The sequence below is a fragment of the Eumetopias jubatus genome, unplaced genomic scaffold (genome assembly GCF_037043125.1).
Source record: "Eumetopias jubatus isolate StellerSeaLion01/CBP00866 unplaced genomic scaffold, mEumJub1_p1.0 scaffold_13, whole genome shotgun sequence".
In the NCBI taxonomy this organism is placed as follows: Eukaryota; Metazoa; Chordata; class Mammalia; order Carnivora; family Otariidae; genus Eumetopias; species Eumetopias jubatus.
The window spans coordinates 28,508,478-28,623,074 of NW_028274819.1; the positions used below are offsets into that span (position 1 = coordinate 28,508,478).

The window sequence follows — 114,597 nt, forward strand, 5'->3', positions numbered from 1 at the left end:
TATAGCCCTTTTTTATCTCTGACATCTGTGTTTTTCCCAGCCCTTACCAGGGGTCACTGAGGTGCACAGACAAGCATTGGTTCAGTTCTCCAGAACTTTTACTATTTATAATACTTGTCAGCGTTCATTTAGTCATCAGATATTTGTTGAGTGCTTTCTAGAATCAGGACAAACTAAGAAAGCAACAGCAATGGGTCCCTGCCCTCAAAGAATCTCTGTCTAGAGGAGGAGACATATCAGTTAAAGAATCACAGCAACAATATTATAATTACAAAAGTGGTAAATGATCTTAAAGAGAATAGACAGAGAGCTCAGTTAGTCCAGTGGTTACGTGACAATTCCAGTAATCCCGTCCATGAATGTGGACATCCAGATGTGGGTTGGGGGCGGGATGGGAGTGGAGAACCAGTGTGGGTGGATAGTAGGGAACAAGATGTTGCATAATGGAGTAGTAACTTTTTATAAAGGCAATGAGTGGGTATATTTCATTTAATGCTCTTGTAGAGCTGGAATGTTTTAATCAAATGGATGTGTCATTTTTATAATCAGAAGATTTCAAAATAAAAACTAGAGAAGATGGATTGTTGGCTTATACACAACATTTTCTTCTCGCAATTGTGGAGGTTGAGAAGTCCAAGATGAAGGTACCAGTGGATTTGGTGTCCGGCTAGGGGTGGCTTCCTGGTTTATAGATGATTGTGTTCTCACTGTGTTAAGGGTGGAAGGGGTGAGGAAGTGCTCTGGAGTCTCTTTTATAAGGACACTAATCCCATTTCATGAGACTCCACCCTCACAACCTAAGCACCTCCAAATACCATCATGTTGGGGATTAGATTTCACCATATGAATTTTGGGGGGATGTAAACGTTCTGTCTATAGCAATGTAGGATGTGTAAATCTACTTATTCTTGGCCCTGTCCAAGGAAGGATGCCATTCTAGAGTGGAATCCTACTTTTCCTTAGGACATCTCAAGTCCTGCTGTGAGTGAGGGTGTCAGCATTAACCCATGTAATATATTCCAGTGATGCTTAATTTGTCTTTTAGTTTTGATATAAAAAAATAAACACGAATAGAAGTTCTAGTATTTTCTTCCTGCCTCCCCAATGAAAGTTCTAGTATTTTCTTCCTGCCTCCCCACGCTTCTCAGCATTGGATCATCCTAGATAGGTGCTTGATGCATATCCCGCACTTTGGAGATCACTGGACTAGAGGACAGGAAGATTATTTGGGGATACTAAAGGCAAACAGAGTAAAGCATCATTTTAAAAATGTAGGGGTAGATGTGACTGATTCTCTGTGGAGCAGGTGAAGAGTTTGTTTCTTTCATTTGTTCATTCAACAAACAATAAATTGAGCAATTCCTGCCAAGTGCTGTATTATACGCTGGGGAGAAAAAGATGATTCACTTAGTCCAGCCCCTGGGGAGCTCCCAGCTTAATGAGGAAGACTGAAATACAAATGAGAAATTGTAGAATAGTAGATGGAAAGAGGTAGTACAAAATGTTCAGAGGCCCTCACCTTCTGTGTGTCTTTGTTACTTTTTTAATTGGCTCTACTCTGACCACTGCTTTTAATTGCAATGCCTCTTGCATGCAACCTCCCCCCAACCCTATACAGGAAATATGTGTCTCTTTTTTCTTAGTATCTGGTGGCTAATGACTATGAAATGATACCACAATCATTTGTGAAGGTGACTTGGACAACCGTCCATCCAATGAGCTCATCAATAGACTCTTCTCTTGCTATTCTCTTTGTTCATTAAAACAAGCTTTAAAAAGGCTGCATGTATTTATTTAAATACTGACTTCATAAAGTAGGAAGAAGTAGCTAAGTAATCAATTTTACTTACTTCTCTCATGATGTTTTGTCCTGTGAGTTTGGGTACAATATTGCATAATTTATGTATCATAGAGCTAAAATAATTTTTAAAGTTTCTAGTTTCAGATAAATATACTTTATGACATGAATTTAAAAAAAATCAATGAAATGATCATTTGGGTAATAGGCTGGATTTAAGATACCCAAAGGATCAGATTACCATAGTTGAAATTCTTCCTGGAGCGTGAATCAAGCATTTTGGGAAATGGCATTAATTTTGTTAGACTTGTTCAGGATAAGGTTTCAGCTGATTAATACTCTGAGGTTCAAAAAGTCCAAACCATCTAATATTCCTAAAAAGCCTGGGCATCAGCCTGGGCTGAAAGTTTGATTCTTACAGAAATCACTTAGCTTTATGCTATTACATGCCCTGTCCTGGCTCCCACCTGGACCGGTTATTAACTACACGTTGGCTTTTGGTCTTACCAGGGACTGGGTAATAAGGGTGAATTGCTTATGCAGATTTATCACCATTTCTCAAAAGGACAGCACACTGCTCCCCCTCCAAGCATGTACCCTTTTCATAAATTCAGCGACTATTTTTAGAGTAAATGACATTAGAAAATTTTTAAAAATTTATATCATATGCTAGAATTTGGCCTTTGTTTACTTAAACATTATTCAACATGAGTATAAAATACACTGCTGGGGCCCTTTAAAAATTTTTTTGGTTAGATTTTTAATTCAACTATAAAGACAATTCAAGTGAGAAACTTCAGTGCATTGATTTTCTTCTTTGCGTCATTGCACTGTAATTAGCTGAGTTGCGTTTTAAATGCAGCACAAGAACATCTTTCTTGTCTGTTTATGTCAGAAAAAAATGGCTAATGAGCACTTATCAAAAAGATAACATTTTTTCATTAGATTAAGTAAAATCAAAAGAGATTTATAATGTACTATTATGTTTCAGCTTGGAATAAATTGAATAAAATAGCTAATATCTTCACAGCTTCCTGAGAATTTCTTTGCATGGCAGGATCCCCCCCACCCCTACTTCAGCTTCAGGGAAGCGCCCGTTTGTGGCAACAGACTTTGTGAAGTCAAGGCACATTCCCAAAGGATTTGGAATGCCCTTAATATTATTTGTAAAATCTGAGTATCTATGAAGCAGGTGTCAAAATTGATTTCCTTTGGATATGCTTGTGTTCTTTGCTACTTAAACATACAGCTCTTTAAAATTGCTTGAAAAAAGGATTTCCCTCTACTTTCTCTTCGTGGTCAGTCAGAATGCCACCTGGTACTCAGTATCATGCAGAGCAGTCTTTTGAGATTTTTGTGTGTGTTCAAGTGAATGAATATTATTAACCTCTGTGTTCCCCGAAGGTACAGGCGATGGAGGTTGATTCCTCAGGAAAGTTTAGTGTAAAAATGTACAAGTTTAAGAAACTTCTCCTTGTAAATGTCACCTAGATGGCAGGTTATTTTCAGGTCATCAAAGGTTCTAAGACATTACTTTCTTTTCTACTATGTGAGAGTTAAAATCTGTTTTTATCAGTGTCTGCTTGGGGCTGTATGTGCATATCCACAGAGCAACTGGTACAACAGGGCCTTATATGGATAAAGAAGAACTTAACTTTCTCAAGTTTTTTGAGTTAGCATTAGGGTAAATGGACAAGAGATAAATTCTCTGTATAAAAAAAAGAAAAATAAACTTTTCTGAACACTAGAGACTTAATATAATCATATAACTTCTGTCCACATAGCATACTTTTTGGGAAAACATTTTAATCGAAGTATAGCACATTCATAAATGAAAGAAGCTTGATAAGTTTCTACAGAGTAATATACCCATGTAAACACCACCCAGACCAAGTTGTAGAACATTACTAACACTGCAAAAGCATTCCTTATGTCTCTCCCCAGTCATTATCAAAAGTAGTAATCATTCTGATTTCTGTCATTGTAGCTTCTGATGTTTTGGAACTTTATATGAGTACAATCACAAAGCAGGTACGCTCTTGTGTTTCACTTCTTTCCCTCAAAATTATTTCTGTAGGATATATTAATGTGATTATGTGTATGAGAAAGTCATTTTTCATTGTTGTGTAGTACTCTATTCCAAGAATCTACCACTATTTATCCATCCTACTACTATTTGTTTTGTTTCCAGTTTGGGGCTATATGAACAATGCTGTTATAGATATTCTTGTATGTGTCTTGGTGGACATATGTATGCATTCCTGTTAGATATGTGCAAAGGAGTGGAATTGCTGGGTCACAGGATATGTGTTTGTAGAATTTTAGTAGATACTGGGAAATAGATTTCTGAGTTGTAGCTACCATTCACACTCCCATCAGAAGAGTATTAAAGTTCTAACTGCTCTACATACTCACCAACAAAGTAAAATTTTAGCCATTCTGAGGGGTTTAAAAGTGAAATCAGTGTGGTTATCATTGCATTTTCTTGATGGCTAATGATGGTTAGGTAGCACTTTTATTATGCTTATTGGCCATTTGGATGTCCTCTTTCATTAAGTGCCTACTTAAATCTTTTGCTTATTTTTTAAAAAATTGAGTTGTCCATTTTTTTCTCATTGATTTTTAGAAGTGTTCTCTATATTTTGGATATGAATTCTTTGCTGGATATGTGGATTGCATACCTTACTGGTATCTTTTGATAAATGTAAGTTCTTAATTTTGAGGAAGTTATATTTATTAATCTTTTCTTTTTATGGTAAGTGATTTTTGTGTCCTGCATTCAGAAATTATTTTGCTCACCCCAACATTAAGAATATAGCCTGTGTTACTTTCCAGAAGGTTTATTGTTTTTCCTTTTACATTTAGATCTGTAATTCATGTGGAATTGATATGTATGCATGCTTTGAGGTGGGTTAAAATTTCATTAAAAAAATTTCAGTTATTAAACATACCATCTTTTCCCCCATTGCATTGAGTAGGACTTTTTTCATAAATTAGGTGGTCTTATATGAGTGGTCTATTTTCTAGACCCTCTATTTTGTTTCACTGATTTATTTGTCCATCCTATCCCAATATCACTATTTTAATTACCCTATACTTTATCATACATCTTGATATTTGATAATGTAAATTCTTTAACTTTATTCTTTTTCATGGTTTTTTTTTTTTTTTTTTTGGCTGTTCTAGCTCTTTTGCCTTTCCATGTAAAATTTTAGGATCAGTTTATTAATTTTTATAGAAAAGCCAGCTCAGGTTTTGATTGGGTTTACATTGAACTTCAAGATCAATGGGGAGAACTGACATCTTTGCAATACTTAGTCTTCTAATCCATGGACATAGTATATCCCTCCAATTTTGTAGCTCTTCCTTAATTTTTCTCAGCAGTGCTTTGTAGTTTTCAATGTACGGGTCTTACACATTTTTTGTTAGCTTTGTTCCTGGGTATCTGGTATTTTTGATGCTGGGGATTCTTAGATAGCTTACATTATAGCAATGTAAATGATATTGTTTTAAAATTTCATTTTCCATCTGTTCAGTGTTAGTATATAGAAATATAGTTGATTTTTAAGTATGATGTCTGTATCCCATGACGGTTAAATTCACTTTTTTTAAAGATTTTATTTATTTATTTGAGAGAGAGAGAGAGAAAGAATGAGAGAGAGAACACGAGAAGGGGGAGGTCAGAGGGAGAAGTAGACTCCCCACTGAGCCAAGACTCGATCAGTGGGACTCCAGGGGGACTCGATCAGTGGGACTCGTGGGACTCGATCCTGGGACTCCAGGATCATGACCTGAGCTGAAGGCAGTAGCTTAACCAACTAAGCCACCCGGGCGCCCCTCACTTTTTAATCAATAGTTTATTTGTAGATTATTTTGAATATTTTATGTATATAATCCTATAATCTGTGATCAATGACACAGATTTTTCTTTTAAAACTTAAAAAAATAATTTTAATAATTTTAATTTCTTTGGACCACCATGCTTAATAGAAATACAATGATGATAATGTTTAATAGTACATTAAACATTATGATGCTCACTAGAAGTGATGATTTCTTCTATTACTAGTTTATCAAGATTTTTAAACACCATGTACGGACATTGAATCTCATCAAATGCTTGTTTGGGGCATCTATTTAGTGACTATATAATTTTTCTTATTTAGCTAATGGGGTAAATTATATTGATTGATTTTCAAATGTTAAACTAGCCTTGTATTACTGTTATAAATTAACTTGGTTGAAATCTTTTTCTGTACCGTAGGATTTGATCTGCTAATATTTTTATTTGATTTTGTCAGATTTTTTCATCTATGTTCATGAGAGAGATTGGCTTATACTTTTCCTTTCTGGTAATAATTATTTTTTTGTAAGTTTTGGTAGGGGGCCTCATAAAATGAGTTCAGAAGTGATTTTATTTTATCCATTCTATGAAATAATTTATATAAGATTTGTGTTGGTTCTTTTTGAAATGTTTAAAGAATTCACTGATAAAGTGATTTGGGCCTGAAGTTTTCTTTATGAGCAGGCTTTAAATTATAGCTTCTTATTTTTAATGGACATAAGACTGTCTGGATTATCTATTTTTTTTTCTTGTGTCACTTTTGGTGAGTTAGTATTTTAAAAAAAAGGTATCTGTCCATGTCATCAAAATTATCAAATTTATTGGTCTAAGGTTATTTATAATGTCTCTTATCTTTTTAATGCCTGTAAGATCTGTAGTGATGTTCTTTTTCCTTTTATAGTATTACTAGCATTTTATCATTTTATCAATTCTTTTTTTTTATTTAAAGAGCCAACTTTTAGTTTTGTTGTATTCCTCTATTGCATGGATTGGCAAAATATGGCTCCTGGTCAAATCTACCCATCACTTGTTTTTGTAACTATAGTTTTATTGGAATACAGCTAAATCCATTCACTTACATATCGTCCGTGCTTGCTTTTGTACTACAGTGGCAGTGTTGAATAGTGGTGAAAATCATGTAGTCCACAAGGTCTGAAATATTTACCCTTTGTCCCTTTACAGAAAAAGTTTAATGACCTACTTTTTTTCTTTTTAAATTAATTTTTGCCCTTATTTTTTATTGTTGCTCTTGTACTTTCTTTGAGTTTCATTTGCTGTTCCTTTTCACGCTTCTTGAGATGGATCCTTAGGTCATTGATTTTCATCCTTAGATTTTCATTTAACTGTTAATATTTTCTCTAAGTACAGATGAGCTGTAGCCCACAAGTTTTTACATATCATATTTGCATTATTACTCATTGAAAATGTTTTATTATTTCTATTGTTATTTCTTAGTTAACTCATAGGTTTACAACTTTATTAATTGATTTTCAGGTATTTAAGGATTTCCAAAGTTTTTTCCTTGTTATTGATTTTTAGATTAATTCCACTGTAGTGAGAGAGCATACTCTGATTTTATTTTATTTTTTTTAAGATTTTATTTATTTATTTGAGAGAGAGAATGAGAGATAGAGAGCACGAGAGGGAAGAGGGTCAGAGGGAGAAGCAGACTCCCTGCTGAGCAGGGAGCCCGATGTGGGACTCGGTCCCGGGACTCCAGGATCATGACCTGAGCCAAAGGCAGTCGCTTTAACCAATGGAGCCACCCAGGCGCCCAGCATACTCTGATTTTAATTCTTTGAAATTTGTTGAGACGTGTTTTATGGCCTGGTATATGTTTTATTTTGGTAACTGTTCCATAGATGCTTGAAAATAAGGTATATCCTGTAATCATTGGGTGCTTTGTTAAGTTTGTTAATCATGTTGTTTTAATTTTCTATATTTTACCTAATTTATTTTCTGCTTGTTCTTTTAGCTACTGAGAGACGTGTGTTAAAGCTGCCCACTGGGTTTGGGAATTTGTCTGTTACTCCTTTGGTTTTGTTAGCTTTTGCTACATGTGAGACTATATTATGAGATCTTCATGTTGAATTGACCTTCTATCTTTACCAAAAGTTTTTCTTTATATGTAGTAATACTTCTTGCCTTAAAATCTGTTTTGTCTGTTTTTAGTACATTTATACCAGCCTTTTTTGGGGTTAATGTTTGTATGTTTTCCATCTTTTTCCTCTCAGGTTTTCTGTGTCCTTACATTTAAGTAATGTGTAGTTGGGTTTAAAAAAAATCCATTTTGACAATCTTTGTCTATGATTTTGGAGTATTTAGTTACAACTAATGTAATTATTGTTATTTTTTTTCTCAAGTCTACTACCTTACTTTGTTTTTTGTTTGTCTCATCTGTGTTTTGGTCATTTCACCTTACATATTTCCTTCTTTGGATTTGAAGATTTTTTTTTTATTGCTTAGTTTTCCTTTTGCTAATTAAATATTCATTTTCTATTATTTTTGTGATTATTCTAGAGGTTACAGCATGCATCCTGGACTTACAGTCAACCTCAAATTAGGATTGTTACCACTTACTGAAGAATACAAGGACCTTAGAACACTATAAGTGAATTTACTATCCCTTTGCTACAGCTGTGGAATATATTAAATATCTATATATTTGTATTATATATATTAAATGCCATATTATTAATATTATTATTTAAGGAGTCAGTATTAATTTAAATTTACCCACTTATTTACCCTTTCCACTCCTCTTCATTCTTTTCTGTATTATTATGCTTTCATTGAGGATCATTTTCCTCCTGCTTAAAGAGTATCCTTCTGCATTTCCTTTAGTGTAGATCTGCTGGGATGAATTCTCTCAGGTTTTGTTAAAATGGCTATTTATTTGGATTTCAATTTTGAAGGATATTTTCTCGTGTAGAATTCTAGCTTTGCAATTCTTTACTTTAAGAGCTTTCAAGGTGCCATTTTCTGTTTTCCATTGTTTCCATCAAATAAGTCTGCCTATTGTTGTTGCTTTGAAGGTAAAATGTCTTTTTTTCTTCAAGATTCTCTTTGTCTTTGTCTTTGGTTTTCAGCAGTTTTGTTCTGGTTGCTTTTCTTTAATTTAACCAACTTGGAGTCATAATGAGTCTTGGATCTGTGGCTCCAGATCTTTCAGCCTGGGAAAACTTTCTGTCAGTATCTCTTCAAATATTGCTTCTTACCCATTATCTGCCTCCTGTTTATCTAGAACTTTAATTACAACAGTTATGTCACTTAAAAAAAAAGTGCTATCCTATATGTGTCAGTTATGCTTGTTTGTATTTTAAATCTTTTTATCTATTTGTGCTTCAAACTTAATATTTAAACTGACCTATATTCCAGTTAATTAATTTTTTCTTCTACTATGACTAATCTGTTGTTTAACCTATCTACTGAATTCATAATATAATGATTATATTTCATAGATTCCATTGCTCTGGTAAAATAGTTTTTTAAAATCTGTTTTTGAACGTATGAATAATAGTTTTGGGGGACAACTTTAATTTTTTTTAATTTCAAATTTACAGAAAACTTGTAGGAATGGTGGAAAGCATTACTGTATATCTTCTACCAAGAGTCACAATGTGTTACATTTTTTTTTCCCATTTACCTTATCATCCTTTCCTCCATGCACAGGTGTTCTCCCCTGCTACATTCACACACATTATTTCTTTCTGAACCATTTGACAGGATGTTGCAGATGTCATGCTTCTTAATTCCTAAATTCTTCAGTTGAGTTTACTAAAAACAAGGAATTCATCTTACATAACCACAGTACAACTATCAAAATTAGGAAGTTTAATATTGATATAATACTATTGTGTGATCTACAATCTAATTTCAAATTTTTATCAGTTCTTGCAATAATGTCCCTTATAGCTCCATTTTTTTTCCAGTCCAGTATGTGATCTAGGATCATGCCTTACACTTAGTTGTCAGGGATATTTAGTCTCTTTTAATTAAAATAATTCTTCCACCCTTATTTGTCTTTCATGATCTTGGTATTTTTTAAGAATATAGAACAATTACTTTGTAGAATTTTCTTCAATTTTGGTTTTTCTGATGTTCCATCATGATTAGATTCAGATAATGCATTGTTGCCAGAAATAACACAGAAGTGATATTGTGTCTGTCTCAGTCTGTTGGTTTGTTATTGGTGTTATTGACTTGGATAACTTGGTAAAATCATACTGTCTTTGTGTGTGATCCACCATAAAGCTACTGTTATTGATTTGTAATGAGTAAGTAATTTGTGGGAGAAATATTTGGGGACCATATAAATATTATGCTCCTCACCAAACTTGTGCCTAGTGTATTTTAGCATTCATCAGTGATTCTTGACTGGATCAGTTATTACTATGATATTTGCAAAATGATGATTTTCTAAATCTATTATCCCTTCTACATTTATTACTTGGCATACTTAGGGAAAGAATAACTTTTCCTTCGACCCCGTTTATTAATTTTGCAGACTTAAGAATTCTTATTTAATTGAGAAGGTTATAATCCATCAATCTAATTTTTTCTTTTAGAAAGAGTTGTGGGGACAGAAGGAAGAGAGAGGGAGAGAATCCCAAGCAGGCTCCACACCCAGTGTGGAGCCCAGTGTGGGGCTCGATCTCACAACCCTGAGATTGTGACCCAAGCTGAAATCAAGAGTCAGATGCCCAAAGTGACTGACCACCCAGGCACCCCCCCTTGATCTCATTTTTAAATCTAATGCTCAAATAGTCCAGATGTGGCCATTTCAAACCCCCTTAGGCAGGCTCTTAGGGACTTTTGCCATAAGAACTTTCTTTACTTGCTGGCACAACAAGATGTGCCACAACAGGATCATCTTTTATTTTATCTGCCCCAGCACTGGAATCAGTCATTTCTTTAAGGCGTCCTCCTTTCTTTTAGTGGAGAAAGGTGTTTAGAACCTAAGATCTGGACACTTCAATATGATCATTTTGCTACTAGAGTGTCATTGTGCCTAGGCTCAGTGGAGATAAGAAACCTCTATTTCTGTCTCTAATCTGTGAATTCATATTGATACTCCAAAATTTCATCTAACACCAGAAGGTTCATCTTAGTTTTTCCCCTTCCTATTTGTAAATCCTTTCTCCAAGTGAGAAACCTGGCTCACATTTTCCTCGGCATATCTACCCATTTTCCCAGTCTTAGGTTCACAGAAAGCAGTTCCAGAATTGCTAATCCTACCACTATAAAAAACATGTGCACTAACCAGTGTTTAGTATTTGTTAAAAGATTTTTGTCTTTAGACTGAGGGTATATAGTCAAAACTCTGTATTCAAAAGTAATTATTTTTCCCTTCAGTGTGATTGTTACTCATTTGAAATATAGTTGGACTCTTTTGTTTCTGTTTATATTCCATTGTTTATTTCTTTTCCTTCCATCATTGTTAACTTCATCGTCATCATCATCATCATCATCTTGTGTGAGTATGTAAAACATTAACATGGTCCCCAAACCCAAAATTACACAAAAAGCTATATTCCCCTTTTTCACCCCACCCACCTTGTTAATGCACCCTCATTAGTTTCAGGTTCAACCTTCCTTATTTTCCTTTTGTAAATATAAATAAATAATTATCTTATTAAAGCATTAGCCTGAGCGTAGGCATCAGATTTAACACATCTCGTAGCCTGCTGGAAAACTCTCTGGGGATGGAGACTGGCTGGTGCCATCTTTACGCTCTCCCTTTGCCGTGCTCTAGAGTACCAACATTTCCTGGAAGGGAGCTTTTACCTGTTTGGTGCCCTGGTTTTTGCAGCTGCTGCCCAGAGGACACCCCTTGAGCCCCTGGCTCTAGTAGCTGGGGATGGGGTAGGGGCTTGCATCCCTGGGTCCCAGGAGACTATGACAGTCGGAGAGGCAGTTCTTGGCAGGGTGCCACCCCTAGTGTATTGCGCAGATAGCAGACCGAAGCACACCCTCCACTCCTGTGAAATAGGCCTTTGTGCCTGGGCTGGAGCTGTGGTCTGAGGAGCAGGCTTCAGGTTTGTCAGACATCTAGTGGCCTGTAGAGCTGCTTTCAAGGAACATAGGCTGTGGATACCATCTGGGTGCTCTCCCTCTGCCTTGCTCCACCTAGCCTGTATCTCCCAAAAAAGAGCTTATTTTCTCTTCTTTCTTATACAAAAGTAGCATAATATATATGCTTTCTCGCCCTTTGCTTATTTTGACTGACTGCAAATACATCCTGGAAATCATTCCTTATCACACCTTCTTTAGTTTTTATTTACAGCTCTATAGTATACCATCGTGTGAATGTACCACAGTTTATTCAACCAATCCTCTGTGTTTGTTTTCCGCCAGTATTTTTTCAATAACAAATAGTGATGTTCCTTGTTCATATGTATTTTTGTATTCTTGAAGGTGTACCTTCAAAGTAAATTCTTAGATATGAGTCAAAAGGTAAACTCACTTGTGATTGCATTAGATATTGTCACATTCTCCTCCCGTAGAGGTGGGGGACATTCCCACCAGCAGTGTGTAAGAGTGTCTCTTTCCTTATGGTCCTGTCAAGAGAATGTGCTGTCAAGCTTTGTATTTTTACCAAATTTCATCATTGAGAAACAGTAATGCAGCATAGTTATAATTTCTCATATTATGACCGAAGTCCATCTTTTCATATGTTTAAAGGTCATTTAAAAACATTTGTGAATTGTCTCTTTGTGACTTTCATTTCTTTTTCTGTTGGGTTTTTAAAACTCTTAACCCCCTCAGTTTTAGAGTTTTTTATGTATTAGGGATGGATATTAGCCCTTTATCTCTGATGTCTGGTAATTATGGTTATTTTAACATTTGTGTGAGTCTCTGAATCTCTTTATTGTCTTTTTTTTTTTTTTTAATACTTTTGGATTTTGGTCATTCGTTCCTCTTTACTGGTAGGCCTGGTTGGTTTTGACTGAATGCCAGACTTCGTGTATGAAACGTTGCAGAGGCTGTAGGTGGTATTTCCCTCTCGAGGTGATTTAGCTTCGGTAGGTAAGCTTGATCAAGGCTGATCAGTTTAAAGTTTGTCCTCCCTGTAAGGGAGTAACCCTTCTCGAGTTGATTCTGAGAGTCTGGGGTCTTTGCTCTCCTCCTCAGCACCCCTGAAAGCTGTGTCCTCAGCACAATGAGACTCCTATTTTCTCCTTAGGTTTTTAGCCTTGTAGTAGTTGCTTTCCACGGGTTTGTCTGTCTCCTCAGAGCACCTGCTGTGTGGGAGGCAGCAGATGCCCCGAGGGGACCCTGCACCTCCAGACTCACATCTCTGCAGCTCACCCTTCTCCAGGATGTTGGCCTATCACTTTTTGTCTCCTCTTCCAACATGACAAGACCACCAGGAGCTGTAGGCTGCTGCCGTCTTGCAGGCTTTATTCCCCACACGGTGAGCTGGCAAATACCCGGATGAGGAAGAGCATTGGCAAGTGCTGGGCTCCCTTGAATGTGTTCCCCTGTCCCCAAGGTTGCAGCCTGTAACGTCCTGCTGCCTTGATTATTTGCTCCTAGCTTCAAGCAGCTCTTCTTTTACATTTTATCTAGCTTTGATAGCGCTTCTCAAACAGAGGGGTTATTCTGATACTGGTTATTCTAACATAGCCGGTGGCATGAGTCATCTCTCCACTTAGCACATTTCATTGAATTTGTATGGAAATGAGAAAACACAGTCGAATCGACAAAGCATTTTAAAATCGACAAGGAAATTGGCCCGCACATACACCACTGGGGAGGGTAGAAGTTGGTACCACCTTTCTGGAGGGCACCGATTTATCTCAAAATCTTTAACAATTCATTTGCCCTTGGACTTAACAATTCTGCTTCGTGGTGTTTACCCTAAGAAAATAATCGCAGATGTGTGGGAAGACTTATTTACAAAGATTCTAATCCCAGTCAATAAAATTAGAGTCAGAATCCTAAGTATGCAACAATAGAGGATTTGATAAATTGTGGTGCTTCAGTACAACGGAATATTATGGAATTCAACATTACAAATGATGTAGAAGAACATGTACACATGATAATGATCTTTTGTTAAGCATAAGAGATAGTGACACGGCATGTGCCATATGGAATTTTGCATATATGCATTAAGAATGCATATACAGATACATGAATATAAGACTGGAATAATGAATATAACTGGTGTCATTGGGTTTTTGGGTATCCCCCCTTTGTTATGCATATTTGATTTTTTCTCCATTTTTGGAAAGTTACTTTTGTTCCAAGAAAAAAATTCATAACCTTAAAAAAGCCCTGATAGTTAGTAGGCCCAGTTGATGATATTTTCTGGCAAACATTTTATTTTATACTGGTTACCTGAGCTCTCTCTTTATGCCCTCGGTGGTGTTACAGATTTCGTCAGAAATGTACCCACCTCGGGGTGCCTGTGTGGTGCAGTCAGGTAAGTGTTGGACTCTCGGTTTTGGCTCAAGTTGAGATCTCAGGGTCATGAGATTGAGCTCCGCCTCGGGCTCCACTCTCAGTGTGGAGTCTGCTTAAGACTTTCTCTCCCTCTGCCCCTACTCACCCTCTCAAATGAATGAATGAATGAATGAATGAATGAATGAATGAATGAATAAATAAATAAATAATAAATCTGAAAGGAGGGGAGGGAGGGAGGAAGGAAGGAATGTACCCGCCTTGAAAATACTTTGTGGTACAGAAGACCTCCATACAAATAGACTTTAAATTCCCACTAGTCAAATTCAAACGGAGGCTTCACTTGTTTCTGTCAGTGTTTGCGAAAGCCTTTTTAAGTAAGGAGTCTTTTAAAAAAAGTAAACAGATTTGTGACAAGGACTTGGATTATAAGGGAAGATTTACTTCCCAGGAGAAAAATCAAATTTCCTTTTGAAACCGATGGCCAAAACTGAATGAAATTGCTTTTGTAAACCTGAAATCACGATTTCAGCAAACCGTCCTTATCCCTTGTTGCGTTCTTCTGGAAGGTCCGCTCCAAGACAGCAATCACCAGCCATGACCTGTTGGGTTTCAAGGTTGCTTCCTGGGAATCTCCGTTCCTTGGGCACATCACCAAAGAGCCAGAGAGTGGCGGATTGTCATCGACACCATGAGGCCTATGGGTACTTCCTACCCATCCAGACGAGATGGCAGGACAATGACCAGTATGGCCACGTGAACAATGCCGTGTACTACAGCTACTTTGACACTATTATCAACCACTACCTGATCAGGTAGGTTTGGCTTCTGAGCCCCATGTCCTTCTGTCATTCCTCTGGCACGCCCTTTGCTGGGAGTTCATGCAGGGCATGATGGGAAGAGATTCCTTCCATTTGCTTCTGCTAGGGCACCTTTTTGTGGAGCCCACTGAAAGGTGATTCAACAGGGGAACAGGAGGACCGACACGTGAGTGAGGAAGTGTCACCTGCTGCTCCTGCAGTGTCAGGTCTTCGTGTATCTTGGTCCTTTGCGCTAAATTGGCGGCAAATGTGCAGGCTTTGAATCTCAGATGAGCATCGCCACAAAAAACCACATCTACTTAAACTTGAGCAGACAATAACATCAGCCCTCGGGCCTTTTTATGAGAAAAGCAGCTGCTTCCGCCAAACAGCACATAAGGGGGAAGGAGAGAGTAAGAATATAAAGATGTTGTTATAGCCTCTGAATGCAATGATGACATGATTGCCTTTTGATGTGTGCTTGCAAGGTGGTTAGTATATATTTGGTTAGTATAATTCTCAGTATGAAATTTGTATTGTAAAAAGAAAAAAAGAAAGATTGTGTCGTATAGACAGATCTGAGTAAATCCTACCGGCACTTTGCATTAGCTGTGTAATTTTGATCAAGTTATTTAACCATATTGAGTCTCCTATAAAAATAACTACATCTATTGAGAGCTTTCTCTGTGTCTAGCACTGTGAAGCATTTTATACTTTTTAAAGACTTTTTAAATTGAGGTATAACTGACATATATCATACTTGTTTGAGGTGTACAATGTAATGACTCGATATTTGTATACACTGTGATCACCACACTAAGTCTGTTACTATCCATCACCATGCAAAGTTACAAAGCCTTGCTTTTTTTCTTGTGATGAAAACTTTTAAGATTTACTCTTCTAGCAACTTTCAAATGTGCACGACAATACTATTGACCAGAGTCACTGTGCTGTACATTACATCCCCATGACTTATTTCTTTTATAACTGGAAGCTTGTACCTCTTGACCCCCTTCACCCATTTTGCTCACCCTCCAGCCCCTCTCCCTGTGGCACCACCACTCTTTTCTCTGTATCTATGAGTTTCATTTTGGTTTTAGATTCCACATATAAGTGAGTTCAAATGGCATTTGTCTTTCTCTGTCTGACTTAATTTCACTCATCATAATACCCTCAAGGTCCATCCATGTTGTTGCAAATGCAAGGTTTCGTTATTTTTTATGGCTGAGTAATATTCCATTTTGTATTTATACAATATAGATATATATCTATATATAGCTATACTTCATTTTCTTTATCCATTCATCCATCAATGCATATTACGTTTTTTCCATACCCTGGTTATTGTAAATAATACTGCAATGAACATAGGGATGCATGTATCTTTTCAAATTAGTGTTTTCATTTAATTCGGCTAAATACCCAGAGGTGGAATCATATGGTATTTCCATTTTTAATTTTTTGAGGAACTTCCATACTGTTTTCCATGGTGGCTACACCAATTTTACATCCCTACCAACAGTGCACAAAGGTTCCCTTTTTTCCACCTCCTTGCCAAAAGTTGTTATTCTTTGTCTTTTTGAAATAGCCGTTCTAATAGATATGAGGTGATATCTCATTGTGGTTGTGATTTGCATTTTTCCCTGATGATGAGTGATATTGAGCGTGTTTTCATGGTCTGTTGGCCATCTATATGTCTTGTTTGGAAAAGTAGCTATTCAGATCCTCTGCCCATTTTTTAATTGGAGTGTTTGCTTTTTTGCTATTGATTTGTATAAGTTTTTTTTATGTATTTTGGATGTTAACCCCTTATCAGATATATGACTTGCAAATATTTTGTCCCTTTCAGTATGTTGCCTTTTCATTTTGTTGACAGTTTCTTGTGCTGTGCAGAATCCTTTTAGTTTGATGTAATCCCACTTGTTTATTTTTGCTTTTGTTGCCTTTGTTTTTGGAGTCAGATCCAAAATATCACCAAGAGCAATGTCATGGAGTTTACCCCATACATTTTCTTCTAGGAGTTTTATGGTTTCAGGTCTTATATTCAGATTTAATCCATTTTGAGTTAATTTTTGCATATGGTATAAGATAGTAGACTAGTTTCATTCATTTGCTTGTGGCTGTCCAGTTTTCTCAAAACCGTTTATGAAAGAGACTATCCTTTCCCCATTGTATATTGTTGCCTTCTTTGTTGTAAATTAATTGACCAACTGTGCATGGGTTTATTTCTGATCTGTCTATTCTATTCCATTGATCTAGGTGTCTGTTTTTTATGCCAGTACCATACTGTTTTGATTATGATAGCTTTGTAATATAGTTTGAAATCGGGGAGCATGATATCTACAGCTTTGTTTTTCTTTCTCAAGATTTCTTTGTCTATTTAGGGTCTTTTGTGGTTCCATACAAATGTTAGGATTGTTCTCTATCTCTGTGAAAAATGCCACTGGGATTTTGATAGGGATTGCATTGAAGCAACCTTATTCAGTCAGTGACTGGTGGGAGTTTGTGTATAAATACCCCAGCTTCCTCACCTCTTGGATGAGATAACTGTGAGCCACCCACTTTACATAGGCTCCCAGCTTCTCCAGTGGGATTAAGCTCCAGTTCCCAGATTGGTAGTTTTTTTTTTAATTGAGTTAAAATTTATATAACATAAAATCTACAATTTTAACGATTTTGAAGTGTACGAGCAGTCACTTTCATTTCCCCTCTCCTCCCTTCCCTTGGTAACCATGAATCTACTTTCTGTCTCTATAGATTTGCCAGTTCTAGACATGTCGTATAAATGGAATCATACAATATGTGGGCTTTTGTGTCTGTCTTCTTTCACTTAGCAAGATGTTTTCTAGGTTGATCCATGTTGTAGCATCTATTATACTTCATTCCTTTCTACGGCTGGATAGTACTCAATTGTGTGGCTATGCCACATTTCGTTTATTCATTCATTGGTTGATAGACGTTTAGGTTGTTTCCACTTTTTGGCTTTTAAGAATAATCTCATCATGAGGGCTCCACCCTCATGACCTCATCTAAACCTAATTACCTTCCAAAGGCTCCATCTCCTAATACAGCCCTATTGGGGGTTATGATTTCAAAATATGAATTTTGTGGAGAATATAGTCATGCAGTCCATAACATGGCATGTTTGTGGCTTTTGAATATCTCTCATTTATGAATCTTGGAAGTCGATGTGTAGGTAATGATTGAGTCCTTTATCCATTGAGGATTGTGTCTGTGTGGTCCCAATTTGTTTGAAACTGTTTCACACAAGACCTGTGTCTGCTAGTTTGGAGGGGGTGGGGGAGGGGCTAGCAGCATGTAAAGAAGAATTCCTGACAGAACAGAGTGTCCTTTCTCACTTAGGGGTCTCCAGATATTACGCATTTACTCCAAAATTGTGAAAATACCCCTGCCACCATGTACAGGGACTTCCTAGTCATGACATACTTTTTCTTGGAGATCTGAGGATGGTCTAAGAGATGGTTCACTGACTGTCAGAAGCCAAGCCAGCACCACATAAAGGTGTGAGAACATGGGGAAGACCAGCTGAGGGGAGCCCACCTTGTCTCATCAGTGTGAGGTAATATGAGGAAGGGCAGCTGGTCCAGCCAAAGCAACGCATCCCAGGCTGGCTGGCACACTCACCTCCTTTCACCTGGCTCTCTATGGATGGGCAGTGCTGGACGTGCACCAAACACCCATGGGATAGTCAATGAGCAACATCCCCATCTAGAACATTCTGTCTTTGAGGGGGATTTTTCTGTAGGAGAGGGGACTAGGGAGTTGTGGAAGGCATGGTGGGGGAGGCTGAGACAGACAGCGGAAGAGGCTGCAGCCTGCCCAAAGTTCCCATCACTTTGACACGCGGAAGGGGTTAAGTCATTCTTGAACAGTTTATCGCTCATCAATTGTAATTAAATATGTTTATATTAAATTATGTTCTGTAATTAATGTAAAATCCTTTAGCCTGTGCTGTTATTAGAACCAGATGCTGAAGTACCAACAATATTTCAACATGACTGTGCTGCCTCGCCAGCTGTCTGACTGTAATTACTTTAATCTCAGCTTGTTATCTAATTATCACCTTTGTAAAGGGAAAAGCACTCTCTAATGCTTACTGATTGTTTCAGAGGATGAGGAGGAGCGGGGAACAGCTGTCAGAGGTCGTGGGCCCTGCTTATCACAAGGAAGGAACTTATCCTGAAGCCTATTCAGGGCAAAACTGCTGGGGGAAAAAAAAAAAAAAGCCATCCCGGTGGGAACCGAGGCCTGGCCCGTGGGGGAGGGGGGCAGTTGGTACGGTGGTGAAGGGTGCGGCCCCTCCTTTGCACATACTGTCCGGTGACACCTGCCTCTTCCAGGGTTGGCTGGTTACTCACTCTGTATTACCCACTCTGTGTGACTCTGTTGCTTCGTCCATCACCTGGAGACGGTCACAGTGCTAGAGTCTCCCTCAGAGGACAGTTGGGAAGATGCAGGGAGATAATGCACATGATGAAGCCCTCAGCACAGTGTTTGACAAGATGCACATACTCAGTAAATGTTAACCCTTCTTCTTCCTTTTTTTAAAACACATTTATTTATTTATTTATTTATCTATTTATTTATTTATTTATTTGATGTAGTGTTCCATGATTCATTGTTTGCATATAACACCCAGTGCTCCATGCAGTACGTGCCCTCTTTAATACCCATCACCAGGTTAACCCATCCCCCTACCCCCTCCCCTCTAGAACCCTCAGTTTGTTTCTCAGAGTCCATAGTCTCTCATGGTTCATTTCCCCCTCCGATTTCTCCCCCTTCATTCTTCCCTTCCTACCATCTTTTTTTTTTTTTTTTTAACATATAATGTATTATTTGTTTCAGAGGTACAGGTCTGTGATTCATCAGTCTTGCCTTCTTCTTCCTTTAAAAAAAAACTCACTGCTGGTTTTCTCCATCTTAGCTTTTATAGCCAAATCTGAAACAATTGAAAATGGATATCTACATGTCAGCAACTTGGTATTATCAGGTTGTTTTCCAAATTATGTTTAAGTTCTGTCCTTTGGGGACTGAAATTTACCTTTTCATTGCTTTTTCAGAAATGGTTCACCAAATCAGTCAAGAGTATAAATAAGTATTGTCAGGGAAATCTGGGAGCTCTTAAGGGGTATAAACTGGTTTGGTGTATCTTTCAGGACTTTGTGTATACATTCGCATGTCAGCAGTTGATGTGGTTAACTGTAGTTCATTCCAGAATGATCATTAAAGTATATTCCCTTAAGATGTTTTTTAAGCTTTTAGTATCCTCCCATGCTTTACCTCTCAGGAGCGGCACTCCCATCAGAGGGGAGTTGGCACCACTCCCCCGCCTTGAAAATAGCACGTCCATCTCCCCCATTAGACTGTGAGCTCCTCAAGGGCAGGCGATACCTTCGTCACATATCTATACCGAGTATATTACCTTGCTGGGCACATATTTGGTTCTCAGTGAGTGTTCCCTGAAAGGGCTACGCAAAATAACTCATTGTCAGACCATGCGGGTTCACCCGGGATTTTTTCTTTCCCAAAGGTATGAAGAAGCACCCCTCCCGGGGCTGTGCAGTAGGTCTATCTCTCATGATTGTTCTTGCCCCCTCATTGTTGCCTCGTCCTCATATTGGGAAACTGCAGAGCAGGCCTGTGGGGGAGACCTGTCAGAGCTCCCAGTGGGGTCTGACGGTAATGGTGATGAGTCAGCTGTGTCTGGGGCAAGAGGCCACAGCCAGCCTACTCCGGGGCACGCAACCCGAGGAGGGCAAAGCAGTGGATCTCTAATGGCAGGAATGCCCAGCTGCAAAGGGGGCTGCTTTATGAGCAGGGGCTCCCACTGATCATCAGAAGAGCATAAGCGTTATGAAGTTCATGTAAACTCCCTTCAGTAGAAGGTATAAACCAGGCTCTGGAGTCACTCTTTGTTAGAGTGTCTTTGCCTATTGAAGGAAATATCTCCAAATGAGAGAAATAGCCCAGCAATGGTTTCCTGAAGGAAATGTCTGCCTGTAGTCTCATCTCCCATCACTTTCCTCGCGGTTCTTTTCTCTTGGGCAACAGCAAGCTGCCTATGATTCCTTCTCAGCAGCTTGCTGAGGCTCAGCCCTGCCTTTGGTCCACCTGTTGCCCCTTCCTGACATGCCCTTGCTCCTGTTCTTCAACGCTCTGGCTCTTCCCAGCTTTTGGTGATCATCCCACCGCCACCTGTCAAGTAGACTATGTGCCCATTCTCTCCATTCCCATAGGCTCCTGGATTTTCTATGTCAGAGATCCACAAACTTCAGTAAATAGCCAGCTACTAAATATGTTAGGCTTGGTTGGCCATGGGTCTCTGTTGCAACTACTCGGCTCTGCTGTTGTAGTGGGAAAACAGCCATAGGTAACATGTCAATGAACATGTGGCTGTGTTCAAATAAAACTTCCTGGTAGCTCCCTACTTACTCGACTTTCTCTGTGCTCTTGTGTTTTTATAGCTTGAGTCATTGTACCAGCTACTCGGTCATAGATTGTTAATCTACTGTTACTGAATTGTTCCTCTTGTAATGACCTGTCACCCTAATCTGAACTCCTCAAGCTAGGAACTTTAGTGTCTTCACCTTGATTTACCCCCAAAGCAGAGCTGAGACAAGATCTTGCCTACAAGTAGTTTGCTTTAGAAATTGATCCCAAGGAACAAGAGTGGGGACCTAGGATGTATGAATGAAAAGAAGGAAAGACAGTCCAGTGGGCCACAGTGGCTGAATTCCACTGGGGATCCCTGAGGAGCTGTGTAGAACGGGCCTCGGAATTGTCTGCCCAGGGGAGCCTGGGTGGCTCAGTCGTTAAGCGTCTGCCTTCGGCTCAGGTCATGATCCCAGGGTCCTGGGATCAAGCCCTGCATCAGGCTCCCTGCTCCACGGGAAGCCTGCTTCTCCCCCTCCCTCTCTCCCTGCTTGTGTTCCCTCTCTTGCTGTGTATCTTGCTGTCAAATAAATAAAATTAAAAAAAAAAAAAAGAATTGTCTGCCCATAGGGCAGAAATTGGGAGCCCTTATCTACTGGTTCCATCCCTCGTCAGTCAAGGCTTTCCGCACACGGTGTTAGCTCCCTGATTTTTCCAAGTCTGTGCAGGTGTCAGAATCGTGGAGCAGATTCCTGCCACCTCCCATGAGGTTGGGGAAGAGACACCAGGGAAGCAGAAGAGACTCTTCATGCTGCCGAGGCAGGGTGCTGTCAGGTCACTCCTCGGCATGGCCAGTTGCTGCAGCAAGGCTGGAGTAGAAAGGAAGCTTCAGGGGATGTGAGGCCACCTAGCAGAGGCATCCCACACATGTAACATACATTTCCTGTCACCTAGCACGGGGACTTGTGTGTGCCAAGGAGCACTGGTTAAGAGGGCGCCTGCTGGTGCCTGACTGCCCACGTTTCAATCCTGGTTCCACTCCTTACTGAAGGTGTAACCCTAGGTAAACTCTTCATCGTCTCTGTTCCTCATTCCCTCATCTCCAAAGTGGCACTAATAGTACTTACAGCAGAGGCTGCTGTGGGGTTCAGAGTGCTTAGAAAAGGACCCGTGTCACGTGCTCAGCAGATGTTAGTTATTAATAGGCACTTAGTAAATACTAAAGAATTTTTAACAGTGGCCTTTTGTAAGTCAACGTGGCTATCTTTGCTTATTTATTTTTTTGGTTTTATTATGTGTCTTTATTCATTTATTGTATCTGTTAAAAAATGGAAAAGTGAAAGACAAATCAGTAGGGCCACATGTCTCCAAGAAAATGGGAGGAAATATATTTCTCTGAGGATGTGAAGAAATTTTCCTATGTGTTTTCTTTTTTAAGAAGATGTTTGTTATTAAAGTATAGGTGGCATACAATGTTACATTATTTCAGGTTATCTTTGCTTATTTTTGAAAATAAAATATATTCTTTCCAAATTGAGCTTGAAATACCTTACCAAATAAGAAGCATAAAAATCATTCTTTTTTACTAGAAATAGAAAAATAAGAAGATAGAAGATAAGGAGGAAAAAGACCTAAAATAGCAACCTCATGCTGGTGTTTTATGAGATTATTGAGTATGATATTAATCTCTGAGCTTCCTGGCACCCAAGAAAACAGGAGAACAAGATGAGCCATGCAGTTCTTATTACCTGATAGAAGAAAACATGGTATTTCTTCCAGAGAAACAGACTATTTTTTTCTCTCATATTAAATTCTAAAAGAAATTTAAAGGCGTTTCCCAAGCAGGCCTGACCCGTGCTCGGCGCATGTGGGTGCTCAATGAGTAAAAGAACAATGGGAAGTGTTTTCAGTAGCAGATTTTGTAAGAGGCAGCATCCTGCTGCTGATGACTGGCATAAAAGAGGGACTCTACCGGTAAGGTTTGGAGTCGGGGTGAAGGGCAGAGGTCAGTGCGTCTGCCACTGGGGCGGTGTGGGGGGGCGGTTGGGGGCTTGAGGAGCAGCCGGTAGGTCTTTTCGGCTCCCCTCCTTGCTGACCCCCCACCAGCATCTACTGCTTCCTCTATCCCGTGGTCTCGTTCCTTACTCCCCACTTTGGGCTCAGTGAGCAGACTCCGAGGTGCAGCTTCCCCCTGGGGGCAGGTGAGAACAGCCTTCCTGTGGCCCTCGGCCAGTGGCCAGCGCCAGGCTGCTCTGCTGGGGAGGCCTTGAGCTGCCCCAGGCAGGCGGGCATCCTGCGGGGCTCAGTCGTGATTTCTCCTGCGGACTGGCATTTCCCAGACCCCAGACAAGGCCACACTCCCTCTTGAGTACATTTGCATCTCAGGGCTTCTATTAACAGATGGATCCTCTTGTCTGAAGGCCTCAGTTAAAATACTATGATCTGTCTCCTTGAGCCCAAGGAAATCTCATTATAAATAAAGTAATCTCATTTGCGGGTGTGTTCTATAACCCACAGGCTCGGAAAATGTACGGATACAGTATGCCTGGGAAGTAGGGCTGTCAGATTAATACATTGTGTGAAAATTGGGGCCGGAGGTCACCAGTCTCCTGATACACAAATCTCCCTCTAAGAATCTCATTTCATTCAGACTATCAGTTAGATTAGAAATACCCTAATTATCCCACTGAAATTAAATTACTTTATGTTAGGGTGATATAATGAACAGCCATAAAGAGGATATATACAACCAATCATCTTATTAGTCACAGCAAGACCAGACCATACACTAAACGGACCTTGCTGGTTATTGTCAGCTAGTCTGTCACACAAAAAGGGGATGAAGGAAAGAGGAAAATGAGAGAGGTTAGCACTGGTTCTGCTTCGGGCGGGTTGGGTGTTTTTCCTGGACAGGTGCGGGTTCCTCCCATGTTCCTCGACTGCGTTGCTAAGAGTTTCTCCTCAAAGACACCACCCCTGGTCATTAAGGAAAGGGCTATGAAGAGTCCACTGCATTCTTGACCCTATTCACTGCTGTGGTGGTGTGAGGCCTCCTGACTTAATGGATAGGACCAAGCATTCATTGCCCTTCACTCTTTATCCCACAGACCTTCACAGGGCCTGTCAAGTGATACGACTCTGTCGCTAAGGTACACTTGTCCTCCACAGAAAGCCTAACCTCCATCACTTGTATTTGTTGATAATGCTTGCTGCTGTGATTACCCACAAATCTCAATAATCTAACCCAATAAATGCTTATTTCTTGTTAAAATCACTAACACAGGCCAGCATGTGTGTGTGTGTGTGTGTGTGTGTGTGTGTCCATGCTGTCATTGAAGAATCCACCTTGTGGCTCTGCCCCCCTCTGGCTCAGAATTCACAGTCATGGGACTATTGATGTTTTGGGGCGGGCTAATTCCTTGTTATGGATGGAGGGCTGTCTTGTGCAGTGTAGGATGTTTAGCTCATCCCTGGCCTCTCCCATTAGATGCCAGTAGGACATCCTCCCAGTGTGACAACCAAAAGTGTCTCCAGACATTGCCGAATGTTCTTGGGGAGAGGGGGACACAATTGCCCCCAGCTGAGAACCACTGCTCTACATCAGTTGGGCCTTCTGCATTCATCAAGGAGTTGGGAAAACAGCAAGGAGGATTCTGCAAGAGGTTTTTATAAGCCACACCTGGAAGTGGCACACAGCACTTCCACCTGTACTCTGCGAGGCAGAAATCCCATGGCCTCACCTAACTGAAAGGGAAACGTAGTCTAGAAGCGTCTCCAGGAGAAGAAGGAAATGGAGCTTGTTCAACGTGAGGCATTTCCTGCCACACTGACCTTCTTCAAGGACAAACCAAGGATACATCAGAACCTGAGATTTGATACCTCCCTTTGCTAGCACGGGAGGCTCTCAGGACTGCTGGTTGCCACACGGGAGCCCACCTACACCTGCCCTTCTGTGTCTCCGCCTTCCTTTGCCTTCCTATCAAAGCTCATCTGTCTTGCCTTCCATTATTTGTGCAGAGCCCTGATTTCTAACTAATTCAATAATCTAATCCATGCTGATGTAGAAAAGGAAGCTGCTGGGCTCATGTGCAACTCTTCTGAGGAGCATAATTATGAATTTTTAACAGAAACAAAGGGTGGGAAAACATGTGAGCCACTCTAGCAGATTGGGCAGAGGGGAAGGGGCAGAGCTCTGGGTGGACTCTGGGCAACGTGGTCATCACAGGATTGTTACAAATAGAAAAAATATTGACAGTAGTTTAAAAACTAATACCATTATCTTAGGTAGATCTTTTTATTAAATGATAAGCAAATAAGAAAGAATTCAACAAAATGAGCATGCTGTGGGCTGCATCTTTGTGTCCCTCCCAAATTCCTGTGTTGCAATCCTAATCCCCAATGGGATGGTATCAAGAGGTAGGGCCTTTGGGAGGTAATTGGGTTTGGATGAGGTCATGAGAGTGGGGCCTCGCGAGGACACGGGGACCCAGCAGTAGGGTGTCCGCTGTAAACCAGGAAGAAAGCCCTCACCAGAACAAAAGCTGCTGGCACCTTGATCGTGGACCTCAGGCCTCCAGAGCTGTGAGAAGTAAATATCCGGTAAGTCACCCAGTCTATGGCGTTCTGTATCATAGCAGCCCAAACCAAGATGGCACACACTGTACTTTAGCTCTTAAATACATGAGTCTCTACATAAGGTGAGCCTGTGTTCAGACACTTTGGTCCTTTGGGTGAGTAGCTCTCTTCCTCATCTCAAGTGCGTGAACACATAGACAGTGACTGGAAGTTAAATTGTTTTTATTGTTATCATTGTTTTAAGAGCACACACTTGAACTTCTCTCTTAGGCATAGGCTATGTAGACAGAGATAGTTGGAACGAGATCACCAGGTGGGTGCTGCCATCCCATTATTGGAGTCAGTACCTTACTGTTTGATTATTGGATTACTTATTACTGTCAGTGCTGTCACTGGGGTGTTTCCCAGAGAGGTCTAGGGATGTGCTGCCCGCTTTACCAACTTATTCCCAGGTGACAGCACACCTTAAAAACTGTGCTACTAGGTAATGCTGCAGTGGAAAGAGTTTCGGGGTAGGAGACTGGTACCCTGAAGTCCTGAGTTGGCTGTGCCATTTCCCTCGCGGTTGTGGGTGAGTCAGGTCTCTGCCATGGCAGATAAGGCTCTGAACACTTTCTTGATGGGTTTTTGGCAGACAGTTCACAGTACCCCCCACCCCCAACCTCTTAATGTGGCCTCCATGCTGCAGCCAGAGAGACATTTTCTAATGGCATAATACTTCCTGTCTTTCCACCCTCACTCCCACTTACAACTTCTTCATGGCATCAGTTTGCATTTCAAATAAAGACAAAACTCCTTTGCATATCCTGCAAAGCTCTACAGGGTCTGGTCCCTTTTCAGGTTCCTCTGGTGCCATGCTCTCCTTGCTCAGCAAGCTGAATGTATTCTAGCCTTTTCCCCAGTCCTCAGCACACCCCTGCTCAGGTGGGGCAGTGCCCCTGCCAGGCCCTCTGCCTCAGGGGTTTTCCTGTCTCTCTTCTATTGGTTAATTTTTCCGTTTAGTTCTCCAGCTGAAAGGTCACTTCCTCAGGGACGCCTTCCCGATGTGCTGACTAGGTCTACTTCCCCTCTCCTGGGCTCTCTCAGTACCACCCTACCACCCACTACCCGACATATAACATTGTCAGGGTTGCAGTTTTTCATTTGTTGGAATAAGTATTTGAAAGCATCTTGTGTGCATTGTTTGATTGCAAACGATGAGCCGTGACTAATAGCTGTGTTCATTGTTGTATCCCAGGGCTTGGCACATAGTAGGTGTGAATACATTTTTCTTGCACGAGTGCATTAAGGATTTGGTCTGTCTGGAAGTATTCCTCCATCAGGCTTGACACTGTAACGCAACCTATTTGATTCACTGCAAAGCTGCTGATAATTTGGAAATCTGATTTTTAGGTTTTGGAGGGGTGCCCCGAAGAAGGCACAGGTAGTCAGTGAAAGAACGGTGTGGCATTCATTAAATCTTTGTCACCTTGACTTCATGGTTTCTACCGGCAATCTTAGAGAGCCTGGAAACCCCACAGTCCTCCAAGGCCTTTTATTTAAAATGTGTGTCCCCAGGCCAGGCTTATGCAACTAGCAACCCCAGGAGCCTGACTCTGGTCCGAAAGCATGGCTTGCAGGTAGATAGCCTGTTTTGGGGTAGGAGAAGACTGCAAATCATGTAGCAGTGACTACAGCCCTCTGAGTTCACTAATTCCCGGCCCGGGTTAAGGGATGGGGTGAGCAGCCTGCCACTGCATAGACGTGAAAGTGGGAGGAAGGCTGGGCAGCCCCTCGAGAGCCTCAGCCTCTTATGATTCACGCCATGCAGCCACCTCTCAGCTCTGAACAGAGTGAGGTATGAAGTCATTTCCAAAGCAGCATCTATGAAATTCCATTACACGGTGCTTTTCAATTTAAGGGGAAAGACCTTTGCAGAAACTAATTTGCATTTGCTTTAATCATGGAGCTCAGAGACAGTACACTTTCCCCATTGCCACGGCTAGAAAGGTTCACACTGGTTTTGCAGATTGGGCTTCCCTCTCCCCACCCTCACCCCCACCTCAGCTCCTGGGTTCCTTCTGTGGTGGTTGTACATTCCCTAAGTTTTGCAATTTTTGAAACACAAAGGGAGTAATTATATTCAGTCCTCCTGGTGAATGTAAATGTTTTGGAATCAGAACCCAGTTGGAAAACACTTGGAGTTATATCAAAGCAGATGGAATCTCTCTAGGAAGGGGATCATCTTGTGCCCATTTCTTCTCCCCTGACTGCCTCTCTTCCTCCCAGGGAGGGTCTCTTGGATTCCCCTTATTCTCTTATTCACTGACACCGCTGTGATTGTTCTTGAGACCTGGAGAAGGACGGCCGGGGACTGGAGAAACTGAAAAGTACTTGATCAGGAGTCAGGAAACCCGTGTCCTGTCTCAGCTCCCCTGTTGACCAGATTTAGTCCCTTGGGAGATTCATTCAGCCTTTCAGGGTATCTCATTTATCAAGTGAAGGCAGTAACACTTACCTTGACGATCACATGGGGTTTGAGGAGAGCCTGGGTGAGGTAAAACCTGGGGAAGTGCATGAGTTCTCCCTGCAGATAAGGGGTTGTTAGGGAGTTGGTGATACTGGTTTACTAATGAAAGACTTCGCTACTGACCCCACACTCCCCAAGGTAAATTTAACAGCTGCTTGAGATTCTGGGTTTGAAGCTTTATGGCTCCTGGAATCTCCTGTGAAAATAGAAAGATTCGGGGGCAAAAAAATCACACTAAGTAACCCATTTTCAGTAATCAAACATAAGCAGGGATTTGTTTATCAGACAATCAATGACTTCTTGGGGTGGGGGAGAATAAAGAGATCGATGTGTGGAAATAGGTGGGTTTTACAGGTTGGAGGTTTTGTGGGGGTGTTGGGGGGAAGAGTAGGGGGCGTTGTGAATATCTTTATAATGTGGTGTTTTGACAGACTTGTCAACACAGACAAGGTACAATGGATAAGGTACAGGATGATAACACATCAGGGACTGGATTAAGTATTTCACTTGCTTAGTGACTATTAGTCATTCTTGTTGGCTGTTAGCAACTAAACACACTTCCTGTGACTATAGGAATCACCTCCCCCACGACACACACCTACAGAAGCTGAAAATGCCAGATACTTGTTTTCCCAGCCTCCTTGGCGGCATCCTAGCTGCTGGCGAGTGATCCAGGCTCTGCCAGTGCATCTGCCCCAGGCTGTGACCTAGCAGCTGTTGATGTGTTGAGGTGGGGATGGCTGAGGGTGGTGGAGCGAGGGCAGCTTCGTCCTGCTTGAGCCATGACTGTTTCTGGTGTCAGCATCCACAGTATGTCTGGGGATAGTGGCTGTGGCAGAGGGTTCTGTAAGGGACTTGCTCTGTGATGTGATTTTAGGTGTTATTCCTGGCAGCATTGGCTTTAAACCTGCTTTTCAGCCTTTCTAGAGAGCTCTGGGCTCTCCAGAATCCTTTCGATAAATCCCCTTTCACCCTAAATTAGCCAGACTTCATTTCTGTGGGTTGCAGTGCAAAATCCTGATGATAATATATCTCTATGTCTTTATCTATATTTATATAATATATTTAAATCTTCACAACAGCGCTATTGAGATTATGTTATCTGTTGCTTTCATTTTATGATCATGAAACTGAAGTGCAGGGGTAGAGGGGTCAGGCAAAGGTGAGTAGCTATTTCAGAGTAGAACCATTGAACTCTAGCGTCTGGGCAGGTGAGCATGAGAGTGTGGAGGAAGACCTCACAGCATTAGCTGCCAGAGGACCCGGGTGGGACCTGACTGACCTGGCACAGGAAGAAGGAGCACTGAGCGACTAAGGCCCTGAGCCAGCCCTGCTAATCTACAGCAGCCCCCCTCACCGGGGATACTTTCCCAGACCCCAGTGGATGCCTGAAACTGCGGATAGCACTGAACCTTATATATACTATGTTTTTTTCCCTATACATACATACCTATGCTAAAGTATAATTTCTAAACTAGGCCCAGTCAGAGATGAACAACAATAACTAATAATGAAAAAGAATGGTTATAACAATATGCTATCATAAAAGTGATGTGAATGGGGTCTCTCTCAAAGTATCTTCTCGTCCTGTACCCTTATGTTCTTGTACTCACCCTTCTTCTTGTGATGATGTGAGATGATAAAATGCCTCGGTGATGAGATGAAGTGAGGTGAGTGACGAAGGCACGAGGACGTAGCGTGAGGCTCCTACTGACCTTCTGGCCCTACGTCGGCTTCAGGACCGCGGTTGACCACAGGTACGCGAAACTGTGGAAAGCAGCACCGCGGATGAGGGGACTACTGTATTCGAAGTTGTCTGTAAACTACAGAGAGGGCCGTAGAAACGTGTTGGAACCACAAGAGTAGTGACTACAGTACTGATGATGATGATGGTGGTCGTGCCTGGTTGGGGTGGGAATAAAGGCCCTGATGATTCCATGACACTTTTCACAGGTGCAGTGAGGCAGTCCGTATTTTCTGCACCTTCTCTGACCCCATTTTGCAAGAGAACTCAATTTAGCCTTCTCACCACAGAGGAGATCCCTGCCTCTTTTGTGCTCAGCCCCAGCAGCAAGAGAGAAGAGGCACCCACTCCCTGGCTGGTTTGTGGAGGTGCCCTGGGCGGAGACCTACTCTGATTTAAGGCACAGGCTGGGTTCGTGTTACTCCAGAAGACCTAATAGAACTGATTCTTTAGCTTGGCTCACAGAAGCAATCCTCTTGTTTTTGAAGATTTGAGATTTGGTTGTAGCGAATGCTGCAGGGGCTTCTCCCGCTCTGTCTGGCCCTGAAATTCCCCCCAAAACTCTGGAACTTGGTAAACTTTATGACTGTAGATAAAATCATAACAAAGGAGAGTTCTAAGAAATCACGCAGGTGACTGGCCAGTCTGAAGCAGCAGCTGTGAGGAGCTCTACTTATTACTTTGCTAGCGTGGGAATGATTCATTTTACCTGCTCACGTGCTTCTGAGGTCAAACATTTGTACGTGGACTTCTTCAATAAGGCCAGCTTACGGAAGACATTCATCTCAGGTTGTGTGTTACGTTAAAATAACTGACAGAGGAAACATACTTGCTTTTCCCTCACTTGGCGTTAGAAATAGATTTTTCATTCCACATTAGAGATGAGTTTTTATTCCATCATTAGCCCCTAGGGCTTATTTTTAAAGCAAGGTCCCCTTGATGGCTTCATGTGAAAGCCTTCTGCTGAGCAGCGAGGCTGATAGGAGGGCTCACAGCCTGCTGACCGGTCAGGGGGTGTGGACCCTTGATCACACTTCCTTCCCCTCTGCCTGTGACCGTGTTTCTGAATTGCTGAGAGATGTAAAGTCAAGGGTAAGAGGCACACGAATAGAATTGTTTGAGGAGCCCCTTTGGGAAGAACAGCTCGTCTGGCAAAGGAAAATGGGAAGAGAACAAAAAATACTACCCTGCTGTTATTTTCTGCTTCTGGAGCTCTTTTTCCTGTCCTGCTGTTACCAGCAAGGGAAGCATTATGGATGAGAAGCGGTGGAGGTTTTGCTTTGTTTCTGATATGCTTGCTTACCAAACTTACTTTTGTAATTATGAAGAAGGAGTCTGATAAGGGCGAGAAGCCCTGCGAAATGGGAAGATCCTTGTTCTTGGCATGTCGGGTAATGGAAGCTGTTGGTGCAGGTGCCAGAGCAGATGGGGTAGGTCAGAATCATGGTGGACTGGGCAAAGGACTTAGCCTCCCCATGCCTCAGGATCCTCATCTGAAAGTGCGGGTAATAATGATACTAACCTTAGGGGATTCTTGGGTACCACACTTAGAAGAATACTCGGTACAGCCACAGACCGGGCTGGCTTCGTGTTAGCTGCTCTTGCTGTTCTTATTCATGCTCTTGCTCTTGTGCTCTGCACACCGCTGTGCAGTCTGAATGGCCCCACACATCCTCTCTCCCGGTCACACATGACTCCTCTCCTCTTCTCACTGGCTCTCGAGGTTCCTTAATTCCCGTGCTTTTATGAGAGGGGCCCCTTTTCAGTGACTCCAAGCTGAGTCCTCAAGGGCATGGCTCGGTCTCTAATGGGAGTGGGATACCACAGAAGTACCTGAGTTTGGGGAAGGGAGACCACCGGTCAGAGAGTGAGTGGCTGATGAGACCACCTGACCTAGGCCAGTTTGCTCTGTGGATCCGAACTCGGGATGCTCTCCTTTCTCCAGGAGACACAGGGTGGGGGCAGGAATTCATTACTCAGGCATTACTGGGGATTCCCCAAGTTTCTCTTTCCCGTTGCTTCTCTTTGCATGTGAGTGGTAGGTTCCATTTGTCAAAGATCTTTTGTTGTATGATGTCACTTGAATTTCACAAAGACTACGTGAGGTGAGAAAGCAGGTATTATCATTCCATTCGAGGTAAGTGAGGCCCAGAGAGGTTAAGTAGTCCAGGGTCACATAGGTAATTAACTGCAGAACCTAAACCAGAATTCAAGTCTCTTTCCGCTCTGCCACTTGGGTTTCCAAAGGTAGGAGCCATTGCACCATAATGACGTAACCTCTGATGTGGTCTCATGTTCCTTTGCACTTTGATCATGTTGTTTATCCTGGAAAATTCACTCTTAGAATAGACAAAATGCCCTTGCTTAAGAGTTTGCTGCTTCCTTACCTGTTAACCTTTGCTTTGTAGGGAAAGAAACAATCCAGTATTTCCATACTCAGTATGCTTCTCACTCTGAGTCTAGAACATCATATCACACGGAGGTTCAGAACACTGCTTCTGGTGTCTGGCAATCTGGGTTCCAATCCTAGATCTTTCAGTTCACTGTATCACTTTGGGCAATTTATTTAGCATCTCAGGTTTCCATTTCTTTATCTCTAGAATGGAGTTAGGAATAGTCCTATGTCATAAGTTTGCTCAAAATTAAATATGATAGGGATCGTAAGAAAGGTGGGAACAAAATCAGGAGGGGGTGGTGTCATGGAGAACAGTTTCAAGGAAGGAATAACAAGGGTGAACACTGCTATGAGGCCAAAGGGTTGAAGAATGGATTTCTTGACATGAGGTCACTGGAAACATTAACTGGGACTCTTTGTGCCGTGTTCGGGCATAACTGTTATGGGGGTTAGGCTGGGGGTTTAAGGGTAAATGCCAGCTGAAGAGATAGGAACAGAAAGTGTAGACAACTCTTTTTTAAAAAGATTTTATTTATTTGAGAGAGAGAGCGAGCATGCACAAGCAGTGGGGAGGGGCAGAAGGAGAGGGAGAAGCAGACTTCCCACTGAGCAGGGAGCTTGATGTGGGGCTCAGTCCCAGGACCCCAAGATCATGACCTGAGCTCAAGGCAGATGCTTAACCGACTGAGCCATCCAGGTGCCCTAGACAACTCTTTTAAACAATGTTGCTAGGAAATGGTTAAGAGATTGTTTGAGGGCACCTGGGTGGCTCAGTCGGTTAAGCCACTGCCTTCAGCTCAGGTCATGATCCTGGAGTCCCGGGATCGAGTCCCGCAGGGAGTCTGCTTCTCCCTCTGGCCCTCCCCCCTTTCATGCTCTCTCTCTCTCTCTCAAATAAATAAATAAATAAAATCTTTAAAAAAAAGAGATTATTTGAGAGTAAGGGGTTGTAGGTGTGATCAATATATATATTTTTTATCATTAAGATGAGAAAGACACGAGCATGTTTAAATACTGCTGTGGACACAGTTGAGAGGGAGAGGTTGAATTATAAAAGAGAAGGGATGACTGATAATGAGCATTCCCAGAAGGGTAAGTGGGGACATGGGACCCAATGCCCTGATGGAAATCCTGGCCAGGACAGGACGGGGGACGTGCCTATGGAGTCCCAGCAGGGAAGGGAGGAGCAGGCTGGGTGCAGATGTCACGTAAAAAGGTTATGTAGTGGAAGCTGAGAGAGAGTTCCCATATGCTGGTCTCCTTTTCCCTCTGATACAGATCAAGTTGTCGGCAGAGAATATGGGATCAAGTGGAAAACTCACTCTTAGAATAGGCAAAATGCCCTTGCTTAAGAGTTTGCTGCTTCCTTACCTGTTCTCGGCAGAACCGAGATTTGAGGAGAGTGGAGGAAGTGTAAATATCAGGTCAGAGACCAAGAGTATGAGTAATATATTGACTAGGTTGCTTTAACAGGAGTCTCCCAAGTGCCGTGCCTTAATCAAGTAAAAGGTTTTTATTTCCCTCTCACACTGCAGTCCAAGTGGAGGGTCTGGGGCTGATAGTGGGGAGCTCAGCAGTGTTGAGGGGAGCAGCAGAGCCAGATCATGCAGGGCCTCGTTGGCCCAGGGAAGGGCATTGGGTTTTATTCTAAGTGGGATCGAAGGTATCAGCGGGGATGCATCAGGAGGCAGTGGGTGGACATAATGAGGGCAGTTGGGGAGGGCACCAGGGAACCCGTGTCTTACTAATATTTAGAAAACTGAAAAAGTCTGGGACATGCAGTAGGGCAGGAGGCCCCTCCACCTTTGCCTCTTGAATACAGGGTGTTGTGGGCACTTGCCTGCATATTCCCAGTGCGTGGACCTGTTAGCTGTTAGTGGAGAAAGAGAGGAGAGAGTTAGACTTATTCTGTGTCCTTCCTGCTTCTCGCACACTTAATGCCAGGATGCTTTACATTTTATGTTAGGTCATCTGTGCACACACCCACACACCCACACACACTGAGCACAGGCTTTGGAATCAGGTGGACTCGGATTTAAACCTCAGTGAGTGCACATACCCATTAGGTGTCTTTGGGAAGTGAATTAACCTATTGGAACCTGCACTTCCTCCTCTATAAAATGGTGATATGAATAGAATATACTTTACAGAGGTGTTGTTCAGATGAGGTTTAAGACGGCAGGTGAAGTATAGTTCCTGGTATGCGGTAAGTGCTCAATAAACCGCTGCTACCATTATTATCAAGTGTAATGAGTAGTAGCTCTCATCACCACCATTTTACTTTTTTCCAAGAAATGTCTTTTATCTATTAAAACAAAATGCCCAGGGGCGCCTGGGTAGCTCAGTTAGTTAAGCGACTGCCTTCGGCTCAGGCCATGACCTCAGGGTCTTGGGATCGAGCCCCGCATCGGGCTCCCTGCTCGGCAGGAAGCCTGCTTCTCCCTTTCGCACTCCCCCTGCTTGTGTTCTCTCTCTCTGTCAAATAAATAAATAAAATTAAAAAAAAAAAAAAATGCCCAGAAGATGGCGGAGGAGTAGGAGACCTGGATTTCGTCTGGTCTCAGGAATTCAGCTGAATAGGGATCAAACCATTCTGAACACCTACGAACTCAACAGGAGATCGAAGAAGAGAGTAGCAACAACTCTCTGAACAGAAAAGCGACCACTTTCTGGAAGGTAGGACGTGCGGAGAAGTGAATCCGAGGCGATATTTGGGAGGATAGATGGCGGGGGAGGGGGCCTCCGTTGGCCGCTTCTGGCAAGTGATAGAGCCGCGGAGCACAAAATTGGAACTTTTAGAAGTCGGCTCCGCTGAGGGACGTTGCTCCAGTGGCTAAGTGGGGGATGGAACCCCCGTGGGACAGTGTGGTCTCAGAACCCTTGGGGTCACAGAAAGACCGGGGGTGCCTGACTGCGACAGAGCTCCCAGGTATCGGAGCGGGGAAGCCGGCTGCAGAGACGGAGCCGAGGCATGGGCCCTCAGCTCACGGTTGCCATAAACCGTGATCCGCGGCCCAGTCGGGCCACTGCTCCTCCAGCAGGGACCCAACAAGCAGCAGATCTGGGTAGACTCCCCTTCCTCCCCCCGGGAGGAGCAGCGCGGGAGCGTACCACAGGGATCTACTGGGTTTGGAGACTCCACACGGGGTCAGGTGCCAGAGATCGAAACGCTCGGTCACAGGCCGGATGAGCACAGAGTGCGGCCAGAGACCAGGGAGATGGGAGTGACTGCTTTTCTCAGGGGGCGCACTGAGGAGCGGGGCCCCGAGTTCTCAGCTCCTCCGGGTGGAGATTGGGAGGCCACCATTTTCACCCTGGTCCTCCAAACCTGGTCCTCCAAAGCTGTACCGAGAGCTTGCAGGGAACAAAAGCTCCTGAGAGCAAACCCGAGCAGCTTGCTTAGCCCAGACCGACAAGGCAGGGCAATTCTGCCTCCGGCAAAGACATCTGGGAACCACGGCAACAGGCCCCTCCCCCAGAAGATCAGCACGAATAGCCAGCAAGCCAAGACCAAGTTTACCGATCAAGGAGAACGGGAGAACTCCAGCGCTAGGGGAATACTGCACATAGAATTCATGGCTTTTTTTACTATGATTCATTAGTTTTTCAAAGTTAATTTTTTAACTGTTTTTTTTATTTTTCTTTTTCCCTTTTTCAACCAACATCTTATTAATCCCTTTTTTTAAAAAAACATTTTTTATTTTTCATTTTTAGAGTCATATTTTATCCCTTCAGAGTAGTTACCCTTATTTTTGGCATATATATATATATATAAGTTGTTCTCTCTTTAAAATTTTAAGATACAGTTTCTTCTAACAGATCAAAATATACCCTAAATCACTAGTGTATGGCTTGGTTCTAGTCTCCTGCCTGATCACATTCTCTCCCTTTCTTTTTTCTTTTTTTTTTTTAAATCTTCTTCTTTCTTTTTTCAAACAACTTCTTATCTTATCAATTCCTTTTATAAAATCTTTTATAATTTTTATCTTTACAGTCATCTTCCATCCCTTCATTGTATCAACCCTTATTTTGTACATATATGTCTTCCTTCCTTTAAAATTTTAGGAGGCACTTTTTTCTAACAGACCAAAATACGCCCAAAATCTAGTGTGTGGCTCTGATCTATGCACTAGCCTGATCATATTTGATCATAATCTGTTTTTTTTGTATTGTTCTGTTTTTGTTTTTATCTTTTTGTGTTTTTTTTTCTTTTTCTTTTTTCTTTCTTTCCCTTTCTTTTCCCCTGGTTTCAGGTCTTTTCTGATTTGTATAGAGTATATTGGGGTCCCCAGTTAACAACTGGGGACGTTGTTAATCTGTTAGCATTTTGTTCTCTTATTCATCTATTCTCCTCTGGACAAAATGACAAGACGAAAAAAATCACCTCAGCAAAAAGAACAAGAGGTAGTACCGTCAGCCAGGGACCTACTCAATACGGACATTAGTACGATGTCGGACCTAGAGTTCAGAATCATGACTTTAAAGATACTAGCTGGGCTTGAAAAAAGCGTGGAAGTTATTAGAGAAACCCTTTCTGGAGAAATAAAAGAACTAAAATCTAACCAAGTCGAAATCAAAAAGGCTATTGATGAGGTGCAATAAAAAATGGGGGCACTAACTGCTAGGATAAATGAGGCAGAAGAGAGAATCAGCAATATAGAAGACCAAATGATGGAAAATAAAGAGGCTGAGAAAAAGAGAGAGAAACAACTACAGAATCACGAGGGCAGAATTCAAGAGATAAGCGATATGATAAGACAAAACGACATTAGAATAATTGGGATCCCAGAAGAAGAAGAAAGAGAGAGAGGGGCAGAAGGTGTATTGGAGCAAATAATAGCAGAGAACTTCCCTAATGTGAGGAAGGAAACAGGCATCAAAATCCAGGAGGCACAGAGAACCCCTCTCAAAATCAATAAAAATAGGTCAACACCCCGACATCTAATAGTAAAACTTACGAGTCTCAGAGACAAAGAGAAAATCCTGAAAGCAGCTCGGGAGAAGAGATACGTAACCTACAATGGTAGAAATATTAGATTGGCAACAGACCTATCCACAGAGACGTGGCAGGCCAGAAAGGACTGGCATGAGATCTTCAGAGCACTAAACGAGAAAAATATGCAGCCAAGAATACTATATCCAGCTAGGCTCTCATTGAAAATTGAAGGAGAGATAAAGCTTCCAGGAAAAACAAAAACTAAAGGAATTTGCAAACACGAAACCAGCCCTCCAAGAAATATTGAAAGGGGTCCTCTAAGCAAAGAGAGAGCCTAAAAGCAGCATAGATCAGAAAGGAACACAGACAATATACAGTAACAGTCACCTACAGGCAATACAATGGCACTAAATTCATACCTTTCAATAGTTACCCTGAATGTAAATGGGCTAAATGCCCCAATCAAAAGACACAGGCTATCAGATTGGATTTAAAAACAAGACCCATCAATATGCTGTCTGCAAGAGACTCATTTTAGACCCAAAGACACCCCCAGATTGAAAGTGAGGGGGTGGCAAACCATTTACCATGCTAATGGACACCAAAAGAAAGCTGGGGTGGCAATCCTTATATCAGACAAATTAGATTTTAAAACAAAGACTGTAATAAGAGACGAAGAAGGACACTATATCTTACTTAAAGGGTCTATCCAACAAGAAGATCTAACAATTGTAAATATCTATGCCCCTAACATGGGAGCAGCCAATTTTATAAGGCAATTAATAACCAAAGTGAAGAAACACATTGACAACAATACAATAATACTGGGGGACTTTAACACCCCCCCTGACTGAAATGGACAGATCATCTAAGCAAAAGATCAACAAGGAAATAAAGACTTTAAATGACACACTGGCCCAAATGGACTCCACAGACATATGCAGAACATTCCATCCCAAAGCAACGGAATACACATTCTTCTCTAGTGCCCATGGAACATTCTCCAGAATTGATCACATCCTAGGTCACAAATCAGGTCTCAACCAGTACCAAAAGATTGGGATTATTCCCTGCATATTTTCAGACCACAATGCTTTGAAACTAGAACTCAATCACAAGAGGAAAGTCGGAAAGAACTCAAATACATGGAGGCTAAAGAGCATCCTACTAAAGAATGAATGGGTCAACCAGGAAATTAAAGAAGAACTTAAAAAATTCATGGAAACCAGTGAAAATGAAAACAAAACTGTTCAAAATCTTTGGGCAGTCCTGAGAGGAAAGTATATAGCAATACAAGCCTTTCTCAAGAAACAAGAAAGGTCTCAAATATACAACCTAACCCTACACCTAAAGGAGCTGGAGAAAGAACAGCAAATAAAGCCTAAACCCAGCAGGAGAAGAGAAATCATAAAGATCAGAGCAGAAATCAATGAAATAGAAACCAAAAGAACAGTAGAACAGATCAACGAAACTAGGAGCTGTTTCTTTGAAAGAATTAACAAGATTGATAAACCCCAGGCCAGATTCATCAAAAAGAAAAGAGAAATGACCCAAATCAACAAAATCGTGAATGAAAGAGGAGAGATCACAACCAACACCAAAGAAATACAAACAATTATAAGAACATACTATGAGCAACTCTATGCCAGCAAATTAGATAACCTGGAAGAAATGGGTGCATTCCTAGAGATGTATCAACTACCAAAATTGAACCAGGAAGAAATAGAAAACCTGAACAGACCTATAACCACTAAGGAAATTGAAGCAGTCATCAAAAATCTCCCAAGAAACAAAAGCCCAGGGCCAGATGGCTTCCCAGGGGAATTCTATCAGACATTTAAAGAAGAATTAATACCTATTCTCCTGAAACTCTTCCAAAAAATAGAAATGGAAGGAAAACTTCCAAACTCATTTTATGAGGCCACCATTCCCTTGATCCCAAAACCAGACAAAGACCCCATCAAAAAGGAGAATTACAGACCAATATCCTTGATGAACATGGATGCAAAAATTCTCACCAAAATACTAGCCAATAGGATCCAACAGTACATTAAAAGGATTATTCACTATGACCAAGTGGGATTTATCCCTGGGCTGCAAGGTTGGTTCAACATCCGCAAATCAATCAACGTTATACAATACATTAACAAAAGAAAGAACAAGGATCATATGATCCTCTCAATAGATACAGAAAAAGCATTTGACAAAGTACAGCATCCTTTCTTGATCAAAACTCTTCAGAGTATAGGGATAGAGGGTACATACCTCAATATCATAAAAGCCATCTATGAAAAACCTACAGCGAATATCATTCTCAATGGGGAAAAGCTGAGAGCTTTTCCCCTAAGGTCAGGAACGTGGCAGGGATGTCCACTCTCACCACTGCTATTCAACATAGTATTAGAAGTCCTAGCCACAGCAATCAGACAACAAAAAGAAATCAAAGGCATCCAAATCGGCAAAGAGGAAGTCAAACTCTCACTCTTTGCAGATGATATGATACTGTATGTGGAAAACCCAAAAGACTCCACCCCAAAACTGCTAGAACTCCTACAGGAATTCAGTAAAGTAGCAGGATATAAAATCAATGCACAGAAATCAGTGGCATTCCTATACACCAACAACAAGACAGAAGAGAGATAAATCAAGGAGTTGATCCCATTTACAATTGCACCCAAAACCATAAGATACCTAGGAATAAATTTAACCAAAGAGGCAAAGGGTCTGTACTCAGAAAACTATAAAATACTCGTGAAAGAAATTGAAGAAGACACAAAGAAATGGAAAAACGTTCCATGCTCATGGATTGGAAGAACAAACATTGTGAAGATGTCAATGCTACCTTGAGCAATCTACACTGCAATCCCCATCAAATACCATCCACTTTTTTCAAAGAAATGGAACAAATAATCCTCAAATTTGTATGGAACCAGAAGAGACCCCGAATAGCCAGAGGAATGTTGAAAAAGAAAAGCAAAGCTGGTGGCATCACAATTCCGGACTTCCAGCTCTATTACAAAGCTGTCATCATCAAGACAGTATGGTACTGGCACAAAAACAGACACATCAATCAATGGAACAGAATAGAGAGCCCAGAAATGGACCCTCAACTGTATGGTCAACTAATCTTCGACAAAGCAGGAAAGAATGTCCAATGGAAAAAAGACAGTCTCTTCAACAAATGGTGTTGGGAAAGTTGGACAGCCACATGTAGAAGAATGAAATTGGACCATTTCCTTACACCACACACAAAAATAGACTCCAAATGGTTGAAAGAGCTAAACGTGAGACAGGAGTCCATCAAAATCCTAAAGGAGAACACAGGCAGCAACCTCTTCGACCTCAGCACAGCAACTTCTTCCTAGAAACATCACCAAAGGCAAGGGAAGCAAGGGCAAAAATGAACTATTGGGATTTCATCAAGATAAAAAGCTTTTGCACAGCAAAAGAAACAGTCCACAAAACCAAAAGACAACCGACAGAATGGGAGAAAATATTTGCCAATAACATATCGGATAAAGGGCTAGTATCCAAAATCTATAAAGAACTTATCAAACTCAACACACAAAGAACAAATAATCCAATCAAGAAGTGGGCAGAAGACATGAACAGACATTTTTCCAAAGAAGACATCCAAATGGCCAACAGACACATGAAAAAGTGCTCAACATCGCTCGGCATCAGGGAAATCCAAATCAAAACCTCAATGAGATACCACCTCACACCCGTCAGAATGGCTAAAATTAACAAGTCAGGAAACGACAGATGTTGGCGGGGATGCGGAGAAAGGGGAACCCTCCTACATTGTTGGTGGGAATGCAAGCTGGTGCAACCACTCTGGAAAACAGTATGGAGGTTCCTCAAAAAGTTGAAAATAGAGCTACCATACGATCCAGCAATTGCACTACTGGGTATTTACCATAAAGATACAAATGTAGGGATCCGAAGGGGTACATGGACCCCAATGTTTATAGCAGCAATGTCCACAATAGCCAAACTGTGGAAAGAGCCAAGATGTCCATCGACAGATGAATGGATAAAGAAGAAGTGGTATATATACACAATGGAATATTATGCAGCCATCAAAAGGAATGAGATCTTGCCATTTTCAAGGACGTGGATGGAACTGGAGGGTGTTATGCTGAGTGAAATAAGTCAATCAGAGAAAGACATGTATCATATGACCTCACTGATATGAGGAATTCTTAATCTCAGGAAACAAACTGAGTATTGCTGGAGTGGTGGGGGGTGGGAGGGATGGGGTGGCTGGGTGATAGACATTGGGGAGGGTATGTGCCATGGTGAGTGCTGTGAATTGTGCAAGACTGTTGAATCATAGATCTGTACTTCTGAAACAAAGAATGCAACATTGTTAAGAAAAAAGAAAAAGAAGAAGATAGCAGGAGGGGAAGAATAAAGGGGAATAAGTCAGAGGGGGAGACCAACCATGAGAGACGATGGACTCTGAAAAACAAACTGAGGGTTCTAGAGGGGAGGAGGGTGGGGGGATGGGTTAGCCTGGTGATGGGTATTAAAGAGGGCACGGACTGCATGGAGCCCTGGGTGTTATATGCAAACAATGAATCATGGAACACTACATCAAAAACTAATGATGTAATGTATGGTGATTAACATAACAATAAAAAATAAAAAAAAACAAAAAAACCAAAATGCCCAAACAACTCAAAAGGTACATTTGCATTCCAAAAAAAAAGTGTCCCTGTTTGGAGCCAGCTTGTCTCTTCCTCTCTAGGCCTGACCAGGCAGCTTGGAGTCAAGAGAAAGTGATGGGTGATGCTTTTCAATGGGAAACCACCTGCCCACCCTTTTGTGCTCTCCCCAGAGAAATCTGTTTTCCTGGGAAGTCTTTTCTTTGGATGGCGATTTGGCTGCTAAAATGAAGCCAGGCTTCTTTGTGTCTGAGCACAGACTGGTTCCAGGGCTCGGCATGGGGATGGAACAGCTTGTCGTTAGCAAGTGACGATGGAGCTTCCCGCGGGTGGCCCCTTCTCCTTCTTGCGGAGCCACGTGAAGTGATGCCGTCTGTTCGTGAATACCTCCACGTGTGTGTACCTGTGTGTGGTGGTCTCGACAGACTCTCCCTCAAGGATCTGATCTTAGTCTTGTCTTTTGGTTTGAGAGGCCATGTGTCTATGTGTCCCAGATATAGACAGAATTGTCCCTTGTCTTCCAAGAGTTGGGACACTGTTTCTCCCTGTGAAGGATGTGAGTAGCTATAGGTGAGGAGTTCCAGACTTAGGGTGATTCACCCCTGCAGGGCGAGGGGACCCCTGGCCTGGGAGGCTGTCTGATGTGGAGAGTAAGTATTTAGGTCTCTGAGTCAGACGTTCTCAGGGTCAAATCTCAGCTCCAGCCCCTGGTAGGTGTCTAACTTGGGACAGCTCACCTCTCTGAGCCTGTTTTTCTTCTCTGTAAAATAAATGCCTGGCACATAGTAAGTGCTAAATAAACAGCAAGTCACTGATAAGACTTGCCTGTACCATTAACTAGCTGAATAGCCTTGCCTATGTAATTTAACCTTGCTGTTCTGGTGGGTAGAAGCTACGGGGAACTCAGAAGTCCCCTTTCCCTCTGGGGTTCTATGACTCTACCAGCAGTGACTAGCCTAGAGGTCTTGGTTCCTTTGGCCATTGCCTATCTCTCCTGAATTACAACTCTCTACATCTCCAGTGGATCATTATTGCAGTGTAGATACATGATCCATCTCCTATCTTTAAAACATTCTTCATCACCTTTTAGCATGTCTTTCCCAATAAACATTCTAAATGCTTTCTCTGCTTATGAGTAGGAAACAAAAGGGAAAACAAAACAAAACAAAATGATGTGAAGCCTAGAAACTGCACAGAAGTCTTACCTCCTCCAAGTCTTAGCCAAGGAGATGCTCTGGAATGATACCGGCTTTTTCACCCCTGTGTGCTTATAATGGTTCATTTTATGTCAACATTGCTGGGCCATTGTGCCCAGATATTTGGTCAAACATTATCCTGGATATTTCTGTGAGGATATTTGGGATGAGATTTCCTTTAAATCAGAGGACTTTGAGTAAAGCAGATTGCCCCCCATAATGTAGGCAGGCCTCATCCGATCAATTGAAGGTCAAAATAGAACTGAAGACTGATCACTGCTGAGCAAAAGGGTCACCCTTGCATTGATCAGAGTAAGGCTAGATCTAAGGTGCCCTCCCTTCTGTGGGGCAATGGCATAGACATTATGTGAATGCAGGTAAAACAAAGCCCCAGCAACATAGGAAAAAGATGCCGCATCCTGCCCTTCTGCTTGACGAGAAGACACTCGGTTTGTTTGGTTTCCTAATGGATACCTTTTGAGGAATCTTGCTTTGCTCTGGGATGATCCTTCTCTTTAATTCAAAACTATCAGGCCAACTTTCAAAGGAAATTCCCTTTTTGCAAGTATTGAGAACATGTAAAGATTTCCAGCCACGTATTCTGCTTGGTTTGACATTCTTCAAAAAGCCCAACTTGATTCAGGAATGGAGAAGCTAACTTTATTTCAGATCTGTGTTTTCATTACAGAGACGCATAGAAAAACCACGTTGCCTGATGGCATCACTTCCCTGCACTGACTTCTAATCTGTGGGATTCACCAAGTCATTGACGCGCATTAGTGCAAGGATGCTATGTTCGTGCCGGATGTTACGGAGACATACAGAAGAAAGAAAGAATAAGACATGGCAACCTGTTCTCAGGGAGTGAGGAGGGCTTCTCACTTTGAGGCAGCTTGTACCCTCGCCATATCCCACCTTTCACCCTAGGGCACCCCATGACCAAGTGGCCATATAAGTTATCATCCATAATGGGACGCTTTCAAGAATGAAAGTTGATGCTATTAACAATTGCATCAGGACAACAGATATAAATTGAGCAATCCTGCCACCATATTTAATAGTGAGAGCACCAATTAGAGAAGTGGGAGGAGGTGAGTGGAGTGACTAGGGCTTGATCTAAGCGTTGGTCACACTAGTGTCACAGGTGGAGAGACTCCAGCCAGTACCTATCCTAACACAAGGCATTCTGGGCTGAGTCGATCCAAGAGCAGCACAATTGGAATAAATCGCCCCCCAGCACTGCCCAGGATCAGAACTGTGGGCTCAGAATGAAGATGGTCAAGCTAAATGAGGGAAGAAACTTTTGGTGCTCATGGATTCTAGAAGCATTAGCCATTAGGACCTCACTCCTGAAGGGGAGCCAGAACCCTCCCAGAAGCTCGATGCTGCTGTAAGCTCGGGACAAGTTTAACGAGTGGCTGAGCATATCTCCCCCGTTTTTGGATAACAGTTTTCATAAGTGACATTTTGTTTCCAAGTCTTGTCCATCCATCAATCTTTGTCCATCCTTCTGTTGCCTTCCCAAGTCAGCCGTGCCTCTTCCCAGCCCACCTGGCACCAGATGTTCTGTCAGCCACCACTGTGTGTCCCGTGTCCTCCGAATGGCAGAATGCGAAATCTCAGGCGACGTTCACCTGGAAGCGCTTAGCCCTCAACAGCTGCAGCCCCTTGATTACCTTGCCCGCCTCGGCAGCTCCGTGCCGCCACCATATCAATTGCTTGTCAATTTGGTTTAGCCATGACTTTGACTGACTGGATTGAGGGGAGTGGAAGTGGGGTGTAAGCGAATGGTTAAAATTAATTGCTACATAAGAAAAAATTGAAAGATAATTATTCCTGCTTTCCTGTCAGTGCTCGAGGGTAGATGACCTCATTAACTTGCAGCTTGTACACAATTCAATTACTAGGAGATGGAAAATACATTTTTAATTACCTCGGTGGCCTGCGAACCATTCATCTCCATTTGCACGGCTCTTTTTTTTTTTTTTTCTTTTTAACTGTTGTGCTCTGAAGAAGTAGCACCATCTTAGGAAGGTTGTCATAAAAGCCGGTTCCTGGCTCCTATTATTCCTGTTTAAGGGAGGACGGTAAATGTGTGAGATTAACCCGTAGATGCCAGGTGAGTTGCAAGGCAATCCTTGCCGTGGTAACATGTTCTGAATTAGCTTGTGAGGTCAGAAAATCCCCAGTTCCTGGGGAGAGAGAATTTCAAAAGATAAAATTGTGTATTTGGTTTCCAGTCATTGAAAGGAGAACTTAAAACCTGTGGAAAGCATGGGGGCGCCTGGGTGGCTCAGTTGGTTAAACCGCTGCCTTCGGCTTGGGTCATGATCCCAGGGTCCTGGGATCGAGCCCCACATCGGGCTCCCTGCTCATGCAGGAAGCCTGCTTCTCCCTCTGCCTGTCGCTCTCCCTACTTGTGCTCTCTCCCTCTCTCTCTCTCGCTATCTCTCTGTGTGCCAAATAAATAAATAAAATCTTAAAAAAAAAAACCTTTGGAAAGCATGGAAATCAGGAAAGTGGGCCAATACCAAAATCTATATGGACCCCGAAAGAAAGTTCTAGTGCTTTTTTGATGGGTTATTTTAGTGATTGAATTAAACAATGACTTAATTATCTCATGTGTATTGCTTGGCATCCCCCCCTTTTTTTTAAATTCCAGGCACAACTTAGAAAACTATCTAAGCTCTGGATGGTTTTGCAGCCAAGTAAAAAATATGTGCTGCCTGTGATTGTTCTCAGGATCAGTTGTGTTCTGGAGAGTAGCTCTTACCTCTCTGCATTTCAATCTCCTATCCACAAAGTGTCCTGGGCATGGGTTCCCAGATACTCTGAAATAAGGTAGACGTAATGCCCTCTGGATAAAATTGTACATGTGGGAACTGCTCCCACTACACACAGCCTCTCAACCACTGATCGGTTGTTCTTCCCTCTTCTCTACAAATATGGAATTTGAAGTGATAAGTCTAGTACAGTGTCTTTGTCCATACATTTGGGGATTGAGGAGCCATATCTGCAAAGGCAGCTTATTTATTTGTATGAACTCCATGGATGTTGTTCATTAATTGTGATGGTCAGGTGCCTTGTATAGTAGGAATAACAAGTATATATAGCATATTTTGAAAAATGTGGATGACTTTTTGAATTGACTTGCTATTGCATCCATTTGGATATAGCATCACAATCAAAACATTGCTCTTGAATCGTAAAGGAAATACCTAAATAACACGGTGAGACGTATTAATTCTGCCAATGCCAAGTTTGTAAAGGAGATCCTTTCCTCTCTACTTCTGTCTGTTCAGGCATTCATACACGAGCTCAAGAACCTTGAACACTTGCTGGGCAAGGCCTGGACAAGAGACACCCCAGTTTCCATGGAGCTCAAGGTCTAGCAGAGGATTGGCATGTAAATCAGTAACTAACAATGTCACGTGATAAATGTAACAATGAGATATACACATGTAACTAAGAAGAGTGTGGTGAACTTCTCTCAAGGTGCTCAGGAAAGCTTTCTGTTTCACCAGGCTTGTTTTGTTTCCAGCTCATGGCCCAGGGGAGAGTTTCTCTCTATTGAGTGACCTGTGGTTAGCTCTCGGAAAGATGGGCCCAGAGTTCACATGACTTTAAGAAGCTGGGAACTGGGACCTGTGTTTGCAGGAAGGGGCAGGTCTGAGATCTCACTTCCCTCGGGGGTAACTGGGACTACTGAGGCCCTTGTCTGTACAGTTATGAGAATTTATCATTGAAGGAGTTGTGTAAGTTGTCCATAGTTCTATGAAGTGGTGTGCTTTAAATGTTTAACAAGTGACTGCCCGGGAAAAAAAGAAGTTTATTATAAATTTTACAGACATGAAAGAGGTATAGCTCACCACTTACAAATAATATTAACATAAGCAACATACTTTATTTGTAAGTCTCATTATCACAGAGGGCTCTCGTTGGTTTTGCTGAACTCTTATATCCGTAGCCAGCCTGTGGTTGCAATCTAACCTGTGTGATGAAATCAGACTACAGATAAACAGGTGATTGCAATCTGGTTCAGCAAAGAAGTTACATCACTGATGAATGAGCACAGTTCCAACATGAATGACACAACAGAGACACGTATCATAACTTGACTCATTTGTCAGTGACGTGGGATACGTCTTTAGTGTGGTAGATACTAGCTTCCAGATACTGGAAGACTATTTCCTCAGTTTTTTGTGCTCTTCACAATATAACAGTTACAAAGATGGCACAGTTTAATCTATATTATTAACATTTTCTTCATAACTTCAAGTCTAGACAACAAAACAATAAATCAAGCCCTGATTTCTCATTTTTGCTGATTTCCATGGTGTAAATACACCCACTGTAGCTGGTTTCAGGCTACCCACAAGGTCTCATGGAATGCAGAGTTGAGTGATATGCAGCAGCGGACCATTAGAAGGTATTTCCACTGCACAGATAGGAGTGTAGTTAGTAGAAAAGGTAGTAAATTAATTAGGAAGTGAGGAGTTTTGAGTGCTGTATTTATTACCTTTTTCTTTAATATAACTTATTTAAATGTCAGTGTGGCCGCTTATTCCCTTATATTTGGCAGCTTCCCAGATGGAGGTTTTCATGCCAGTCCCAGGCCATTTGGAAGACCTCTTCCGCTACAGATGCATTTTCTATAAATATTAACAAACCGCGGGGTGCCTGGGTGGCTCAGTCGGTTAAGCGGCTGCCTTCGGCCCAGGTCATGATTTCAGGGTCCTGAGATCGAGCCCCACGTCCAGCTTCCTGCTGAGTGGGGAGCCTCTTCTCGCTCTCCTTCTACCTGCCGCTCCCCCTGCTTGTACTCTCCCTCTCTCTAATAAAAAATAAAAAATCTTTAAAAAAAATTAGCAGACCGGATCCTAAGAAGGAAGGATTGTCTATGAGAACTCAAGGCTTTGGTGTCAGACCAGAGTTTGAAACTCCGTTCTTTCACTTACTGGTTGTTGGGGATTGGGCCAGTGGCTTGCGTCTCTGGGTCTCTGTTTCCTTGGCTGTAAAGTGGAAGTCATGGTATCTAACTTTCACAGTTGGTGGTGGGATCAATGAGATAGTTTGAAGATGCTCAGCACAGAGCCCTGCATGGAGACCATGCAGAACAAACAGCAGCTCTTGCAGCTAAGGGATTAGCCTACACATGCTACTAGGTAGGAACTGGACTCCAATCTATATTTTTTTTCCACTGAATGAAAACGGTGATGGAATGGAACTCTGCGTGCCATTACCCAGCCTTGAATTCTGTGCCCTGGAACACGCCAGGTCACAGAAATAAGAGTCAGGGAAGGCAGCCAGCCACGTACTTGTTCTGGCTCTTGACCCTGGCTGGGAGGAACACTTAAAATTGATTTCTTGGGGTTTTTTTTTTTTTTCAAAAGTAATATTATAGAAACTTTAGAAAATGTAGATAAGCCCAAATCACCAGTAATTGCACACTCATCAATAATCAGTAACCTCTATGAACACTTTGCTGTTTTTCTTCACACATTGATTTTTTTTCTTTTGTAAGAATTGAATAATCCCGTAACAGTACTTCATAATTTAATTTCTTTTACTTAACAGTATCACGAACATCTTTCATGTTAGTGTTTTACCCTCAATGCTAATTGTAATAGCTATTTGGTGTGTGAGGGTAGGAGATACCTTCATAGATTTACCACATACCCTGCTATTGGACATTTATGTTATTATAATATTTGCTGTAGTCACATGTCTCAAGGAGAATTTTCCAGGTCGAAAGGAATGCACCTTTTAAATTGTATATTGAAAATAAAAGGCTCTGTTCTGGCCTCGTATTCTGTAGAGCAGGTGGTGGTCACACCCAGCTCGTGAGAAGGCATTGTAGACTCAGTGAGGCTGGGAGCTACAAACCTTACTCTAGCTTCCATTCGTGTTCCTCAGCATTTCCTTCTCAGGATTCTAGCTTCCTAAAGGGTGTGACAAAGGGAACAAAGGCTCCCAGAGCGTTGATTGCTGGTCTGAGGGGTTCTTCATCCCTAAAATGCCTCCTCTGTCTCCAGTGTTCCTCTCTGCACTCATGACTTATGGACAGCTTTTTATCCTCTTAACACACCTTCCCCTTCACAACGTCTTCCTTTCCTCCTGAGTACAAAGAAATTCTCTGACCTTCTCTAACCGGCATCTACAGCAAAACCTTCCCCTGTTGCATGCAGTTGGTTACATTAGCCTGCTCCAACTCTCCCCTTTGCCACACTTGCCTTGCAAACGTGCACCTGTTTGGTGCGGTACTGCTCTCCTCTGCCAGAAGGTGCGAGGTGTGACATCAGGGCCATGTCTTGATGTCTGGTTTGTTTTCATAATGCTACTGCCAGCACAGGGAGCATTGCACACAGTCAGTGATTAATGTATGCCTATTTAGTGCAACCAATTGATGGTTGGAGGTGGGCATGAATCAGATATGGTATGGTACTCTGTTAAAAACAATTTTTTTTCAGGGGCGCCTGGGTGGCTCAGTCGTTAAGCATCTGCCTTCAGCTCAGGTCATGATCCCAGGGCCCTGGGATCGAGCCCCGCATCAGGCTCCCTGCTCCGTGGGGGGCCCGTCTCCCTCTCCCACTCCCCCTGCTTGTGTTCCCTCTCTCGCTGTGTCTCTCTCTGTCAAATAAATAAATAAAATCTTAAAAAAATTTTTTTTCCAACAGTGGAATCCTTTTGTTCCAAGAAACCCTTAGCTGGGGCTGCTCTTTCTAAAACAGATTAAAACAGAGCCCTGGTGGACAGGAGGTGCAAGCCCTGAGCCTTGCCCCATGAGTCTGCCCTTCACCCTACCCAGTATATCCATGGAACCCTCAGGATCCTTCCTGGACTTGAGGCAGAAGAACCGGCTTTGAATCCTCATTCTGCTGTTGTGTGACCTTGCACAAGTATCATCTGCACATTAGATGTGTTCATTCCTCCCTCACAGGGGAGTTAGGAGGACTAAGTAATAGGACTTAACCAAAAGCAAATAGCACAGAGCTTGGTGCCTGGTAAGCACTCAGAAAATGTCACCTTATTTATTCCCCTCTCTCCCTCACTCTTACTCGCCCTCACTTTGCTCTCTCCTGTTCTCTTTGCTTGACTAACAGAACTTCTTAGTCTAGGTTTCTAAATGGAATGGGCCCAACCAGTTTAGGTGCTGGCCTATCCAACCCCCTCTCCACCTCTGTGTGTAGGGAACCCCTCTCCCACTGGGACCCTCACCAGCCCTGAGCCAGTCTCTGGTTCAGAGACTCTTCTGCATCTGATGAAGAGATTGAAGCACCAAGTGCAAGCATGGAGGGTTCCCGTGCTCCAATCTGTCTCTGACTCTTACTGTTTCTATTTTAAAGGCCTCAGTGTTCCTTTTGACTTAGAGACAAGGCTGTCTTGAGGGACCTTGTGAACCAGCCACTACTTGTGTTGGGGGACAGTAAGTGTCCCTACCAGGGGCTTCTGTCACTAGCAGGTTGGTGTAGTGGTTAAGGATGGAAGCTTTGGGATCAGAAAACTTGGGTTCAAATCATGACCATCTCTTTTAGATCTATGTCCTTGAGCAAGTCACCTAAGCACGCCATACCTCAGTTTCTTCATCTGTAAAGTGAGAATTATAATAGTGCCAACCTTGCAAGATTATTGGGGGAATAAAATAAGAAAAAAGTATGTAAAATGTTTAACGAATACTAACATTCTTTCAAAATGTAATCATATTTCAAACATACAATGTAGATTCCTTTTTGAACTAAATGATAAGCTTTACCAAATTAATGGTGAGTGCACGCAGCCGGCCCTGAGGAGGCGGGACCACGTGGAGGTGTGCTCTGAACAGTGCCTTGCACAGCATCAATCTTAGCTGTTATTATTGTACAAATATTTATAAAGATTAATAATTACACAGTATAATACAAAGAATAATCATACTATATAATAAATAATTGTACTGTGTTCAAATATAGTTAATACAACATAAATAATTATATTGTACAATAAACAATTGTATAACTGAACTAACCAAAAAGATGCTCAAACTCACTAGTAATAAAAATGGGGATTAAAACAATGAAATTTTTTTTTTCTCCTTTCGTTTTGGCCAAGATTAAAAGCAATGGTAGTACTAATGTTGGTGGACCTGGGGAAACAGACACTCTTTTGCCCTGTTACTTGGAGTAGTTAAAACTGACATTAAGTATACCCTTTTGAACTAGCATACTACTTTTCAGAATTTATCCTGAGGAAAAGATCATTTTTCTAAGCTGTAATTTCAAAGCTTTTCATTGTGATCATTAAAAAATGCTAAACAACTGAAAGATCCATCAGTAGGGGAATGATTAAATAAATTTGGATATTCTAATATTATGCTGCCATTACAAATTATAATATAAATTTATGTTTCTTTACATAGGAAGATTACATAATTTATTAAATGATAAGAACAGGTTACAAAACAACATGTTACAGCATGATTTCTTATCTGTTTAAAATGTGTCTATGTATATGTATGTGCATGCATGTGTATGAACATGCAGTGTACACATAGTAAAAATTCTGGAAGTATATACACGAAAAATTTAACAGTAGGGGAGTTTTGGAAGATGTACTTTATTTTCTTTTTAGACTTATTTATTTCAGGGAGGTGGGGGAGAGGGAGAGGGAGAGAGAAACACAAACAGAGCCTGAGAGGCTGCCCAATCCCACAACCCCAAGATCTGAAGCTGAAACCAAATGGGCACTCAACTGACTGCACCACCAAGGAGCCCCAGACATACTTTATTTTCAAAATATCTCTCTAGAATTTGACTTTTTTTTTACAATAAATATATACTACTTTTATAATCAGAAGAAAATAATAGTTATTTTCTCTCCTTCATTAAAGAAAAAGGGACTTTTTTTTTTTTTGAGAGAGAGCAGGAGGGGAGGGTAGAGAGAGAGAGACTCTCAAGCAGGCTCCATGCCCAGCATGGAGCCCGATGCGGGGCTCAGTCTCACAACACTGACAACATGACCTGAGCCAAAATCAAGTCAGTCACTCAACCAACTGAGCCACCCAGGTGCCCCCCAAAAGGGACCTTTTATTTGCAAACCAAGGTGCTGTGTGTGAGTGGTTAAGACAAGGGCCCCGTCTCAGGACTAGAGAAAACTATGGGGAATAGGCAATGGTGTGCAGTGGGGAACGAAGTAATGAGAGACTTATTCCAACTCTGTGGGTGAAAGGAAGGGACATTTGAACTTGGCCTTGAAGGATGAGAATCAGTGGGACATAAGAAAAAAGCATCAGGATTGATAAAACCCACTGTGCATAAGCTGCTTATAGTCTGAACTAAAGTAATGGATTTTCCCCCAAGAATTGCCCCTCAGACAAGAAAAAGATGCCTTATAGTCAAGTCTTGCAAGTTCCCTCATGTTATGGGATTCTCTTTCCATTGTTTTATTTTGAAGAGTCACATTAGCCTGAAATGACCTAAATCAAGGTTAGTTTTTGATGCCTGTAGACATTCCCAGCAGTGACTTAGGAATTACTCCTTTAGGTGTGACTTCACAATGACAACTGTTAGAATTTGCCTTCAGTGTACCTTTTAGAAATCATGCTACACAGCACTGTGGTTACACAGCGAAGGTCATGAATATACGTAAAAGCATGAATACATGAAAAAGAAATAGTTATCATGGTATGTGAAGATAGTATTTGGGGATTAGGACAAAATTTTCATGTTAGCATCACATACAGATTCAAAAGTGCTGCATCTCAAACAACTTAGATGGAAAGCAAGATGAAGTTCTCTTGAAAACAACTCAGAAAAAAAAGTTCTAAGGATGATGAAGACTGATCTCAGAATAAAATTATTTCATGAACTATGAAACTAGAAAAAGCATTTCTACAATCAGCATATGGTTTTCTTCTACATGTGATTTTACGTGTGTATGTGTAACTAGGTTAAATTGAATATCGCCAGGAGTCCTTTGGCTATTTCCTCTTTATCCCTAAAAGCCTCCCCCTGGTTTTCTCATTAGAAAAATGGGAGATTGGCATTTAGGGAGTTGTTTTACATTCAGACAATCTGGTATCTCCTGTGTTCACCATACACGTGTATCTGCTGTCTGTGTTATGTTCCACTTGTGATATTCTGATCAGTAAGACCAACAGCTGCCAACTTTGCACTGCAAGTCTCTCTGTTAGTTTGCTGCCATAACAGAGTACCAAACACTGAGGGGCTTAACTGACAGAGATTTATTGTGTCACAGTTCTGGAGGCTAGCGGTCTGAGATCAAGGTGTTGGCAGGGTTGGCTCCTTCTGAAGGCTGTGAGGGCGGATCTGTTCATGTCTCTCCCCCCGGCTCCTGGTGCTTTGCTGGCAATCTTTGGTGTTCCTTGGCCTGTAGAAGCATCACCCCAATCTCTGGCTTCATCTTCCCATGGCGTTCTCCACATGCACCTGTCTCCAAATTTTCCCTTTCTGGAAGGATACCAGTCATACTGGAGCAGAGCCCACTCTCAGGACCTCATTTAAACTAGAGTACATAGCCTTTCTCCAAGTGAAGTTACAGTGTAAGGTACTGGACATTAGAATGTAAACATACGAATTTGGGTGGGGTGGGGGGCACAGTTCAGCCCAGAGCAGCAGGTGGATTAGTGGTCTTCTGCAGATGGGGAAAAGCAGACTGGACGTTGTAGTAAGAAAGTGGTGGGGCCGGGGATTGAACCCAGCTTGGTTGGGAGCCAGCCTTCAGGCCTGCTCTGCCACACAGCCTTCCCGGTCTGTGCACACTCACGGATACTGCCTTGTGGAAATTCTCTCGGCAGCCCTGGGTCTTGCGAGGTTTTATCTGCAGTTGATGCTACCGTTAAACTCTTTCATCCTGATGGCTTTATGACCATTTGTGAACCAGAGAACAAGCAGATAAGCTTTCATGTTTGTATAACTAGTCTTCATCCTTAGGAGATCTGGTAGCTAGAACCTGAGGTTGTGGTTCTTTCCTTTGTTCATTTACTGTGTATTAGGCACCTGCAGTTAGGTAGGTAATGCTGAGAAAATATAAAAAGACAGAACCCTGGCCCTCATCCATTCCTGTTGCTAGTCTAAGATGTGCATAATCAAATTAAAATTTAAAATGCGAAGCCCACATGTGAGAATAAATTTGGCTTGGAAATCGTGGCCGAACTTTTGATTTTTAATTAGCTTCAGAGAAATAAACCTATTCCATTCTCGGCGCTTTAGAGCTTCCTCTGGCTTGATAGTGCTTCTTTGAAGAACAGAGGGCTCGGGGAGGAAATCGTGGGACCTCTCAGGATTCTGAAAGAGCTAGCAGGTTTTTACTAGTTTTAAGATGGAAGGGTAAGAGCCGTTAATTGAACTGTGTGTCCACTTCTGTTGTAGGAGCTTGATATACACGTCTCATTTAATTTAATGCTTGCAACAACCGCTGTCCTAGGTGCTATTTTCCCCATCTTATAGGTGAAGAAACTCAGTTTGGATGAGGTGAGACAGAGAATGGGTGCTCTTCTAGTGATTTCTGGAGAATGGAGTGTTTCCCAAGCACCGTCCCCCTGCAGGCACTGAGCGTGTAGTGGCCCAGGGCCCGGGCGCGGTCCCGCCCTTCGGGACTGCGCATGCGCAGGCCCCTGGCAAAACGCGGGGTGGAGTCGGCCTCTGTTCTTCTCCAAAGCCCTGTGTGTGACTGAAGGAAGGGAGAAATGCCGTTCACGTTAAGAAGGTAAATAGGACCAAACCTAGTGAAGCCCACAGATTGGATAAAAGATTGTCACACCAGCCAGTTTGGCATTAGCTTGCTCATGATGTCTGCCAACACCATGGAGCTGCAATCTGACCCTGCTGTAATGCTATCATTGGGGTCCAAAAACTCCACCCCCTAAAATGTAGGGTCACGTTATTGCTTATTGAGAGGTGAATGGAATTGCTGGGGTGAATTTCCTGCCGATTGTCTATTGCCTTATATCCAAATTAGCATTATCTTGGGGCTTGGGACCACAGGGTTTTACTGTAATTTATCTAAAATCATAAACACTACTCAGAAGAATATAGTCTAGCCAAACATAATGTTTCAGCAACGTGTCATTGTTGTAAGTGTATGCCCCAAATCTTGTTTCTTTTTTTTTTTTTAAGTTTTTATTTATTTGAGAGAGAGAGAGAAAGAGGGAGCATGAGCAGGGGGAGGATCAGAGGGAGAAGCAGACTCCCCGCTGAGCAGGGAGCCCAATGCAGGGCTCGATTCCAGGACCCTGAGATCATGACCTGAGCCGAAGGCAGATGCTTAACCGACTGAGCCACCCAGGTGCCCCTCTTTTAAATTTTCTTATGGCTCTAGTCCAGAGTCTATCAATGTCAGTTCTCCTGACATTTTAGGCATGTAATTCCTCATTGTGGAAAGGTTATTGTGTCGTGCATTGGAGGACATTGAGCACATCACCAGCCTCTACTCTCTACATGCCATTAGCACATCCCCGCAGTTGTGACAACCAGAAATGTCTCCAGACAATGCCAAATGTCTTCTGGATGGGGGAGGGGAGGGCAAACCACCCCCTGGGGCTGAAAGTTGAGAACTCCTTCTCTAAACCTATGGTACTTTGCATTATCAGAAGTCCAGCCAAGCATCAAATGTTTATTGGTTTTACTGTGCTGTGCACAAAGCAACATACTAGAAGGCACCAGGCCCACAGTCTGATTGGAGTCATGCTGGGGAGACAGAACTTGTGTTTGTGGGCCAAGAAGGAAACTGGAGATCGGAGAGGTCACAGATGGTGAGCCACACCTGCTGAGGGTGGCATCACTCAGATGGTGAGTGTGGCTGGGCCCTGAAGGATATGGACATAGGGCACGGAAGAGAGTGAGCAGGGATGCTTGTGGTCTGTTTGGGTACCAGGAGTCTTATGTATAAAGCAAACATAGAAGAGAAAGCAGGACAGGGAAGTCGGAGTTGGAGAGTCTTGAATGGCTACCCACAGCTAGAGGGAACAGAGTCTTAGGAGCTCTCTCAGGAAACAGGGGCTTCTTGTCAGGATGTGAGGTCTATAGGTGGGTAGGGATCCCATGGATTCGCTGTTGTCCTGTATCCAAGATCTCGTCCTCCATACCTGGAGCTTGAGGTCTTCACCTCTATCCTCTGTCAACAAGGGAGATGCTACCCCTGTGCTCTCTGCATCTTTTTCAGTGTTTTCTTATTCCTGGTCCTCTTTCCTATTGGTTTGCTTCTCTCTGAAGTTTTCTGTTCACATCCTGGTGGGAGACTGAGTCTGATTGGCTTCACTAGTTACCATTATCCCTACTAAGCAAAGTTTTTGTGCTGGCCACATCATGGGTCTTGGGAAGCCTATAGTTGGTTGGACTGCTTTGGGGGCAGGTGCTCACCTGTGGTCCAATTAGTGGCTCTGCCTTTCTTGGGGATCAGCCTTGGGCTGCTTCCACAGTACGGGGTATGAAGATGGTACTATCGTCAACATGTCTGGAATCCAGCCTCAGGAGTCCGAATTCTAACTCTGTACAGTGAGCAGGGTCTCTACGGTTATGAAAGAGTGAATGCTAGTCCTGAAGGCTCCATGTTGAAGGGGGATGGTACTCTGGTTAAGCCCTGGCTGGGTTTAAACCACAGCCTGTTTATTTACTAGCAGATAACTTCAGGCAGATTCAAATATGCCCTAAGTCTCAATTTCAAGATTGATGATGATAATAATAGCACCTACATCTCTAAAGGATGGGGACTTGGTGTTTTTTTGCTGCTGGATCCCCAGCAACTAGCACAGTGCTTGGCACATAGCAGGTGCTCAGTACCTGTTTATTGGATAAGAATGGCTACATTTATTGAGCACTCACAACATCCCAAATTGCTGTTACCTGTCCCAACTCATTAATCCTCACAAGGATGGCAAAAGGTAGATAACTGTTACTGTCCCCTTTTTGTAAACAAGGAAACTGAGAACCAGAAAGGTTAAGTCACATAGTGAAGACATCCACAGGTAATCCAGGCACAGTGGCTACCGAGTCCAAGCTCTTGGTTGTTATCCTGTGTTCCTACATGATAAATTGATACACTGTATGAAAAGAGTCAACCCTTAATGAATGGTTACCTCTTAAAAAAAACCAAACTTCCCGTTAGAAAGTAGTTTCTGAAATCAGCGAGGAGGAAAGAACAGTACCTCAAATACTAGATGTTACACAGATGCTTGTTAGATGGACAGTCTCCGTCCCTGTCTGGAAAGTTGGTCTATTTAAAAATAATAGCCGTTGTTATAGGGTTTACTATGTTCTCAGCACTTTATATACACTAACTCAATCAGTTCTCCCAAAGATCCAATGAGGTAGGTATTTATTATGCTCTCCATTTATAGGAGGAAAAGAATGAGGCAGAGAGGTTAAGGCATTGCCCAGTGTCACCAATGAGTAACTGGTGCAGCTGGGATTTGAACTCAGATGGTCTGGCTCTTAATCAGCAGGCACCACTGCCCCAGGAGAGCTTCCTCTATGGACTGATTGTGATTACACAGTCATGTGCAACAATATGAAGGCTTTTCAGAGAATCTTTGTTCCTCCAAACAAAGCTGGTAGAATCTTAAATCCTAGAGGTATAATTCAGAGCAAAGGCATGAAAACACTTCCATGGGCTTCATAAATTGTATGCAATCTCTGCTTCATTTTGCACGCATGTTTGAAGAACACTGTTTTTCCTTACATTGCTTTGTGGCTTTTCATGTCTGGACGGTCACCTGTATTATCTCAAATATACTGTGAGCTCTTGAAGAGCCATTTTCTCCTCCAGAGCTGCTTTTTAACATGATCCTGACCATGATGCTTTTCAAACCCGCGTGAACCTATTTAAACACAACTCATAACTTCGATTCATTTGCTTCATTTGCAGTTAATGGAAATACACTGAGCATCTGTTGTGCTCAAGACGACATGGAGAATTAGAGGTGGATGAGACAGGATTCTTGCCCCTGAGAGCTTGCAGTCTAGCAGGCCAGTCTGCAATGAAAGCAACCAAATGTAATAATAGGCAAAATAAAGGAGTGCTCATTTAACATATAAACTGTGTGTTGCAGAAATGCTTTGAATGGAGGGATTGATTTTACCCAGAAAGAAGGGGATATTTTATCTGGATTGGATTGAAAGGAACAGTGATTCAACAGCCACCTCATCCCTCCCCTCGCCCCCACTCCAGCAAAAAAAAAAGAAAAGAAAGGAACAGTGATAATTCTGTTGGCAAGGAGGGCGAGACCCTTGTATACAGGTGCTCAGAAATGAGATGACAAAAGTAATTTGGGACTAAATCATTAGAGGATCTTAAAAGACAAGTGAAGGAGTTTGAACTTTATTCTGTAGGCCATGGGGAGCCACTGAAGAGTCTTGAGGAGGAGAGTGACATAATCACCTTGTATTTTAGGAAAGGAATCAGCTCATAGGAGGTCACTTCCATAGGTCAGGTACAGGATGATGCTGTCCTCCCGAGGACAGTGGAAGTAGAAATGGGGAGGGCAGACGGGAAGGAATATGCACGACGGTGGAGGTGAGAACAACACGACCAGTTACTGATCAGCTGTCAGAAGTGAAGACAGGAACTGAAGGTGAGGCGCTTGGTTTCCATCAAGACAAGTTTGTGGTGACAGAGGAGCAGTGTCCCTACATAAAACAGATGCCATATCAGTGCTGGAGACGCAAAGGTGAATTCACACCATGCTCTGGACTCAAAAGAGCTCACAGTCCCCCCAGGGAGCAAAAAAAGGAATGAAGGTGTTCTAGAACTCGGAGGGAGGGAGTGACTTCTTCAGCCTAGAGTGGACAGTGTGTAGTTTGGCAGTCTTCATCCCAGAGAGGGTGGTGTTGAACTGGAGTTTGAAGAATGAGGAGGACACCAAACTAGAGTGTGAGGAATGGACTTAGGCGGGGGCTCCACCACAAACAGACACGTAGGTGTCAGTGGGGCACAAAGCAAGAGTAGGGCCAGGAAAGGAAGTGTCAAAGGTGAGGATGAGGCTGGAACATCTCATGGGGACCAGATTGTGGTGTTGTGGCATAGAGGAATGGGGGAGACATGAGCACACTGTGGAGGCATGCAGGGTGGAGGGAAGTTGGGAGCCTTTACCGTAGCCACAGCGGATGTTGACGGCTGGGCTTCTGGTGCTGGGCGTAGAGAAGAGGCTATAAAGTTGCTGTTGGGGGCATGGAGTTTACAGCACTTGGTGACGGTGGACGCACAGGGGGAAGGATACTGGGGAGATGGTGGGTGTCTGGCCCAAACCTCACCTGGTTGTAGGATCTGCCTCCGAGTTGCCAGTCTGCCTTGTTCCTCTTCGGGAGGCTGAAGTCTCACAGACGTCACTGCTGAGACCCATGCCGATCCTGCCCGGTGTCCATTGCAGAGCAGGAGAGCTGCCCACAAACTCACTACCTAAAAGCAGCCTTGGTAGCCTGCCAGAGGAAAAGGGATTTCATTGTCATTTCACAAATCAAAATCGCAGTTTCAAGAAGACTAGATTTTAGCCTGTGGTTGGCGAAGGAGTCAGAGATAGCTTCCATAGTCAAATGAGGGCGGCCATTCCAGACTGGTGCTCTCTGGCCCCTAGCAAACCACAAGAGGGGCCTGTCAAGAGGATCCTATTTGGACAAAAAAATGAAGCGGGTGGGGGGAGTTGTAAAAAAATCAGAAACAAAAAACTCAGGCACAACTCCAAGCCTGGCTGTGGAGTTGCTAGGAGGCCAGGTGCTGCTGCTGCTGGACACCGTGCTTTCCACTTGGCTTCGCCCTCCGTCATGGCGGCCATCCTGTGCTTGGCCCCCTAGGGCCCAGTCTCCCCACCGGTGGGCACTGTAGCCACAAGCATGGAGGGGCTTGCTCAGGTGTCTCAGAGAGAGAGATCGGTGTCAGAAGGTCCTATGAGAAAGCTCTCTCTGAGGGCTCAAGGGGAGGAGTGGCAACAGACCTGATCTCTCTGTTTCGCCTGATGCGTCACGTCCTGGTTTCTAAGAGTGTCCTGGGGAGAAGTAAAGGCTTTCTCCTGCCCCAAATCTGCACATCCTTCCCAGGGCAGGAACATGTGCCTGGTACAGAATGAGGACTAGGTAGGGGGCAGCTTTAACACGAAATGAGTTTAGTACTAAGCTTTATAGGAATGCTGTGGACAAGTTTCATCATGAGGCTGAGGAAAAGCCTTATTGGTTGGGCCCTTTCTGGCCTCAGCCCCAGCTAAATCTCTACTACAAGTCTCTGGAGCCTCTTCAAGGACGCCCTCTAAATCCTGTTCTGAGTTTGGAGCCATTGTCTTCTGGAATCCGAGCACAAGGCTGGGCCTGCTTCCAGGTTGCTGTTTCTTATGGGTTTTTAAAGCTGCTGTTGGTTGTTTTGTTTCTGTGAAGAATCATGAGGAAGAAATGTGGATCTCTTCCCAACCACTCATCCCTCAGCAATATAAAGATGCATCTTGAAAGGAGCTTCTGTCCTCAACTATAGACTTCTGTTTAACCACATCTCTCTGAGGTTATTTCTTCCAACCATGGGGATTAATTCTCATTTCCATCTGGTGATTTTTTAACCCAAGTCTGTATAGCTGGGTAGGAATGAACTGACTGTGGATAGTCATTCCGCTGACATTTACTGAGTGTCTACTGGATGCTGAGCACTGCAGGGGATGGGAAGCCCACAGCATAATGAGAGCCTGTCACTGGTTTACAAGACAGTATGATTGCGTCCAGGGCCAGATGGATTGGTTGAATCATTACTTCATAATCTTTGAATCATACTGCAAGGCCTAGGCTGGGTAATTAGCTTCTCTAAGCCTCATATCTTCACTTATAAAATGTACATATCTCCACCTCATAGCACTGCTCTGAGGGTTACGTGTGATGGCCCTTCTAAGGCACCGTGTGTAGAAGGACTCAATAGGTGGCAGCTATTATGATGAGAGGCTAGCCGCAGGGTTATGGGAATGCCAGAGACAAGCCCCTAACTGAGCTTTACCTGCAGGAGGGGACACTGGACCTGAGTAAGTCAGGCAAGAAGGAGGTGTCTGAAAGCTTCAGTTTGGGGAAGGATGTGGTTAAAAAGTCACCTTGGAAGCCTTGTCCAGCATCAGTGTTATGCTCAGTGACCAGTTCCTTGAAGGGCATGATTAAACATTCTCCAAAGGGTCTTGGGAGTTACGCTTTGCCTTCTGGGGGCCGCAGTGTTTGGAAATAATGAAAAGACAAAAGCCCCACAAAAGCAAGAAGCGTCAAGGTGGTATTCTGGCTTGTAATTTGCATTAGACGTAATTACATTTCCTAAACATAAAAGGAAATATTTGTGATCTGCAGAAAGGAGGCTCTAACAGACAAAGGCAGGTCTCTCTTGGTTCCCTGACCCATTAAGTGGCAATCACGGTACCCGTGTTCAACATCTTTTAGGTGAAACAACTTGCCATAGCTCGGTGCGGTTAATGCTGGCCATGATGACATTTCCTCCCCCAGTTGCATAAATGTCAACATTTATGATTTTAAATAATGGCACATGAAAGCCCAGCCCTGAAGTATTTGCTGGCTTTCTTTGCCACCCCAGTTTAGACTTTCAAGTCCTTTTCCTCCTTTATTTTTCCCCAAGTAACTGTTGACCCACTGTAGCAGTGAGGAGTAGGGATGCCTGTGCAGAGCAGAGAATCCAAAATAATGGGACTTAAACAAGAATGTAATTTTTTTTTAATAAAAAATGGATTTAGAAAAGCTTGTTGGAACTTCAACCCTTGTGGCTGCAAATAGGAGGAAGGCAGGAAGGACAGATGGTGGGCAGGACTTCCAGGGGACTCTGCTTCCTCAAAGAGTTTTCTGGGAGACCCACAGAGGCTTAGGCCTTTGTGTTAATCTCTTTGGGCAACACTTAGTCTCAGGGCCATGGCATCTGCAAGGGAGGCTGGAAAATGCATTCGTTTAGCTGAGTGATTGTCACCGGGATAACACTGGGGCTCTGTTACCAAAGAAGGGAAGAATGGGTGCTGGGTGGCAATCAGTCTTAGCCAAGTAAGGTAGCAGTTTTGTAAAATCCAGGATCATATTTGGTAATAAAGAATGGGAACAGCTGTAAAGCTGCAGGATCAGCTTTTTAAAAAATAATTACAAATAACTCTGATTGTCTTTTTCCTTTTGCAAAAGCAACACAATTTTATTGTTAGAAAATTTGAAATTGCAGATTAGCGAAAAAAAATTACAATGGAAAGGCCCCATGACTCCCATCACACGGTGATAACTTCTGTGAACATCTTGGTAACTATCCTTCCAGAACGTTTTGTGTCCATTCACATACATAGATTTCCAAATAAAATGGGATTATGCTGTAGAAACTTTTATTCTATGCTCTTTTGATTTAATATATAGGCTGAATTTTTTTTCTGTCGATAAATATTAAGCTCCTTTAGACTGCTGGTATTTTATTGAATGGATGCCATCATTTCATTAGCTAATCGATCTATTATTGAGCGTGTTTCCAGCTTCTCACCAAAAAATACTGTAATGAATGTCTGTAGAACTAAATCTCTGAACACATCCATGATGATTTATTTGGCATAAATTCCTAAATAAACTGAGAATCCTAAGAACGCATACCTTTTTAAGACTTAAGTGAGTATGCCAGACTGGCCCCCTGAAAGTCCCTCCCCATCAGTGTTGAGGGGTGCCCTTGGGGATGGTCATCTCAGATGCCCAGGGCAGCCACCTTGCCTTTGCACCTTCGATGGAGAGCTGAGCCCTTTGGTGGCTCTGTAACTGCTTTAGCACTGCCGCCGCCCACCCCCCCCCCCCGCCGCCGTTGATTTATCCGATGGCTATGAAGTGTGCATTTGCTTAGTCTGTAGAAGAGCGTATTAGAGATGGGCGGGGAGTGATCAGAGTGTGAGCCCCTAAAGCACGTGACAGGCTAGGATTGGCCTCTTCTGTCAGATGGTTTGGGGAAGTGATGCACCCAACATAATTAGCCCAACAGAGAGACTGAAGCCAGAGAAATGGGGGTGTGCCTCTGAGCAGCTTTTGTGCACACACACCCCCCGCATCCAATTGTGGAAAAATGTCCCTGTGAACATATTGGGTTTGAAATGTTTGCATCTTCTGAAACCTGTGGAAAACAGTGAACACAAGTGGTTAATGGAGAATAAGAGTTAGGAGGAGGGGAAGCAGGCCGGGGTCCCTGAGACACTAAGACACCAAGACACCGTCTCCTCTTTGACAGGGACAGGCTGCCAGTCTGTGAGCACACTAGGAGGTTTCTCCCTCCTGCCCTGCTAGCCTGAGCCTCATGAACCTGACACACACGTAGTTCCCAGATCCCAAGCTCTCCCGTACAGAAGCCTCAGTGCTGTCTCCCGTGCTGGAGCTCTCCCTGTCTCCGTCACCCTGCCCCCAGCCTGGAAAAGTGACCCGACTCCTGCTGGTCTGCTCATTTTGCTGAAGGGCTGTGCTGTGCATGTTTTGACCTTGGGCGTTTCCCAGGTCCAGGAAACAAGGTCGGCTGGGTCAAAGCGTCTGTGAGGACACTGGGCTCATGGTTCCTCTCAACCACTGTCTTTTTCTCTGTTTGGTTCCTTGTATCTGTCCTCTTTGCCAGCCAGGCTTCTTCTTCTTCTTCTTCTTTTTTTTTAAGATTTTATTTACTTATTTTCGAGAGAGAGAGGTAGGGGGTGGGGAAAGGGCTGAGGGAGAGGGAGAGAGTCTCCAGCACACTCCCTGCTGAGTGCAGAGCCCGCTGCGGGGCTCCATCTCACAACCCTAAGATCATGACCTGAGCCGAAATCGAGTGTCGGACGCTCCACCGACTGAGCCCCTGCCAGGCTTCTTTGGTGAATAAAAGCTCCTGAGAGAAGAGAGAAGGGAGAGAAGAAGGCAGACAGATACATAGACAGTCGGTCAGTCCGACAGACTGTGGGAGGTCTTCTACAAGAGCGAGCAGAGAGAAGGACTGCTTTCCCACCACAGAGAAGCCGCCCGAGGGACACCAAGAAGCAGAGCCCTGCAGCCCTGTCACCCGGGAGCTTCGAGTCTGGTGGGTGTGCTTGTGATTGAGGATTACCTAGTGATTTAATGCAACTAGCCCTATTAAGTGCTGTTAACCAAAAGAGACTTAAAAAGAAGAAGAAAAAGCCATAAAAACACTCAACGTGTCATCGAGGAGCTCCCAATGTGGCAGGGGAGATGGAAGCCGAACTAAATATTCGCAGTAAACCATGGCGGGTATGAATGAGGTGTGGGCAGAGCTGCGGGCAGGTGGAGGAGACCTGCCCAGTGGCGGGGGGGGGGGCCCTCACAGAAGAGGTGCAGATGAGCTGCATCTTGAAGGAGGGTCTGCCAGGTTGAAAGCAGAGGTTGGACAATAAGGCAGAAGGATGATGTGGGCAGAGACGTTGGTCATGGATTTGGGGAGAAGCAGGTGTCCATAGCCTGAAGCTTGGGATACATAGAAGGTAACAGCAGGAGCCAGGTTGGGGTCAGATAGTAAAGGGCCTTGACTATTTATTGTGCAGAAAATCAGTCTTTGAGGAGAGTGGAGTAAGGTTTGGTGGAGGAAGAAGGACTCGAAGATGAGGAAAGGCAAGCCAGGGTGGAATGGGGGAATGGCACGAACGGTTTGGAGGCATGGTGGGGGGTTGGTAAATGGCCAGCCTGGTTGGCCGGAGGATTTGTGTGAGGTGGTGTCGAGAGAGGAGGCTGAAAGTAGATCCATGTGGGCAGCAAGGACGCCCCGGAGGATTCTGAGCAAAGGGGTATATTAAAGCAGATGATTTAGAAGGATTCGTTTCTTGGCTATATAGAGATGGTTTAGAGATGGGGAGAGACTGGAGGCAATCAAGTCAGTTATGAGGTTCTTAAGAAGATCCTGTAAATTGTGTGTGAGGAAAAAGTCCTCTTTGCTTCCTGCTTGTCTGGGTCCTAAAGCTATTATTACCAGAGGCATTCTAGAAAGGTCACCAGAAAGCATATACCTAGACTGTATTATTTTAGTACCCTACAGAAATGGTTTTGCCAGTTTCAATATAAAGTTTTGTCCTTGCCTATTATGGAGCCTTCACATAAGAAGTACTTTCTGAAGAACACTTTTGTATCTTTTGCTAAGCCATAAACACACTGGCAGTCGCTCTTACACAATGGCCTTTCTGTAAGTAATCACGCAATCAGTCTCTCAGATCAGGGTGAGGAAGGAAACATGTTCTATTCAGACAAACTTGCATGTTACCTTAAGGACATTAGATAATGAGAACTGGATATCCCAATGCCCTTACACTTTTTCCTTGGCTGCCAGGAAGCTCAGAACTAAATTTGCTTTGCAAATGTGGTAACTACCGTATGCTCTTGCTCTCTGTTCTCTTTCTCGCTGACTTCTTATTTAAAAAAAAAACTTGTTTATTCTGTTTATGTGAGTTTGAATAAGGTAAATACCTCAGATACATCTGGTAAACAGGCTGGGTGTATAATATGATTAAATCTTAAATGAAATAATTTCCTCCTCCCTGGGAAGGCATCTCTTACTGTGCTTTTTCATGCAGCCAAAAAAGGCTCTCCCCACTCCTCTTGTTGGCCCCGGCTCCTGTCTGGTTGTGGTGCCCAGCCTGCCTCTCCATCGGTTCATCCTGGCCAAGCTCCTTAGTAAGAGACACTCACTCTGAGCCCATCCGCCTCTGTTCGCTGGCCCTTTTGGCTTGAGATGTTTTCTATCCTTTCTATATTTCAAAGCATTGTGGTAAATAATCAATTCAAACCAGCACCAAGTCTCTCTTTCTGTAATTCTAAAAACCCATTAAATTATATTGTTGGGAGAAAACAATAGCTGTGCTAATCATGCCCTGTGCATGCGCATCTTAATTTCCCTAGAGGCCTGAATATGAATTTTTACTAACATGTTAATTTTGTGTGTTAATCAGTAGCTGTAGGCCGAATGAATGGATTGACTATGTAAAACTGTTTGATATTGAAACAACTCCTTTTGACCCCCTCAAATTGGCTTCATTCCCCTAAAGACGGTTAAAGTTAATTAAGCACTCAATAGGTTTATGGTGTTTAAATTAAAATATATTACTCCTCATTGTGTAGTCATCAAGTGAGAAAGACATCCTCCTCCTGGCTGCCTGGCTGGCTAATGGGCTTATCAAAATTCATGATGTAATAAGAAGGCCGACAAGTGCATAAGAGACGCTGGCTGTCACTCAAGGAAAAACAGTGACCACATTTGTCCACTAGAGGGCACAAGAGAGCCACGAATGCCCGAGGGCTGGCCGTGGTTTTGGGCTTGGAAGCAGGAAAGGCCCCTTGCAGGCCCGATTCTCTCATTTGTAAATAAAGCAATCTGTTATTCTTTTTTCCTATAAATGAGGAGCTCTCTCTTGATTTCTGTAATTCCCCTCTTCTCTTCCTTGTTCATATTTTACACCACTCTTCTGTCTTCTTGGGTTCGTTTGTGACTCTGTGTATAACAGTAGCATGTGCCAGAAGCAGCCCCCATACCCATAGCTCTCAGGAGAAAAAAAAATGTTGCCTTTCTTAGTCTGGATAAGTTTTCCATGAAATTTTCATGGGGGGTGGGGGGTGGGGGTGAGAGAAAGCCTGAGGCTTGTGCTTCCCGAGAAACATCACTGACATGGTGCAGAGAAAATATATAAAATAACACTTAAGTCTTCTCTCCAGAAAGACACATGAAAGCTGTAATTGTGCCTGCTGACTTTCCCTTCGGGCCTCTCGGGGGCTGGGGGTAGGGAATGCGGCTTTGCAGCCTGCCAGACAGTTAGCATTTAGATCTGGGGGAAGAATTGCTTAATGAAATGGGCAGAGTGCAAAGAGGGGCAGGCAGTGGTGAATCCTGCAGGAACACTTACTTTGAATGAAAGCTGGGCCTAGGTGAGGCTGATCAGGGAAGCTCTGCGAACACGCCCGACCCCGCCAGCCCATCCTCTGTCCAGCAGGGTCCATCCTTGCATTAGTCAGCCGGGGACAATTATTTGTAGTCACTTTGGGAAACTTGGCCTGGTGGTAGGGATCATTAGGGGATTCCAAAGCATTCTTATTAATGAATCTGTAGCTCATTCTTCCTGGACTGGTTTTAAGAAATTTGTACTTTCATCTAGCTAGTGTATGTGTATGTGTAGGGCTGAGTCACAAAATGGACAGAAGATACTTCTTTTAAAGGCTACATAACCACGGGTATAAGAGAAGGAGGGAGAAGGGTGATATGGTGAATGAGATAGGTCGCATCATGAGGATTCCAGGGTGTTGTGAGAAGAGGTTTATACTCAAAGAGACGCGCGTCTGCCCCTCTTTAGGTCTGATGTGAATAAGCACTTGAGGGCCATAATGGGTTGGCTTCCGTTCATGATATATGTAATTGCATGGATTTTATCTTCAAAATGTTCTTGATTAGCAATTATTAGTAGTGACTCTGAGTGGAGGGGAATGGTTTTCAGGTTATAAAGTTGGGAACAGACCCAGAGGGTACGGCAGAGGGGGTGGGGCTCTCTCTGTCCTCTCTCTTATGTGTCGGGGCTCCACTCAAGACGCCTTTTGCAACAGAGGGTGCCGCTGCTAAAAGAGAAAGAGAGAGGGAGAAGAATTTTTAAACTTCTAGTTTATTGCCTTCTGGGCTACAAAATTTTCCACTTTCTCATTTGAATCTCCTAACAGCTTTATTTCTCCGTGACCCATTTTCAGAAAAGGAAGCAAAGATCAGGGAGTCAAGAAATGTCTTCCTTGTCACTCAGGGAATGGCAGAGTTAGGCCAGGAACGTGGGTCTTCAGACTCCAAATTCAGGACCCCCGCCCTGTAGCAGGGTACGGTGAGGGCCTCAGACCAGTCTGGAAGAGGATCATGGCTTGCACGGGCCGACCGGGTGAGGGTGGTGGTGATGAACCAGACTGGGGGAGAAACCTGAGATTTAAAAGGCAGGACGGAGGGAGGCAGCAGTGGCCCAGGAAGGGAAGAAGGTCCCTGGGGCCTCCAGGGGCCTAGGGCCTGCGGCTGGCCTGAGCCCTCCTCCCAGCTGGCCTCTCTGCTCTGGAAGGGAGAAGGGTCCTGCCCCTGGCATCTCCTTTCCTTTGAGGATTGTCAGCATCATTCCAGGCCTTCAGTGGGTGGGGAAACTGAGTCCCAGAGGGCCTAGGCTCGTAGGGAATCAGCCCCACAAGTCTTAGGGCCCAGCCAGCAGAGGCTCCCATGTCTTTCTGGGGGAAAGGGCCAACTTTGGGGTGTGAAATGGGAACAGTTATTTCCTGTCAGCTCCATGTGTTCAGGGACAGGCCCCCCCTCCCCCTCCCCGCAGCCTCCTTTCCAGAATTCCTCCCACTGACTCCTTTGACAAACAGGCTGGTGGGGCCATTTCATTCACTGTATTAAGACGCCTGCCCCTTTCCCCAGTGTTGTCCATAGCTCTTTCTTCGAGTTAACCAGTAACTGGTCTTTTTGTTATCCCATTTCTGTGTGAGAAACCCTTCCAACAATTCTCACTGAGGGAGCACTTCTGATTTTTGTTTCCTTTCTCTTTCGATTCTGCAGAAAACCTTTCATGTCCCTTTGTGTGAGAGAGCTTCACACTGCCCCCCCAGGACGTCCTAAGCTGCCTTCGTTCTCCTGGGCACTCCTAACGCTGCCCTCAGCCATTCCCTTAACATCCCATCTCGGGCAATAAACCAGGCCAGGGAGATTTAGGGCTCCTCCAATAAGATGGACTTGCAGGAGACTCTCTTGGGAAGAAGCGGCCGGCAGAGAGCAGGGATAATTACATCTAAAGTTTGTGCAGTTTTCTTCCTTTGTGTGGAGTTCTTTCCCTGAAGAGGGGCCTGATAAGCAGCAGAAAGCCTACAGAACCAATTGGCTGGAAAAGAAATGACAATAAAAGTCACACAGAATAAAGTCTTCTGTCAGCACCCATTTAAGTAAAACAGGTTTACAAGTTGCAGCAGAGAATTAACTGTTTGATTTGCGAGAAGCCAAGAAGATTTTTCGGCACTTAGAGGGAGAAAAAAAAATTATTTTATTTTTAGTTCATGTCTTAACCCCCCACCCCCACCCCCACCCCAAACTGGGACCTAACTGCAACATTTCCCCCCATCCAGGTCAAAGGTGCTCATTGGAAAGTCCAAATGCGAGGCCCTCGGGCTTGCTGGAAGGGTCTGTAGTTTGGAGCCTGGGAGCATGCTCTGTTGTAGAAACCTCTCCGTGTCATCTCTCCTAATTTGTGCACTTAATTGACAGCTTGTTAACAGTTCATTAGGAACACTGAAAACCATGTGGCAAAAACAGATCTATCTAGCAGAGAGGATGTGGTCCCTTCTTCTGAACCACTGTTTATTAAATTTCACCAGAAACAAGATAGCATGGCAGAAACAACCCACTGCCTTGTTTCAAAGCAACTTTCTGTCCATCCCTGCTAAACTCTTCAGTTCCTGGGACACTGGGTTGTTTCCTGGCTGGGGCTTTGTTCTAACGGACTGGGACCCTGTGGGCCTGTGATGGGTACATAGGCAAAGGTTCCTAGGACAGCAAAGGGAGGAATCACTCATCTGTGAATACACTTTTAAAGGCTCTAGGGATTACACGGCCCCTCTGATCTCCCCACCTCCCACTCACCACTCCTCTGGGTCTCTGGAGACTTTAAATATTGTCTTTGTGGAGGCTGCTGGTAAGAACAATTATAAGCCAAAATTCTTTCTTGTAATCCTCCCTGATCCTACTAGGGAAAGTTAGTTGCCCCTTCATCTTTGTGCCCATAACACTTTACATTTCCTTCTGTTATATATCCCATTGTGTTATTGCTACACAGGTGTTCCTCTTGCTCTGAGCATCTATGAACTTGTGTTATTTCCATCTCTGGATCCCTGGAGTTGAATTGTTGGAATGATTGCTTTTAGGTCACCTTAAAGCATCCCATTCTTGACCACTCCCTGACCACCATCACCACCTGCCTCACCTCATTCCAAGCCACCTAGAGGAATTATATTAGACTAGTGGAATAGTCTTCAGGCCAGGGCTGTGTGTTAAAATAGGTTGGCTTCTTCCAAATAAATTCAGTCTGATTTCATTGCATCAAATATTTGCTGAATTCCTACCGTGTTCTAGGACTTGGGTTCATGGTGGTGAACAGAACAGACACAGTTCCTACCCATATGGATGTCACTGATTATTAATTACAGTAATTGCTATAGATTATAAACTTAGGAGGAACATCCCGTCTTTCAAATGAATGTGATATTTTAAAGTCTTCTGAAGCATAAATACACTAAAGGATACGTTAGTGTCAAGAATTATTCTTTTTCAAAGTGCATCCCTTGCTTCCTACTTTTGGGCTTCCCCTCACCCCTGCTTATATGCATGATGTCTTCTTGTCACCAGAAGGAACGAGCACAGCAAGCTCTGAGCTTGAGGAAAAAAATTATTTGAAGAGCCCATCACAGAAATTTGACATCACAGGCTTCCTTAAATCTTTTTACTAGTTGTTGAAAGATGTGCTAGCCTCGTGCTTGCACAGGCTTACTTGTGTAATCTTAGGGTACTAGCTGATAACACCTGAGCTTTGTTCATAAAAACTTTCTGTAGTTTTTAACCATTGTGAGGCATTTATGTCTTTAATATCCCTGGATTATATTCAGGATTTCAATAGAGCACTCTGGAGAAAACCCATCCAGAATGGGGGCTTGCTTTCTTAAAAGCTTTGTGCCAGGGAGATTTTTCTCCATCTAAAGAAGTCCAGGAGTTATGAGAGTCCTCTAGGAGGGACTGAAATAAATTCAGTGAGACATAGTTGAAGCTATGAGAGAATTCAGCAGTTCTCCAGGTGAATCCCCACACATCAGGCAAGATGAAGTAACAACCTTGGACACATCATGTTGATTGTAGTGGAGGTTTGTCAGGGGCCTTTCCAGTGTCTACCTTCGGCTTCTCACGTGGAGGGACCTTGATTTTTCCTGTGGGGACTTCACGCCCCCCACCCCCCATGCTCAGTGTACAGTTCGGGTGGGATGAACCCCGCCTCTAGCTCCTGGGATGGGCTCTGATTGGCCAGTGGGGAAAGCCAGGGATCATTTGCAGTTCTTGGTTCAGACATGGCCATGTGATCCGCTTCTGGCCAATGGCAGACGGTGAATCCGAGGGTTTGTGGGAAGCTAATGAAGAGGTGGTTTGGTCACTACAGCTGAAGTCAGTTTGAGACCTCAGGTGGTTTCCTGGAGCTGCGGGCGACCACTAAGTGGAATTTGAAGATTGTGTCAGTGTGGAGGATAGCGGAGTGGACAGACTGAAATCGGCCTTGGTGAAAATGATGCCGCCTGCGCTGTTTTAGCTCGCTCTCCCTGGGACTCCTTCCTTACGTGGACGGATAAAGCACTCGTGCCCTTCGCCTGGTTTTGGCTTGAGTTAGTTTGAATGGGTTTTTCTGTCACTTGGAACTGAAGTGTTCCTGATCGCTGACTTTACTAATACCTAAAGTCGTATGTATTAGAATCAATTGGCCAGAGGTCAATAATAGAGTGAAATTTAGCCAAAGACAGCAATTGTGAAAGCTTTGGGGGTAGGATCGCTCAGCTGTGGAAGTATCAACAGGCTCTTTTTACCCCTTGTAAAAAGTAGCCATAGCAGGAATCCCAAGGAGGGTGATGCTGTCAGGGGTTGGGCAGTCTGGGGTGCTAACGGTGCCCGGCACTGGCTGTGGTCCACTTTTTTGGGTCTGTTCCACCGCCTGGAATAGAGCAGTGCAGCCTTAAAGGGCAGCCTAAGGAAATTCACCCTGGAGAGTCCTGGGCCACCATCCCTGGGTTAAGGGGGGAGACAGATTCTGAGTCTGAACATCACTTTGTGTTATGGAGAGAGTGGGAGGGAATAACTTTCAGCTCCACTGGACTGTAGCCTCTAGAGCTGCACTGCCCAGTAAGGTGGCCAGTAACCACCAGTGACCCCTGAGGAACGTGGCTAGTCTGAATTGAGATGAGCTTGTAAATGTAAAATATATGGGGGACTTTGAAGACATAGTATGAAGAAAACTAAACGATCTCCCTCATAATCGTTGGTATTAATTACATGTTGAAACCATAATGTTTTGATATATTGGGTTAAATAAAATAAACTTCACATTAATTTCACTCATTTCTTTTTACTTTTATTAATGTGGCTACTAATGTGGAAAATTTAACTTTACCTACGTGGGTCACGTTCTGTTTCTGTTGGGACAGTGCCTCTCTCCTGAGGTCTGAGACATTTCATTTGCTTCGTATGCCGGAGAGAGTTCTCCGTGTTGTTTTTAAGTGAATTATCATGACTTAAAGCTGCCTTTGAGAGCGGCCGTCAGCAAACGCTCGCAGCCTGTATTTCTACTTTGTTGGTGTCCTTTCTGTAGATATATCCTGATGTGGTGATGTCCTGAGTAAGGTCACACACCTGAGAGTAAAAGGCGAAGTCACCACTGAAGAATGAGACCATCCCAGAGTGGAAAGAGGAGGCCTCAGATGGGAAAGAAGCCTTGGAAGCTACAGGAGGGAGCCCATCTCTTTGGATCTAGACCAAGAGGGTTCTAGATATGCCTGAAGACGCTTCTGGGGAAGGGATAGGGAATGTGGCTTCTGCCACACAAAGGCAGGCTGGAAGCAGGTGGGGAAGGGGTTTAAGGGACACAGTTGGCAGTGAGACAAAGCTGACCCTCCTAGTCCAGACTCTGGCTGTGTTACTCTGTGGTATTGTCCTTGAGCAAAGCCTGATCTACATGCTGTTCTCTGGTCTCCATTGCCTTGGGGCCAGTGGTCAGGCCTGGGGTGAGCCATAGCGGTCGCCGCAGCAGAGCTGAGTGAGATGTCCACAGTAGGAGAAGCCCGAGACGGGCTGCCCCTCTGGAGTGTGGGCATGCTTGCTCCATGGATGACATCCGAAAAGCAGGTCTGATGCTTGTGGGAGTTATCTTTCAAGCAACACACTCTGAGATAATGTCTGGTAGGACTGTCCCAGTGAAACCAAAAAGTGATCCAGTGGTGAGGAAAGATGTCCCCCAGCATGTCCTTGCTCAGGCTGCTTCGCTGATTTCAAATGAGGATGATGAGGGGGCAAATTCAGAATTCTGTGTGGCTTGGTATAGACTGCTGATCAAGGTTGGAATTGTAGTTGAGCTCAAGCAGGTGCTTCACTCCCTGGTTATCTGAATTGGCCTCCTTTAAAGTTTGGTATAGACAAGCAAGTGACCCAAGTCACCACATATTCCTGGGAGCTGCAAAGCTAAGGAGTTCCTTATATTCTACTCCCAAAAGAGAAATCAGATTTGAATCCTTTTTCTGGCTTCTCTACAACCCCAAAGGAGCTCAAGTGGGCTAATGACACAGGAATGATCTTTTAGGGAGAAATGATTTGGACAAAGTTATTGATACTTATCAAGGTCTTATAAATTTTCTGATTGCCAGCATTGGCCATTCCCACAATTTTCCATGGTGGAGGCTGGGGAGTGATAGGTTTTAGTTGTTTGGGGGCTCTAGGGAAATTAATACCAGCTATTTAAAAGTAGTTTTCGAGATTAGACATTTTCTGCAAATTATTCATAGAGTAAACAGTGTAGCTTATTAGGAAAATCAGTATGAAGGTAGCAGCACCAAATGGCACCAGAAGTTCAGAAATTCTGGGTGAGAGGCTGGTGTTTACTTTTCAAGGAGGGCTGTTGAAACTTGCAGCTTTCAGGTTCACTGGTACATTCACAGAATCAAGATCTTTAAGGTTGACACTAAGAAAGATTGACAGTTTAATAAGGAATTGGCATTGATTCTCAAGATCAAATCGAGTGCTGCTGTCATTTTTTATCGATGCCAAAAGACCTACAATCAGCCCTATGGCCCACATTCATTTTAGAGTTCCATTCTTCCCTTGCCAAAGACTGTCCATCTGCCTTGATTTGGTGTTTCAGCTTCTGTCCTTTTCTCATTCAGTCTGTCAGTTTCTAGCTTTATAACTGGGTGGGCGCTCCTCCATCTCCACCGAATCCCACTGAGAGATCTCAATGACGTTACTTTCTGGAGTAAATGACCTTGTTTTCTGATCTTCGACTTACAGCCTCAGAATGTTAACCTACTTCTATAAACAGATACTGTCTTGATTTCATCCCCCCCCCTTTTTTTAAGTGTTTATTTGAGAGAGAGTGCACGCACAAGCAGGGGAAGCAGCCGGCAGAGGGAGAGGGAAAAAAGCAGGCTCCTCGCTCTGGGGCTCGATCCCAGGACCCCGGGATCATGACTTGAGCCGAAGGCAGACGCTTCACTGACTGAGCCACCCGGGCACCCCTGTCTTGATTTTATCCTGATGAAATCTTCTCTTTTCCTCAGAGTGTGGGGTCTGGTGCCAAGCCCAGTGCCTCTAAGAAGAATCTCCCCTACTTCCTGGTCTTGGTTGCTATGGAGTATCTGTTTTTTTCTGAAATCTCAAGCATTGAGCATGCTTTCCAGGATGCAGGACTTGGTAATCTTGGTCCGCTTTTAGCAGTAGCCCCAGAATTTCAGCACTTGTATTTGTTTGTTTTTCAAGGAAATATTGTATTATCCTTTGCCTTCCACTCTTCACAGTTTCTGCCTGTCACGTGGCTAGTAACAAGTGAACAGAATTGGGAGGGGCACCTGGGTGGCTCAGTCAGTGAAGCGGGTGACTCTTAATTTTGGTTCAGATTATGATCTCAGGGTCGTCAGATCAAGCCCTGCTTTGGGCTCTGCATTGGACATGGAGCCTGCTTAAGATTCTCTCTCTGTCCCTCTCAAAAAAAAAAAAAAATGGGAAAGGTTTGCTCTGTAGAGGGGCTTCACTTTTCACTCTTCTTTGTCCTTGATGATGCTCCCATCTTCCCTAAATCCTTACCTTCTTTGTGGTGGAATTGTCAAACTATATATACCAGTTTTTGAGAACTATAGATTGGGGACAAATTCTGCACTTTTCTCAGTGATTCTCTTCATGCATACCGTGAGAATGGTTTAGTATGTATTCAGATACTTAGTTGTCTAGTGTAATGGAATTGATTGGACTCCACACTTGTTCAGTCTTTTAGTTACATGACTTGATTTGAACTAGTTACATTGTCTTCCTGAGCCTCACTTTCCAGGACTATAAAATAAGGATAGTGGTATTTACCTCATGGAATTATTCTGAGGCTTACATTAGCTATATACTACCAAATACCTGGGAAAAGTGAAGTGATCGATAAAATTAGATGTTCTCACCTGTTTTCTTAATGCTGTATTCATAAGAAGTTCTAAGGTGAAATGTAATTACATAATGATTTAAAAAGACTCCAGACAGTCTTTAGAGAAAGAATTATTTTGTGAAATCTGCAAACTTTTGAATAAAATGAAAAAGAGACTAGATATTTTTAGATATTTTTATGAACTTTGCAAAACACTTTGGATTGAGCTGCGCTTGTGTAAATTAAAATTTTAAATCAAAGTAAAATTAGAAATGGAATTTTTAGGAAATTTTCATATGTATAGACAAAAAGCCAAACTATATACCATTTTGCAAGTTTGAAATTTTTAAAAGACCTATGCTTGCTCAAAATTGGCCAGAATTGTGGCTTTGGAATGCTAAGGTTCACTCCAGATGTTATCTGTACATTTTCATTGCATATGAAAAACAAGGGCTAGTTGATAAAAAACTTCTGTTCACAAAAGAAAAAAATCTCATGAAACCATCTTTTCCTGTATAGTACTGGCCTACGTTGTACAAGAGAGTCACCCACAGACCCTGTCATCCATGAACTCAGCCACTCTGCACGTGTCTGTATGTGGTATAATTTCAGGCAAACATACCCCGGTTGTGAAGGGATGAGGCAGGGGCTGGCCTTTTGCTCTCCATGACTTGACTGAGATGCTTCAAGAAGGTTCATCCATTCTACCAAGGGGCAGTTTTTATGGGGCTTGAAATAGATACTTTTGGGAAGACTTGTTTACAAAAGAGAATACAAAACCTACAAATATGAAATTAGATCCAGGGCCTGAAAGGGACCCCAGTGAGTGAAGGGGCCTGAAGCTAAGGCTTCAGGAGCCTCATGTAAGGTGATCTCAACAAGATCAGTATGAAATGTGGAAGGAGCTGGAATCCTAGACACTGATGGGGAAGCTCAGTTTAAGGCTGGTAATGGTTGTCCCTAATCTCCAGTGGCTGAGCATTTGTCAGAAAACTGGGAATTGCAAAAGATGAATTTGAGAATGAACACCAAGATGTTTTCTAATTATAATTTTGTGTTTCATTACACTGTGCAAAATGTCAATGCTAAAATCATTTTTAAGCTAATAAAAACACCAAGAACTACTACATAATTTCTTTTCTATATGTAATTTATCAAACCTCCATAGAAGCATTATAGTGCCATATGTGGTCTTTTAAAATAACTTGCAAACTACATGTAACATAAATGGAGATTTTCACTAGCGATCGTGACTTGGAGGCCCATTGTGATTTCTTAGCTATTGGAAATATTTTTGTAGAGGGTGAAGCATAATTGTTCCTGTGAGTTCTTTTAGTAGCATAAATATCAGAAGGATGATTTTGAAATTTCTTATCATAAATAAAAATCTTAAAAAAATGCTTCTTTAAAAAAAAAAGGGGGGAGCCTGGGTGGCTCGGTCAGGGTCAGTTAAGCGTTTGCCTTCAGCTCAGGTCATGATCTCAGGGTTCTGGATGGAGCCGCATGCCAGGCTCCCTGCTCAACGGGGAGTCTGCTTCTCCCTCTCCCTCTCCCCCTCCTCCCCACTCGTTCTCACCCTCTCTCTCAAAAAAATAAATAAATAAAAATATTTTAAAAATGTTTAAAAAGAAATTTCTTTTCAGGCTCAGGCTGGAACTTTATTATTTGACTATTTTAATCTTCATGCTTATATTGGTACGCCAACTATCATCGAAGTCTTTCATCTGTTTTAATAATGTAAGTGGTATATTTCCCTTTTTAAACATCCCTTGAATATAACCCTATGGATTCTAGAGTCTGAAGATTCAGGTTTATTTTGGGCACCATCCTAGGATTTTAGGAATAGCATTCATTTTTATCTTTTAAATATTTTCTTGGTGGAACATTTTGCTACATGCCCCCGAAACAGTTAATTTGGACCTCAGGGGCATCACAAGGCTGTGTTTTCAGAGAACTGCAAAGTCAGGTTGCCCCCTTTGCTCTTTTCCTTTGACGTCTCTTCTTCTGGCGATTTCTTGCCTGGATTCTATGGAACAGCAGCTTGTTCCAACCACCCCCCACTCTCCTGTTTTGCTCGCAGGCAGCCTGCTTACAACCATTGTGATGTACAATTAGCACTGAAGTACATGCAGATAATAAGAGAATCATTATAAAAGCACTAAACAGAGCAAATAACATTTCAGGCTGGATTTAATCCCAAATACCTGGCCCTCTAATGCAGGGAGGTACAGAAACCCAGAAGCCCAGTAAGATCACACTCCGGTTGGCTGTGGAGGGTTGGGATTGTATGTAAATATGTATACACACACACACACACACACACACACACACACACACACGCACGCACTGCAATGGTCGAATTCAGACATTAATCAGGACTGCATGCAGAGTGGGTAAATATTGTAAATTCGAAGCTAAAAAGAACCAGGAAAAAAAGGTAAGCCTTTAGGTTTAACGTAGCATTAAACCAGTTCTTCTGGCCTGAGGATGACGAGAGACGCATTCAGATTAGATGGAAGGAGTGCGATCTGAAGAGAAACCAGAGTGAAGCCTTCGTGAGGGTGGGACCCTGGGGTCTTGGACAGACTTTAAGCCAGGGAGCTGAGCTACCACTTTGACCTTGGCCTGGCTGTTGACATCTCTGTGCCTCAGTTTCCTCTTAAAAATATAAATAAAAATACTCGCTTGCATTGCTGAACAACTTCTACCAAGCGACCTGAGATGATTTTTCCTGATGAATCAGAATCCACCAGGGGGTGGCTTCCTGAGGGTGAGATGCTGTTGCTTCTTTTCTAAATAATTTCATTTAAATCACAGTAGTAGCTGAGAGTCAAGTGCTTACTCTGGAGTGGGACTGAGGTTTGGAAAGGTGAAGTCACTTTCCCAAGTTCACAGCCACACGGAGCCTAGGTTTGAACCTGTTCAATTTGATTCTGATTCTGATTTAAGGATACTCCTGGAGCTTCCCAACCAGGTCTCTTCCTTCCCTCTGGGCTTTCTTGAGGCTGTCATCAAAGGAGGGGCGTTTGGATGGGTCCTGGAGCCCCACTGGAGTACTTTAGCCTCTCCCTCCCCTTTCCATCTATGTGGTCTAGATGGGTGGTAAGCCCGTGCTTGGAGAACACTCACAACAGGATAATGCAGAACAGTTCTGTGTGCTTGGACGAGAGGACTGAGTTTGTCCATGTAAATCCAAGCACCTTGTTTTCCCAGAGACCCAGGAATACTTAAAGTCTGCAGGGCAGTGCTAGGGGCTGATGCATAATAAATAGATCTTAGTCCTTCTCTCTTCTGGTACACTTTCTAAGGCAGTGTGCAGAGCTGAGAGCTGATGATTTATTAATTACATTTTCCAGATGGAATGGCAGCCTAAGGGGTGATTTTCTACCTAAAATAGACACTGAAAATGCAGAGATGTGCTCAAGATCTAGTAACCGACCTTAATATTTTCATCTTTGCAACTAAACCTGTAAAGACTGCCAAATTGGAGGCAACTGTTCCTTTTTCTGAAAGGTTGGTTTCTTACTGAGGAGAAAATAGTTCTTTATGAATAATCTCCAGCCTCAAACCTTCGATTTTTACCAAATCAATCACAAGTCTGAATTATATTAACAACTTACTATTGCATTTATATCACAAGGTCTTTCTGGTTTAATTTTTAACAGAGCTCAAAGACAGTGAGATGAGCATAGAGTCCTTCACTTTGGTAGAGAAATTATTTGAAAGTCTGCATGATATTGGTAACTTAAGTGCACCCAGCGTCATTTTTGCCCAGCTTTTTTAGACTGTAAGTTGGATCTGACTTCAGCGCACTGTGTATTTACACCCAAAGTCAATGAAGCTATTTTGCAAAGCCTGTGTGTGTGTGTGTGTTTTGCATCCTTTCTAATCTCCTGATAAAGCTTCTGAGCCTCAGAAAACAAATCACTGGCCTCCAGAGATTGCTGGAAGTTATTATTTTTGTTTGCTCAACGTGAAGATAGCTAATCCTCCAACACATCGCATTGTGTGTGTTTTTTCTCCTCATGGCATTTGGGTATTAGTCTTCAGCACGGTATACACTTATTTCCTCTTTTTCCAGTTTCCGTGGTGTGCGTTTAAATAGTAGAAGGGGATTTACTGTTGATTAGGAAGGAAAATAGAGGGAGAAAAGTTCTTATTATATAAAACGATTCTTTGCTTGCAGCAAGAGGATTCTCTGGGGCTTCATTGGGAAAAAAACAAACAGGAGGTAAATGTCCTAGATGTTTACAGGTTAAACATTCCATAACTGGCTCAGAATCAGCCTTTCCTGACTCTCAAGGTGGCTAATTGCTGGAGCATCCAAACCGTTAGAGCGACTTCATTTTCCCCGGGGATCGACACTCACAACAGGATAATGCTTACCCTGATGGAAGTGTCACAGTGGGGACCCAGCATAATTTGCTGATATGATATCAAAAATAGCATTAAGGTAATTACATTTTGCACTTGTAATATTTCACAGGCAATAATACAGTAGAAAATTGCACCTTTTTTTTTTTTTGGTAACCAGGTCATTTAAAACTTTAGCTGCAATGAAGCTGACATATTTGATGGGTTGTTGTTTCTTAAATGTGTGCTCAATTTATAAATGCATAAATGCAGTCATTTCTCCAACCATTTGACTGGGATTAAAAGAACTGAAAGTAGTAAATGGGAACTGTTTCAATGGGTATCATAAGAGATGTCTTTTTAATTGTAGTAGCAGAGAAATGAGAAAATATAAGAACCTCCTTTGCCAAGGACAGTTAGGTATAGCAGAAATGCTGCCTGAAGAGGCCAAAGACATAGGATCCAGGCTCTCTTCCCCTATCCTTGCTGTGTGACCTTGGGCAAGTTCTTGAACCTCTCTGAGCTATTGCTTCAAACAGTAGTGCTGGATGGACTGGTCTTTTGCAGACCATATAAACTGTAATATCTATGATTCCAGAAAGAATTAAAAAATTTTTCAATTTATTTATTGATTTTTTTAAAATTGCAAAACATTTTCAGGGGTTTTATTTTACCACAGAGGTAAATTTTCTTTTTGCCAAGTGAGTATCACAGCCTTCTCAATATTGGGGCTCACACTGTGTTTTCTTCAGACTGTTGAAATTTTGGCAGTGGCTTCAGGTGAAAAATGGTTACTGATTTAACTTCACTGAAGAAAACTTCATCCTTCTGTTGTTCCAGGTGCACTTAGTGAGGAGTCTCAAATGCTGCCACTTTCTTAAACCACTCTTGTCACTACTTTCTCATCTAGGCATTTATATGGCAAATCTTTGGGGTGCCTGGCTGGCTCAGTTGGTGGAGCATGTGACTCTTGATCTTGGGGTTGTGAGTTCGAGGCCTATGTTGGTGTAGCGATTACTTAAAAATAGATAAAGGAATTAACTTAAAAATATATATAGTTTCATTATTTGGCAAATCTTTATTGAGCAACTGTTGTGTGCTGACACTGTGTTAGGCTCTGAGCATACAGTAGTGAACGGAATATAGCCACTGCCCTCCTGCAGCTTAATCACAACAGGATATATATATGTATGTATGTATATATATCTCCATTTTTTTTACAACAGGATATTTTTAATTACAAGAAACAGAAATCCACTCATTAAAGCTAATTAAGGGAGTTTCTCAGAAGGCATCCCCTACAAGCCCAGGGCAGGAAGTAGAGCTTGTTGTTACAGAGACTGGAGCAAAGCACCTGATACGTTCAGAGCCCAGGCAACATCATCCTCTTTCCTTCTCCCTGGAGCTACGTGTCTCTCATCACTGCTGCTCATTTCCTTCATTCTTGTCTTTGCAGACCACAGGTGTCTGCCCACATTCATCCACTTGCACAGAAGATTCACTGCTAGCTCACGTGACAACTTTGTGCAAATCAGGAGAAAGTGCCCCTCTCTGGGCACACGGCGTAGCAAGCTGAGTTTGGGGCTCACTTGGCCCCCAGTCAGGTGCTGTGGTGTATTTGGCCCTATGTCCACATGGCCTTATCTTAGTGAACCCAGCATGATGTCTTCAGCAACCAATTCCAGATGACCTTCTAGCTAGGTTCTCCACAGGTCAATGACCATGTCTTCATGACCCAAACTCAGTTTCCTCAGAGAGAGAAGTTAGTTGCCCAGGTGTCCCATGAAGACAATCAAATGTGTCCAGAGTGAGTGGGAAGCAGACCCATGATAAATAGGGTTCTGGGGGGCGATGCTGTACATCTCTGGGAAACACCTCTGCCTGGACTAGATGTTCCTTACAGGGGAAACACTGTCAGGGACATGTGACATCTGAATCAGATAAAGCTGTGTGGCATGCTACAGGGACCCAAGCCTTGGTCTTGCCCCTAAATCCCTCAGACCCAGTGGCTTTGGAAGAGCACGATGTTGGATGACAAAGACAGCTGTTCTCCATCCAGTGTCAGAAGACCTTAGGGTCTGCTGTGCAAAGAGGCCCAGAAGGTCACTATATGATGGTAAAGGGGTCAATCCTTTCCACACTCAGCTCCTAATATCTCGTCTGAGATGGAGACCCCTGCCTTGGGCATTTCATTTTCTACAGCAGTTCTCGGGAGATCACCAAGACACAAGGAAGAGGGAACATATGTCACAGGGGAGGAATCTGTGCTTCTTGAAATGCAATTCTCAAAAATCTTCACCCTGAACCCCTTGTATCTTATAAACGGAGAAGCTTCTGCAGAAGGTGCAGGCATTCATCATGGGTATTTTTTTTATACCTGCCAGCTACATGCTGTTTCAATGGAGATCTATTGAAAGGCCTATTTTGGCTGCTAAAAAGTAACTGAGAAGATTCTGTCTAGGAGGTAGGATCTCGTTATACCATGAGTGGTGTCAGAGCATATTGCACGATATCTGGTATTTTTATCCAAAAATAAATAAATGAAAAGGGCGAAAAAAATAGTTGATTTAGGTAGACTCGCCCATTAGGAAGTTGGCCTGGATCAGGGGGGCTCAGTGAGTTGTTTATGCTTTGGCCCAGTAACTCTCTCCAAATCTGTAGTGATGAGAGAGAAAATATTAAAGTAGAAAACCAAAAAGGTATAAAAGGCTAGGCGCAGAAATAAAATAATTATGTGGACAAGAAATGCAACATGAATGGGACTGAGTCCTTGGACTTGTTGCCTATGGGTCTGGAAGTCAACAAGGGTGATGAAGAGGTCCACTTGTGAGAAGTAAAAAGGATGAATGTTGTTCACTGGACCACGTTCAGGGCTGCTTGAAGCTGGGAGCTAGGGTGCAGCTCTTTGTGGAAGGGGCTAAAAGTGCTGACCACTGCCTGGGGCTGCATGAGTGCTTCTCACCTTCAGTGCTATTAACACTTTGGACCAGATAATTCTTTATAGTAGGGTTATTCTGTACATAGTAGGATGTTTAGCAACATCCTTGGCCTTGACCCACCAGATGCTAGTAATAGCAAACACCCACCTCCTGTTGTGACAACCAGAAATGCTCCAGACATTGCTAAATATGCCCTAGGTGGGAAATCAGCCCTGGTTGAAATCACTGGGCTATAAAAATGATAGAGGTTGGAGAACACAGAGTCTCCCAAGTAAGAACTTAACCAAATTGCCCACTGCCTCATGACTGAATCGATGTTTCCCCAATAATACATGGGACAGGAGCCCTGAAATACTATTAAAAGATCTGATTGGGGTAGCCTATATGGAGGTAATTGCAAAGCTGTCAGACAAGAGGAGTTGAGCAAACAATGAAAGGCAATCAATCAGTAACAATTTAGAAATATTGGAAATAAAATATAATCACTGAATAAAAAAAGTAATAGGATAAGGTCTAGATTATACACAATTGAAGAAAGAATTCGTGAATTGGAAGACAGCACTGAGGAGATAATTTAGAATGTGGCACTAGCAGGAAACATTTTAATAAAACAAAACAGTAAGCTTTTAAAAAAAGTTAACAGACATGAAGGATAGATCAAGGACTACAACATAGGAAATGGCACAGAAATAGTATCTGAAAAGAAACTGAAGACATGACCTCCTCAGGTTCAAAGTGCATGCAAAAGTCCAAGCAGTAAATATAAAGAAAAACTCATATCTAGACACATCATAGTAAAACTGCAATACACAAAGTATAATTTCTTATAAGCAATAATAAAGGCCAGCAGACTTGAGGTAATATGTTCAAAGGGACAATAACTGTCAATCTAGAATTTTGCTACCCCATGAAACCATTATTCTAAAGCAGGGGTCTGCAAATTTTTTTCTGAAAAGGCCAGATAGTAAATATCTCAGGTTTCAGGGCCACATTCTAAAACCTGTGTCACATTTGGGAAGAAGATAGAACTACTGAGTAATTTGAGACTTTGTTGTACAAATATACAGTTAAGTGGGCAGGTTAAAATATTAAGGATAACCATTACAAGAATAGCAATACAATCTATTGCTTTTAAACCAACTGAATAAAAAGGAAGAATTATTAAAAATTTTGTCAATCTAAAAGAAGCCAGAGAAAGGGAGAAGGTAAGAAGCCAGGAAAATGGATTAACTAATGAGAAAATATGAAGGCAGAGACCATTCAGTAATCACAAGAAATGTAACTAACCCATTAAATGACAAAGACTATCAGACTTGACCAAAACTAAGTAAAAATAAAACACCACAAAGCCCCACATTTTAAAGGATTGTATATCATAAATTTCATTAGAAGGCAGAGACTTTCAGATGATTCCCATGCCCTGGCTAATGTCCAGTTCCTACAGAAGATTTAATATCTTGGGGTTAGATAAATTCCAGTAGTCCCTTTCCTGAACTGATAGCTCAAAAGTGAGAGAATTGGATTAGAAGATATCTAGGGGCGTCTGGGTGGCTCAGTCGTTAAACGTCTGCCTTCAGCTCAGTTCATGATCTCAGGGTCCTGGGATTGAGCCCCACATCGGGCTCCCTGCTCCCCGGGAAGCCTGCTTCTCCCTCTCCTGCTCCCCCTGCTTGTGTTCCCTCTCTCTGTGTGTCTCTCTCTGTCAAATAAATAATAAAATATCAAAAAAAAAAAAAAAAGATACCTAAGTTCTTTTCAGCTCAAAAGTTCCAAGATTTAATGCTTTCCCAATGTGGCATCTTTGTGGCCAGAGCTTTATGCTGGCATTCTGGAGAATCAAAACACTGGGTACTCCTGTCCACTGTGATGGAGTCTGGCCTTGTCACTTGGCCATTTAACATTTTGATTGCAGTCTCAATTCCATGTTGTCACAAGTCTATGGTAAGGAGCCTTTTGCAGAAGGACAGATGCTTGTTATTACCATACGCTTATAGGCAGCATGGAGATTGACTTGTGAGAGGCAGGAGAGGGCTTTTTACTCCTAATATGTTATGAAAGTTTGATCAGAGTGGGAATTTTCTGTCATGGGTGATTAGAATCTGCTCAGATTAATATTCACTTTCCCTAATTCAGTATGAAAAGTGCCAACATAAGAACACTTTGCTATGAGATGGAGAGAGAATGCAGAATGATGCTGATCACAAGGTCTAGTGTCTCCTTTCTGAAAAATGAAAGCCTTCCCCCACCCCCTATTTATTCTCTTTTTTAACATTTATTTTTTAAAAAGATTTTATTTATTTCTTTGAGAGAGAGAGTGAGCAAGAGAGAGAGAGGCACATCAGTAAGTGTAGAGGGAGAGGGAGAAGCAGGCTTCCCTGCTGAGCAGGGAGCCTGATGCAGGACTTGATCCTGGGACTCTGGGATCATGACCGGAGCCAAAGGCAGACACTTAACGACTGAGCCACCCAGGCACCCCCCCCCCCGTTTATTCTTTTTTAGAAAAGCTTAGCCTCCTTTTTTTAATATTAGACTTTTCTAGCTTTATTGAGATGGAATTGGCATGTAACATTGTAAAACTTGAAGATGTACAGTGCAAGATTTGATATTTGTATATATTGCTAAATGATTATCATAATAAGAGTAGTGAACACATCTATCTCACATAGTTACAATTTTTTATGTGTGGTGAGGACTTTTAAGATCTACAGTCTTAGCAACTTTCAGATATAAGTACTGTAAACTATAGTCACCATTATGTATATTATATCCCCAGAACTTAGTCATCTTATAGAAGTTTGTACCCATTGACCACCTTCACCAATTCCTCCTGCTTCCCTCCCCTGGCAACCATCAATCTGCTCTCTGTTTCTATGAGTTCAGTTTTTTTTTAGATTTCCTATATAGATGAGATCATATAGTATTCATTTTCTCTGACTGGCTTATTCAGTTCGCATAATGCCCTCATTTGCCTTTGCAAATGGCAAAATTTCCTTCTTTTTATGGCTGAATAATATTCCACTGCATATATATATACTACATTTTCTCTATCCATTCATTTGTCGAGGGACAAGTTAGATCGTCTCCATATCTTTGTTATTGTAAGTAATGCTGTAGTGAACATGGGGATGCATTCGTCTTTTCAAGTTAGTTGTCTTAGTTGCCTTTAGATAAATACCTGAAGTGGAGTTGCTGGATCATATAGTAGTTCTATTTTTTTTTTTTTTTTTTTTTTGAGGAACCTGCATACTGTTTTCCTTAGTGGCTGCACCGATTTGCATTTCCTCCAAAATCACACAAGGGTTTTTCCTCCACATCCTCACCAGCACTTGTTATTTCTTGTCTTTTTGATAATAACCATTCTAACAGGTATGAGGTGATATCTCAGTGTGGTTTTGATTTGCATTTCCCTGATGATTAGTGTTATTGAGCACCTTTTCATGTACCTGTTGGCTATCTATATGCCTTCTTTGGGAAAATGTCTTTTCAGATCCTTTGCCATTTTTTAGTCAATTGTTTGGGTTTTTTTGTTTTGGGTTTTTTTTCTCTTTGTTTTGCTATTGAGTTGTAGGAGTTCTTTATATAATTTGGGTATTAATTCCTTATTAAGTATGTGGTTTGCAAATAATTTCTCCCATTCTCCAGGTTGCCTTTTCATTTTTTTCATTTTTTTCTTTTTTGTTATACAGTAGCTTTTTAGTTTGATGTAGTCCTACTTGTTTATGTTTGCTTTTGTTGCTTGTACTTTTGGTGTCATATCCATGAAATCATTTGGATAAGGATTCCATTGAGATGGCTTTGGGTAGTATGGGCATTGTGATAATATTAACTCTTCTAATTCATGAACACAGTATGTTTTCCCATTTATCTGTGTTTTCTTCAATTTATTTTATCAACGCTTACAATTTTCAGTGTGGATCTTTCACCTTCTTGGTTAAGTTTATTCCTAAGTGTCTTATTGTTTTTGAACTATAGTAAATGAGATCACTTTCCTTATTTCTTTTTCTGATAGTTCCTTGTCAGTTTATACAAACATAACTGATTTTGTATGTTAATTGTTACATCTTGCAACTTTATTGAGTTCCTTTATTATTTCTCATTATTGTTGTTAATCTTTTCCCCTTTTTTCCTATTCTCTATTTCATCTACTTCTGCTCTAATCTTTATTATTTCCCTCCTTCTGCTAATGTAGAGTCTAACTTGTTCTTGTTCTTCTAGTTCTTGAAAGTGTAAAGTTGTTTGAGATCTTTCTTTTTATTTAAACTTCCCTTTTAGAACTGCTTTTGTTGCATCCCACAAATTTTGATATAATGTGTTTTCATTTTCATTTGTCTTAGACTTTTTTTATTTCCCTTCTGATTTCTTCTTTGAGCCATTGGTTGTTCAGAAGTGCGTTTAATTTCTACATATTTGCAAATTTTCGCACTTTCCTTCTGTTATTGAGTTCTAATTTCATACCATGTGGTCAGGAAAGATACTTGATACAGTATTTATCTTCTCGAATTTGATGAAACTTGTTTTGTAGCCAACAATGCAATCTATCCTAAAAGATGTTCCATATATACTTGAAAAGAATGTATATTCTGCTGCTGTTGGATGGAGTGTTCTGTGTATGTTTGTTAGGTCCATTTGGTCTATAGTGTTGTTCAAATCCACTGTTTCTTTATTGATTCTCTGTTTGGATAATCTTTCTATTGTTGAGAGTGGGGTAGCAAAGTCCTCAACTCTTACTAGATTGCTATTTATTTCTCCTTCAGTTCTGTATTTACTTTATATATTTAGCTATACTGATGTTGGATGCATAAATATTTTGAATTGTTATATACTTATATATATGTATATATATATTCTATATATATAATGACTTTTTTGTCTCTTATCATTTTTAGCTTAAAGTCTATTTTTTCCTGATAAAAGTGTAGGTACTGCTGATTTCTTTTGGTTACCATTTGCTTGAAATATCTTTTTCCATCTTTTCACTCTCAGTCTTTGTATGTCCTTAAAGCTAATGTGAGTCTCTATAGACAGCTTATTACTGGATTTTGTTTTTTTACCCATTCAGCCATTCTATGTCTTTTGATTAGAGAATTTCATCTATGTACTTTTTAAAGTGATTATGAATAGGCAAGAACATACTATTGCCATTTTGTTCATTGTTTTCTGACTGTTTTGTAGTTATTTGCACCTTGCCTTCTCTCTTGCTGCCTTCTTTTGTGGTTTGATGATTTTTGTTGTTGTTGGTGGTGGTGGTGGTGATGATGATGGTGGTATGCTTTAACCTCTTTATCATAATCTTTTGTGTAACTGCTAAAGGTTTTTTTGTTGGTGTTGTCACCATGACACTTACATAAATTATCTTACAACATTCTGTTTTAAGCTGATACCATTTTAACGTCCATAGCATACAAAAACTTTATACTTTTACTTCTTCCCCCTCATATTTTAGGTTATTGATGTTACATTTACATCTTTTATATTGTGTATCTGATAACAAGTTATTGTAATTGTTTTTAATATGTTTAATATAGTTTTTTAAATTGTTTTAAAAGATTTTATTTATTTATTTGATAGAAGGAGAGATAGAACACAAGCAGGGGGAGTGGCAGCAGAGGAAGAGGGAGAAGCAGGCTCCCCACTTGATCAGGGAGCCCAGTGCAGGGCTTGATCCCAGGACCCCAGGAACATGACCTGAGCTGAAGGCAGATGTTTAGCCAACTGAGCCACCTAGGCACCCTATGTTTAATATAGTTTTTTAGATACTTTTTTAACTTTTAAAAAACAGTTGTAAGTGGATTATGCATCACCATTACAATATTAGAGAATCTGACTTTGACTATACATTTGCTATTACCAATGAGTTTTACACATTCATGTGTATTATGTTAATTAGCATACTTTTGTTTCAGCTTGAAGAACACCCCTTAGCATTTCTTGTAAGGCAGGTCTAGTGGTGATGAACTCCCTCAGCTTTTGTTTTTTGGGGAAAGTCTTCATCTCTTCATTTCTGAAGGACAGCTTTACCGGTATAGTATTCTTGGTTGACATTTTTTTTTTTTTAGTATCTTAATATTAAAGTATCACCCCACTTTCTCCTGACTTGCAAACTTTCTGTTGAGAAATCTGTTGATAGTCTTATTTCCATTCACAAATTAATAATAATAAGAAGAAGAATAGGAATATTGATATGTAACAACCATATAATGAGTACTTACTATGTACCAGTAATGGGACTAAATTATTTACAGCTATTAACTTATTGAATTCCCTCCAACTCCACTCTTATCTCATTTTATGTATGTCAAAACTGAGGCTCAGAGGTGTTGTGGCTTCCCCAAGCTCATTCAGCCAGCAAGCAGCATGTAGGACCCCAGTTCAGCAGGTGGGACTGGGATTTAACCATTGGGAGCCACTGCTGTCCCTTTTATGGACATGAAGTCTGTAGGTGTGTATTTGTTTGTTTTTGAGGATCTTGTAGGCTCTAGACCAGGATTTCTCAATTATGACACTATTGACATTTTGAGCCAGAAAATTCTTTTCTGTGGGGGCTGTCCTGAGCTTTATAGGATGTTTAGCAGCGTCTTTGGCCTTTACACATTAGCTGTCAGAAGCACCTCATCTCACCCTCCCCCCTTTGCAACTCAAGTTGTGAAAACCAAAACTGTCTCCAGAAATTACCAGATGTCCCTGGGTGGCACAGTCTTCTTTGGTTAAGAGCCACTTCTCTAGATCAAGCTCTTCTACCCTCAGCTGGAGTGTCTCACATGGTCCGATGTAAGGCTCACTTCCTTCCTGCTTCTCTCCGTGGATAGGGGCTATTGTTTGCAGAGGTGGGAACAACTCCAAGTTTTATTTCAGTTGAGGGTGGGTTTCCTGAGTCCTGAGCTTTTCTGGTGATAAAGGCATCTGGGCTTCTACTAGTCCAGTAAAAACGAAAGACTTCTTTATGACTGATGGCAGTCACACGGGGTTGTCTGCCCAGCTCCTCCTTCCTAGGAGTTGTTCCACACGTCCACAGTCAGCTATGTGTCTGGCCATAGTGGAGGGCCCAGGGTAGATATCTTACTGCAACCGAGCCAGTCAGTCTGTCTCCGGGAGCGGCACCAGAGTGAATCTCTCCTGGCGGCGAGAGCTGTGACCTGCAAACGTAGCTGCCCTGGTGGGCGTCTTCCTGCCCTGTGCACTGGCAGGTATAGAGAAGTGGTTCTCTCTATTGGTGCTCAGACCAGTTGCTGTGGCATTGCCTGGGAAAGGGTGAAAAATCTGAATTATCAGGCCCCTCCTCAGACCTGCTGATATGGACACTCTGGAGAGGAGCCCAGGAGTCTGCATATTAACAAGTCATCCAGGTGATTCTGACACACACTGAGTTGGTATAGAGGGTGAAAGAGACCAGGGGAATATGATCCATGAAAGAAAGATAGAGCTCCTGTGGATCGGATGACTTCCCAGTTCTCAGTTCCATGCCTCCCGATGCCCAGCGGGCCATTTGCCTTCTGCCTTCTCCTGGCTTTGCTGAGATACTTCTATGTCCTCATAACAAAATATGCCCTGACTTATTTTTTCCCCCCTTAGTCGATTGAAGTCAGTTTCTTTTGCTTGCAGCTAAAAAATCCCTACTCATTCATCTCATAATATGACTATACAGTTCATGTAGAGAGGAAATTATATGGAGCAATATCACTCCAGCTGCTCAGGAAAAGGCTGTAATTTTATCAAGGACTCTTGGAAATATTTAAAATCTCCAGATAAAATACCGGTGTTTTTTTCTTATCATCAAGAGCAAGAATTTGTGTGTGTACCTGTGTGTCTACTTTCAGAAGCTTAGCTACTGAAAAAAAACGACCTTTTCCCTCTCTTCTTTCATCTCTCTTTGTAATTTTTATTCATCAGTGCTTAAGGCCTGGTGTTTTTCTTGACTTTTCTCTCACTTGTCTATCCTAGGTTAGCCTATAGTTGAGATAAATCTCAGTCAGCTGACAAGTATTTATTGAATGCCTACAATGGGCCAGGTGTTTGGACGGTCGGTTGGTCATGGTTCCCAGATAGTCTCCCCTCAAAGAACTGAGTTTTGTAAGTTTTGTAGGAGAGAATGCAGTCTCAACTACATTGTATCTTATAATGCAGTGTTAGAAGTCCAGGATTAGGTTTGTGTACAAGGTTCAGAGGAAACCCAGAAGAAAGAGTGATGAACCTTCAGAGTAGGGAAGTTCTAGGAAAAGGGGAAGGAAGGGTGGTGGTCAGAGAGGGCTTCCTGGAAGAAGTTCCACCTGAATTCAAGACTTGGAAATATGACTAGGTTTCCACCAGGCAGAAAAGACGAGGGAAGGAGGGTGTTTAATTTGTGATTTGAAAGTATCCCAAGGGACCAATTGGATGTTTTGTTTCTCACCCTGTTCTTGATTCTGACCGACTCATACGGCTACTGTATATACTTATAAACACTGAAAATAAGGCAAAGAATTTTCTAGTTTCTTGAGGCCTCTAGAAACTGTCTCCATTATAGCACTGGCAGTTCCTCTTCCTGGACATAATTTATTAACTGGACTTTCAACATGATGTAGCTGAACATAACTGGCCTTTAAAGTCATCCTTGTAAGGAGAATAGACTGTATGTTGGTTTATCTCGACCAGGAGAAAAATAAAAAAAGTATGAAGGGGGAAAAATTCCCTATTAAGTTTTATGATTATAATATGAAAATTCAGTTAATTTCTTTTATCATGGTGAGTCATTAAAGACTGAAGTAGGTTCCCAGCCTTTTGTTTCCAGAGCAGTCCCCTAGAGGCTTAGTGCTCCGTCATCCAAATGGGCCTGATTAAAGCGGGGAACCTCTATCTTCAGATTACTGCCCTCCGTCATTAGCATTACGTTATCTTGCTCTTCAGACTGATTTTTAATTTTTATGCTTGCAATTATAAATGATTTACAGGGACATTCATTGCCCGACCTGTCCTGAGTCATTAAAATCACCTAGGTTGAATGGCCCGATGTGCACCTGAAATTAACCAAATCAGTGACATTATCTTGCTGGATTTTTTTTGGAGGCTTTAGAAATAGAGGAGACTCCTTTCTCCCTCTCAGCTCCTCAGCTCAATGGGAAAATATTTTTAATTGATAAAAGAGGTAATTAGCCAAGGCTAAGAGGTGCACACTAATTGTGCAGTATATCTTGCAGAGTTAGTTTGGCTGTGGTTTCTGGAATAGAGGGGAAGATGACCCAAATATGGATCTGGCTGTAGTCACATGGGGCTAGTTTGAATGAGTTTTATCTGCCTCACTTAAGTTCTGGGGAAGAACTGTGCTGACATTTACTGGGCACCTACTATGTGTCAGAAACAAGAACTCTCACAACACTCATTGGCTCCCTTCACTGTTGTGCTCTGTACTGTTTTGTTACAAGGAATGGAAACTTCACATGGAATGGAGACGGGGATGTCACTCAAGCCGAGGAAAAAGAAGCCAAGGGCAGGCTCTCCCATGCTCTTTTTCTCATGCGGGAGCCATGTCATTGTTCTCATTCTGCTTCTCTTTTTCTTACCTGTTTATCTCAAAGCTCTCTTTTTTCTTGGCTGGCTCCCTCTGCTTATCTCTTTTGTGCTTGGGCCCAAAGAGCTGTGCCAACCCCATTCATTCACCCAGGGCCTTTTGCCTGAAGCACCCACCACTGACTTGGCAACAGCCTTACCCTTCTTAGTTGGAATTCTCTGTGGAACATCAGTGGTTTCTTATCAGCTAGTGATTTTTCTTCCTTTGGGTCAGGAATATGTCCCTGGTCCCCTGTGGCCAGAAGGGACAGAAGTTGTAGGCAAAACCACTAGAATGAGGGTAATGCATCCTTAAAACAGGTGTGATCCTTCTCATTTTCCAGATGAGGAAACTGAGGCTAATTTGTTAAAGGTCATATAGCCAACACGTATCAGAGGCAGGAACTAGGGACAAGTTGGGACTGACTCCAATCTCCTGCTTTCCACTTGATGTGCTGAGTCTGCAACATCCATTTGTTCCACAAGGTATAAGAACAGGGGAAGTTCAAGAGCCAGGCAGAGCACTGGTTAATTTGGTTAGGGACCCTGTGACCACTTTGGCAGTGTAAGCAACACCACTTCGCCCCTTTTCTTTAGTTCATCCTGTGTCTGTTCAGGGACATTGAAATAGCACATCCTATCCTCCTAAAATTAGAGATGAAAGAGGAGACACCTTGCACACCTTGAACTTTGGGAACAGCCCAAAGAAAATCTGGTTGGAGGGTCACAAAAGATATTTGTGGGGCTCTGATGGTGACACTTGATAAGGAAGGGGACCAGAAATCACACTTTCCTCACTGCCAAAGGATGGAGACCTGTACCTCCATTTACCCGCTCTGACATGGACTAGCTGGGTGACATTGGGCAATTACTTCACCTTCTGATCCTCTGTTTCCTCATCTGTAAAATGAAGCTAATGTAGTTACAAAAACTAGATGAGGCAGTGTGTGCACCGACAAGAACTGCCTCTCACACATAGTCATCCTGTGATTGTTAACTCTTCCCTCCTCGCTGTCTTGTCGAGACACTAAGGCCCTGGCCTCTTAATAATTATTGCCTTGATATTAGCCATTGCTCTGGGTCTGAGAATCCCCTGGAAAGTTCTGCTAATCAAGGGCCTTCAGCCTTTATTTATCCAGCATCCCTTTCCTCCTTGGAAGGGGTGAGAAGTGCTCCTTTCTTCCATGGGGTTCTGGAAGAGCTGCCAATTCAGTACCACACGGGTGGTCATGACACCCATCTGCCTGGCCCCGCTGATTGGACCAGAGATGGGCGCATAACTGGACGTGGACCAACGGGAGTTTATATTCAGATGTCGGCAGGCTGGAGCTCGCTCCCTTTTGGGTGAGTGTGGAGCTGGGACGATATGGCCTTGCTGTAGGACAACATGTCCGAAGGAGCAAACAGAAGCAGGGTCAGATAGGAAAGCAGGACAGGGCTAATTCCTGAGAACATTGCTTCAATCCCCAGTGTCCTGAGGCTACTCTTAAACTTCCCAGTTCCATGAGCCAATAAATTCTCTTTTTCTGCTAAAGCCTTTTGAGATGGCTTTCTATCACTTGTAGCTGGAGGAGCTTTGAGGAAAACAGGGCCGCGTTTCTTCTAGTCAGGTGCTTGGGGGAGGTTTGTGTCCCAGTGATAACCTTCCCAGCCAGAGCCTTTTGGCTGTTGGAGTCCACAGAAGGCCCCGTGTAGGACTAGTGCTGCCACGGTGATGTTCTCTTTGCTGTTGCTCATGCTCTTCCAGAGAATAGGCCTGAGTTCTGAGGCCTCCTTCTGCTGTCTTCCTTCCTTACCTCCCGAGCTGTAACATCAGTGCACATGCAACATACCTTACGATCCACCAGCACTGTTTGCAGCCATGGTCCAGCACCTCCTATTAATCTCTGACTGGATACCACTTGGAAAGTATGCTCCATTTCCGATCACAAAACCATTTAATTGGATTATAGATGCTTGCGCTCACAATTTCTTCATCATTACGAACCATCATTGATGAGATGAAATGTGCTTCCGGTTGCAGCACTAGCACTGGAAGCTCCCCATCCCCATCCCTGTGTCCAAATGCTTGCTCTCAGCTGCATCTCACATCCGTACCTGCCCTTTCCTTCTCATGGGCCTGCCGGCCTGCCTGCCTGGCCTTCACCTGGGTATTGACCCATCTGGAATTTCTCCAAGCCTTTTCCAGCCCATTTCCAAACCAACCTTCTTTCACAAATTCCCTACGTTCTTCTGAACCAAATACATGGTTTCTTCGTGAGGCAGTCTCAAGGGATGGACTTTGGAGTCAGATGCACTTATGTTTGGATTTCATTGCTATCCGTCGCTAGTTATGGGACTCTAGACAAGCCTCAGTTTTCTCATCTGTAAAATGGGGATGTATTACGGTGCCCAGGCAGGCCTGAGAGGAGATTCAGATACGTTTGGCTTGTGATGTCTGGGAATGGCTCCCTCCTCCTGGATCCGTCACTCCTCAAGTATTTCCAGGGGAGCCCTACTTCCTCTCTCATTCTCTCCTTCCTGGCTCCTAGGAAATCATTGTCTCCTGCATATCCTCACACCACTTGGACCCCTCAGTCTTATTATTGGAGCTTTCTTCTTTGTGTGCCTGTGTCTTAAGTTGGGTTCTCCTAGAAGCGGACCTTGGAACAAGGGTTGGAGTGTAAGCAGTTTATTTGGGAGGTGATCCTAGGACAAGCAAGTAGAGGAGACACGTGAGGCAGTGAAGTGAAGTGAAGGAAGCCAGAGCGGATATGAATGAGGAGGTAACTGCTGTGGGCAGCTGGGGCTGTATCCCAGAGACCCCTGGGAGGTGGTGCAGGACACACTGGAGTGAGGAAGCTAGGCTGGTTCCCCTCTGCCTCCCATCTGTCACTGGCTGAGGGCTGTTGACCCGGGCATTTGGGGCTGCAGCAAGCTCAACCTGGGAAGGCCCTGTGGAAGAGAGTGTCAGCAAGATGCCATGGGCATATTTGGAAACAGTGAGCACTGAGCAGAAATGGGCAGGGCACTGAGGGCATCCACCATGGCCCCCAAAGTGCAGGGTTTGCCCTGTGTTCTCTTCTCTGCCCCCACCCAGTGCTCTCCATGCACCCTGCCACGTGCTTTATGACTTCAGCACCCCTCTGTCTCCCAGCAATTCCCAAAGCTCTGGCCCCAGCTATGCTCTCTTTCTCGGGTTCCACTGCCTACTGAGCCTTTCCACTGTGCTGTTCCATAGGCATCTTGAAGGAAATACTTCCAAAGGCACACTCATCATCCTTTTCTTCCAAGCCCACCCCAAACCAGATCTGCCTTTTATAGTTTCATTCTTGGTGGACAGCATCACTCTATTTCCATTCTCCTAAGCTAGAGATTTCACAGTCATCTTTTTGCAGCAGGCCTGTGATTCATGCTCTTGTCATCAAATTCTCCTTCAGCCTATCCTATGTTTAGCTGCCAGAACTATGTTCATACACGCTGCTCGCAAAATTGTCTATTATCTGTTGTAAAAGACACTCTTGAGCTCTCTGTCTTGCTCTGGTAACCCTTGTAACTTACCCCAAATGCACAAAAATGGGCCCATAGCTGTCATATTATCCCTAAGACTATCTCCATTCTCACCATCAGGGTTCATTGGACAAGCTGCACTGGTCAGATTCTCCTCACCAAAGCTCTCACCATTTACCAATTAATTCAGCATTTTTGGTGCCTCCCTGCCTTGTGCTATCCTCTCTGCCTAGAATGTCTCTTTTTCTAAGCAGAAAACTCCTACATAGCCTTCAGAACCCTGCTTTAGTGTTACCTCCTCTCTGTAGTTTCCCTAACTTCTTTTTTATTCTCTCAAGCCGCAGACACTTTGTATTGCAACTGTTTATAGATTTCTTAGTCTTCAGATGAAAAGCTCTGAGAGGGCATGGGTTGTATTTGCTTATTTATATCCTAGGACATAGCACAGTTGCTAACAGTGACTTTTGTTGAATAAAGAAACATAAAAAATTTACTTGATAAGACTCAATACTTGATATCTAAATAATTAGTGCACTGAGGGCTTTAAAAAATCCGTACCATCTAAGTAGGTGAAATATGTTCCCTGAAAACTTATTTAAAAAGTTATTTTCACTATTAATCAAAATCCAGAATGAATCCTAAACCCAGTACAGACAGATTTAGCAAATATTTCCAAGAGTGGAAACCGAGATAAATGATTCTTCACCATATTTGGTCAGATGTGGAATAGCATTTTTCCATGGTCTAACTTGCACTTTGCCCCGTGTATTCTTTTTAAGGATATACAATGTAGATTACTTGCTAATTATGTTGGATTATCCCTTAATCCTTATACTCCTGGGTGAACACAAGAAATGATGGGTCATGACATCATGTAATAATTCACCTTCTGTTGCTCTCTGGCATTGTCTCTTTCTTTTCCATGTCCCCTGCATCTGTCTCCCACTGATGTATTTGGAAGACATTTGAGCTGGACAGTCCAGCTGAATGAGACATTTTGTTAATGTGGTGCCTTCTCTATAGGTTGCTTTAGAGTTAGATATTTTTGTTCTTGTGGAACACATTAAAAAAAAAAAAAAACCATCACATAGTCCCCTCTGGCCTGCCACAGCTTTTGAAGGAATAGAGGATCTTTGCCATTTAAAAAGTGTCATGTCTTTGATTTTTTGTGACCCATCGATGATCTTAAGATTCATAAGCACAGACTGTTTCCTCCAAATTTCTCTGTACACCTAATTCTTTCTTTTTCCACAAACATTGCTTTATTTATTTTAAGATATTATTTATTTATTTGAGAGAGAGAGAGAGAGAGAGTGCGTGAGAGCACGGGTGGTGGTGTGGAGGAGCAGAGTGAGAGGCAGTCTCCTCGCTGAGCAGGGAACCTACCACAGGGCTCCATCCCAGGACCCTGAGATCATGACCTGAGCCAAAATCAAGAGCCAGCTGCTTCACTGACTGAGCCACCCAAGCACCCCAACAAAAGTAGCTTTTTTTATTTTGGTAATATATATGCTCATTTTGGGCAATTTGGAAAATTCAGAAAAAGATAAAAAAGAAAGGGATCATCATTAATAACCCCATAATCCCATGATCAGAGCCTGATTTTGTTAAGATATTGGTATATTTGCTATTGCTAAGATATTGGTATATCTCCCTCAAATAATACAAATAATAATTGTATTTAAAAAAAACCCCAGCTTCACTGAGGTTATCACTGGTGTAAAAGAAGCTGTGCATACTGAAAGCATACAATTTGATGACTTTGGGCATAGCTGCGTGCTTGTGAATCCATCACTGCAACGGTGATGATGAACATCACCCCAGAGTTTCCTGGTGCCCCCTTGGTCATCCCTCCCTCCTGATCTTCCCCACCCCCAGGTATCCACTGATCTACTTTATCTCACTAGAGATTTGGTTGCATTTTCCAGAAATTTATATAAGTGGAATCATACAGTATGTATTCTTTTTTGCCTGGCTTCTTTCACTCAGCATAATTATTTTGAGTTTCATCCACATTGTTGTGTGTTCATTCCTTTTTAATTGATGGCTCATAGTCTATAGCATGGATGCACCGTGCTTTGTGGGCTTGTGGACTGACCTCTGGGTTGTTTCCAGCTATTATAAATGAAGCTGCTACAAATATTCATATACAAGACTTTATGTGCATGTATACTTTTATTTCTCTTGGGTGAATACTAAGAGTGGGATGGCTGGGTCATATGGTATGTGCCTTGTTACTTTGTTTCAGGGAACCGACAGAGTGTTTTCCCAAGCAGTCAATCGCTTTACATTTCCATCAGTAATCAGGATTTACATTTCCAATCCTCTGTCTCCCTGTCACTTGGTATAGTCCCTCTTTTTAATGTTAGCTGTTCCAGGGGGTGTGCAGTGGGTATCTCCTTGTGGTTGTAATTATCATTTCCCTAATTACTCATGATATTGATCATCTTTTCATGTTTTTATTACCATTCATATGTCTTCTTTGGTGAAGTATCTGTTCAAATCTTCTGCACATTTTAAAAGTGTAGTGTATGCCTTCTTATTATTGAGTTGTAGGAATACTTTATAGTCTAGATCCAAGTTCTTTGTTGGAGAGGTTTGTCCGATATTTTCTCCTGGTCTATGGCTTGCCTGTTCATTTTTTGTAATAGTGGGTTTTGAAGAGCAAAAGATACTGATTTTGGTAAAGCCCAGTTTATTGATTTTTTTCTTGATAGCTTGTACTTTTTGCATCCTATTTAAGAAAATCTTTGCTAAACTCAAAACTACTAAGATTTTCTCCTTGTTTTCTTCTGTATGTCTTCTAAATTTCAGATCTTAAATTTTGACCTATGGTCCATTTTTTAATTTTTGTATATGATGTAATATAGGGATCCAAGTTCATTGTTTTGTTTTGCATATGGTTCTCCAGTTCCAGCATTTTAAATAATTTTATATCATCTCTTTGTGCATGTGCCATGATAAACTTGGTATCTCTGCTGTGCCATTGAATAGGTTGTGTGGTCTTTGACAAGTCACTCTGACTTTGTGTATCTCAGTTTAATAACCTGCAAATTGGGTATATAGTTATTGGCCCTATCTATTTGACAAGGTGGTTATAGTGATCAACTTGAGATAAGTAATATTGCTCATGATTTTTTTTTCTCTGAAGTGTTGGAAGCTTGAAAGTCAACCTTGATTCTTCCCTCACCATCATGGCCACGCTCAGGCACTTCTAGATATTTCTTGAATCCGTTGTCTCCTCACAACTCCCACTCCACTGTCCTCATAAGGCCAGGCTCTTTTCTCATCCAGACTGTTGCAGTATCCTACCAACTGGTCCGCTGCCTCTGGATTTACTGCCCTCCGACCTGACCTCTCCACTGTCTCCAGGGTGAATCATCAAACCTTGTTGGTCAGCTTATCTTCTGCTTACACTGTATCATCTTCATGGTCAAGCCTCAGCTCACATCCAGGCGCTCCGTGCTCTGGCCCTGCCTCCGCTCTAGGCTCATCTCCCACTGCTCCCTGCTGATACTGTATGTGCAGGAACACACTCCCTCCCTACCCCGTGACTCCCCGAGCCCCCACAAATACATGTTGCTCACCTCCATGCGCCTTGACTCCAGCTGTGAGACTTGCTACTCCTCTGTGTTCCTACTGAACTCTGGGAGTGACCTCCATGCCCAGGGTGTCACGTGGCCTCAACCACATTGCACTGAAAGTACCATTTGTGTCTCTCCCCTCAAAAGGTAAGTAGCTCAGGAAAAGGCACTGCTGTTTTATGCATTTTTATTTCTTGACATCCAGCATAGAGTCTGGCTCAGAGTAGAACCAGGGATTATTTGAAGATCTAAACATGATACCAGATGAGGGATGACTATTTTTATAAAGAATTATAGCAGTTCAGTGCAGAAATGGCTCTTGGAAATCATCCAGGTGAGCATTTCCTTACCCAGATTCAGAGCCAGTGACTGTAGAAACTTTCCACCCATGTCTCTGGAAGGAGGGAAAGGCAAAGGGGAAAGGGCTGGAGTTAATGTAGGGCCTGACTCTTTTGTCTTGGCATAGATCATTGGTGGATACTAAATATGGAGGTAGAAGGTGGATGGAAAGGTTATTAAGGACAGTATCTGAGAATGAGACTAAGATAATCTCAGTATCTCCCCACAAAATACTTGTTAAAAGGAAAAATTAAAACTAGAGTAGAGGGGTGGCTGGGTGGCTCAGTTGGTTAAGTGTCTGACTCTTGATTTCAGCTCAGGTTATGATCTCAGGGTTGTGAGATTGAGCCCCATGTCAGGCTCTGTGCTCAGCGGGGAGTCTGCTTGAGATTCTCTCTCTCTCTCCCTCTGCCCCTCTCCCCACTCACATGTGTGCATGCACCCGCATTCTCTCTCTCTTGAATAAATAATCTTTTAAAAAAACCCTACAGAGTATGTATACAAGAATGTGAATATATTTACTGCCACTGAACTATACTTAAAAATGGCTAACATGATAAATTTTGTGTTGTGTATATTTCACCATGAAAAAAAATAGACAAGGGGAAAAAACTATACAGTAGAAAAACTGGACACAAAATACCTTAATCAAGGGGTCAAAATTAACATCACTCATCAAAGGCAAATGGACACCATGGGCCTGGGGATGTGATACCTGAGAAGGGCCCATCAGCACTTACGCAGCATTCCAGCAAAAATGCAAACCCCAGTCCAACCCTGAGGAGTCACCAGAGAGACCCCAATTAAGCAATAACTGTGCCGTAGTCTTCAGAAAATATCAGTGTCATAAAAGGTAAGGCCTGTTGTTAAAGGATGACAACTAAATGTCATACATGAGCCTGGATCAGGTCGTGTACCAGAAAGAAAGAAGTTTATTTCTTCTCTGTCGTCTTCTTCTTCTTCTTCTTCTTCTTCTTCTTCTTCTTCTTTTTTTTTAATAAAGCACCTTATAGGGAAGCTGGCAAACTTGGAATGTAACCTATAGATTAGATAAAATGTATTCCTTTTCCTGAGTGTGATAACTGTACTGTGGTTATGGTAGAGACTCTCCTTGTTTTTAGTAAATACACACTGAGCTGTGTGTTTTGGGGGAAGGTGCCATGATACGTATGTACAACCTACTCTCAAGTAGTTCACAAGTAATATGAATTAATGATAAAGCACTTGTGGCAAAGTGTTACAGAGGGATGAGTCTGTATAAAAGATATGCAGGCATCCTTTGTACTATTCTTGCAAACTTTTCATTAAGTTTGAAAGTATTTCGGGGCACCTGGGTGGCTCAGTCGGTCTTCAGCTCAGGTCATCTGCCTTCAGCTCAGGTCATGATCCAAGGGTCCTGGGATCGAGCCCCACTTCGGGCTCTCTGCTCAGCAGGGAGTCTGCTTCTCCGTCTCCCTCTGCCCCTACCCCTGCTCCTGCTCTCTCTCTCTCAAAATAAACAAATAGGTAAATCTTAAAAAAAAAAAGTTTGAAAGTATTTCAAGACAAAAAAAGTTTTTTAAATTGCCTGGGGATTGATTCAATAAATATTATATCCATACAAGGTCATATGTGGCCGTGATTAAAAATAATGATAAGAAATTTACTTGAAGGGTGCCTGGGTGGCTCAGTTAGTTAAGCGACTGCCTTCGGCTCAGGTCATGATCCTGGAGTCCCAGGATCAAGTCCCGCATCGGGCTCCCTGCTCAGCCAGGGAGTCTGCTTCTCCCTCTGACCCTCCCTCCTCTCATGTGCTCTCTCTCTCTCATTCTCTCTCTCAAATAAATAAATAAAATCTTTAAAAAAAAAAGAAATTTACTTGAAAACAAGTTCATGATATATAATTTAATGAAGAGAGCAATTTGCAGTACAATCTTGGTTTTATTCAAAACAAAACAAAAATCTCCTGTTCTAAAGAACAGTCTGGAAAGATGTGCACCAAAATGTCAATTCTGGTCATTGCTGAGTTAGGAAATAAAGAGCAATTTAACTGTTCTTCTTTGTGTTTATCTATGTTTTCTATTTTTCTACACTGCACATGCATTAATTGTGTCATAAAAGTAATTATTAAATATTGTGAAGAAACAAATGACAAATAAAGCTTTAAAGCCATGCACGTGCTTGGACGATGGGGGCCCTCTAAGCTGGGGCACTTGCCTTCTTCGGTAACCTCTTTCCGGGCAGAAGCTCGACATTCTGTCAACTTCCAACATCACCCTGTGGTGATTAAAAAAGAAAAACTCTGTATCCTCCACCCTCTGTCTCCTGCAGCTCTGCCTTCTCAAGATAGAGCCCTCAGAGAGTCATTTCTGGTATATTTGGTATTCTAGATTGCTCTTCACGTGTTCTCAGTGTTTCCTGCTACCTAGTGGATTTAAGGGAGGTTGCTTGCCCTCCCAGTCTCCTGCAGTTTTCTCTAACTAGTTGCAAGATGCTGGATGTTAGGGCCCTCACTGAGTGCTGTGCGCATGGGAAGTATCACCCATCTCCTTCTCTTTCTACTCTGATCTGCTCTCAGCAGGTGCAGCAGTGATCACTACATCCCTGGCCTGCTGAATTTGAGGGCTTGGAAGATGGAGCAGTCGCTTTTCGGAGATGCCTTCTTTGGAATCTCTCCCTCCAAAAGCAACTCCAGCAAAGACAAAAAGCCCGACAGTTGTATCATCGTTAGTATGTAGATTAAAAGTTTCTCTCTACCCTAGTCTGTCTTGCAGAGTCATCTCTAATGGTTGATTTGGCTTCTGGATGTCCGAAAAAAATCAAATCATCATCTACCACATTTACCCTTTAAGACTGTGTTTTCCTGTTAATTGAGCATAATGTCACGGTCTTCTTATTTTTATTCAAAATGTTTTAATGGATTTGTTACACTTCCTTCATTTTCTTGTCTTGATTTTTTCATCAGACCCTTTAACGTTCAGTTTCTGAACACAGATTTGGAGATTTTTGCTTGTTATATATTGTACCTCTTGAGACACATTGGATTTTCTTGTCATTTTGACACTGATTTACCAGAATGAACTTCCTGCGAGAACACTGTTGTGGAGAAATTGTTCTGCTCTGACAGTAGATGATTGTCATTACTTTTGCTCAGTTTGGGGACCCAGTGCATACGCTGTGGAAATTGCAGTGGTGATAATCTGCAGCCCACTGGGTCTGGGCATTTTCCTAATGTGAGCTACCGCCAGCTCATTACATCAGGCTTCTTATAGTTGGAGACAGGCAACCTGGTTTAGAAATATCATTTTTATTATTTTTTTTATATTGCCAAGTGACAAGATAAACATGGCATGGGGTAAAGCCTTGCTTAGATATTTGTTCAGGCTCATGTCTTCCTGGACCTTCGTTCTAAGGAATCTTTCTTGTTGCTTTTTTCTTGTTGTCATTTGTCCTTTAAAATAAAGCCAATATTTTAGCTAAAACTAACCCCAGGAAAAACTCAGTATTCTTCAGGTCATGCCTGTTCAAAATATCCCTTTCATCCCTTTGGGGAACAGAACAGCTTAAAAGTTTGCAAATGAATTTATTTGCATGGTCATTTCCTATAGGTTTGGAATAATATTCTTCTTGAAGTACTTGGAAAACATGGCTCTAAAATTATACTTGGCTAGAAAGTGGGAAAATAGCTCCAAAGACTAGAAGGTAGTTGGGGGGAGGCCCTGCTCTTGCTGTAGGTGCTGTTACCATCAAACACCAACCTTTGTGAGAGGCGGAAGCCGATCACCCAGGAAGGCCCAGGTTTCGGTCCTTTGAGCCCCTCCCTGAACACCTCTGGAGACGCAACTTCTCACCTCCCTGCTGCCACCCGGTCCGGCTGTCCTCATACTCTTGTGCCCTGACTGGTGCTTCTTCGTCCACTCGTGCCTTCACCAGCCCGTTCCCTAGAGGGCTATGCTTGAAATGCCAACGTGATCATGACTCTGCTTCCCTTCCAAAGCTCCACAGTGGCCCCTCACTCCGTTAGGGCTAAAGTCCAGTTTGTGCACGATCGGGCCCACCCGACCTTTCTCTCCCACGTCACCTGCCACCATGCTCCCGGCCAGCCCTGTGGTCCCACCACGGGGCCTCACTGGCCTCCCTTCGGTTCCTTAGAAGCTCTGAGCTCCCACCCGCTTCCATCCGGGGGAGACTCCTTTGTCACAGCCTCTCATACAACCACATCCCTCTTCTGCTGAACGCCTACCTTCAGGTTGTATCCACATATTCGTGATTGCACCTCTTTGATGACCTGTAAGCTCTGCTGGAGAAGAAAACCTATCACTGCCCTATCTCCAGCACCGAACCCAGAGGTGTGCGTAAGCCAGAAAAACTCACAATGAAGTCTGGATTGATTTACCAGTTTCCTTTGAGGAGAATTAGCCCCACAAACGGGTGTGCTTGCATCCTTGCCTAAAAGGATCAGGCAAGACTTTGTGCCTCTCGAGTAAATTCCTGTCTGTTATAACAATGCGGTAAACATTAGTTCAGTTCTAGTATTTACTATGCAAATTACATCGGCTCAAACTTATTCTGACTCAGTTGCTGGACCCATCCTCTCTCCCCTTTGAAACATCCTTTGGCTCTTCCTCGAAGTCCCTAAATTGTAGCAGCCACCAGGCCTCATCCAGCCTGTGCTTTCCTTTTTGCTGCTTGTCTGGTTCTCATGTCCCCTGTCCTGAAACCACTGGAAGCAACGATGCAGGGGCCTTTCTCGATAGTCCCCCTGGAAGATCGCCAGTGTCCACACTCCGTCTGGTTACCAGGAACCTTACACAAGGAGTCTTCCCAAAATAAAGGAAAAGTTTGGCCCAAAGATGAATGTAAGTCTCCACCCCTAGAGGCCAAAACTGTTCACAAAGGTTCAAAAATGAAACAAGCAGCAATAACAAAAAACTTTACGTTCCAGAAACCAGCCAAGACATATAAAATATGCATTGCCTTATTTAATTTTCATAACAGTTCACTCAGGACTGGGTTCTGAGTGTTCATCTCTGTTTTAGAGATGAGAAAAAAACCGAGGCTCTGGAACATTGAGTGACTCACTGACATAGCGGCAGGGCCACACAATTCCAACCCCGGTCTCATGATGTTAGTTAGCTTTTACCCAGTTTTCTACGTGCAGGCTCCGTCGGGCATGGCTGACACTGGGACTTGCTTCCAATTAATTTTAATTAGCCCCAGTCCGAAATCGTCCTGTAAAGGCAATATCCAAATAGGCTCGACTGAAGACAGATTACTTCTAGAAAGACACACAGTGCATTCCTAAGTGTAAGTTTCATACATGTAAGGTATTTTCTCCTAAGTCTACATTTCTAAATGTCTGTATTTCTCTTTGTAACCAGAGAACCTCCCAACGCCACCCAGGCAGGGGCCTCCTTGTACAGATTCCCAAGAGTTGACACCCCCTTCAGCTGCTCACGTGATGCTCCTTGAGGACTTGGCATGGTCATGAGGTCATGCTGCCAAGCTTGTGCTTATTCTGAGTTTCAGGAGTGTGGGATAGACTCTTTGCCAGAATCCTGCTCTGGCATTCCAGGTAACTGACCACAAGCTAAGGTCGATTCTGCTATTTATATTGAGTGACAAAAATAGCCTCATCCCTTTGAAAGGTGTGCCTGGCCATATGCTCACTGGCCTCCTATCATCTGAAAGATGCTTCTCTCCAGACCTCAGATGGCAGCAAACCTTCTGACACAGACCCAGAAGCACCAGAACCTGGGGAGATACCAATGCAGGGCTTCGGCACAGGGGTCAAGGTAGAACCTAGTTATGGACTCAAGGAAGGAGGCAGGAGCTTAGGAAGAGGGGAATGAGGTAAGACTGAATCCAGCTGTTGGAGTTGGGTACAGTCAGGGTAGGAACATGAGTGTGGCTGGTCTGATCCTGAGCCATGAATATACCAGAGACCCATCGGTCCCCAACCCTGGGCTGGAACTTAGTCTGGGTGTGAAGGGTTAATGGACCCAGCTGAAAGAGCTGGAGTGACCAGTTGAGTGTAGGCAGACCATGTTCCTTTCTAGCAGTGTGCAGGTGAGCGGCTTACTTCATCTCTCTGAGCTGTTTCCTTATCCAAAGCGGTGGGCCTAGAGAAGCCACTGCTGTGCTAGGTGTGTGCATCAGAATCACCAGAAGCATGTCAGAATCAGGATGCCGGGCCCCTCCTTGCAGACTGAATCGGGGGTCTGGGAGGATGCTGGGGATCTGGATGTTTCCCAGGTTCCCTAGGAGATTCTGATCCACACCAGTGTCGGAGAGCCCCTCTACTAGATGAACACAAGGGGTCTTCCCTGACATCCCTGTGTTCTAAAGTTTGCCCAGTCGGCGATAAGAAAGCACAGATGGTAGGCATTTGCCTCACACAGTGATCAGGTAGCATCAGAATTAGACACTTTTATCAGTTGCTTGCTGCATCCTAAGAAATCACCAATCGGGAGCTTACTCAAAGCCAGTTTTTCCTGTGTGAGTTCAGCCCCTTCTACTTTCTCTTCCAGGCAGCCCCGCCCTCTCCCGTGGCTTAATTATCCTCTCTCCCAGAGGTCACAAACTGGGGCCAGAAAGACAAACCTGGGCTAGCCACCCATGAGTTTTATTTAGTCTGTCCAGTATTTTTTTTTAAAGCCTGTGTCGTTGTGGGGTCAGACTGGGTATTTACTTTCTGGCTCACCATGGGCCCACCACGCCCGAGTGTGTTACACCCGTCCAGCGTCAATGCTTTACATTCCCTGCCTAGACCCCGATTTTAGATTTAATGTGGCGTCTCAGCTTCCGTCTCCAGCCCCAACCTCTTTCTGAGCGTCAGGCCCATATAGCCACGTGCCTCTGGGAGACAGACTCTAGCTGTGTACTTAACGGAAGACGCGGCCCCTAGTGCGGGGCAGAGTCAACATGAGTGGTGTTATAATCCCAGCTGTGCACCTCCTCTCGGGATCTTGTGGGCACCTCAGCTCCACCTACAGTATTCAGAACAGAGCCCAGCACTTTTCCTCACCTTCACCCCCAGCCTCTCCACGTTTCCTCTTTCCACAGATGAAATCACCAGAACGTGCCTAAGGCTGGGAGCCATCCTGGGCCCTTTCGTCTCCCTGGATGGGACTTGTCGTCAGACCTTGTGCAAAATCTCTTTTTGTTCCATTCCGTTTTCTCCATCTCTCCGCCACCATCCTGGCCCACACCACCCTTGTCTTTGCCAGGACCGAGGTAGTTGCCGGATATTCTCCTGCAGACATTATTGTTTCAGTCTAACCCATTGCTCGGTTCAAAGCCACAGTGCTCATTGAGCAACCTGGATCTTGCCTCTGCCCTGCGCGCACCATTTATTGGCTTCCTGTTGGCCCAGGTTGGACTCCCTTGCAAGATCCTCCCCAGGTGGGCTTCTGCCTCCTCCCCAGCCTCCTCTGGCTGTCTGTGTTCTAGCCATCTGGGACTTGTGTTATCTCTGGGATGTGCCTACTCCTGTCTCTGGCCTCTGGGCCCTCACATGTGCCTCTCCTCCTCCTGGAGGACTGTTGCCCTTACTCTTCACTTGAATAGTTGCTACATTTTTCTTCATGTCCCACTTAGCTGTCACTTCCTCAGAAAGTCTTCCCTGATATCGAGAACAAGTCAGGCCCCCTGCTCTGAGCTCGCGGAGCCCCTCTGCCTTCCCTGGCATCGCACTCACTACACAGCAGGCCCCACGAGGGCAGGAAGTCATGGTCTGGCTCGTTCCCTGCTCTCTCCTCCAGGCCTGGCACATGCTGGGAACAGAGTAGTGCACAGAGTTTGCTGAGGAAAGGGAGAAAAAAGAAAGAGGAAAGCATGGAAGGGGGAACCAGAAAGGAACACAAGTAGCGCGTCCTTCTTGCCTAAGGGTGGACAAGAGCTGACCACTCCCACACCCAACTCCAGTCTCCTAAAGTTGAACACTCGTGAGAGCAGGAATTCTCTTATCCGGGGCTGTGTCCGCAGTATCTAACAAAGAGTAGGTGTGCCGTGGAGGTCATTCTAAGAACTTCTTGACCTAGACTATAGCCCATAGCAGAACCAGTCAGAGAACTTCTATTTTTTTTTATTTTTTATTTTTTATTTTTTGGTAACAAGCCTTGAGCCATGACTTGACTTTTTAGAGTATGTACATGTACATAAAGCCTGATAAAAATTAAAATTGAAAAAAAAGAGGAAACAATAGATACATCTCACACCAAGTACCCTGTTGTTACCACCAGTGAAATCAGATTGGATTATGAACTTCCCAACAGGAGGTCTGTGGTCCAAACATGATAAACCTGACTTGCAACACTTGAGGAAAATGTAATTCTTAAAGTCATAGAAAGACTTAAAATGCAGTTCATCCACTAGACTAAAATGGAGATTTTGGCTTCGCCATCTAGTAAACCAAAATGGAAGAGAAAGTGTGAACATTGGCCTTCAAGAGCATGACGTTTGGGCCCGAGCGACTAATTACTGCGCACGGGCCTTGGGGAGATTTATTCAGCCTCTCTACTTGACTGTCTTTCCTGTAAAATGGGGACAATGGGACCTGCCTTGCAGGGTTGTTTGGAAGATGGAATAGAAAATGTAAAGCACCGAGCTCAGCCCTGGCGACCAGGTGCCCGTAGAGGACATTGCTTCAAAGTACCTGTGCATTTCAGTTATTTAAAGGTTTGGTGGCTGGGCTCGGAGATACAGGGAGCCCATGAAATACTGCTCTTCCCCTGGGAGGAGGCATTATTTCTTTACTGTCAGTGTCCTAAAAGAAGGAGAAAAATGGTGGCAGAGAAATAGGAAAGCAAGAGCAACAAAGAAGCATGGGAATGAAAACACAAGAATTAGACCTCACTGGATCTTGGAGTCACGCTGGAGGGCAAGGCTTTTCTTTCCATGTTTCTTTTCTCCCTCCCCGGTGTTCCTGGGGAAGCCTCCGCAGCAAGGGCAGCCAGGGCTGGGAGCCTAATGGGCAGAAGGAGTTTTGCTTTTCCAGGCTGCTCATCACTCCAGGGCTTTTTTAAAAAATAAAATTCATATTCAGACATCTTTTAAAATAACATTTTTTTCTTATTTCAAAGGCAAATCATGTTCATTCTGGAAAATTCATACAAGCAAAAAGAGGGAAAAAATTAGCCAGAAACTCCACTGCTAGATGACTACTGAAAACATTCTGGAGTCTATCCTAAGTTTTTTCTAGGCAATAAGTACATACCAATAGGTCTTATACGACAAATGAGATCAAATGGTACATACTGTTCTATAATCTGATCTTTCTCACTGAACAGCTTTCCATGTCAGCAAATGAACGTTATCTAATGTCACCATGGGCAACATCAACAGGTGCCCAGGGCGGCTGGCAACAGGTGCCCAGGGTGGCTGGCAACAGGCATTCACCGTGCCCTCCCTGGGTGGAGGCTGGTAGCCTGTTTCCGTGAACAGTGATTCGGTGAAGGACTTCGCAGTCGAGCCTTTATACAACCCCTGATTGTTCCCTTACAGTGAATTCTCACATTCAGTGTTAATTTTCTCAAGAAAAGAAGACAATAAGACAGTGTGGTGAAAACGTTTAGGGTTGTAAGTGGGCCTCTTCGGTGGTAGTTGGGGGAGGAGACTGTAATTCAGCATTATGCTTTTATTTCTGATCCTGTTCAACCTCCCAATGTATCTCAAGTGCAACCTCATTTCTAGTCATCCAACTTAAAAAATAAACAAGACACAGCCACTGCCCTTTAAAGAGATTATAATCTAATAGAGATGAGAGACACGGTAACCGTCTATGTAGGAAGTGAGTTTTCGCTTTCAGTTTAACACAAAAGTTCCTGGCTCTTCACAATAAGAAGCGAGGATAAGATGGAAATGATAATGCTAGTAATAGCTCATGTTTAATGAGCACTTACTATGTCCAGGAACTGTTCACGTAGCACATGATACTGTGTTAAATGACATGCACCACTGATTCTCACTGCTAGTCCACGGAGCAGGTATTACGGTTATGAACATTCTATTGTGTAAATTGAGGTCCAGGGAGGTGAACTAACTTGCCTGGGTAACAGCTAGTGAGTGGTGGCCCTTTGAGGCTAGAGCCCTTTACTCTGAAACACATATCCTTGGGCTGGGAGAGAGGGTCATAGGGCCCTGGAATAAGCATTGTGATTCAACCTTCTAGATACTGTGGCCTGAGAACCAGCTTGCTGAAGTCCCCCATGGTGGGGTTCATGGTGACCAATCAATGTACCTTCCATACACCCATCAGCTTTCCTCAGGTCCCAGTGGCTGCTTTGGCCGTGGAGAAAGTGGGTCACTCCAGCGTACATTACCGCCTGGCTCTGTTCCCACCTAAGGACACCAAGGAGCTGCCTTCTGTAAATCACTGGGACCTCAGTGATGGCTTTTTCTTTGGCCACCCCAAGCTGGCCCATTTTGACTCTTCAGCCTGTACTACCGGGTCTTCAGTCCATGTCTTTGTGAATCCAGCCACCAGCAAGCCAACGGGCCTTCCGGAAGACTTCAGGAAGGGCCTTCGGAGGCTAATGAGCCCAGCTTCCGTGTGAATCATCTGTATGTGGCCTTTCACCTGTCAGAAAATAAAATTCAGATGATTTTCTAAACGATTTCTTTAGATTCCGTGGCATATCTTTTAACCCTTAAAATGACTGTCAGTTCCTTAAAAGCTTTTAGGACAGAGTCCTCTGGCTCCACGGTTGAAGTTAGGCTAGGGGCAGAGAGCTTTATACCCAGCGTCTCCCTGAGCCCTCTCCACCACCTGGTGGCACAGGTCCTGCTCTTTCTGCCTTTTTCAGAAGAGGAAAAGGAGGTTTGCAGCGTAGAAGCAATTGGTCTGGAGTCATCCAGCTGGCGAGTCCATCTCTCAGTCACCCGGGGGGGGGGGGGCTCTCTACATACACCTTTATGGCTACTGTCTTAGCAGCCCGGCCACACACTTCCCTGGTTTGGGATCACCGATCTGATAGGACTCAGTAAATCTCCTCAGCTTCTTACAGATGATAACCACGTGACTTCTTCTTCTTTTTTAAAGATATGAACTTTAAAACAAAACACCTTTCTTTCATGTCTTTAAAACAACAAACAAGTCTCTGACAGTTTTCTGATCCACAGCCTCGCTCACTCACTCCTGCCATGGGTGGAGGCCTAAAAGTAAGCACGAATAAATCCACTATCTGCTGCCGAACCGTGTGAGGACCCTACTTTGGCCGACTAATGACAATGGTTACCGTTTGCTGACTGCTGGCTTCACGAAGTGCTTTACGGGCATTTCCTTGATCAATCCCTATTCCTCTTCTCGAAGGTAGGGATTACTGTCGCCATTTTTCAGATGAGATGGTTGAGGCTTTAAAGTGAACAACCGGAGTAGGGGAAGGAGGTCTGGTCTAACCTCTGCCTCAGTCTGGAGGAAAGGGAAAACCACAAGCTGACTCTTTCTGAGCCTCAGTTTCCTCTTTTGAAAACAAGACCCTGAGGGACCTTTTTCAGCCGGGTCCCTGGATGTTTTTTTGAAAGTGCGGAGGCTCTTTTGATCTGCTCTTGAATTGAGTTCTGAATCGCTGCCACATACACAGACAGCTTTGGAATGCTGTCACCACGATAAAAACAGTGCTGAGTGCGAGTCCTTTGTCATTTCATCTGGTCCGTTTCCTCCAGTAGTAGATCCATCTTGAGCTTTTGAGAACACATCACACAAGAAGGAAAGACTATGAACTAGCAGCCTGATGTCTGTAGGCCTGGCCTGTCTGACTGCAGCCATGGGACCGGCTCAGAAAGGAAAAACTTAGGAAAAACTCCTTTTCTGTGTGTGTCACTTTTCAGTCCTTGTGGTTCTTGCCATGTGCATTATCTCATGCATCTTTGTGACTACTCTGAGAGCTGGGTATTATTATTATTATTATTACTATTATTATTATTATTATTATCCACATCAGAACAGGCCTTTCAGGAGGAAGGTGACCTACCGAGATCACAGAACTTCTGTGTAGCAGAGCTAGAACTCAATCCAGCCAGGCCTTTGGACCCGTCTTTCCATGCCACCAACTCTGCATCTTACCCCCATGATCCTGAATTTTCAAATTACACCATGCATGGCCACCAGTTTTAAAATGGTAGGAATATTAGCGGTGGATTCACCAAGAGGCTCTTTAACTGGGGGCAACATAGTGGGGTGATTAAGAGGGTGGGGTCCCCTATCAGAGACACCTGGATTTGTATCCCGGCCCTGCCATTTCTAACCGAACACTCTTTGACATGGGGCACTCTCAGGAGTGACCACGTTGACTTGCCTGTGTTTGACTCTTACACTGCTGAGCCCCCACACCACGGCTGCCGTGGACAATTGGCCTAGAGTGGACTCTTTAGACCACTGAGGTGGTTAGGTTGTTCGTTCCCACAGCACAGCCCAGCTTAATCCTCTTTGCTATGAGTACCAGCCTCACAGGTTGTCGTGAGGGTTCCAGGAGAAATGTGTGTGGAACTTGGCTTAGTGGCTAGTACGTGGCTCTTAGTGTGAGAAAAGAAATGCTATGTGCTCTCGCTACACAAGCATCTCCAAGATAGGAAAGTAACCAAGTCTTACATTCATGTTCTTTCCTGTGCCTCAGTGGTGAGTTGCACAGTTTTCTATTTTATTTTATTTTTGTAAAGATTTATTTATTTACTTGAAAGAGAGAGAGAGAGCATGAGTAGGGGAAGAGGCAGAGGCAGAGGCAGAGGAAGAGGGAGAGAGAGAATCCTCAAGCAGACGCCCCACTGAGCATGGAGCCCCAGGCAGGGCTCGATCTCACAACCCCAGAGATCATGACCTGAGCCAAAGTCAAGAGTCTGACGCTTAACCAACTGAGCCACCCAGGCACCCATATTTTCTGTTTTATATGAGAAAAATGACAGAGGTACTGAAGACACACAGGATGGTGGGATGCCTCGTTCCTCGGGTGCATTGAGCCAGCCTCGGACTCTGGAACTGACCCAAATTGAGAGTGCAGATGGATTCTGAGCAGAGAGCTCCAAGTTCATGTAAATCGCAGGAGTTTAAGTACTGATGACACAGTCTTCCCACTGCCCAAGTTTTTAATACTTCAGCGTGAGCCAAGGCAGTGAACATTACAGTGCTCATTGGTTTTTAGTGGGAAATTCTAGTATTATAAACTTGTTTTAAGACTCCAGAGAGAGCCAAATCGTAGTTGCATATACTTGGGAGGAAGCCAGATTTTATTACAAAGGTGGCAGAATCAATCTAGAAAGACTTTTAAAAACATCCAGTCAGCCATCCCACCACTTAACTCCGCAAGATGTTTTCGCTGGGCGGCTAACAAGTAGCCACGTTGCTATTGTTTGCTGGGCAATTCTGAGCAGACAGGATTCATGCCTTTGCTAACAAGAAACAACTACAATAATCCACGCAGGTGAAGAAAACCTTCAGGTGTTGCTGATTTTCTAACTACATTTTTTTATTACACTCGAATTCATTCAAGAACCTATGGTAAGAGACAAGAGGTACGAAATGTGTGTTCATGTTTTGCTTGGACAGGTTTTGGCTCCTAGCAATTAATGCTTTTGGTCACATTAAGCATATAAATAATGCTTTGTGACATTACAGTATTTCCCATTACAGATCAATTTTGTAGCATTTGTCCATAATCCGACTTGAAATGTTACCTAGAAACAAAATATGTTTTCCTTGAAACAGTCAGACCCTATTAGAAATCTAAGGCTTTACAAATCACCATGTTAACAGTTATGTCCCCTAGCTAAGGTTTTCTTTCTTTAAATAGTGTTAAATTCAGCCCCAGAAGCACTAGTCTCCGTGAGGGTTCTCTTCTTATGTGCACTGACTTGAAAGGAGAAATTTAATGCTCAAAATATATTTAACATCTTACAGTGCATAACTTAATAAATCAACCAGCATTCCCTTTTGGGGTAAAAATAATGTTAGCACCTTTTACAAGTGTTATGCTTCTAATTAGGTTACAAGATACTATTTTCTCATTTTTCAAAAGGCAGGTTTTCATTGCCAAAAAAAAGGTGTCAGCCTCTTTCTGGGTAAGAGGACTTATTCTCATTCCCTGACCATAGAATCATATACCATGGGTGAGCCAAGAAATAAAGGGAACACGTATCAGCTCTGAAGGTTGGAGCCGTAAAACTTAGTGCTACCCGGTGGAGATTTGGGGCCAGGAGCACCTGGATTTGATTCCAGCCCTGCCATTTAATCACTGTGGAGTCCAGCAAATGACCTAACTTCCCATTCAGCAAATGTGAGCTATTTTTAAATTATTTACACACTTTTTCCCCCCCTGAAGAACATTCTCTTTGATAAAAGCTAACAACCTCTCATCCATTCAGCAGGTAATTACGCAGTACCTATTATAGACCAGGCTCTCCTGCTCTAGGTCCTGGGCAACAGCACTAGATAAGACAGACCAGACCATTGCTCTCACGTTGCAGCTTGGGGAAGATGGACCGTGTACGAACAAGAACACATCAAATGATGCAGTTGGCTGCAGGTGGCCCCCCAAAAGATAGGTCTACCTCCTAACTCCTGGAACCTGTGAATGTGACCTTACTTGGAAAAATAGTCCTTGCTGATTTAAGTAAGGATCTTGAGTTGAGATCATCCTGGATTATCAAGGTGGGCCCTACATCCAATGACAAGTGTCCTTATAATTCACACAGAGGAGACAGAGAAAGGAAGAAAAGGCCATAAGATGGAGGCTGAGAGTAGAGTGATGAGCCACAGCCAAAGAGCACCTGGGGCCAGCAGGATCTGGAAGCAGCAAGGAACGATCCTGCCCTAGAGGCTCTGAGGGAGCGAGGCCCTGCCAACACCTTTATTTCAGACTCTGGCCTCGAGAACTGTGAAAGACTAAGTTTCTGTTGTTGTAAGCCTCCCTCTTTGTGGTAATTTGTACATCAACCCTGGAAAACAATGGCTTAAATGGCAATGTGTACCAAGAAGAGAATAAAACGGGGAAATGAGACAAAATATAAACAG

General features: G+C 42.9%; 1 protein-coding gene across 1 annotated transcript; it reads left to right on the top strand.

Moving 5' to 3' along the window:
- Positions 1-14,648: 14,648 nt before the first annotated feature.
- LOC114196894 (uncharacterized) lies at positions 14,649-110,149 on the top strand. Its single transcript, XM_028087699.2, has 2 exons — positions 14,649-14,866; positions 109,765-110,149. Exons 1-2 carry the CDS (start codon positions 14,649-14,651, stop codon positions 110,147-110,149), a joined length of 603 nt encoding a protein of 200 aa, XP_027943500.2.
- Positions 110,150-114,597: the final 4,448 nt, after the last annotated feature.

Bases quoted from the DNA above. Each gene is read 5' to 3' on its own strand.
- LOC114196894 (XM_028087699.2), top strand. From the start codon at position 14,649: ATGACCTGTTGGGTTTCAAGGTTGCTTCCTGGGAATCTCCGTTCCTTG. The intron at 14,867-109,764 runs GTAGGTTTGGCT...TCAACCTTCTAG, and splicing joins ATCAACCACTACCTGATCAG to ATACTGTGGCCTGAGAACCA.